Consider the following 144179-nt stretch of genomic DNA (forward strand, 5'->3'; position numbering starts at 1 on the left):
CCCTCTGCTTTCTATCACTAAGCCAGTTACTAACCCATTTACACACATTTTCCCCCAGACCAAGCATTCTCATTTTGTGTACCAACCTCTTGTGCGGCACGGTATCAAACGCTTTGGAAAAATCGAGACATACCACGTCCAATGACTCACCGTGGTCCAGCCTATAGCTTACCTCTTCATAAAAACTGATTAGATTGGTTTGACAGGAGCGATTTCTCATAAACCCATGCTGATATGGAGTTAAACAGTTATTCTCATTGAGATAATCCAGAATAACATCCCTCAGAAACCCTTCAAATATTTTACCAACAATAGAGGTTAGACTTACTGGCCTATAATTTCCAGGTTCACTTTTAGAGCCCTTTTTGAATATTGGCACCACATTTGCTATGCGCCAGTCCTGCGGAACAGACCCTGTCGCTATAGAGTCCCTAAAAATAAGAAATAATGGTTTATCTATTACATTACTTGGTTTATCTATTACATTACATTACTGCATACATCAGTATGCAGAGAAAAAATATAATAGAAATACGTGCCCCCACGTCAGCATTTTTCACCCTCTCCTGGTTTTGGCTTACAAATACTAATGTAAAATACTGACCAAATACTGAACGTGTGAACGTGACCTTATAAAAGAAAAAAAGTTCAATGTGTATCACATGATACTCACATTTCATGATAGGAGGAACAGCTGATGTTTAGGGGTAGAATTTGGAGAAGAGATGGAGTAAAACTGGGAAGGAGTAAAACCAGTTCAATTTGAAACAAGATCTTCCAATCTCCCGGCATGTATGTAGGGAAGTTGGATGTCAGCTTGATGAGAACAGTCTCCAAGAAAACTTCCTTTACCATAGTTATTTCAGATTCTGACAGATTAGCCTACAGACAAAACGTTATGATAATTTAAAACAAAAATGCTTTAAACAGAATATCACAATTTAGGAACGTCACTTTCTATTAATTCTTGTAGTATTCTTTAACCACTATCTTCTTGTTCCTATCATGGTTCCACGAGCTTAACAACTAAGCTTTGGATGATGCTCTTTTAGAATGTTCTTCAATACCTGATGAATGCAACACTTGGGCCTGCAGTAAATAATCAGAACATGATCTAGAGCAAAATAGGCTTCCAAAAGTATCTTTACTATGGCTATCTATTGAAGTGCAAGAGCTGGATAAAAGAATACTGTAGCAATTAACGTCATTGAACCCTAAGAAGCTTTTTAGAAGGACCTTAGCTTCAATCCTAACTGATGCGCTTACAGTGGGTTTACTCATCTGCCCATTGGTGATATGATACTGTCATAGCTGTTTTCGTTCTGACCCAATGTCAGACATGACAGATCACCAGTGAGGCCAAATCAGGAGGTTACACCCGTCATTTTACAAGCGCGCTTGCAGACAAAGGACACCTCACACATATTCTGTGAGCAAGTCACTTTTATCTGATATAATGCAGCAACAGGCAGTATTTTATACCATTTACAACAAATGTAACTCTCAATGTAATTCATGTAACCCCCACCATCACCCAGGGTCATACTGACCTTTATTCCTCACCACGTACCAAGAACATGTTGTGGCTGACTATTGAGAACATGCATGATAAGAAGTGTAGTTTCCTTGAAGCGGAGACCATCAGACTACTGCATCAACAGATTCTAGTAATTCTAGCAATTAAAGGCAAAAGGCACTTAAAGGCAAACTATTAACCCTTCTATATCAATTTCCCCCTTTTGTAAATGGTATAACCTCTGCCATCAGGTCAGCTGATGTCCACAAAGGACTCCATTTTTCTTACTTAGCATCTTTTTATTTAGCTTCTATTTGGCGTAGAAATCTACCTGTGTTGCTGCAGTGATTATTGCAGTTGTGTAGTCTGTTATATCTTGTGGTTGTAAAAGACCAAGGATTAGCCTCAACAATGTGCTATTTGCCAAGACGTCAGGTTTAATCAGAAGTGCAGCTGCATCATCGGGTGTCACGATCTCCAAAATTGTTTCCTTTGGAATATAGAAAAACATGCTTGTCAAAGCTGGTACTCTAAAGGAGATATATTTTATACTATTCTGTTATGTAAAAAGATCATGAAAGATGTGACAAGAACTAACCACATCAAGCCTTGGATATAAGCTGAAGAGCTCGGAGAAAGTTGCACGGATGAAAAAGGAGGCCAGATTCTTATCAATCCATGTCTTGGTACTGACAGTGTCAGCTTCACATGCAGATCCTTATTGAGGAAATGAAAAGTAATAGATTATTGGGCTATGTGAAGACATTTTTCAAAATGGAATTGGAGATTGAAATGGAAAACAAAATCAATTACCTGACAATTCTTGCTGCTTTGTTAGGTATGATTTACAGTATGAATAGAAAAAGATGATTTCAGCTTCGTCAAGCTTAGGGAAGACATTATTGATTTCCTTCACTCTGAAAAATAAAAAACATGTTGGTGTTAGAAGCCACGTAAGGACAGCTGAGGATCAGTTCAACCATCACAACGGAATGTATAAATCTGTTAATCACAACTAGGAATTATTGAAGTCTTCCTACGTAATACATGGCACTCACATGTTCTGGAAATCACTGCATGAAATGTTTAGAGGCAACTGAGACAGATGTGTTTCATTAAGGCCATCAAAAAATGAAATGATGATAGTATGGAAAACTTGGAGCCACTTGGACATGAACAGTAGACTCCAGTCTTCATTGAGCAAGATGAAAACATTAGTCAGAAGTTCCCGTTGGGTGAAGACATTTAGCTGAGAAATTGGTTGCTCGAAATGGCATGAACTTGTGTTAAAAATTGAACCTGTGACCTAACAAGATATAAAAAAATTGTGTCAATAATTTACTTTACACCATACTTAATCTTGTGATTAAGCATCATAAAGATATGTCTTTATTTTTACCTGACAAGTGGCACCCTCTATTTCCAAAATAAATTCCATTAGTGTCTCATAATTTGTGAATGACGTAACCTGACTCAAAATAATTGTTGTCAGAGTTGAGTTGTGTATTGCATCGGCAATTAAAGTGAAATCCACAAGGTCCTGTACAGATACGTTAACGGGATTTTCCATCTGCAAAATATAGGATCAAAATCAATTTACTGATGTACTTCTTAAAGGAGTATGTAGAGATAGCGTTAACATGCTGTCCCATTAATCCAGAATTCAATAATCTGAAACCCTTGCAATATTAACCCCTTAGTGACCGAGCCAAATTTTTGAAATCTGACCAGTGTCACTTTATGTGGTAATAACTCTGCAATGCTTCAAAAAATCCCAGTGATTTTGAGATTGTTTTTTCGTGACACATTATACTTTATGATAATGGTAAATTTATTTCAACATTTTTTGTGTTTATTTATAAAAAATATCAAAAATTTGAGAAAAAAGTTAAAAAATTAGCAATTTTCTAAATTTGAATGATTATCCCTTTAATCCAGATAGTCATACAACAGCAAACCATTAATAAATAACATTTCCCACATGTCGGCTTTACATCAGCACCATTTGTAAAATGTTATTTTATTTTGTTAGCATTTTAGGAGGTTTAAAAATGTAGCAGCAATTTTTCATTTTTTCAAAGAAATTTACAAAATTTATTTTTTTAGGGACTTATCCATGTTTGAAGTGACTTTAGAGGTCTCATATATTGGGAAACCCCCAAACGTGATACCATTTTAAAAACAGCACCCCCTGACATATTGAAAACTGCTGTCAGGTCGTTTATTAACCCTTCAGGTGCTTTACAGGAATTAATGCAAAGTGGTATGACAGAAATGAAAATGTGTATTTTTACCACCTAAATGTTGCAAACTTCTAAACAGATTACTACAGCTGTCAGACTCTAAGGCCGCTATTTGGTCATGAACTGCCATGGCAAACATCAGGACAACAAAATCATGATCTGAGGGCACCAATTGGAACAAAGAAGAAGCCCCCACACACTGTTAACCATTTATAATGATGTAGTCACTATTGACAGCAGCATCTAAGGGGTTAAACAGATTTAGATGGTGCAAATACTGATCGTGGCTGATACAGCAAGTTGTCAGCTATAGTGTACAACCGACAGATGCTGGATTGTCATCTCTATGGGGAGGCTATTCTCTTATATCTCAGGTCAGTTAAAAGACGTATTGGCGGTCATTAAGGGGTTAAATTCGGCAAAAATAATTCTAATGCCAGAAGAGTGATAAACAGGATGCAATGAATCTAAAACTCATGGCAAGGAGACATAAAGGGCCTGATTACTTTTTTTTCCCTTTAGAATTCTCCTCATATTTAAGTTTTTTTTTCACCATCCTTGGACCTTCTGCTTGAGGATCAAAGCGCCATGAACCCATCTGGCATGTTATTCTAAAAATTATGAGTGGACAGCGTAACAATGCTATAATTACTGTAGATAGATGTGCCACTATCATCATTATGTCAATGTGATAGAGGTTCTTATCAACTCTACTGAATCTTCTGAGAAAAAAAGGTTGGACCTTCCAATAATATACAAAAAAGAATATTGGGAAAAAAAGTTCAAACAACAACGCGTTTTGCACTTTAACCCCTTCCTCAGGTCTTTATGATAATGATACATTAAGATAATAAACTACAAGTGTCCTGCAGTTTTATTGCCTCAGGTATTGTCTTTTACCTTTGCTAAATTTTTATTGAATCTGATGAGATCTTCTGCCGTTGCATGTGCAAAGTATTTTCCAAAGTTTATTTCCACCCAACTTTTCAGATTCATTGCGTTGCAGGCGATATCTGCAAATGACATGATGATATGGCATTAATAATACAATAGTTCAATATATATTGAAACAGTTTAGTAATAATATGCATCTAGAAACTCTGCAAAATTCACAAAGTTTGTGCACGTGTTACCGTATAGACGTACAGAACTCAAGATTACATACCTGTAGATGATGATTGTTCAGTCATATATGGCTTAATGAAATATTTATAGAAATAGCTTTGAGTTTCCGGAGCCAATGTTGTAAACACGAAACTAAATCCTCCCACTCTGTTAAGACAAAAGGATTAATATCAGTATATAAAAATGCAAGATACAAAATAAAAGTTTTTTTCAATTAATAATAAATGAATACAACTGTTATAATCATCTTCAACATGAGGGCAGAGGGTTAGACAATCAACTGGTCAATCCTCTGAGCGTCAAGAGCTGAAAGAATAGACAATCAACTGGTCAATCCTCTGAGCGTCAAGAGCTGAAAGAAGAGTGAAAAATTGTAAGGGTCAAATGTGTACTTTTCACAAAGTGTCCTGGAGTTGGGATCTCCAGCAATTACAGTCATTTTCGAGAAACCTGAGAACAAATTAACAATTTGCCTGTAGTATCACTACAGTGGAAGAGGCAGAGAAGAAGACTTTTTTCGTAGGCATATCTTAGTGGTCCCAAAAGGATCACCTTCAATTTTTAACTCAGAATTTCCTACTATGATCATTTAAAATTAGGTTTCTAAACTAAAGAACCACTTTTATACACCAAATATAGTGATGATTAATAACCCTGCTGTTCTGTTCGGTCTGGGGAGACCTATTTTGAACTTTGGTATTTTTTGGGGTGTTCAAGATGCGGTTCTGAAACTTGTGGTTGATTGACTTAAATGAGGATGGGTCGGTCGGCCACGGGTTTCAGAGCCGCATCTTGAATATTTTAAAGAATATTGAAGTTCAAAGTCGGTCATTTTTGACCAACAGAACAGCAGGGTTGAATTACATAGTAACATAGTAACATAGTTAGTAAGGCCGAAAAAAGACATTTGTCCATCCAGTTCAGCCTATATTCCATCATAATAAATCCCCAGATCTACGTCCTTCTACAGAACCTAATAATTGTATGATACAATATTGTTCTGCTCCAGGAAGACATCCAGGCCTCTCTTGAACCCCTCGACTGAGTTCGCCATCACCACCTCCTCAGGCAAGCAATTCCAGATTCTCACTGCCCTAACAGTAAAGAATCCTCTTCTATGTTGGTGGAAAAACCTTCTCTCCTCCAGACGCAAAGAATGCCCCCTTGTGCCCGTCACCTTCCTTGGTATAAACAGATCCTCAGCGAGATATTTGTATTGTCCCCTTATATACTTATACATGGTTATTAGATCGCCCCTCAGTCGTCTTTTTTCTAGACTAAATAATCCTAATTTCGCTAATCTATCTGGGTATTGTAGTTCTCCCATCCCCTTTATTAATTTTGTTGCCCTCCTTTGTACTCGCTCTAGTTCCATTATATCCTTCCTGAGCACTGGTGCCCAAAACTGGACACAGTACTCCATGTGCGGTCTAACTAGGGATTTGTACAGAGGCAGTATAATGCTATAATTAGAAGTACTACCCACTAAATTTTTTTAGCTCATCTTTAAAGGAAGCTCAAATTATTATAAATTGATGGATATTAGTTCACGAGGTTGGATTACTAGCAGGAATGCAAAGAAGGTGAAAATTCCTTATCCACCTTATATTTCAATAAGCGATTCTATACTTACATCGCTTGATAAGATGAACATGTGATATTGATTGGTAGGAGCCGAAAAAGTCCTGGGTTGAAATATTGAATCAAGTCAACTAAGTCTGTCTGGATGAGCACTGTCCACTCTTCTACATCATAAGTAGACAGACTTGATTGAATACGCAGCAGCACAGAAGACAATATGGTCTCCTTAATGGTTGACAATTGGCTGACCAATATATTTTCCTAAATGAATAAGAAGGGTTTAATAGTGGCATAAGATTAAAATTTCAGATACGTATCTCATTTTAGCAGTATACCGTTACTGCAGTGTTGTTGATCATGGTTAGGTATTGAGGAATATTTTCTATGCTCATCCGACTTGCAAGTCTTTCGAGCAACGTGATGTCTAGAAGAACAGTGGGGTTTGTAAGAAGAAGATTGATGTCGTCTTCTTGTAAGATGTCTACGATAATCCACTGAAAGAAAGCATTAAAGGATAACGTTTTAGATGTACCATTAAAAGGTGAATAAAAAATAAGTAATACGATGTCATATGTCTAGTGTAGGACCCAAATGGTTGGAATCATGACCTGTAGAAATATCATCAGTTGAGACAGTATATGATGATGTAAGATATTTGAGTAAGTTAATAAAGTATTCTCAAACTTACTATATCCAAGCTTGGAAGGAGCTGTATAAAGTCAGTTATTCTGCCATATTTATAGAATAAGCCAAAGCTTTTATTAAGCCAATCTTCACTGTCTCTGACATTAACATAACATGCCGACCCTAATAAAGACAATTGCAAAAATAGATTTAACGGAAAGGTACTATAGTATAGAAATATGTAATGGGAAATAAAGCATACATTTTTCATTCCTTACATTTTTTGGAATAGAACATGTATGCTGTGTTGGATAAAACAGCACACCATGTGGTCAGGCACGGTAGTGCAGGTAAAGCTTATACTACCGTTTATGGCTCGCTTACTTTACAAATTATCATAATGAATGAGGTAATTAAATGATAATTAGAGTTTCAAAATAACAATTATCAGATATTTTCCTTTACCTGTCAGTTGTTTTTGCTGTGTAAGATAATTATTTCCATATGTATAAACAGCTTCTTTTACCAAAGAATTATTAAACCTGTAGTAAACCGAGTTCAGCTCTTTCATTCTATGGAATACAACAGTAGAAAATATTATCAGCAAATTATATTTTTCAAATTTTGAGAGAATAAATCAAACTGATTTATGCTGTGGATGAACTTACTACTTCTGCTATTACATTGTTAGAAGGGTTTATCCAAGGCTACTTTTTTTCTTACTATGAGCTTGTTGTGACCGGCTCTGATATCTGCTAGAACTGTGTGGTCACAGACCACTCCTGCCTACGATTCAGCAGCTTCTGCTGATGTCACAACAACAGAGCAGCAACTTCTCTACTGTTCTGCTTTGTTGGTGGGGCGTGACTCACAACGTCATGCTGATTGAGAGTCGTCTCCCTGCTGCCTAACTGCAGGGAGCCGGCTGTCAATCAGCATGATGTCAGCAGTCACGCCTCATTGACAGAGTGGCCAGGAAGAGGAAGAACTACTCTTTTAACTTAGAGCAGGTGAATTACCAGCAGGAGCGGTCAATGACCACTTTGTGCTGGCACTGCGTAGTACAGGCAGGTAGTAACTACCTGCCTGCTAGTTTTTAGGCCCATAGTTATGTACGTCCTTAGATGGCAGATTCAGTCTTGCCTATGTTTACCTAAATATTATACCCATCCCATTGGGCTCTGATATCTATCTTGCCCATTGCTATTGCTGACACTGACTGTTCTAGGAGCAGGATGATTGCCTGTGTGCCTCAATCCATCTTCACACCATGTTTGCCATTCTAAACTAAAAAAGTTGTCCCAGGTTCTAAAAAAAAATTCTTCCAGAACAGCATCCCATCTGTCATGCTGCTGCAGTGCACTACCACGCAACCTCCACCAGGGGGAGCTTGAGAGGGAAGTAAGACTGCACACATAGAGTAGCACCACAGAGGAGCAGCACAGGCGCCACCAAGTGGCGAGAGAATGGTCAGACAAGCCAAGTCAAAAAACAAGCAGAAGTAGCAAAGGTAGCAGCAGTATACATGGCCAGGAACAAGCCAGGGGGTTCAGCAACGGTGAGAAGTGGGTAAGACAAAGACAGAGGGCAGAAGTGAGTCCAAATACAAGCCAAGTCAAAAACCAAAGAATCAAACCAATAAACAGGGAAACACTGGTTAAAGGGTAGACAGAGGGAGTCAACAGACACGGGGCAAGTCAGGGATCACAGCAGGACAAATCAAGAGCTACCAGAGTCAGATACACACACCGAAGGCAGAACTATAGCTGACACCGCCAGCAGGATGCATCAGAGCTAAATAGCAAACCTGAACCCAGAATGAGGCAGAGCAAAGTTAACCCTTGACATGATCCGCCCGGAAAAAGGGCAGACAGGATTAAACCCTGGAATGGATAATGACACCATCTGTCCACACAGCCTGTACGTTCAAATGCAGTTCATCCACAGTAACTTAGTTGAACTGCAATACCACACATAACATGAGAAAATGTATTGCACCATTTCTAGAATAACACAGCCTTTTTTTATCCTGTAGAACCTTTTTAATCGCCCCCGTTTTTTTTGTCTACTCACATGGTTTGATATTCTTCACAGGAAACACCTAATGGTAACTGTGAAAGCTGAAGCTCATTGAGAGTCACTGCAAAGTCATTGAGAAGGATGCTGAAAATTTGCTGCGTGGTCAACAGGTCAGGGCACAATTTTTCTTCAAGGAATATTTCAAAGGCATTGTTAAGAATTTCTTGCTGAGTTTGAATGTGAAGAAGTTCTTGAGTTCCACTGCAGGAGAAACTGTTCCGATTGGAATTTGAGACCTGAAGATGTAAAAGTTATTTATATTGTCAACTTTTCCCAAAAAGGCTTGACAATAACTTTAGAAACATGACTGCTTATCTCTAAAAATGTTGCAAATTCTACCCACCAGTTGTGTCAGACATAAGTAAGAAAGGAGACATGCTTTTCTAGGTTTATCAGCCCCTTTAAAGGGAACCTGTCAAGCAATCCATGTTGTCCAACAGTAGACAGCATGAATCGCAGCCTGGCTGCATGATTGCAGTCAGGTAGATTATTTCCTAAAACACAATAGCATTTACTTTGACAATCCAGTTCCACCGGTCGGCTCTTCCCAGCGCTTCTAGAGGTGATTGAAAGGTCTTTCCATATGTAAACATGAGTCAGAAACCTCATAGTCATCTACAGCAGTGCTGGGATGAGCGGAGCGGAGGTGACACCAGACTTCTCTGTTCTCCAACTATGGTCCCCGGCCAAATCTTCCGAGAATAATGTTTGTCTGCAACTGAGTAGCCAGGCTGCGATTCCTGCTGCCCTCTATTTTGGCAGCATAAATAGCTTAACAGGTTCCTTAAAATATTAACCATATTCTTACAAATCCGGACTAAATAATATCACGTTATGTATGAAAACACATTTCTGGCCTACATTTGGTGAATGTAAGCCCATGGGTATCATAAAATGTTTTGCCAGAGAAAGCTTCAGACATACTGTAAACGTTTTGCTAAGTGCATGAATGCATGTCGCACTTTGCCTTAGAAACTTTTACTGTTACTCACCAAGCCAAAGTTGTCCATCACTTGCAGTGGAGAACATGTGTAGGCCACCAAGTTAAGGTACTTTAGCAGAGATGCTTGAACGTCCCAAAAGTATGCATTTCCTGTGATATGACATATTGTTATATTCATTGACGTAATATGTTAAATAAAATATTTTTTAAAACAAGTCTGACTATTCTAGACACCCAAATATTCATCAGTGAAAGTGCGATGCAAATATTAGACCAAATTTAAAGGTAATGTTTTAAGAAAATTCACACCTGAGGAATAATTCTCCATGATTTGGGCAACCAGGGACTGAAGATCAGGATCTGTACCAACTGTCCCTTCACTTGCATTAATATAGTGGGTAATGTTGTATACAAAGCTGAAAGGAGAAGAGATATGTTACAAAATACCATACAAGAGCTCTTGTTATAGACAGTACTACGGTATTTGTCAATTGTTAATAGGACTATATTAAAATCTAGGGAAAATAGTGCTCATTTCCTTCCCAGAAGTCCATTGGGTGAGATCCATCAAGACTGGTGTAGTGCACACCTGTCCTGATGGAGTAGAAGAGGCGCCAATTTCGTTTACACTCGTATGCCACTTAACGAACTCGGCACTTCTTGTCAGTGGCGGCTGTGACTAGCGGCGGATACCGCGTCTCTGACTGCCACGCCGGCACGCCGCCCACCTGGGCTCCCATGCATTACCGGTTACCCGGTCTTTGGACATTTCGCTTCCCTGCAGATTCACTCTGCTACAGTGCTGATGTGGGACACTTTTACATGCGGTCATTCATGCATATCTCTAACCCTGCACATTGTTACTGAAGAAGGCCGTCTAGTGTGGCCGAAACGTTTAATTTGATGACTACATTAAATCATAAAATTCCGCAAAGTTGAGTGCCTAAGTTTATTTTCTCTTGATATATGGTGTTGGACCCTACTTGGGCACCTGTTCGGGTAGTGCATACGGTGTTGTTCCTATAAGAAATGCTGCTCTAGTCAGGTACTGGAGTAACATTTCTGGAGCACAAAACAACATCATGTTTGATGAATTTAACAGATGGGAATGGCCATGTCTTGTCCCTGCCACTCCACAACTACACCCATTTTGGTGGAGATGATTTAACCTGGCTGGAAAACAACAAAAAAATGCAAAATTTGGGCGCGACACTCTATTGCACCAAATATTTTTGATTTCTCAAGGCTTTTATGCCAGTTTTCTGCCATAAAACTTTTGATTAATCATCCTCAATGACTATTCGAGAAACTAAGGCTAATTACAGTTCTTTTAAAAGACAAATGTTTTCACATTGTTAATGTAGACCAAAGGGTCTCTTTTGGAATGACTTTGGACATTTGTACCTTTCCAAAACCGGCCAGATGTTCATTCCACCATACCCGTACAAGCTGTTCACAATGGACTGCAAGGATTGGGATTGGTTGTCGTTAAGGAAGCAGAGGTAACTGTAGTCTAAGCCATCCATTACTGTTTTTATCATTATTGGAACAGTCAAAGCTTCCTTAATCAAGGTCTGGATTTTAGAATAAAAACATACCAAGTTAGTTAACCTGATAAAGGCATATGATCATGCAGTCTCTAAAAAGAAGAGCTCTTACCTCCCCATTATAAACTGGCACCTGCTGAGAGGTGCACGTGCTGATGGCCTCATTCATGTGCAGCATTAGAGACTTCTGCAACTCCAAAAGAGAAACTATTCCTGAAAAATATAAAATTACAAATATATTTGCTCTGAAATAACCAAAAAGTTGATTTTCAATCACGGTATGCTGTGTTTTATTACTAAACTCCCATCCTGGTAAAACCTAGGTCCTTGAAGTGGCTAAATCATGGAAGCCATTTTCAGTAGCTTTAGAGCTAAGTCACAGTCACCCAATCTTATTGTAAATGCCTAACTCCTGCTCTCTCCACCCTCCTCTCTATCTATGGATCCTAATATCAGTATATCTCTTGATCTTTGGAGGCCATGTGAATGAAAATCGAGAAAACTCAATTAGATAACGCTTTAATACACAATCCAGAGGCTGCATTACATAAAGGTTTATGACTAGAGATGAGCTATCTGAACTTTTATTCAAAGTTCGGGGTTCATTCCCGACGTTTCCCAAAAGTCCGTTGCATTGTCCGGAGTTCCGGGAGAAGTCTGGGAGGAGAAAGAGAGAGAGAATATTTTCCAGCTCAAAAGTTTGGGTCCCCATTATTTTCAATGAGGTCCAGGTTCGGGTTCAAGTTCGGATACAGTTCTGCTACCCAAACCAAACTTTGATATAAAGTTCGAGTCGGGTACCACTCATTGTTATTTATGACTTTTACTAAAGATTGACATCTCATAAACTTTGCTAATTCTAGAACTGTTATGCATCCTGGACTTGAATACACAAGACTTACCTGAAGAATTAAATTCCTTGAAAAGTGTATCTAATATCTGGGTCATCAAAGCCTGAAGCTGAGGGATCATGACAGGAAACCCATTGCTCTCATCATAGTAAAGCATATTGTTGTCAATAAAACTGCATGGGGAAAAAAAAGATAGATTGGATGGTGAAATATCACTTGTAGCTTTAAAGATTTTAAATATGGTACAATGACATAATGAGGAGTTCTTTACCTCTCCAAGGCCAACAAGAACTTTATCCCATCGTTCTTATAGAAAGTATTTAGAACTGACTCGATTACTTGGGTTTGGTTTTCATCAGGGTAACACAGACGACCATATTTTAGTCCAAAGATTGTTGACCTCAATATAATTGGAGCATCTTCACCTCCAGTCAATGCCACCTGGATGTCAACACAAATAAGTAAAAAGCACATTTATCGGAAAACAACTTAAAGAAACTGTTAGAAAAATATGAAGAAGCTATAGACATTGCAACACTTTTCCGTCATTCCTGCAAAAACATCTCCTCAATGAGTCACTGACACTTTTAAATTGGGGGACATACCCTATCATGAGGTATCAGTTAAGCGAACGTGACCACTGTGTAGTCTTTAGGATGTTAAATTTGGATCTAAAGCAACAATCAAGTAGAAAGATCATTATCTTACCCGACACATTGAGGCATTTACTTCATTGAGGTATTCCAGGAGTGATCCGCAATTACCGATATTTCTGATTTGATTGAGAAGTATTTCTGTTAGGTTTGTCTGCTGGAAATAATCTGCCAAGAATGTAAAGTCTGCTAGTTCTTTTCCACTGAGAACTTCTGGTGTTTGCACCTGGAGACAACAAGAAGATGGAAGTAGAAGGGAATAAGTGATAAATCTTAGTGGAACCAAAATAATTTTCAGTATGATTCACGATTACTGGACCCTAGACTAATATTGTCTTCTCTTTCAGGCCAAATATAAGTAGGATTACATTGCATGATTTGCAGTTTTATTTTATTTGAAAAGGTTGTGATGGTTAGTCAACTCCTTCAAAGTGGTTGAAGGCTTCAATATGAAGATGCCCAAAAATCCTTGATATATTTCTATCCAGTTATGTTACCTTCTGAAAATTTGTATTTATTGCAAGGAGATCTGTGAAGGATGACATCTTGAGATACGCGCCCAAGTTTTCTTCAACCCAGGTTTTAATGTCACTTGTGTTACATGGAACTCCTATGGAAATAATATACAATATTTCATTATATAACAATATTAATATTAATGGATAAACATCAAGCACAACCTTGTTGGATTCGATACCTGTAGATTCAGACTGTGTTTGCAGATAACTCTTGATGAACCCATCATAGATGAAGCCTCGAGTCTGAGTTGTGGTAGCCGCATACGACAATGTGAATCCCTTCAGTCTGTAAACAGCATATAATGTGAAATCAATAAAGAAGTAAAGAACAATTGCTAAGGTGAACTTTAATTTACAGGATGTCCAGAAAAATATAATATATGGAAGTGAAACTTACATTTCGTGGTAGGAGGAGCAGCTAATATTTGTTGGTAGAAGCTGAAGAAGAGCTGGGGTGAAAGATGGCAGAAGAAGTAGAAGCTCGAATTGGAACAAGGTCCTCCATTCAATATTTTCATAGGTAAGGAAGTTGGAACTTAGTTTAGTGAAAACAATCTCCAAAAAGGTTTCTTTCAGTGTGATGATCTGGGATTGTGACAAATTAGCCTATAGAAACCATAAAATGACATTTTAGAGTGAATTAAAAAAATCTTCCCCTTGGGGTTCCTCTTTTGGTGCAAGTCAAAGTAGGTTTATCTCTTGTTGTTATTCTAACTGGTCATCGCTTACTTCAAACTTGACCCTGATCATTTCTTAGTTTTTCTCGATTGCAGATCTCATTGTGGGTACTGTTACTTTGCTTATTAATTTGTACCCCCAGTTCTGCATTTAGCCACTGTACCTCATCCTTTGGAGCCTGATTAGTTTTTGGCATTTTAGCTGTTTCAAGTGACATTGTAATTGGCTGATTTATTTTGATCAAGTTAGATCTATGAGACTTCCAGAAACTATTTCCTTCACTACTTTTTTTCTGCTGTTACTTTGATATGTTACCAAGAAAATTGATTTCTATAAAAACTGTTTGGTTAGTGAAGTAGAGCGTTTATATTACCATGTAGCACGCAAAGACAGAAAGGACATAACACAACCTAGGGACCATCCACATTGACTTTTTTATAGAAGGGACAAAAGAAAAAATATGGCACCTTAAATTTTATTACCTGGATGGCTGCTGTTATAATTACTGGCACATACTGTGGGATTTCTTGTGGATTAATAATGCTTAAGATTTGTCTCAGTAAAGTATCATTGCTTAGGACATCTGGTTTGGTAATCAGGACAGCAGCATCACTTGGCTTTATGATATGTAGGAATATTTCCTGTTAAAATAGATGGTTAGTATCACGATTACAATAAGTTGCATCAATGATAAAATCAAGAAGATATCACTTTTGTGGTCTACATACTAAATCGAGTCTTGGGAATAGTTCAACAAGCTCCAAGATGGTGGCACTAGAGACAAAAGCTCCAAGATTCTTGGTGACCCGCTCCACTGTGTCAGTGTTTGCATTGGCGCAAGCAAACTCTAGATAAAAGATTAGAGAGTTAAGAAGGTCAGTATCTAATGCTCATGTTTCTGTTCAGCTGTAGAAGAACGCCAAGTTCCTTTTAATATCCTGGTGTAATTGTAATAGAATAACCCCGCAGTAATTATAAGAAACTTTGTCCTCAGTTGGACAAGTCTCAGGACTCAACTTCTTTAAAATGAAAGTTGTAGTTTTGCAATTTCTTGACAGTCATAAGTTCCAGATTGTTGCTAGGTGTAGTAGAAGAAACAGATCCTTCCAAATTATGCAAAGTAGCTATGCGAAGTAGGGCAGACATTTTTGGCTGAGTCAAAGTCCATAAGAATCTACAGTAATAACCAGAACATTGCAATATACTTATTTCTCTATTGGAAAGCTGAAGTTATGTGTTTTCTTTAGTCTAGAACACTAAATGTAAAGTTTTACCTGTGACCTGTTGCTGTTGACTCAAGTACGACTTGCTGTAGTTGTAAATAATTCTGATTTCAATCTTGTTGAGCTTCATGTAGACATCGCTCAATGTTTTCATGCTTTTTGCAAAAAGTTATAGAAAAGATGTTAAATTCGAGACATTAGATCATTATGGATAGAAGAAAGAGATTTCTGTTAATAAACTCCTTTCATTCTGGAAATCAGAGTTGGACAAGATCTTAAGATTATCTCTGGAGTATCAAAGGATCCTTTCCACTGTTCATGAGTATAATGGATACGTAAGCTTATGTTATCAATTGTCCATAGCGTCATTTCTGTGTGCATATGAAATACTATATGTCATAATTTCAGAGATTAGGAGGACTTACATTGCTTGGTAGTCTTCACAAGAAATGGACAAAGGCAGATAGGTTAAGTGTTTGTCATTCAAAGCATCAAAAAAGTCAGTGAAGATGATGTTAAAAACTTGAAGCCAATCAAGCATTGAAATGAAGGCCCATTGTTTTTGGAGCAGTGTGAACACATTGGTTAGAAGGTCTTGACGGGTGCGGACACTTAACTGCGTTAGCGGCTCATACAAATCGCAGGAAGTGTTGTTAAAATATGTGTCTGTGATCTAGAGTGGAAAAAGGCAAAATTAATTAATGTACAGTAAATGCCAAGGATATGAACAACATAGACCATTAAAGGGACTCTGTCACCTGAATTTGTCGGGCTCTGTTAATGGTCAGATGGGCGGTGTTTTCTGTTCTTTCATGCACCCCTTCCTTTCCCGCTGGCCGCAATATTGTCTTGAATTTGATTAGGTTTCCTCCGTAGTACACCCATGCGCAGTGCAATCTCGCCTTGCGCACGCGCAGTATGCTTTGCCCAACTGCAGGCAAAGCCGAAAAGCATTAGTGCACATGTGCCGGCGCACTATGTCCCGGAAGTATTTCGCTGTGTTCCAGGACATAGTGCGATGGCACATGCGCATTAATGCTTTTCGACTTTGCCCGCAGTTGGGCAAAGCATACTGCGCATGCGCAAGGCGAGATTGCATTGTGCACGCGTGTACTATGCCAAATTCAGGTGACAGAGGCCCTTTAAAGAAAATGCTCTACTGCTCCATCTAGAAAGGTGTGCTTTTAATACTGCCACCTTTATCCACAGGATAGTAGTGGTGATGGTTATAGTCGCCAAAAACTCTTAACTTGTAAGAGATTATATTTTTTTAACTACACATATAATGGCCAAGTACAATACAGATTGACTGGGAAGTTAGAAGAAACTTTACCGAGCACAAATGACTTTTGATACTTGTAAGATATTCGAAAATCATGTTATAACTTGTAAATGCTTGAATTTCGTTTAGGATGATAGTGGATAATGTTGAGTTTTGTAGATCGTCTGCTAAAAATGTTAAGTCAGCGAGTTCTCTTCCAGACAGGTCATCAGGATGTTCCACCTGTCAGAAAACAAAAAAACACATCAGTTAGATGTGTTAAGACTTTTTTGCATGTTGTTTAGTTTAAGTATAACATGAGTAGTTCAAAAACTTGCTAAAAGGCTGGTTTTGTAATGCCGCAATATGACTGCATCGTAGTTTTCGCGATATAGGAGTAAATCTTCAACTTTTATTGACTGAACCGATACTTTATCATAGAACTGGTTCATCAAAGAACTGAACCAATACCTCATCGTAGAACAACCACAGTGATCTGGATCAGTATTTGTGTTAGAGAAGTAGATCTTTGGCTCCTATCGTTTCTATTGAACCACTACGTCATCGTAGAATTGCTTCCTCGATGAACTTCAGTAGAACCACAGTGATCTGGATCATATGTATATTATAAAGAACATATAGATTTTTTTTACCTTAGTGAGGTTCTGATTGAACAATGCGAGATCTTCGAAAGTTGATTCCCGTATAAATTTATAAAAGTTGAGTTTCACCCATCTTCGGAGATCTCCCGAATCACACACAATGCCTGAAAACGACAAAATAACAAAAGTTTTTGACTTTAGCATACATGCAACTTCATTTAGTCTGAAAGGTCGTAACATCGCTGGTAGCAATATATAGTAAAGAGTACAGAAGCTTTCTATATTTATTTCTTTGATTGCCATAGAGCTTTAGGCATCTATTTAGGGTTTCTTCTGGGATGGCTAACATGGATCACAGATGTAATTATAAAGCTGTGGGACTCACCTGCAGTAGATAATTGTTGGCTCATGTATCTCTTAATAAGACTTATGTAAATAGCATTCTTTGTTGGACTTGTCAACGATGAGTAGATGGACGGCGAAGAGAAAACTTTCAGTCTGTTTGAAAGAATTGAAAACAAGTCATTTAGTGTAGCAGGAATACAAGTATCACATGGTATGAATACAAACAGTGGGAGGAAAATAGCGCAGTAGTGTTTTATCCGAGATTAAGAAGTCAATGCAAAGTAAAAGCACTCACCAGACGTAGCTTAAGACAAGCATTGGAGAGATTCGCTCCCGCAGATCCACGAGGGACCGGCCGTTGAGAATACAATGTAGGAGAACGTGGAGAATTCTTATGTGGAATTTCCTGATGAAGGAGTTCTTTGAAACTCAGAAATGAGTTGAATAAAGACCACTTTTAATAAGACCTTTGGACTACATGGTTCGGCAGCGCAGAATTTGACTACGTTCTCCTACAAGGTATGAATAAAGTGATAACCTCAACCTCTTGGATCCCGTTCAGATGCCTTTCAATCAGCCAAACCAGATCTCCACTTTGCACTGACGAGGGGCAGTACCCCGAAACATGGTGTCTGCGAATTGACATTATGGTTTGGCTATTATCCTAAGTCATGTGACAAAGCTCGGTAAAGGGTCAACATTGACTGTTAGGATTGCTACTTCCAATAGGTGGCGCTAGAGTTCTAGTTCTCTTCCTCTCTGAAGAGACAATTTGCAACCTCAACCCTCTAATATATCGTATCTCCTGAAGAGAAGGAGGTAATTTCCTCTTATTCCAGCAGCATATACTTCCCTTTGTTGTGTGTACAGGTAGCGTGTAACTGTTCAAAAACCTCTTTCATTACCAAAATCTTGTCTTCAGTCTATAAACTTACATAGTTACATAGTTATTAAGGTTGAAGGAAGACTATATGTCCATCTAGTTCAACCCATAGCCTAACCTAACATGCCCTAACATGTTGATCCAGAGGAAGGCAAAAAAAACTCATGTGCAAAGAGTAAGCTCCACATTGGGGAAAAAAATTCCTTCCCGACTCCACATACGGCAATCAGACTAGTTCCCTGGATCAACGCCCTATCAAGGAATCTAGTGTATATACCCTGTAACATTATACTTTTCCAGAAAGGTATCCAGTCCCCTCTTAAATTTAAGTAATGAATCACTCATTACAACATCACACGGCAGAGAGTTCCATAGTCTCACTGCTCTTACAGTAAAGAATCCGTGTCTGTTATTATGCTTAAACCTTTTTTCCTCCAACCGCAGAGGATGCCCCCTTGTCCCTGTTTCAGGTCTATGATTAAAAAGATCATCAGAAAGGTCTTTGTACTGTCCCCTCATATATTTATACATTAAAATGAGATCACCCCTTAGTCTTCGTTTTTCCAAACTAAATAGCCCCAAGTGTAATAACCTATCTTGGTATTGCAGACCCCCCAGTCCTCTAATAACCTTGGTCGCTCTTCTCTGCACCCGCTCCAGTTCAGCTATGTCTTTCTTATACACCGGAGACCAGAACTGTGCACAGTATTCTAAGTGTGGTCGAACTAGTGACTTGTATAGAGGTAAAATTATATTCTCCTCATGAGCATCTATGCCTCTTTTAATGCATCCCATTATTTTATTTGCCTTTGTAGCAGCTGCCTGACACTGGCCACTGAATTTAAGTTTGTCATCCACCCATACACCCAGGTCTTTTTCATTGACGGTTTTGCCCAGAGTTTTAGAATTAAGCACATAATTATACATCTTATTACTTCTACCCAAGTGCATGACCTTACATTTATCCCCATTAAAGCTCATTTGCCATTTATCAGCCCAAGCTTCTAGTTTACATAAATCATCCTGTAATATAAAATTGTCCTCCTCTGTATTGATTACCCTGCAGAGTTTAGTGTCATCTGCAAATATTGAAATTCTACTCTGAATGCCCCCTACAAGGTCATTAACCCCTTCAAGACCCAGCCTATTTTGACCTTAAAGACCTTGCCGTTTTTTGCAATTCTGACCAGTGTCCCTTTATGAGGTAATAACTCAGGAACGCTTCAACGGATCCTAGCGGTTCTGAGATTGTTTTTTCGTGACATATTGGGCTTCATGTTAGTGGTAAATTTAGGTCAATAAATTCTGCATTTATTTGTGATAAACACGGAAATTTGGCGAAAATTTTGAAAATTTCGCAATTTTCACATTTTGAATTTTTATTCTGTTAAACCAGAGAGATATGTGACACAAAATAGTTAATAAATAACATTTCCCACATGTTTACTTTACATCAGCACAATTTTGGAAACAAAATTTTTTTTTGTTAGGAAGTTATAAGGGTTAAAATTCGACCAGCGATTTGTCATTTTTACAACGAAATTTACAAAACCATTTTTTTTAGGGACCACCTCACATTTGAAGTCAGTTTGAGGGGTCTATATGGCTGAAAATACCCAAAAGTGACACCATTCTAAAAACTGCACCCCTCAAGGTACTCAAAACCACATTCAAGAAGTTTATTAACCCTTCAGGTGCTTCACAGCAGCAGAAGCAACATGGAAGGAAAAAATGAACATTTAACTTTTTTGTCACAAAAATTATCTTTTAGCAACAATTTTTTTATTTTCCCAATGGTAAAAGGAGAAACTGAACCACGAAAGTTGTTGTCCAATTTGTCCTGAGTACGCTGATACCTCATATGTGGGGGTAAACCACTGTTTTGGCGCACGGCAGGGCTTGGAAGGGAAGGAGCGCCATTTGACTTTTTGAATCAAAAATTGGCTCCACTCTTTAGCGGACACCATGTCACGTTTGGAGAGCCCCCGTGTGCCTAAAAATTGGAGCTCCCCCACAAGTGACCCCATTTTGGAAACTAGACGCCCCAAGGAACTTATCTAGATGCATAGTGAGCACTTTGAACCCCCAGGTGCTTCACAAATTGATCCGTAAAAATGAAAAAGTACTTTTTTTTCACAAAAAAATTCTTTTAGCCTCAATTTTTTCATTTTCACATGGGCAACAGGATAAAATGGATCCTAAAATGTGTTGGGCAATTTCTCCTGAGTACACCAATACCTCACATGTGGGGGTAAACCACTGTTTGGGCACATGGTAAGGCTCGGAAGGGAAGGAGCGCCATTTGACTTTTTGAATGAAAAATTATTTCCATCGTTAGCGGACACCATGTCGCGTTTGGATAGCTCCTGTGTGCCTAAACATTGGCGCTCCCCCACAAGTGACCCCATTTTGGAAACTAGACCCCCCAAGGAACTAATTTAGATGCCTAGTGAGCACTTTAAACCCTCAGGTGCTTCACAAATTGATCTGTAAAAATGAAAAAGTAATTTTTTTTCACAAAAAAATTCTTTTCGCCTCAATTTTTTCATTTTCACATGGGCAGTAGGATAAAATGGATCATAAAATTTGTTGGGCAATTTCTCCCGAGTACGCCGATACCTCATATGTGGGGGTAAACCACTGTTTGGGCACTCGGCAGGGCTCGGAAGAGAAGGCGCGCCATTTGACTTTTTGAATGGAAAATTAGCTCCAATTGTTAGCGGACACCATGTCGCGTTTGGAGAGCCCCTGTGTGCCTAAACATTGGAGCTCCCGCACAAGTGACCCCATTTTGGAAACTAGACCCCCCAACGAACTTATCTAGATGCATATTGAGCACTTTAAACCCCCAGGTGCTTCACAGAAGTTTATAACGCAGAGCCATGAAAATAAAAAATAATTTTTCTTTCCTCAAAAATGATTTTTTAGCCTGGAATTTCCTATTTTGCCAAGGATAATAGGAGAAATTGGACCCCAAATATTGTTGTCCAGTTTGTCCTGAGTACGCTGATACCCCATATGTGGGGGTAAACCACTGTTTGGGCGCACGGCAGGGCTCGGAAGGGATGGCACGCCATTTGGCTTTTTAAATGGAAAATTAGCTCCAATCATTAGCGGACACCATGTCACGTTTGGAGAGCCCCTGTGTGCCTAAACATTGGAGATCCCCCAGAAATGACACCATTTTAGAAACTAGACCCCCAAAGGAACTAATCTAGATGTGTGGTGAGGACTTTGAACCCCCAAGTGCTTCACAGAAGTTTATAACGCAGAGCCATGAAAATAAAAAAAAAAATTATTTTCTCAAAAATGATCTTTTAGCCTGCAATTTTTTATTTTCCCAAGGGTAACAGGAGAAATTTGACCCCAAAAGTTGTTGTCCAGTTTCTCCTGAGTACGCTGATACCCCATATGTGGGGGTAAATCACTGTTTGGGCACATGCCGGGGCTCGGAAGTGAAGTAGTGACGTTTTGAAATGCAGACTTTGATGGAATGCTCTGCGGGCGTCACGTTGCGTTTGCAGAGCCCCTGATGTGGCTTAACAGTAGAAACCCCCCACAAGTGACCCCATTTTGGAAACTAGACCCCCAAAGGAACTTATCTAGATGTGTGGTGAGCACTTTGAACCCCCAAGTGCTTCATAGAAGTTTATAATGCAGAGCCGTGAAAATAATAAATACGTTTTCTTTCCTCAAAAATAATTATTTAGCCCAGAATTTTTTATTTTCCCAAGGGTTACAGGAGAAATTGGACCCCAAAAGTTGTTGTCCAGTTTCTCCTGAGTACGCTGATACCCCATATGTGGGGGTAAACCACTGTTTGGGCACACGTCGGGGCTCAGAAGGGAAGTAGTGACTTTTGAAATGCAGACTTTGATGGAATGGTCTGCGGGTGTCACGTTGCGTTTGCAGAGCCCCTGGTGTGCCTAAACAGTAGAAACCCCCCACAAGTGACCCCATTTTAGAAACTAGACCCCCCAAGGAACTTATCTAGATATGTGGTGAGCACTTTGAACCCCCAAGTGCTTCACAGACGTTTACAACGCAGAGCCGTGAAAATAAAAAATCATTTTTCTTTCCTCAAAAATTATGTTTTAGCAAGCATTTTTTTAGATTCACAAGGGTAACAGGAGAAATTGGACCCCAGTAATTGTTGCGCAGTTTGTCCTGAGTATGCTGGTACCCCATATGTGGGGGTAAACCACTGTTTGGGCACACGTCAGGGCTCGGAAGTGAGGGAGCACCATTTGACTTTTTGAATACGAGATTGGCTGGAATCAATGGTGGCGCCATGTTGCGTTTGGAGACCCCTGATGTGCCTAAACAGTGGTAACCCCTCAATTCTAACTCCAACACTAACCCCAACACACCCCTAACCCTAATCCCAACTGTAGCCATAATCCTAATCACAACCCTAACCCCAACACACCCCTAACCACAACACTAACCCCAACACACCCCTAACCCTAACCACAACCCTAATTCCAACCCTAACCCTAAGGCTATGTGCCCACGTTGCGGATTCGTGTGAGATATTTCCGCACCATTTTTGAAAAATCCGCGGGTAAAAGGCACTGTGTTTTACCTGCGGATTTTCCGCGGATTTCCAGTGTTTTTTGTGCGGATTTCACCTGCGGATTCCTATTGAGGAACAGGTGTAAAACGCTGCGGAATCCGCACAAAGAATTGACATGCTGCGGAAAATACAACGCAGCGTTCCCGCGCGGTATTTTCCGCACCATGGGCACAGCGGATTTGGTTTTTCATATGTTTACATGGTACTGTATACCTGATGGAACACTGCTGCGAATCCGCAGCCAAATCCGCACCGTGTGCACATAGCCTAATTCTAAAGGTATGTGCACACGCTGCGGATCCGCAGCAGTTTCCCATGAGTGTACAGTTCAATGTAAACCTATGGGAAACAAAAATCGCTGTACACATGCTGCGGAAAAACTGCACGGACACGCAGCGGTTTACATTCCGCAGCATGTCACTTCTTTGTGCGGATTCCGCAGCGGTTTTACAACTGCTCCAATAGAAAATCGCAATTGTAAAACCGCAGTGAAATGCGCAGAAAAAAACGCGGTAAATCCGCCATAAATCCGCAGCGGTTTAGCACTGCGGATTTATCAAATCCGCAGCGGAAAAATCCGCAGAGGACCAGAATACGTGTGCACATTCCTAACCCTAACCCTAGCCCTAACCCTACCCCTAACCCTAACCCTACCCCTAACCCTAACCCTACCCCTAACCCTAGCCCTACCCCTACCCCTAACCCTACCCCTAACCCTAACCCTAACCCTATTCTAACATTAGTGGAAAAAAAAAAATTTCTTTATTTTTTTATTGTCCCTACCTATGGGGGTGACAAAGGGGGGGGGGTCATTTATTATTTTTTTTATTTTGATCACTGAGATAGATTATATCTCAGTGATCAAAATGCACTTTGGAACGAATCTGCCGGCCGGCAGATTCGGCGGGCGCACTGCGCATGCGCCCGCCATTTTGGAAGATGGCGGCGCCCGGGAGAAGACGGACGGGACCACGGCTGGATCGGTAAGTATGATAGGGTGGGGGGGGACCACGGGGGGGGGGATCGGAGCACGGGGGGGGGAATCGGAGCGCGGGAGGGGTGGAACGGAGCGCGGGGGGCGTGGAACGGAGCACGGGGGGGCTGGAATGGAGCACGGGGGGGTGGAACGGAGCACGGGGGGGTGGATCGGAGTGCAGGGGGGGTGATTGGAGCACGGGGGGGTGATTGGAGCACGGGGGGAGCGGACACGAGCACGGGGGGGAGCGGAGCACTGGACGGAGGGGAGCCGGAGCAGTGTACCGGCCAGATCGGGGGGGTGGGGGGGGCGATCGGAGGGGTGGGGTGGGGGCACACTAGTATTTCCAGCCATGGCCGATGATATTTCAGCATCGGCCATGGCTGGATTGTAATATTTCACCCGTTATAATGGGTGAAATATTACAAATCGCTCTGATTGGCAGTTTCACTTTCAACAGCCAATCAGAGCGATCGTAGCCACGAGGGGGTGAAGCCACCCCCCCTGGGCTAAACTACCACTCCCCCTGTCCCTGCAGATCGGGTGAAATGGGAGTTAACCCTTTCACCCGGTCTGCAGGGACGCGATCTTTCCATGACGCCGCATAGGCGTCATGGGTCGGATTGGCACCGACTTTCATGACGCCTACGTGGCGTCAAAGGTCGGGAAGGGGTTAATAAATATGTTAAAAAGAAGAGGGCCCAATACTGACCCCTGTGGTACCCCACTGCTAACCGCTACCCAGTCCGAGTGTGCTCCATTAATAACCACCCTTTGTTTCCTATCCCTGAGCCAGCTCTCAACCCACTTGCACATATTTTCCCCTATCCCCATTATTCTCATTTTATGTATCAACCTTTTGTGTGGCACCGTATCAAAAGCTTTTGAAAAGTCCATATACACTACATCCACTGGGTTCCCTTGGTCCAATCCGGAACTTACCTCTTCATAGAAACTGATCAAATTAGTCTGACATGAACGGTCCCTAGTAAACCCGTGCTGATACTGGGTCATGAGGTTATTCCTCTTCAGATACTCCAGTATAGCGTCCCTTAGAATGCCCTCCAGGATTTTACCCACAGTAGAGGTTAAGCTTACTGGCCTATAGTTTCCGAGTTCAGTTTTTGTTCCCTTTTTGAATATTGGCACCACATTTGCTATACGCCAGTCCTGTGGCACAGACCCTGTTATTATGGAGTCTTTAAAGATTAAAAATAATGGTCTATCAATGACTGTACTTAATTCCTGCAGTACTCGAGGGTGTATCCCATCCGGGCCCGGAGATTTGTCAATTTTAGTGATTTTTAGACGCCGCCGCACTTCCTGCTGGGTTAAGCAGGTGACATTTAATTGGGAATTTTTATCACTAGACATTTTGTCTGCCATGGGATTTTCTTGTGTAAATACTGATGAAAAAAAGTCATTTAGCATATTGGCTTTTTCCTCATCCTCATCCACCATCTCACCCAGACTATTTTTAAGGGGGCCAACACTATCATTTTTTAGTTTCTTACTATTTATGTAGTTAAAGAATATTTTAGGATTATTTTTACTCTCTCTGGCAATGAGTCTCTCTGTCTCAATCTTTGCTGCCTTGATTTGCTTTTTACAGAATTTATTTAATTTTCTGTATTTATTTAATGCCTCCTCACTACCTACTTCCTTTAATTCTCGAAATGCTTTCTTTTTGTCCCTTATTGCGCCCCTTACAGCTCTATTTAGCCATATTGGTGCCCTCCTATTTCTAACATGTTTATTCCCATACGGTATATACTGTGCACAGGTCCTATCCAGGATGCTAATAAACGTCTCCCATTTTCTCTGTGTATTTTTGTGTCTCAGGATATCGTCCCAGTTAATTGCACCAAGATCCTCTCTCATCCATTGGAAATTTGCCCTCCTGAAGTTTAGTGTCCTTGTAACCCCTCTACTACACATCTTTTTAAAGGATACATGAAAACTTATTATTTTGTGATCGCTATTTCCCAAGTAACCCCCAACCCTTATATTTGATATGCGGTCTGGCCTGTTGGTTAATATTAGGTCTAGCAGTGCCCCCCTTCTTGTTGGGTCCTGAACCAGTTGTGAAAGGTAATTGTCTCTCATAATTGTCAAAAACCGATTACCTTTGCTGATAGGTAAGGAAGATGCGGAGAGAGGGAAGTAGCTGCAGTCTCTGTTTTTTAAGATGTGTGTAAAGCTGCTTTCGAACAGTGATGACAATCTACATATGCAATGGGAAAGCCCTTGGGACATATTCTTCCATAGACCCCTTCTTCACTTAATTTAGGCCTCCATTTGGGCACTTTTCGTTGTGTTTCCTATCGATGTGTTGGAATGCCCTCTTACAAAATGTGGCATGCAGTCAAAAATGTGAAGAGAGGAGAGGGAGCAGGGAAGGAGACCGGATCTGATCAGATAGAACGATCAACACAGCTCTGCGTCAGGCAGCGTCCACCCACTTAGCACCGTTACAGAGAACATAGTCGTAAATTAAAGTATAAAAATAAAATTAGACACAACTTATTTCTGTAAGCACTTGTTAAGTCGTTCAGTATTTTTTTTTGTCAAAAACAATTTCCGACACTTTATAGAAAATATCCAGGAGGTGAAAGAGACTTTACAGTGTAATAAAGATAATGAATTTAGGAATTAATTCTGTGAAAGTTAATCACGAGTGCAAAGATCTGGATGTTAGCAAGCACTTACATTGCCTGGTAGGAAGAACAGGTGATGTCAGCTGGAATAATATCGAGGAGGGTTTGGTTGAAATATGGGAGCAGGGAGTACAAGTCATTCTCAAACAAGATGGTCCAGTCTTGTGTGGAAAAAGAAGAGAAATTCTCTTCTAGAAGTTTAACAGCCAATAGGGACTGCTTCACTGATGTTATTGCCGACACTGATATATTTGCCTGTAGAGAACAATAAATGTTGGGAAAATTATTAGCTGTAATATCCCCGTCCACACCAGTGGTGGGGGTGTGGTTGGACTAGGAGACATGTGACACCTAGTCCTATAGTGATAATCTTTTGCTCTTAAAACACTGAATAAAAGATTCCTTTTAAAACTGGGGGTTTTTTTTTACAGTCATGCGGTAAAATTTTAGCTGCTGGAAGATCTGCTTTCAGAGCTCAGGTTATACAAACATCAATATATAGTTAAGTTGTGATTGTACAATGCATTACCTCATACGCGCTCTCTGTAATACCAAATACATATTCCGTAATGTTTTTCAGGTCTATTAATCTCAAGATGGTAATCATCAAGGCGTAATTATCCAGGACGTCCTCTCCAAGTAGCATTTGCGCCAACTCTTTTGGGTTCAACATTCTAAAAAGATCGCCCTGTAAAATGAGACCGGCTTAAGATGAGTGATAGCTCGCAAGAAAGTTAATATATCATAAAATATAGCTTTATCCATTCTTATTCTATTCTTATTTGCTATCCACATTGGACTATCCCTTTCTCTAGTGAATGTTTAATTTTTCTGCAGAAAAAAAAAGTTAATATTACATAGTTTTCATTGAAATTAATGAGCTTTCTACCCGATAGAAATAAGAAAAACATCTTAAATGCTGAAGTGTTTGCAAGTGAAAAATTTATGAAAAAATGACGAGTATGTGATAACGACAAGTTAGTGTATTTGGAAACAAATTAATATTTACGAAATTAGCAAATTATTATATTTTTATTTGCTAATTAAAAAAATGACTTCAACATTGAATAATATTTTCTCGTTTTTATTACATTATCTAGTGCTGTTCCATAATATATATTCTCAAGTGATACAAGGAGATTCATGTTTGCCACTTCTTGAGGAGTTGTGAAAAGTATTTTACTAATACTAATTACCTGATAGGGATCATGGCAGACATCACATAACTCAAGATGGACATAAATGGCTTCTAACTAGTGATGAGCGAATATAATTGTTACTCAAGATTTCCCGAGCACGCTCGGGTGTCCTCCGAGTATTTTTTAATGCTCGGAGATTTAGTTTTCATCTCCGCAGCTGAATGATTTACATCTGTTAGCCAGCATAAGTACATGTGGGGGTTGCCTGGTTGCTAGGGAATCCCCACATGTAATCAAGCTGGCTAACAGATGTAAATTATTCAGCTGCGGAGATGAAAACTAAATCTCGAAGCACTAAAAAATACTCGGAGGACCCCCGAGCGTGCTCGGCAAATCTCGAGTAACGAGTATATTCATCCATCACTACTTCTAACTAGTGATGAGCGAGTATACTCGTTGCTCGGGTTTTCCAGAGCACGCTCGGGTGACCTCCGAGTATTTGTGACTGCTCGGAGATTTAGTTTTCATCGCCTGCTTGATTACATGTGGGGATTCCCTAGCAACCAGGCAACCCCCACATGTACTCAGCCTGGCTAGTAGCTGCAAATCGTTCAGCTGCCGTGATGAAAATTAAATCACAAATACTCGGAGGTCACCCGAGCGTGTTCTGGAAAACTCGAGCAACGAGTATACTCGCTCATCACTACTTCTAACCTGTAAATTGAATCGTGCAGGAAAATATTTTCAAGTTCCAAAACATTTAGGGAACGCAAGCTTTTTTTTTAAGAACAGACAAAAACTATGTACAGTCCCACTTACTATTTCAAGATTTGGGTACAAGTATGTGAGTTCGGTGATCTTGGCTTCAGAATAATATTTTCCGAAATTCAAAACGATCAGTTTTACTGTATCATTAGAGTCCTGAGCACAAGCGGATCCTTAAAGAAAAACATACAAATTGTTAAAATCACTTCAGTTATGTAAATAATATCAAGTAATAATGTAGAGGTTGGCCCAGGACTATAAAAACATGACTTTTTCCCCCCAAAAAAAACATTGCCACATCTAAGTAAAAATCATGGACAAATATGGGGCTACTTATGGAAGAAAGAAGCCATCATTTTGTAAAGGAAGAAGGGAGTGTCAGGATTAGGCTTGTTGAAATCCAACAACCCAATCATTTTTACCCTCCTCCCTCATTTCTGTCTATCGGCCTAGCCGACCACTGCGCTCTGCAAACGACTTTCGACTAACCTCTGCACTGATCCCTACCTCCCACTCCCGACTCCAAGACTTCTCCCGTGCTGCGCCAATCCTCTGGAATGCTCTACCCCAAGATATTAGGACCATCCACAACTTGCATAGTTTTAGGCGCTCGCTCAAAACTCATTTGTTCAGAGCGGCCTATCACGTTCCCTAATCAAACTCATTTTATGTTTGTGTGTGTGTGTAGCCCATTCAGTATCTCCATCTACCCCCCACTCCATGAAGATGGCTGGACCATCATTGTAAATACATAATTGTAAATACACACCTGTACTTTGTATCTCCCCCACCTCATTGTAGATTGTAAGTTCTCACGAGCAGGGTTGTCTTATTTTGTCTTATTTTGCTTTATTACTGTATTGTTAACATTGTTACCTATGACTGTTGTGTTTGAAACTGTTAAACTGTAAAGCGCTGCGGAATATGTTGGCGCTATATAAATAAAGATTATTATTATTATTATTATTACCCATGGCATCTGTCTGAGAAGAAAATTCACGATACACATTCGATGGTCAACTGGTCTTCCCAAAATTGCTAAGTTTTGTTGACAATAATTAAAAGTGCAAAGTTAATGCAGAAATTGTAAACTATTTTCTACAAACCTCAGTATAAGAAGACATTTACAATCAGCTTACTATACAGTCCCAAAAAGACATACCCGTGTAGAGGAGCTGTTGGGTAAGGTATGATTTGGCGTAGTTATAGATGTAGTTCCTTTGTGCTTTGCTGAGTCTCGGATACACTTGGTCCACTGCTGTTATTCTAGTACATACCAAAAACAACCAAAAATGACTTACAACTCATCAGATGTTTTGTTAAATTCCTCAAATACATATAAAAAAATTACTTACAATTTCTGGTAGCTTTCACAAGACATATTCAGGGTAATGCTGGTAATGCTTATAACATGAGCCTGATTAAAGGCTGCGGGGAAGTTGTTCAGAAGATAACTAAACGTTATCATCCATTGGGACATATTTCTGAATGACCATTCCTTTTCCAAGACTTTAAGGACACTTGTGATGACTTCTTGTTGGGTTTCTCCACTTAATTGACCGAAAATTGGTTGCTCGCTACACGAGGTCAGATATTTGGTTGACACCTACAATATATTAACAAATGTATGCTACATAAACATACATCGATGGGGTATAAAAGGGATCAAAGAATGTGAATACAGGATACATTGTCCACATTTCTTTTTGTCTTTTTTTGAATGATTTTAGGTTTTAATTGTAATATTTATAGTATACTTGATCTTTTGATTTCATCTTACCGGCACTAGGATGTCTTGTAGATATTCCAGATATTCCTGTATAGCCTCAAAGGACTGAAAAGTAGTAACTTGGAGTAGCACATCGTTCAATAACGTAGGATCGCACAAGCTGTCTAATATTACTGTGAAGTCTGCCAGCTCTTTTGTGGTTAGGGTTGTGCTGTCGAGTACCTGTGGTTGGAAAATAATGATTATGTAACGTTTTCCTAATTAACTTAACCATTCACTCTAGTATTGAAGTATCAGAAAGACATTATTTGCTAATGGCCTTACTTATGTAGAAAACGTTCTTGAGGAATCCAATGACATTAACAATAATAATTGAAAACATCGTCAATATATCTTAGCTATATTATAAATAGTGCTGATTCATTTCTTAGTAGTTAAATGATATAATATTAGCTTTTCATAATTAACCCATTTTTGACATTAGACAAAGGAGTACATCCTACATCGGGTACACTTTTATGGAAAAGGTTTAGGAACTGAGCCCAGGCGTTGGCTGTGTTAAACAGCTGGCATCTACCTATAACAAGCAATGTTTAAACAATTACATGTCAATGTAGATTAATGGCAATGGCATCTAAATGCTGTACACATTGACCAATTCTCATTGTATCTCTCCCCAATGCAATTATCGGGCTGTCTATGGGTTTTTATGATGTATTAGCATTGGAGTACACAGAACAAGTGATCAAGCAATCACAGGTTCAGGTTCCCTAAAGAGCTAAAAAACTAAATAAAAAAAAGTTTAAAAAAAATTCGAAACCACCCTTTATAAGAACATCAATGCTGCATCAATAAAAGTCCAATTTTTCAAAATAAAGATTTAATTAATTTATATTACATATTGTAAAGGCTAAAGGCAGAGCTTCTTACCTGCCTAGGCCTCTAAACAAATGCACTATCAGGATGCAGTGGACCCATGTGGTTAAGATGGAGACAACACAGGTGCAGCATAACCGATGAGGCAGCCACTCTCAACCTACCAAACTAATGGAGGGGGTGGCTGCTTGGCAAAATGCTGCACATAAAAGACTTGTATGTGGCGCTATTCACACAATGGAGATGCACAGCATCCAGGCAAGCCTAGTAGTGACACCCTTCTATTAGATCAGGCGGGCCTGCCCAGCGCTATCCAAATGCACCCCATGTGAACAGACACCACAGTTTACAAGACAAAAATGGGCCCAACTGCACCCCGAAAAAAAGTGCAAAAAACACAAAAAAATATAAAAAAATGTTGTGAGGTATTAGTTTATACTTTGGCCAAAATACGCAAGCTCGTAACCCGCGTCAAGGGTCCCCACGCTTACGAGTCCTAATTCTAAACAGCAAGAGCACAAGAAGAGGATTCAGAGATCCTCCAAAAAATAGAAAAAAACAGCAAAACAAGGCAGAGCTTCTTACCTGCCTAGGCCTCTAAACAAATGCACTATCAGGATGCAGTGGACCCCCATGTGGGTCCACTGCATCCTGATAGTGCATTTGTTTAGAGGCCTAGGCAGGTAAGAAGCTCTGCCTTGTTTTGCTGTTTTTTTCTATTTTTTGGAGGATCTCTGAATCCTCTTCTTGTGCTCTTGCTGTTTAGAATTAGGACTCGTAAGCGTGGGGACCCTTGACGCGGGTTACGAGCTTGCGTATTTTGGCCAAAGTATAAACTAATACCTCACAAAAATTTTCTTGTGCTCTTGCTGTTTAGAATATTGTAAAGGCTGCAAAGAAATGTTAATACATTGATTTTACTGAAAATGATTTCCTCAGAATATGTCGGCTCGTCATGCAGCAAACAACCTCTCACAAATTACCTAATTTATTTTCATAACTTAAAGGAGTTATCAACCCCTTCTTGATCAAAATGTTTTGCATCGATAAAATAATTAAGAATATAGAGACCTCCTGTGCCGACACTGTTCGCGTGGTGTCAGCACTCGCGGTCCTGGGGCTCTCATACTCAATCAGCATCAGAGTCTCTGTCCCTGAATTTAGACAAATCAAACATGAAAAGAAAGTCCAGCCTGCAGCTGCTCTCTGACTTCCTCTTCCTGCTCAATTCGACAGGAGGTGGAGAAAGAACTGATTGGGCAACAGCATCACATGTCATAACATCAGCCTGGGAGACAAAGTACCGACACCGCAGGAACAGCAGCGGCATGGGAGGTGAGTATAGGTTTTATTATTTTATGGGAGCCAAGTGAGAGGTATGAGAAGAAGTTTTCCAAGTAGCAGACACCTTCTTTAACCCCTTAATCCCATATGACGTACTATCCCGTCGAAGCGACCTGGGACTTAATTTCCAGTGCCGGTATAGTACATCATATGCAATCGGCCGCGCTCACGGGGGGAAGGAGGTCGATCGCGGTCGGGTGTCAGCTGACTATCGCAGCTGACATCCGGCACTATGTCACGGACCGCTCCTGGCACATTAACCCCCGCAACACTGCGATCAAACATGATCGCAGCATTCCAGGGGCATAGGGAATCATCGCGCAGGGAGGGGGCTCCCTGCGTGCTTCCCTGAGACCCTCGGTACAAGGCGATGTGCTCACCTTGTACCGAGCGTCTCCTCCCTGCAGGCCCTGGATCCAAAATGGCAGCGGGGCTACTTCCGGGTCCTGCAGGGAGGTGGCGTACAAGCTGGTAAGCCTGTAGCCCCGCTTGTCATATCGCTGATCTGACACAGTGCTGTGCAAAGTGTCAGATCTGACCCTGTAGTGTGATGTCCCCCCTAAGACAACGTTATAAAGTAAAAAAAATATATATTTAGATGTGTAAAAAAAAATAATAAAAAAATTAAAAAATTCCTAAATAAAAAAAAATATTGTTGCAATAAATACGTTTGTTTATCTAAATAGTAAAAAAAATAAAAGTACACATATTTAGTATCGCTGCATCTGTAACGACCCCACCTATAAGACTGTCCCACTAGTTAACCCCTTCAGTGAACGCCGTAACAAAAAAAAGAAGCAAAAAACAATGCTTTATTATCATACCGCTGAACAAAAAGTGGAATAACACGCAATCAAAAAGACGGATTTAAATAACCATAGTACCACTAAAAACGTCATCTTGTCCTGCAAAAAAATGAGCTGCCATCATCAGCGAAAAAATTAACAGTCCTCAGAATAAAGCGATGCAAAAATAATTATTTTTTCTATAAAATAGTTTTTATCGTATAAAAGTGCCAAATCAAAAAAAATTATATAAATGAGGTATCGCCGTAATCGTTCTGACCCGAAGAAGAAAACTACTTTATCAATTTTACCAAACATGGAACGGTATAAACGCCCCCCCAAAAGAAATTCATGAATAGCTGGTTTTTGGTCATTCTGCCTCACAAAAATCGGAATAAAAAGCGATCAAAAAATATCACGTGCCCGAAAATGATACCAATAAAAATGTCAACTCGTCCTGCAAAAAACAAGATCTCACGTGACTCTGTGGACCAAAATATGGAAAAATTACAGTTCTCAAAATGTGGAGATGCAAAGACTATTTTTTGCAATAAACAGCGTATTTTAGTGTGTGACAGCTGCCAATCATAAAAATCCGCTAAAATACCCGCTATAAATAGTAAATCAAATTCCCCGTCATCACCCCCTTAGGGAAAAATAATAAAATAAAAAAATGTATTTATTTCCATTTTTCCATTAGGGATAGGGCTAGGGTTAGGGCTTGGGTTAGGGATATGGCTAGGGTTAGGGATAGGGATAGGGCTAGGGTTAGGGTTAGGGTTGGGGCTAGGGTTAAGGCTAGGGTTAGGGTTGGTGCTAGGTTTAGGGCTAAAGTTGGGGTTGGGACTAAGGTTAGGGCTGGGGTTAAAGTTAGGGTTGGGGCTAAAGTTAGGGTTAGGGTTGGGGCTAAAGTTAGGGTTAACATTGGGGCTAATGTTAGGGTTAGGGCTAAAGTTAGGGTTGGGGCTAAAGTTAGCGTTTGGATTACATTTACAGTTGGGATTAGGGTTAGGGATGTGTCAGGGTTAGGGGTGTGGTTAGGGTTATGGTTGGGATTAGGGTTAGGGGTGTGTTGGAGTTAGGGGTGTGGTTAGGGTTGGGATTAGGGTTAGGGGTGTGTTGGGGTTAGGGGTGTGGTTGGGGATAGAGGTGTGGTTGGGATTAGGGGTGTGTTTGGGTTAGGGTTTCAGTTAGAATTGGGGGGTTTCCACTGTTTAGGCACATCAGGGCTCTCCAAACGGGACATGGCGTCTGATCTCAATTCCAGCCAATTCTGAATTGAAAAAGTAAAACAGTGCTCATTCCCTTCCGAGCTCTCCCTTGTGCCCAAACAGGGGTTTACCCCAACATATAGGGTATCAGAGTACTCAGGACAAATTGGACAACAACTTTTGGGGTCCGATTTCTCTTGTTACCCTTTGGAAAATAAAAATTTGGGGGCTAATAAACATTTTTGTGGGGAAAATGATTTTTTATTTTCACATCTCTGCGTTATAAACTGTAGTGAAACACTTGGGGGTTCAAAGTTCTCACAACACATCTAGCTAGGTTTCTTGGGGGGGGTCTAGTTTCCAACATCGGGTCACTTGTGGGGGGTTTCTACTGTTTAGGTACATTAGGGGCTCTGCAAATGCAATGTGACACCTGCAGACCATACCATCTAAGTCTGCATTCCAAATTAAGCTCCTTCCCTTCCGAGCCCTCCCATGTGTCCAAACGGTGGTTCCCCCCCACATATGGGGTATCAACATACTCAGGAAAATTGGATAACAACTTTTGGGGTCCAATTTCTCCTGTTACCCTTGGGAAAATACAAAACTGGGGGCTAAAATATAATTTTTGTGGAAAAAAAAAGAATTTTTATTTTCACGGCTCTGCGTTATAAACTGTAGTGAAACACTTGGGGGTTCAAAGCTCTCCCAACAGATCTAGATAAGTTCATTAGGGGGTCTACTTTCCAAAATGGTGTCACTTGTGGGAAGTTTCAATGTTTAGGCACATCAGGGGCTCTCCAAACGCAACATGGCATCCCATCTCAATTCCTGTCAATTTTGCATTGAAAAGTCAAACGGTTCTCCTTCCCTTCCGAGCTCTGCCATGCGCCCAAACAGTAGTTTACCCCAACATATGGGGTATCAGCGTACTCAGGACAAATTGCACAACAACTTCTGGGGTCCAATTTCTTCTATTACCCTTGGGAAAATAAAAAATTGGGGGCGAAAAGATCATTTTTGTGAAAAAATATGATTTTTTATTGTTACGGCTCTGCATTATAAATTTCTGTGAAGCACTTGGTGGGTCAAAGTGCTCACCACACATCTAGATAAGTTCCTTAGGGGGTCTACTTTCCAAAATGGTGTTACTTATGGGGGTTTCAATGTTTAGGCACATCAGAGGCTCTCCAAACGCAACATGGCATCCCATCTCAATTCCTGTCAATTTTGCATTGAAAAGTCAAACGGCGCTCCTTCCCTTCCGAGCTCTGCCATGCGCCCAAACAGTGGTTTACCCCACATATGGGGTATCAGCATACTCAGGACAAATTGCAAAACAACTTTTGGGGTCCAATTTCTTCTCTTACCCTTGGGAAAATAAAAAATTGGGGGCAAAAAGATAATTTTTGTGAAAAAATATGATTTTTATTTTTACGGCTCTGTATTATAAACTTCTGTGAAGCACTTGGTGAGTCAAAGTGCTCACCACTAGTGTTGAGCGATACCGTCCGATACTTGAAAGTATCGGTATCGGATAGTATCGGCCAATACCCGAAAAGTATCGTATATCGCCGATATCCGATACCAATACAAGTCAATGGGACACCAAGTATCGGAAGGTATCCTCATGGTTCCCAGGGTCTGAAGGAGAGGAAACTCTCCTTCAGGCCCTGGGATCCATATTAAAGTGTAAAATAAAGAATTAAAATAAAAAATATTGTTATATTCACCTCTCCGGCGGCCCCTGGACATCAGCGCGAGGAACCGGCGTCCGGCACAGCTTCTTTGTTCAAAATGAGCGCCTTTAGGACCTGCGGAATGACGTCGCGGCTTCTGATTGGTCGCGTGCCGCCCATGTGACCGCCACGCGACCAATCAGAAGCCGCGACGTCATTCCTCAGGTCCTAAAGGCGCTCATTCTAGGAATTTATCTGAGGAATGACGTCGCGGCTTCTGATTGGTCACGTGGCGGTCACATGGGCGGCACGCGACCAATCAGAAGCCGCGACGTCATTCCGCAGGTCCTAAAGGCGCTCATTTTGAACAAAGAAGCCGTGCCGGACGCCGGTTCCTCGCGCTGATGTCCAGGGGCCGCCGGAGAGGTGAATATAACAATATTTTTTATTTTAATTCTTTATTTTACACTTTAATATGGATCCCAGGGCCTGAAGGAGAGTTTCCTCTCCTTCAGACCCTGGGAACCATGAGGATACCTTCCGATACTTGGTGTCCCATTGACTTGTATTGGTATCGGATATCGGTATCGGCGATATCCGATACTTTTCGGGTATCGGCTGATACTATCCGATACCGATACTTTCAAGTATCGGACGGTATCGCTCAACACTACTCACCACACATCTAGATAAGTTCTTTAGGGGTTTACTTTCCAAAATGGTGTCACTTGTGGGGGATTTCCACTGTTTGGGCACATTAGGGGCTCTCCAAACGCAACATGGTGTCCTATCTCAATTACAGCCAATTTTGCATTGGAAAGTCAAACGGCGCTACTTCACTTCCGAGCTCTGCTATGCGCCCAAACAGTGGTTCTCCCCCACATATGGGGTATCTGGGTATTCAGGACAAATTGTACATCAATTTTGTGGTCCAATTTCTCCTTTTACCCTTGGTAAAATAAAAGAAATTGGAGCTGAAGTAAATTTTTTGTGAAAAAAGTTAGATGTTCATTTTTTTTAAACATTCCAAAAATTAATGTGAAACACCTGAAGAGTTAATAAACTTTTTGAATGCGGTTTTGAACACAATGAGGGGTGCAGTTTTTAGAATGGTGTCACACTTGGTTATTTTCTATCATATAGACCCCTCAAAATGACTTCAAATGTGATGTGGTCCATAATAAAAATTGGTGTTGTAAAAATTAGAAATTGCTGGTCAACTTTTAACCCTTATAACTCCTTAACAAAAAAAAAATTTGGTTCTAAAATTGTGCTGATGTAAAGTAGACATGTGGGAAATGTTACTTATTAAGTATTTTTTGTGACATATCTCTCTGACTTAAGGGCATAAAAATTCAAAGTTGGAAAATTGCGAAATTTTCAAAATTTTCGCCAAATTTCCTTCTTTTTCACAAATAAAAGCAGGTAATATCAAATAAATTTTACCACTATCATGAAGTACAATATGTCACGAGAAAACAATGTCGGAATCATCAGGATCCGTTGAAGTGTTCCAGAGTTATAACCTCATAAAGGGATTGTAAAAATTGGCCCGGTCATTATTGTGCAAACCACCCTTGGGGCTTAAGGGGTTCAATAAAAAAATAAATAAAAACTGATCAAGTTTGGTTTCATTGTAATTATTACCCTGGAAAATGTTGTTACCAGTTCACAGTTGACAAACAATAAATAATGGAAAAATAAGACTTCCATTACAATGGCAGAATTTCAATTGTCAGAAATTTATTTTCACCATTTCACCTCACTTGCAGTTTTTGGTAAAATTATTTTTGGAATTCGATACTACAATTAGTTCCACACAAAAAAAAATTGAGCCTTAGAACAGCTATTGTTGCGAGAAATTAAAAAAGTTATGGCTCTTAGAAGAAGAGGAGTTAAAAAAAACTACTGTAAGTGCAAAAGAAAAAATTGGCTGCTGTAGGAAGGGACTAAAGAAGCGGCACTGGACTAGAAAAACATGGCTGCTTTCTTACTGGAAACATCGCCATACCTGTCTATGTCGTTTTTGAGACTTTTATACAGCTTTGTCCCTTGATTACACTGTTGGGTAAGTACTGACCTTGGTAAGGTTTCCATTAAATTCCAATAAATCCAGAAGGCTGGCCTGATTTGTGAAACTTCCTAGATTGTCTCTCACCCACTGTATAGGATCGGTATAGTTACACCCATCTGCGACATAAACAGTAAAAATGATTCAGATATGATATTATGAGTTTGTATTCAGTATTAATAGATTACATCATCTATATAATAATTACCATGAGCGAGAACTTTCTTATTCCAGAATCTCTTAATGTAGATGTTGTAAAAACTGAGTCTTGTGGAATGTGGTAAATATTCATAGGCTTGGTTAAATCCGCTTATTCTGGTATAAAAAAAATGAAAAAAATTGCTAGATGTAATGCAAAAATTAAGCTTTAAAGTGAACTTGTCAGGCATTTAATGCTGCCCAAACCGTGGACTGCATGAATCGCAGTCTAATAATTCCATGGAATGCTCTAAAGTTTTAGAGAAACTAGTTACAGACCAGACTAGGCCGGCTCTTCCCAGCGCTGCTGCAGCTGATTAATAGGTTTCTCCCTATGTATAAGTGAGGAAGAGACCCGTCAATCACCTAGAGCGGCCTTGGGAAAACAGTAGAATTTGGGGCAAGAGTGAAATAATTCTTGGCTGCTGGATCAGACTTTGCAGAAGTTTTTTTTGGAGTCTGTAAACATTCAGATAGATCAGTCTGCTTACGAGCAATACAAATAGATGCAACATTGGGTAAACCTACTTATCATAGAGGGTAAAGGGTGTCGTCTACAGTTCTATGGCCTGTATAGTGGCCATTGTTGGCCAGTGCAACTCAGCTCCTATTCACTTCAATAGGGGCTGAGCTTCAGTATTGAGAAAAGCCACTACACAATGTACAAAGCTGTGCTTTTCTGGCTCTGTACATTGTGTATGTTTGGCCACAGAGAGATCTTCAAACATCTGATCGGGGGCAAGTCCCAGGTTTCGGAGCTGACTCACATTTCCATCATTGCACATTAGAATTTTATATATTTTGTCATGATAAGCATGTCGAGGTGAGGAGACTTAAAGCCGCAATGCTCCTCTGGGAAATATGCAAATTGTCTCTTCAGAGAGGAAGAGGACTAGAACTCTTGTGCCACCTATTGGAAGTAGCAATCCTAACAATCAATGTCGACCCTTTAACGAGCCTTGTCACGTGACTTAGGATAATAGCCAAACCAGAATCTCAATTTGCAGACACTGTGTTTTGGGGTACTGCCCCTCATCAGTGCACAGTGGAGATCTGGTTTGGCTGATTGAGAGGCGTCTGACCGGGATCCAAGAAGTATCGTTTCTCCTTGTGGAAAGGGACATGATAAGCATGTCGAGGTGAGGAGACTTAAAGCCGCAATGCTCCTCTGGGAAATATGCAAATTGTCTCTTCAGAGAGGAAGAGGACTAGAACTCTAGTGCCACCTATTGGAAGTAGCAATCCTAACAGTCAATGTCGACCCTTTAACGAGCCTTGTCACATGACTTAGGATAATAGCCAAACCAGAATCTCAATTTGCAGACACTGTGTTTCGGGGTACTGCCCCTCGTCAGTGCACAGTGGAGATCTGGTTTGGGTGATTGAGAGGCGTCTGACCGGGATCCAAGAAGTATCGTTTCTCCTTGCGGAGAGTGACATGATAAGCATGTCGAGGTGAGGAGACTTAAAGCCGCAATGCTCCTCTGGGAAATATTGCACTGGCGAGGGGCAGTACCCCGAAACACAGTGTCTGCAAATTGAGATTCTGGTTTGGCTATTATCCTAAGTCATGTGACAAGGCTCGTTAAAGGGTCGACATTGACTGTTAGGATTGCTACTTCCAATAGGTGGCACAAGAGTTCTAGTCCTCTTGCTCTGTGAAGAGACAATTTACATATTTTGTCAGAAATATTAAAATATGCTTACACTGATTGGTAGGAAACACAAGAAACATCTGTAGGAAGTAATGTAATATCTGCTTCACTTATTCCTGGCAGAAACAGTGGTAAATACCCATTGAACCATTCACCCCATAGTTTTTCTGAAAAGTATTTTAAATAAGGCTTCAGCCAGCCCAGAAACATTGCCAGCATGGCATCTCGGACCTCAGAGTTGGGTAATACAGTCAGGTTAGCCTAAAACAAAAGAAAAAAAGAAAGTGAAAATTTGTTATTCAAGAACCCTTTTCTACTATTGGTTCTATGCATTTGGTTGTTAGTTTGTTGGGCTGTTTAGGACCATGAAATAATTTGTAGCGTCTCAGGTTACGGTTTACCTGTTGGGCGGCAATGTTAAATTGTCTGGCATATGCCGTAAGGTTTCTGTATGGCCATTTTTCGACAATGAGCAGGATCAGGCTGTTATTGTGTGGGCTGTTAAGTGTGTGCGTCACTGTTAGTTCTCCCAGCTCTTCAGCTCCCAGACAATATATCAAATGGATCTGCCAAGATAATAGAGTAGGTTAGTGTCTGTATGGTCATGGAAGATAAATATCTTGGTACCGTGTTAGCCAGTAGATAGAAAAATATTTAGAATTGAGAGTCCTCAGTGGTTGATACCTTTTAATGGCTAACTGAAAAGATGGTAACAAATTGCAAGCTTTCGAGACTACACAGGTCTCTTCATCAGGCAAAGACTTTGCCTGATGAAGAGACGTATGTAGTCTCGAAAGCTTGCAATTTGTTACCATCTTTTCAGTTAGCCATTAAAAGGTACCAACCACTGAGGACTCTCAATTCTAAATATTTTTGTATGGTCATGAATCATGATACTTTATCCCTTTCACCAAACCTACTAAAACACATTCTTGTGAACTGGATAAGACAAAATTGACAACTCAAAGCTACAGAGTTGGAGCACAAGTCTTAACGAGGCTGTTCAAGTAAGACAACCCCTATCTAGATTTCAAAATAATCAAAAAAAAGAAGAAAGGGAAGAAAAAAGGGAACTTCCAGCAACAGCGTTGGAATTCCCCTTTTTCTTTCACTCCCCTTTTTTTAATTATTTTGCTAATTACTCGAGGTTACACCGGTGTGGAGGATTTTGTGCTCTCTATCCTTTGGATTGTGTGGTTTTATTGGCAGTGTAGCGGTAAACTGAACTTTTTTTTTTACCCTTACAGTTTTTGCCTATTTAGATTTCCCCCGAAAGGCATATGGCCACCCTAGAATAGGTTCTTATGCTTGGAATCCCTCTTTATGAGCCAGAATCGAGAACTGCGAAAAGTGTCTTCCTTACTGGTAAACTTGATCTGTCCATGTACTGCATGGATGGCCATTTACTTGACTGACTGGCATTCGATAGCTTTCATGTAACTGGTGAAAAAAAGCCCTGGGGGTTTAAAAACTGGTACCATTAAGTCAACTAATTACAACGGTGACTATTTATATATAAGGGGTTAAATTAATGTCACACATTATAAATAAAGGTCTTCAGGAAGAATCGAAGAGGGCAGCCCAACTGGTTCCAAATAATGAAGAAAAAGCAAGGACACAACATTTTCAAATTCATGGCAGATATTCTTCATAATTTACTTGAATACGAAAAAATAAACCCAACTGGAATCAAGATTAGCAAAACTCAGGCGGATACAGTGGTAACAAAAATCTTTACAATGGTTTAAAAAAATATCACAGGCGTCTCATATTCTTCATCATTGGCACTAACCAAATGTTCCAAGTTTTTTTGGACTGTCTCTAAATTTATAGATGGTTAACAAGTCTTATGGGCACTGGCAATGCCCAAGATTGTGAGCCCTCACGGGCAGGGTCCTCATTCCTCCTGTACCAGTTATGACTTGTATTGTTTAAGATTATTGTACTTGTTTTCATTATGTATACCCCTCCTCACATGTAAAGCGCCATGGAATAAATGGCGCTATAACAATAAATAATAATAATAATAATAATAACACACTAAGATATACAGATTGGGCCATTTATATAGATACCCCTAAATAAAATGGGAATGGTTCGCGATATCAACTTCCTGTTTGTGGCACATTAGTATAGGGAAGGGGGAAAACTTTTCAAGATGGGTGGTGACCATGGCGGCCATTTTGAAGTTGGTCATTTTGGATCCAACTTTATTTTTCCCAATGGGAAGAGGGTCATGTGACACCTCAAACTTATTGAGAATTTACCAGGAAAAACAACGGTGAGCTTGGTTTTAACGTAACTTTATTCTTTCATGAGTTATTTACAAGTTTATAAACACTTATAAAATGTGTTCAAAGTGCTGCCCATTGTGTTGGATTGTCAATGCAACTCTCTTCTCCCACGCTTGACACACTGATAGCAACAATGCAGAAGAAATGCTAGCACAGGCTTCCAGTATCCGTTGTTTCAGATGCTGCACATCTCGTATCTTCACAGCATAGACAATTGCCTTCAGATGACCCCAAAGATAAAAGTCTAAGGGGGTCAGATCGGGAGACCTTGGTGGCCATTCAACTGGCCCACGATGACCAATCCACTTTCCAGGAAGTGCCTGCTATGTGGCTTCATTCCTCAATGTGCCAGCAAGAAGCCTGCCAGCAACCTGCCTGATGGATAGATGCATAGATGGTCACAATATTTGCTAGAACTCCTTCCATTTCTGCCACTTGCTCTACAACTTCTCAAAGATGGGGTGTTAAAACACTCAATATATAGGTTTCCATTATTTTCCAGTAGCCGATCACGTTTGGGAGCCTCCCATTTGGAGATATGAAAAAAAACGGATCCGTCGAAAAAATGGAAGAAACAGATGAAAAAATGGATGCAACGAATCCGGTTTTTTGACGGATCCGCTATACGGATCAGTCAAAAAACCTGGATCCGTTGTTTCCATTTTTCACTATTTTTGATGGATCCGATTTTGACTGACGCCAGAAGACTGACGTGTGAAAGAGGCCTTAGTAGTTTTGAAACATGTCCTGATTTTTCAGCTACATGCTCTGGTTGTGGGTCCTCTTCCAATTTTTGCCCAACACAGGTTTTTTATAACACACGTGACGGTGTTGTCTGGTACATTACAAAAGTCAAGCCAGCCACCTTCTCTGTCTATATATTGGCTGTGACAGAGAAGGGGGCTGGCTTAGCTGTTAAAATATCAGTCAGCCATCCGCTTTCACATACAGCTCTGACCACGTGACGACACTGGATATACTTTCCTCTGCTGGACACAATCCGGAAGAGAATTTGCAAAGACTTTGCAGCTTAGTGAATGAAGGACACTTAGCGACATTTTTATAGTTGGTCGACTCCTTTGGGGTAAATTTACTTTGCAAATTATGAGAGTTAAAAAATCACTTATGGTTCCAACTAACAGCTATATGTCGCTATTGTTGTCTTGTGTGTCCTCAAGACGAAACGACCTAATTCTAAAACATTGTTTGTGAAAATAGTTTTCTGCGCTGCTTCATTCTTTAGTTCTATAAAGGACAAAACTCGGTCTTCTAATTCGGAGCTCCAGGGTGGTGTGATAAAATTTTGGCTTCATCTTTGGGGAAATGTTCGGGTTGATTTAAGTCAGAGCAGTGGGTACTGAAGGACTTGATAGATCTTAAGGTCTGGAATGTGTTCATGTGAAATCTTTACCTCTCTAGTATTTTTGTAATCATATGGTGCACTGACAAGCCCAAAGGTTGACTCGGTAACTTAGGTGGAGGAACACTATGGGGAGAGAAGATGCTGAACCTTTTGGGGACTTCCTTTGTGCAGAATATCAGATATATGATCCTACTTTCTGTCTCTTGGTTACAGTTCTAGTAAAAGTAGTTACGCCTTTGATTGCATTTCAACAAGGCTCGTTCCTGGCTCAGGAACCTTTGACAATAGTATGGCTTCCGCATAGAATAGATGACCCCCTATACCTCTCTGGGCATTTGGATTGTGAATGTTGGTTATTCAGATTTAGTTAGGGCTGTCATTTTTATATCTCTCTAGTTATGGTGACGTACATGAGGACATGATGACTGGAAAAGTAGAGCAGTGTTTAAGTTTGGTGGACTCACAAAATCTGGCAATGGATTTTACCTTTAACTCTTTTCATTTGGAAGTTAGACGTTAGTTTATATCATCCTTTGGGCATGTGTTAAGATGAATTAACACTGCCTAATTATTGGGAATGAGCCGTAACAATAATCTTGCAGTCTAAACTGGCTGCCTAATCACCCTACAAATAAGCAAAACATTCGTTCGTCCGGGGAAACGATCTTTCGGTTAGTCCAAAAGATCGTCATTCTCGGCAGCGCACTGTCCAGGACAATTGTAGCTGATGTGCACTGAATGCTCTATTACAGATTGTTCACTGCACATCTGAAGGGCGGTCTACCTCTGTAAACAGGCTATTAAAGGATCACTTCATTCAAATGATACAATTTATTAGATACACATAATAATTCAATAAAATATGATACACAAATGTGAGGTAGACAAGGAATGATTTACGGAATCACCCAGGGAAACATAGCCTTGGAAAACGGGGAGCGTCACTGATCACAATTAACTATCATAAATTAAAGATATAAGACATGAGGATCTCCTTAGATAGTAGTGAATAGGTACAATACCAATCACTGGAATTCATAGGCACATATTAAATTTGATCCAAGTGACTATTGAAACCCAAATTGGATAAAGTGAATAGCAGCAAAAATATAAAGTGCAAAGTGCCTGTGCCATAAGATTAGGATCAATAACACTCACCCATAGTTGTCTGCAGGTGCACGGCAAGGTTCCCAAGGGACAGCACCGGACGTGCGTTTAGTGTTCCCTTTTTCTCCGTTGAAACGCACGTCCGGTGCTGTCCCCTGGGAACCTTGCCGTGCACCTGCAGACAACTATGGGTGAGTGTTATTGATCCTAATCTTATGGCACAGGCACTTTGCACTTTATCTTTTTGCTGCTATTCACTTTATCCAATTTGGGTTTCAATAGTCACTTGCAGCAAATGTAATATGCGCCTATGAATTCCAGTGATTGGTATTGTACCTATTCACTCCTATCTAAAGAGATCCTCACATCTTATATCTTTAATTGATGATAGCTAATTGTGATCAGTGACGCTCCCCGTTTTCCAAGGCTATGTTTCCCTGGGTGATTCCGTAAATCATTCCTTGTCTACCTCACATTTGCGTATTATATTTTATTGAATTATTATTTGAATCTAATAAATTGTATCATTTGAATGAAGTCAGCACTCCTTTTTCTTTATTATTATTATTTAGGCTTATGGAGTTTCTTCTTATAGATTTTTTGGAGAATTATTCATCCGGATAGTAAACATGCTATTGGCATCTTTATTAAATTGTTATAGTATCATTATTCCTGTGAACCATATAATATTAAAGGAACACTGACCGACAACAGATCATAGAAAGTTGAATAAAATGATACTTAGATATCTGCAGTCCAACGTTTTATTCTAGTGAAATCTACATTTTTCTTAATATGTAAACTAGCTGTTAGGATCTATTGGCCGGACATAGTTCTCGTTGAGAATCTGTCTCCAGAATTTATTTTAAAGGAAAGGGAGCATTACCAGTGTGAGCCATGCAATGACTGACAGTCTGCTCACCCGATCTACATGTCTCACACTGGTAACTCCGCCTTTAATGTAAAATAAGCATTGGAGGCGGAGTCTCAGGGAGAGCTATGTCCGGCCTTTAGATCTTAACAGATCATTTACATATTAAGACAAATGTGGATATACTCTGGAATAAGACATAGCAACACAGATACCAAGGTATCATTTTATTCAACTTTGTATGACTTGCATGTCCATATAGAAGGCTTAGGAGGGTCGATCCTACTGACAGATGCCCTTTAAATCTGTTTTTTTATTGACCTTATATTCAAGCGACTTAGTAATGACTTGACAGTAAGTATAAAATGAAGTTAGCAAGTCTTTATTTGTCTATGGGCATCGAAAAGATGAATTCAACAACGCTTTGGTTTGTTTACATCATTTTTATTAAGTTTTATGTAAAAGGAATATTTCCAGGCTTGGACTTGCCCTGTTAGAACCGCAGGCTTAGGGTTGGAAATGGGCAAAAAGTCGAAACGTTACTCATTCAAGTAAATATCTTCTTGTCTTTAATAATTTTCCTTTTTTATGGTTAGATTATAGGCTTGTGTTCAAGGGACCAAGGGAGCTTTAGAAACGGCCCCTGTAGTTGTTCTGGAATCCGTAAGTATTGGGTAACTCAAGTAAACATGATTTGACTTTCCTATTGGCTTTGTTTCTTTGTCCCTGAAGACGGCTCCCCCTCTTCACTATCACATCAATATTGCTAAATACTGAGAGGTGCTCACTTCACCCAAAATTAAAGATGGGAGATAACGACAACTCCGAGGCAGTCCCGTTCCGAGATGGAATAACATACTGTATACCTCAATCAATGTTGCGCTTTATGGATTGGGGTGGTGCAGATGAGTGCATAACTATATAAGAAGTCAAATTTTTTTTTTGCCTTAGGTTGAAGGCAAATTTCTGCAAAATCTCTAGAAATTGTATTGCACTAATACTCAGATAATGCCAGGAGTGGGATTCGGCCGGTTCTCCCTGGTTCGATGCAACCGCTTGTTAAAAAAGCAGCCGGTTCCCCGAACTGGGGAGATTCAGAGCCGCGATCTGGTACTTATGCACACCTCCCAACCGTCCCGGATCCAGCGGGGCAGTCCCAATTCAGATTTTAACAGTCTGCCCCACGGTCACGGGCAGGACATTAGTTTTGCCGCACTGCAATGTCAGCCTCATCCCTCCATCTGCAGAGCAGCACACCACATACAGTGGGGCAAAAAAGTATTTAGTCAGTCAGCAATAGTGCAAGTTCCACCACTTAAAAAGATAAGAGGCGTCTGTAATTTACATCATAGGTAGACCTCAACTATGGGAGACAAACTGAGAAAAAAAAATCCAGAAAATCACGTTGTCTGTTTTTTTATCATTTTATTTGCATATTATGGTGGAAAATAAGTATTTGGTCAGAAACAAAATTTCATCTCAATACTTTGTAATATATCCTTTGTTGGCAATGACAGAGGTCAAACGTTTTCTGTAAGTCTTCACAAGGTTGCCACACACTGTTGTTGGTATGTTGGCCCATTCCTCCATGCAGATCTCCTCTAGAGCAGTGATGTTTTGGCTTTTCGCTTGGCAACACGGACTTTCAACTCCCTCCAAAGGTTTTCTATAGGGTTGAGATCTGGAGACTGGCTAGGCCACTCCAGGACCTTGATATGCTTCTTACGAAGCCACTCCTTCGTTGCCCTGGCGGTGTGCTTTGGATCATTGTCATGTTGAAAAACCCATCCACGTTTCATCTTCAATGCCCTTGCTGATGGAAGGAGGTTTGCACTCAAAATCTCACGATACATGGCCCCATTCATTCTTTCATGTACCTGGATCAGTCGTCCTGGCCCCTTTGCAGAGAAACAGCCCCAAAGCATGATGTTTCCACCACCATGCTTTACAGTAGGTATGGTGTTTGATGGATGCAACTCAGTATTCTTTTTCCTCCAAACACGACAAGTTGTGTTTCTACCAAACAGTTCCAGTTTGGTTTCATCAGACCATAGGACATTCTCCCAAAACTCCTCTGGATCATCCAAATGCTCTCTAGCAAACTTCAGACGGGCCCGGACATGTACTGGCTTAAGCAGTGGGACACGTCTGGCACTGCAGGATCTGAGTCCATGGTGGCGTAGTGTGTTACTTATGGCAGGCCTTGTTACATTGGTCCCAGCTCTCTGCAGTTCATTCACTAGGTCCCCCCGCGTGGTTTTGGGATTTTTTCTCACCATTCTTGTGATCATTCTGACCCCACGGGGTGGGATTTTGCGTGGAGCCCCAGATCGAGGGAGATTATCAGTGGTCTTATATGTCTTCCATTTTCTAATTATTGCTCCCACTGTTGATTTCTTCACTCCAAGCTGGTTGGCTATTGCAGATTCAGTCTTCCCAGCCTGGTGCAGGGCTACAATTTTGTTTCTGGTGTCCTTTGACAGCTCTTTGGTCTTCACCATAGTGGAGTTTGGAGTCAGACTGTTTGAGGGTGTGCACAGGTGTCTTTTTATACTGATAACAAGTTTAAACAGGTGCCATTACTACAGGTAATGAGTGGAGGAAAGAGGAGACTCTTAAAGAAGAAGTTACAGGTCTGTGAGAGCCAGAAATCTTGATTGTTTGTTTCTGACCAAATACTTATTTTCCACCATAATATGCAAAAAAAATGATAAAAAAACAGACAATGTGATTTTCTGGATTTTTTTTTCTCAGTTTGTCTCCCATAGTTGAGGTCTACCTATGATGTAAATTACAGACGCCTCTCATCTTTTCAAGTGGTGGAACTTGCACTATTGCTGACTGACTAAATACTTTTTTGCCCCACTGTATATGGCTGCTCTGTGCGCACAGGACCTGTGATGAGGTCACTGGAGGGAAGGAGTCAAGGGTCACATGATCGGGACCTCTGTGTATGCATGCAGGACTCTGCTGGTTGTCATGGTGCTGGATGAGGGTGAGTTTATGTGTGGAGGTGTTTACAGTGTGTAGCCGCATGTGTACGAGGTGTACGGATCAGAGACGCGTGTGTACGAGGTGTACAGAGTGGAGCCACGTGTGTACGAGGTGTACGGAGTGGAGCCGCATGTGTACGAGGTGTACGGATCAGAGACGCGTGTGTACGAGGTGTATGGAGTGGATCCACGTGTGTACGAGGTGTATGGAGCAGAGCTGCGTGTGAACGAGGTGTACGGAACGGAGCCGCATGTGTACGAGGTGTACAGAGCGGAGCCGCATGTGTACGAGGTGTACAGAGCGCAGCCGCGTGTGTAGTAGGTGTATGGAGTGCAGCCACATGTGTACGAGGTGTACGGAGCGCAGCCACGTGTGTATGAGGTGTACGGAGCGGAGCCGTGTGTGCAAGGTGTACGGAGCAGAGTCGTGTGTGTGTACGAAGTGTACGAAGCGGAGCCGCTTGTGTACGAGGTGTACGGAGCGGACGCTAGCTGTGTTGGATCGGAGCAGATATTGCTCCTTGCTCTGACTCTGAATGGCACAAGAGACATGGAGAGGTCTTTATCAGTGGTGTACCGGAGCTGCAGCGACGTGAGCAGTCAGTGGCACAGCGTGGCTGGATGAAATCATTCAGCGCTGCAGGAGTGGAAGCTGCCGGCTGCTGCGAGGGAGCGCGTTGAAAGGTATGTGTGTGTGTGTAGGTGTGTGTGTAGTGATGAAGAAGGCAATGATGGGGGTGTGAGGGCAATGATGGGGGTGGGGTAACCATGTGTGGCCATTATACTTTATGCAGCATCATGTGGGGCCATTGTACAGTATAGAGCATCATGTGTGGCCATTATACAGTATGGAGCATCATGTGTGACCATTATTCAGTATGGAGCATTGTGTGTGGCCATTATACAGTATGGAGCGTCATGTGTGACCATTATTCAGTATGGAGCATTGTGTGTGGCCATTATACAGTATGGAGCGTCATGTGTGACCATTATACAGTATGGAGCATAATGTGGCCATTATACAGTATGGAGCACTGTGTGGTCATTATGCAGTATTGAGCATCATTTGTGGCCATTGTACAGTATGCAGCACTATGTGTGGCTATTATACAGTATGGAGCATCATGTGTGGCCATTATGCAGTATGGAGCATAATGTGTGGCCATTATACAGTATGGAGCATCATGTGTGGCCATTATACAGTATGGAGCATAATGTGTGGCCATTATACAGTATGGAGCACTGTGTGGCCATTATACAGTATGGAGCATCATGTGTGGCCATTATACAGTATGGAGCATCATGTGTGGCCATTATGCAGTATGGAGCATAATGTGTGGCCATTATACAGTATGGAGCATCATGTGTGGCCATTATACAGTATGGAGCATAATGTGTGGCCATTATACAGTATGGAGCACTATGTGTGGCCATTATACAGTATGGAGCATCATGTGTGGCCATTATACAGTATGGAGCATAATGTCTGGCCATTATACAGTATGGAGCATAATGTGTGGCCATTATACAGTATGGAGCATCATGTGTGGCCATTATATAGTATGGAGCACTGTGTGGCCATTATACAGTATGGAGCATAATGTCTGGCTATTATACAGTATGGAGCATCATGTGTGGCCATTATACAGTATGGAGCACTGTGTGGCCATTATACAGTATTGAGCATCATGTGTGGCCATTATACATTGTATATGTTTGAAGAAAAGGTGTGTGTAAATGGGTGTGGCTTAAAAATGGGTGTGATTTTCCTACACACAAACAGAACCTGTTGTTAAAAATTTGAATGCCACCCCTGGATAATTCCCCATCACTTTTCGGTGCTCCACATTGAGTGGTGATTAAAGGGAACCTGTCAAGAGAGACATGTTTCCTGGATCACGGGCAGCATGAATCAGACACTGGCAGTGTGATTGCAGCCATGTATATTCTACTCTGAATTGCTAGAATGTTTCAGAGAAAACATACTTTGAAAAGCCATCTGGGTACTGTGTGCATTGGTTGACCAGTGCGATATGGTCCCCGGCTGGATTCCCCATGTCCTCATTAGTGACAGGTCTATCTTTATGTAATAAGGAAAGACTTGTCAGTCATGGGAAGTGGGGCAGTGAGATGCCAGCTGAAGACTACATGGGACTAATCAGACAGTCAGTCCGTAAGTATGTTTTCTCTGAAACACTGCAGCGTGAAACATACCGGGGTCTGTATCACAGTTGATTAGTGGATCTCGGTCATCTTTTCCGTGCCCCGCTCCCCATTAGTAATAGGTCTTTCTGTATGTAATTAGGAACAACCTGTCAGTCATGGGAAGTGGTGGGGCAGGGAGAAACCAGCCGAGGACCACATAAAGCTAGTCAGCCAAGACAGACAGTCCTGGATAGCTTCTCACTGCGAAACACTGCGGCGTAAGATATACCGGGGTCTGTCTATCTCAGCTGATTACTCCCATGTGGTCCTCAACCGGCGTCTCCCTGCCCCACTTCCCATGACTGACATGTCTTCCCTTATTACAAAGTGAAGGACACGTCATTAAAAAGGAGCACGGCAGGGAGAAGCCAGCCGGGGACCACATCAGACAAGTCAACCAAAACACACAGTCCCCTGCCGACTTTTCAAAGTATGTTTCTTCTGAAACGTTGCAGCGTCCCAGTGTGAAACATGCCTGACTACAATCATGCAGATAATCTCTGATTCATGCTGACCATGGTTCGGCCAGAATTAATGTAATGTTTTAAAGTCTAGTAATATCCAAAACGTAAAATTAAATTATACATTCTTCTACTGGAGAAGTGACTTCAATGGTACCAGGCATGATAGAAACATGGAGGCGAGACTATTGTTGCCAGTGAGGTTCATATCCTAAATAACTAAATGACCTCTGCCATGTCAAGACGTCAATAATCGATTTTTGACTATGTACTGTATATTGTCTATTTAGTCAGTTTAGGAATTAAATTCAGTCTATTTTATGTCATTACATTAAGCTTTGGGACAATTAAGGGGTTATTCTAGTCATAAACATTTATGGCTTCCCCTCATCCTTCTTCTGGTCATTACCATATATATTTGGACCGTATTAGCCAGTAGATAGAAAAAAGAAAAAGTAAGAGACCTCAGTGGTTGACTTGACACCTTTTAATGACTAACTGAAAAATGTGTGCAAAATTGCAAGTTTCGTAGACTACATCGGCCTCCTCATCAGACATGGAGACTAGAGTTGAGCTAATCAATCGCCAGACTCACTCCATTGACTAATTCAGTATTCCATGGCCGTTGGACGGGAACTCGGTAAACCGCTTCCTACCAGCTGGAATCCCCAGCTCCTCTTTTCACTAGCTGGCATGGCATGACGTGATGAGCACATTACTCTGCAACAACGACATTGCGCAACTTAATCAAAAGCGGAATCGCGAATTCCAGCAGTTAGGAAGCTGTCGGAAGGCTCTCATCCAGCAACCATGGAATAACTGATCTGGCCTCTAAATGGGAGTGAATCGATTCAACCATCTCTCATAGACACTTGTCTCGAAAGTTTGGAATTTGTCATCATCTTTTCATTTAGCCATTAAAAGATATCAACTACTGAGGACGCTCAATTTTTTTTTTTTACCCCTGTTCATTTATCTAAAGTTATGTATGGGTCAATGAAAAGGAGGAAGTAGGATGAAAATGAGCACTGCTCTTTCTACTACATTCTATGGAAGAACCAAACTACCACGCCCAACTGTTTCCTTAACACCCACAGTCTTCAATGGATAGCTCTCCATCTTCTTCTCTACTTTTTGGCCATTACAACACTTTGGTCTGCCAATTGGAAATGATGTGGATTAGGTTTTGGGTGGTGGTAGAATTTAATTCACCTTTTACGATGATATACAGGGTGGTGTTAGGTGGCCCTTTAGCTACAAATAGTATGGGGCCAGTGGTGGTCATTAGCCATCTCAGGACAGGACAGTCTGGTTCTTGTTTAAGCCCTATTTATGATTTCACACATTTATTGGGAAGTTGGCTTGAGTCAACAGTATAATAGGATATACATGGGCTATGTTTCATTGACATCTTCATAGTGACTAGCTATGAAAAGTGTAACCATTTCATGATGCTGGTTGAAGTTGGTTCAATTAAACACTCAGAAAAATCAGGTTTTACAACCACAATATAAACTGTAAGCTGCATTTTGTCTTCTATTGTTGCAAAGGATAATGATTGTTCCTGCTGAGATCCAGCAAACTATAGGGAGCCAATTCTCCCTGGGAATATTATCCAAGTAACTCTTCTCCAGGAAACTGATTCTCTAGTGCCACCTATAGTTACCTATCTTAACAGATGCATGTCTGACATGGTTGAGACCTGTTTTAAAGGGTTATTCTCATATCTGCCTTTTGAGGCTGAGAACAGTGTTATTGCAACAGGGCCGCAGGACATGGTGCTTTGACAAAGTCGTATACACATGTCAATGGTTCCAGAACAACGTCATTACCTGGAAACACTATATTGACTACATATTCTGCATATGGGGTGGCACGTCCGAGTCCCTATCCATGTTCCATGACTTTCTCAACAAGTCATGGCCGGGCCTATCCTTCACTATCTCACATGACCACTCCAGGATTAACTTCCTGGATACAATGGTCATAAAAGATGAGCAAGGCCATAAAAGATTGAAGTGGAATAACCCTTTAAGGCTCTTTTGGAGGTTGGTTTTGACTTGAGTGGTCTCCTATTAGTGACACTAGTTAAATTTGTTGACTACATTTTTTTTTTCCTTCACTGGTTTTATACTTTTTTACACATTTGAATGTTATTTTTAGGGATAAGAAAACACCCTTCGGGGTTTCTATTTATTTACATGATTTATCTGATGATACTAATTATATATCAAACTCTTGAAGAAACCATTCTGGAAAAAAAAAATACATTTTGACTTGCCACTTTCACTAAATATACCTACTTTGACTATTTAGCAACTAATGTTTTTATAATTCAGCTTTAATCGTTACTAAAGTGAAGCTTCTTGGGTAATATTAATATTGGTGAAGTTTAAAGAGGTCAAAACCAAAAAGTTGGTTAATACGAATCTAAATCCTTCGTGAAGAGAGGTATATTCACGGCACGTACTGTTATGTTTGCTAATGACAGGTGTTATGAAGGCAATCCAGAAACACAGTGTGCTTAGCGATCAGAGCGCACACAGTGATCTGACAAATACCCAAAAATACAAGAACGAGCTCTGAGACGTGGAAACTCTGTAGACTGCACACCTGATCCTATCCTAAACACAACTAAAAGCGGCTGTGGATTGCGCCTAACAACTACCTAGGCAACTCGGCACAGCCTAAGAAACTAGCTAGCCTGAAGATAGAAAAATAGGCCTGACTTGCCCCAGAGAAATTCCCCAAAGGAAAAGGCAGCCCCCCACATATAATGACTGTGAGTAAGATGAAAAGACAAAACGTAGGGATGAAATAGATTCAGCAAAGTGGGGCCCGATATTCTAGGACAGAGCGAGGACAGTAAAGCGAACTTTGCAGTCTACAAAAAACCCTAAAGCAAAACCACGCAAAGGGGGCCAAAAAAAAAACCACCGTGCCGAACTAACGGCACGGCGGTACACCCTTTGCGTCTCAGAGCTTCCAGCAAAACAAAAGACAAGCTGGACAGAAAAAAAGCAACAAAAAAGCAAAAAGCACTTAGCTATACAGAGCAGCAGGTCACAGGAACAATCAGGAGAAGCTCAGATCCAACACTGAAACATTGACAAGGAGCAAGGATAGCAGCATCAGGCGGAGTTAAGTAATGAAGCAGTTAACGAGCTCACCAGAACACCTGAGGGAGGAAGCTCAGAAGCTGCAGTACCACTTGTGACCACAGGAGTGAATTCAGCCACAGAATTCACAACAGTACCCCCCCCTTGAGGAGGGGTCACCGAACCCTCACCAGAGCCCCCAGGCCGACCAGGATGAGCCGCATGAAAGGCACGAACAAGATCGGAAGCATGAACATCAGAGGCAAAAACCCAGGAATTATCTTCCTGAGCATAACCCTTCCATTTAACCAGATACTGGAGTTTCCGTCTAGAAACACGAGAATCCAAAATCTTCTCCACAATATACTCCAATTCCCCCTCCACCAAAACCGGGACAGGAGGCTCAACAGATGGAACCATAGGTGCCACGTATCTCCGCAACAACGACCTATGGAATACATTATGTATGGAAAAGGAGTCTGGGAGGGTCAAACGAAAAGACACAGGATTGAGAACCTCAGAAATCCTATACGGACCAATAAAACGAGGTTTAAATTTAGGAGAGGAAACCTTCATAGGAATATGACGAGAAGATAACCAAACCAGATCCCCAACACGAAGTCGGGGACCCACACGGCGTCTGCGATTAGCGAAAAGTTGAGCTTTCTCCTGGGACAAGATCAAATTGTCCACTACCTGAGTCCAGATCTGCTGCAACCTATCCACCACAGAATCCACACCAGGACAGTCCGAAGACTCAACCTGTCCTGAAGAGAAACGAGGATGGAACCCAGAATTGCAAAAAAAATGGAGAAACCAAGGTAGCCGAGCTGGCCCGATTATTAAGGGCGAACTCAGCCAACGGCAAAAAGGACACCCAATCATCCTGGTCTGCAGAAACAAAACATCTCAGATATGTTTCCAAGGTCTGATTGGTTCGTTCGGTCTGGCCATTAGTCTGAGGATGGAAAGCCGAGGAAAAGGATAGGTCAATGCCCATCCTACCACAAAAGGCTCGCCAAAACCTTGAAACAAACTGGGAACCTCTGTCAGAAACAATATTCTCAGGAATGCCATGCAACCGAACCACATGCTGAAAGAACAAAGGCACCAAATCAGAGGAGGAAGGCAATTTAGCCATGGGCACCAGATGGACCATTTTAGAAAAGCGATCACAGACCACCCAAATGACTGACATCTTTTGAGAAATGGGAAGGTCAGAAATGAAATCCATCGAAATATGTGTCCAAGGCCTCTTTGGGACCGGCAAGGGCAAAAGCAACCCACTGGCACGAGAACAGCAGGGCTTAGCCCTAGCACAAATCCCACAGGACTGCACAAAAGTACGTACATCCCGTGACAGAGATGGCCACCAGAAGGATCTAGCCACTAACTCTCTGGTACCAAAGATTCCAGGATGACCAGCCAACACCGAACAATGAAGTTCAGAGATAAGTTTATTAGTCCACCTATCAGGGACGAACAGTTTCTCTGCTGGACAACGATCAGGTTTATTCGCCTGAAATTTTTGCAGCACCCGCCGCAAATCAGGGGAGATGGCAGACACAATGACTCCTTCCTTGAGGATACCCGCTGGCTCAGATAAACCCGGAGAGTCGGGCACAAAACTCCTAGACAGAGCATCCGCCTTCACATTTTTAGAGCCCGGAAGGTACGAAATCACAAAGTCGAAGCGGGCAAAAAATAACGACCAACGGGCCTGTCTAGGATTCAAGCGCTTGGCAGACTCGAGATAAGTCAAGTTCTTATGATCAGTCAATACCACCACGCGATGCTTAGCTCCTTCAAGCCAATGATGCCACTCCTCGAATGCCCACTTCATGGCCAGCAACTCTCGATTGCCCACATCATAATTACGCTCAGCGGGCGAAAACTTCCTGGAAAAGAAAGCACATGGTTTCATCACTGAGCAATCAGAACCTCTCTGTGACAAAACCGCCCCTGCTCCAATCTCAGAAGCATCAACCTCGACCTGGAACGGAAGAGAAACATCTGGCTGACACAACACAGGGCCAGAACAAAAACGACGCTTCAACTCCTGAAAAGCTTCCACAGCAGCAGAAGACCAATTAACCAAATCAGCACCCTTCTTGGTCAAATCGGTCAATGGTTTGGCAATGCTAGAAAAATTACAGATGAAGCGACGATAAAAATTAGCAAAGCCCAGGAACTTTTGCAGACTTTTCAGAGATGTCGGCTGAATCCAATCCTGGATGGCTTGGACCTTAACTGGATCCATCTCGATAGTAGAAGGGGTAAAGATGAACCCCAAAAATGAAACTTTCTGCACACCGAAGAGACACTTTGATCCCTTCACAAACAAAGAGTTAGCACGCAGGACCTGAAAAACCATTCTGACCTGCTTCACATGAGACTCCCAATCATCTGAGAAGATCAAAATGTCATCCAAGTAAACAATCAGGAATTTATCCAGATACTCACGGAAGATGTCATGCATAAAAGACTGAAACACAGATGGAGCATTGGCAAGTCCGAACGGCATCACTAGATACTCAAAATGACCCTCGGGCGTATTGAATGCAGTTTTCCATTCATCTCCTTGCCTGATTCTCACCAGATTATACGCACCACAAAGATCTATCTTAGTGAACCAACTAGCCCCCTTAATCCGAGCAAACAAGTCAGATAACAATGGCAAGGGATACTGAAATTTAACAGTGATCTTATTAAGAAGGCGGTAATCAATACACGGTCTCAGCGAACCATCCTTCTTGGCTACAAAGAAGAACCCTGCTCCCAGTGGTGATGACGATGGGCGAATATGTCCCTTCTCCAGGGATTCCTTCACATAACTGCGCATAGCGGCGTGTTCGGGCACGGATAAATTAAATAATCGACCTTTAGGGAATTTACTACCAGGAATCAAATTGATAGCACAATCACAATCCCTATGCGGAGGTAGAGCATCGGACTTGGGCTCTTCAAATACATCCTGATAATCAGACAAGAACTCTGGGACCTCAGAAGGGGTGGATGACGAAATTGACAAAAATGGAACATCACCATGTACCCCCTGACAACCCCAGCTGGATACCGACATGGAATTCCAATCCAATACTGGATTATGGGTTTGTAGCCATGGCAACCCCAACACGACCACATCATGCAGATTATGCAACACCAGAAAGCGAATAACTTCCTGATGTGCAGGAGCCATGCACATGGTCAGCTGGGCCCAGTATTGAGGTTTATTCTTGGCCAAAGGTGTAGCATCAATTCCTCTCAATGGAATAGGACACCGCAAAGGCGCCAAGAAAAACCCACAACGTTTAGCATAATCCAAATCCATCAGATTCAGGGCAGCGCCCGAATCCACAAACGCCATGACAGAAAACGACGACAAAGAGCATATCAAGGTAATGGACAGAAGGAATTTGGACTGTACAGTACCAATGACGGCAGACCTAGCGGACCGCTTAGTGCGCTTAGGACAATCAGAAATAGCATGAGTGGAATCACCACAGTAGAAACACAGACCATTCAGACGTCTGTATTCCTGCCGTTCAACTCTAGTCATAGTCCTATCGCACTGCATAGGCTCAGGTTTAACCTCAGGCAGTACCGCCAAATGGTGCACAGATTTACGCTCGCGCAAGCGTCGACCGATCTGAATGGCCAAAGACAAAGACTCATTCAAACCAGCAGGCATAGGAAATCCCACCATGACATCCTTAAGAGCCTCAGAGAGACCCTTTCTGAACAAAGCTGCCAGCGCAGATTCATTCCACTGAGTGAGTACTGACCATTTCCTAAATTTCTGACAATATACTTCTATATCATCCTGACCCTGGCACAAAGCCAGCAAATTTTTCTCAGCCTGATCCACTGAATTAGGCTCATCGTACAGCAATCCGAGCGCCAGGAAAAACGCATCGACACTACTCAATGCAGGGTCTCCTGGCGCAAGAGAAAATGCCCAGTCTTGAGGGTCGCCGCGCAAAAAAGAAATAATAATCAAAACCTGTTGAATAGGATTACCAGAAGAATGAGGTTTCAAGGCCAGAAATAGCTTACAATTATTTTTGAAACTTAGAAACTTAGTTCTATCTCCAAAAAACAAATCAGGAATAGGAATTCTTGGTTCTAACATAGATTTCTGATCAATAGTATCTTGAATTTTTTGTACATTTATAACGAAATTATCCATTGAAGAGCACAGACCCTGAATATCCATGTCCACACCTGTGTCCAGAATCACCCAAATGTCTAGGGGAAAAAAAAAAGTGAACACAGAGCAGGAAAAAAAAAAAGTGATGTCAGAACTTTTTCTTTCCCTCTATTGAGAATCATTAGTTTGGGCTCCTTGTACTGTTATGTTTGCTAATGACAGGTGTTATGAAGGCAATCCAGAAACACAGTGTGCTTAGCGATCAGAGCGCACACAGTGATCTGACAAATACCCAAAAATACAAGAACGAGCTCTGAGACGTGGAAACTCTGTAGACTGCACACCTGATCCTATCCTAAACACAACTAAAAGCGGCTGTGGATTGCGCCTAACAACTACCTAGGCAACTCGGCACAGCCTAAGAAACTAGCTAGCCTGAAGATAGAAAAATAGGCCTGACTTGCCCCAGAGAAATTCCCCAAAGGAAAAGGCAGCCCCCCACATATAATGACTGTGAGTAAGATGAAAAGACAAAACGTAGGGATGAAATAGATTCAGCAAAGTGGGGCCCGATATTCTAGGACAGAGCGAGGACAGTAAAGCGAACTTTGCAGTCTACAAAAAACCCTAAAGCAAAACCACGCAAAGGGGGCAAAAAAGACCCACCGTGCCGAACTAACGGCACGGCGGTACACCCTTTGCGTCTCAGAGCTTCCAGCAAAACAAAAGACAAGCTGGACAGAAAAAAAGCAACAAAAAAGCAAAAAGCACTTAGCTATACAGAGCAGCAGGTCACAGGAACAATCAGGAGAAGCTCAGATCCAACACTGAAACATTGACAAGGAGCAAGGATAGCAGCATCAGGCGGAGTTAAGTAATGAAGCAGTTAACGAGCTCACCAGAACACCTGAGGGAGGAAGCTCAGAAGCTGCAGTACCACTTGTGACCACAGGAGTGAATTCAGCCACAGAATTCACAACAACGTACTACTTTTTTTTTGCAACATAGTAACATAGTAACATAGTTAGCAAGGCCGAAAAAAGACATTTGTCCATCCAGTTCAGCCTATATTCCATCATAATAAATCCCCAGATCTACGTCCTTCTACAGAACCTAATAGGTGATGTCACAGTTCTCCTCCTGTACAATGACTGATAACACCTCTAAATACAGTAGATAAGACAGGATCCACCATTCACAATAGGTGATATCACAGCTCACTTCCTCCTGTACAATGACTGATAACACCTCTATATATAGTAGATCAGAGGTGTCAAACTGCAGCATTGTGTGGTGGAACATGCACTTAATGTTTACCTGCGTGGTCAGAAGTTTTGATTTATAGGGGTCTGGGTCCATTGACCCCTAGAAACTGCAGACCGAACCCATTGACTATCTGTTGAGCTTTTCTTCAGTTAAGCAGCGATCAGCTGAAACTTTTTACCACTTTGGTTTTGCGATCAGTAGGCGTCTCGGAATTCAAAGCCCACCAAAGCTTTTAAAATGTCAATGACAGGTCAAAAGTTTTCTAAAAGGAGTATTCCCATCTCATACATTTATGACATATCCACAGGATATGTCGTATATGTGTAGTAGACACTAGTCCCACCATCTATTTCGAGACCGGTGCATTCTTTTCAGCGGCAATTCCGACCACTTCTCCTCTGACAGTAATGTGCATTGGGGCACCGTTTTCAAGATATTGATGGGACGCTCATCTATGACATGCATATGGGAATACGTCTTTAAGTGTTGGTTGACCACCGGCTGTTATGGTTTTAACCTCTTTAAACTCCACCAATATTGATTTTGCTGTAAAATGCTTTACAATCTATTTTTTATGTCGGGCGTTTTCATGTTATTATCTCTCAAAGTGTTATTCCCATCTCTTCCTTTCATGGTGAAAATAACTTTTTCTAGGTTCTGGCCAACAGAAACTAGCCACGTTGCTTACATTTCTTGGGCACAACTCGGAAGTTACGCCAACAATGTAGCGTTCTTTGTTGCGCTGGTTAAGTCGTTCACATTTATTTCAAGGGGAGTTTTACATAACGGCACTGTCACAGGGCTACCGCGACAGAGAGGTTCCAGAGAACCGCAGCGCTCTGGGCCTTGTTCACACACAGTGTACAGAAGCTCTTCACCTGTAATCTGACCTGGCTGTTTTGTGCCAGCAGTGCAGGAGTTAACCTTATTGCTGAGTTGCTGAGAGCTGGGTCTCTCTCAACTGAAGTGGATTTTGTAATCTGATCCTCTATATAGACCCAGTCCTGACTTCAGCTATTGTCAGTGATCAGTTCTACTGCCTGGCTTGGAGGTTGAAGGAGCGTAGTGTTGGTGTTGGAGGTTTATTTACAGAGATTGGTGTCTGCTGTTTTGGTTGCATGTTAAACCTGTTTTCCTTCCTAGTTTATTCCTTCTCTTCCCTTCTCTGTGTTTCCTCTGTGGTTGTGTGAGCATTTGGTGAGTTTGAGACTTTTAGTTACCTTGTCTGTATACCCTGTTATTTGTTGTATTATTACACTGGTGCAGTCCACCTCCTTTGGGGGAGAGAGGGGCCCACTGATAGGGCCTGCACAGGAGACAGGGATACGCTGGCGGCTCGGGCCTCCTAAGCATCATAGGTACCCCCGAGATAAGGGAAAGCCAGGGCCCCATTAAAGTGGTAGGGACAGGTGCGGGTCCCAGTACACCGTCCTGCCCCTTTAACGCCGCTTACGGCGTGACAGGCGCCTTTGGTAAGTAAAGCAAATATTCCCGATGTGAAAGGCAGGGTTGGAAATAACCTTCTAAGTAGCCCCTTATGTAATTGTAATCCCCCGGCGGCATCCAACACATCTCCACAACTCATGCAATGACTGCTAAACGATTTATAATACAGATAACAGAACCGGAAAGAATGTTAAAATGAAATATAAAGTAGAAATGACAACAAACAAAAAGTCATCACCAACCACCACAAATATATTTTAGACACAGTCCCAATGAAAGACACGAGTGGTCTACGGTTGTCTCTACTATGGTTACCAGATTATGATCACCCATCTCCGCAACCCATGTTAGTTTGTACATGTCCTACTCTTAGTAATTTTACGTAAACTCCAGTTTAGTTCAACCAGTAGCAACAGGGTTAGTTGTTAGACAAACATAGCGTGACACAACGAGGAGATAATCGAACAGCCATCTTACAAAACACCACGAAATGTATAAAGAGGCGGGTTTTTTTTTGTTTTCTTTTTTTTTTCAATGAATATTTATTATAAGCAAACAGACAGCTACAGAATCAAGGCAAAGACGAAAATAATTTTGCTGGCAATGTCTCGTAGGGTGTACATTCAACGAACAACCAATGCCGTGAGTGTCTCATCTTTACAATGACAGAAATGATTAAATATAATAATACAACATTTCCGTTGCGTTTGGCAATTTCAATAGTTCATACATTAATACAATTCATAACACAACTGTGGGTGATATATATATATATATATATATATATTAATTCATCTGAGATTTTATTGACTCTGAATTGGACTGGCTGATTTATTTACATAAGAAGAATATAAGAATTACAGAAGATAATGGAGTTGTCCCACAACTTGTAATGTCTAGGCCAGCAGCGGTAATGGATGTCACTATAGAGAAAGTACTGTATATCCAAGGGGATAACCTCTGTCTTCATTGGGAGCTGAAGAGCGCTCTTCATAGCGGTTACGTTAGGGGTTACACATTCAGCAAGGAGGAGGTAGCAGGAAAAAGTTTGCGATCTTACAAGAACATGCTTTGCTACTGATCAAACTAAACATTCAAGAGACAGGACGTTGCAGGATGGCCCGAAACTTTTGGCTTTAAGACCCTTGTATACCTTGTATACCCCCCCTAAGCAGACTACTCTCGTAGGCATCACGTAACAATTGACCAGCAAGTGAATGGACGTTGACTTTGATTGATGATTCTCGTTGAATGTGGCTAATTCATTCTAAGAATGTCTTTCTATCAATCTTGTTTCTGGGATGGCGGCAATGTAATGTAATGTATTGATATCGGGTTGGAGTATTAAACCTTAAGGAGAGGTGTTACTTAAAGCTCCTTGACCACAATGTAAACTCTTTAGCGAAGCCCCCCCCCCCACCAAACTATTATAATTAATTTGTATCACTGGTCTCGTCATATGGGACCATTCTCCAGGGCCGGGGTCAAATATTGCAACCCAGTTAGGGATCAGCAAAAATACAAGGAATTTCTTCAACGTAAAGTCAAAAGATTAATTAAAATTTTGACTTATGCCTTAGATATACATCTTAAGAAAGGGAAAATGTCTTGGTTGGTCCAATCATGATTTCTTAATGATTACTTTGAGTTTTCAGGTAAGACATCAGTGGGGCTTAACCTTTCTTGTAGCCCCCCCTTAAGTAATAGCATGTTGGCCTCTAGATGGATAATGGCAGGAGCGATGAATAATGCATTGCTTGGGTGTAGTGTGGGGACAGAATATGATGGTGTGGTAGTGGATGGCAGATGATCAGAATATGATGGTGTGGTAGTGGATTGCAGATGATCAGAATATGATGGTGTGGTAGTGGATGGCAGATGATCAGAATATGATGGTGTGGTAGTGGATGGCAGATGTTCAGAATATGATGGTGTGGTAGTGGATGGCAGATGATGGACCAGTCGTATGTCCTGACTGAGATTTTCCAGCTACTGAATTGGTAACCACAGATAAACAAATCTCATTTCCCATCAAAGTAACAGAAAGTCCAGGAATATAGTTATTAAATTACAGTACAACAAGAGAAGAGCCATACAGCGTTGGTGGGAAGGACAGTCGGAATTAGAAGAGGAATCATGCACAATCTTCCCGTTAAGACCTTTCATCTCTGTTCCTTAGGACAGACTGCAAACCTGCCCAAAACTTACTGAATCTAAGGCAGGATTAATCGCTGTAACGTTGTCATTTTTCATTTGATTACAGAAAAGTCCACAGTTCTTCTGTATATAATCGACTACACTGAGGCCACTGGAGCATGAATCAGCTGTTATTGAAAAAAAAAAAACACATTTAGTCATGCAGGACTTTACTTGCTAAGATCTGCATTATCGAGAGAGCATACCATGATCTTTCAGGATGAAAGAGACCATTCCATCTGTCTGGTATACTTTCATTTATCAATATCTCTGCTTACAGTCATTGAATGATAACACTCATTGTTTAATCGCAGAGGCTGAATATCTGTCCCAAGCCTTTGATGTTTACATGGTCCCAAGTTCTTACCTATCCGAAGGATAACTTTTTTTGATAGCTGTGACTCCCACGGATCCTGAGATCATTACTGGGAATGGAGCAGTGCCCAGACCATGCATGTGAGACTGTGCTCTAGTCATTGGCTATGGGACTATCTAACTACCCAACATTGCCTATGGGAATATCCAACATTGCCTATGGGATTATCCAACTATCCAACATTGCCTATGTGATTATCCTACTATCCAACATTGCCTATGGGATTATCTGACTATCCAACATTGCCTATGGGATTATCCGACAATCCAACATTGCCTATGGGACTACCCGACTACCCAACATTGCCTATGGGATTACCCGACTATCTAACATTGCCTATGGGATTATCTGACTATCCAACATTGCCTATGGGACTATCTGACTATCCAACATTGCCTATGGGACTATCTGACTATCCAACATTGCCTATGGGACTATTCGACTGTCCAACATTGCCCATGGGACTATCTGACTATCCAACAATGCCTATGGGATTATCCGACTATCCAACATTGCCTATGGGACTATCCAACTATCCAACATTGCCTATGGGACTATCTGACTATCCAACAATGCCTATGGGATTATCTGACAATCCAACATTGCCTATGGGACTATCCGACTATCCAACATTGCCTATGGGAGTATCCGACTATCCAACATTGCCTATGGGACTATCCAACTATCCAACATTGCCTATGGGACTATCCAACATTGCCTATGGGATTATCCAACTATCCAACATTGCCTATGGGATTATCCGACTATCCAAAATTGCCTATGGGACTATTCAACTGTCCAACATTGCCAATGGGACTATCTGACTATCCAACAATGCCTATGGGATTATCAAACTATCCAACATTGCCTATGGGAATATCCAACATTGCCTATGGGACTATCCAACTATCCAACATTGCCTATGGGACTATTTGACTATCCAACAATGCCTATGTGATTATCCGACAATCCAACATTGCCTATGGGACTATCTGACTATCCAACATTGCCTATGGGAGTATCTGACTATCCAACATTGCCGATGGGACTATCCAACTATCCGACATTGCCTATGGGACTAGCCAACTATCCAACATTGCCTATGGGACTATCCAACATTGCATATGGAATTATCCAATTATCCAACATTGCCCATGGGATTATCCGACTATCCAAAATTGCCTATGGGACTATTCGACTGTCCAACATTGCCAGTGGGACTATCTGACTATCCAACAATGCCTATGGGATTATCAAACTATCCAACATTGCCTATGGGAATATCCAACATTGCCTATGGGATTATCCAACTATCCAACATTGCCTATGGAACTATTCGACTATCAAACAATGCCTATGTGATTATCCGACAATCCAACATTGCCTATGGGACTATCCAACATTGCCTATGGGAGTATCCGACTATCCAACATTGCCTATGGGACTATCCAACTATCCAACATTGCCTATGGAACTATCAAAGTATCCAACATTGCCTATGGGATTATCCAACATTGCCTATGGGACTATCCGACTATCCAACATTGCCTATGGGATTATCTGACTATCCAACTTTGCCTATCGGACGATCAGACTATGCCTATGGCTATCTCCGGCGGTCAGATTGTGAATCAATGGAGTGGTGTGGCAACTGGCAACCACTCCATTAATAAATGGCACCTCTGGGTCCCACTTTCGGAATAGTAGGTGTCAGAGAATACGTTGTAAAGTTGCAATAAGCTTTATTGGCCGAGACCAGAATTACTGTAACTGGAATATTCTGTACCTTTTGGGCCAGCTGCACCCTTGTGACACTCCTGCTTTCTGGAAGTATTTAGCTTCTTTAGTAGATAGTTGTCTACAGCCGCTCAATAAATACTGTGCATTTATATATTTTATTATGCATCAGGTTTCACGAATAACCCCTCACTAAAGGGGATGTCCACTATCTAAAAAGTGCCCCTTGTAAAAGAAAAAGGGGTCTTCTTTATTTAGAAAGGAGTTTTCCAGGTGGTGGCCAACTCTTTAAGGTTCTATAAAGGGTCAGAAATTAACTTACAATATAGTCACCCCTAAACCTATAATGTTTTTTAAAGAAATTTAGCCTTTTTCCAAAAGGAACGGTGGTATTCCAGCTCGGCCCCACTGACTTTAATGGAAATGAACTGCAGTACCACATACCACCATGGTCAGGTGGGGCACTGTTTCTAGAACAAAGCAACAATGTGTTTCCCATTCTATAAAACTCTTTAAACTTGATGAAAGCTACGACGCATGCCTCATTACAGCAAATCATTTACATCGTGACTATACGTTCCATTTAGAGCCCATATGTGTACGGTGAAGAAATGAACTTACATTCTGTTGCAAGTTTGTTTAACAAAAACTCCTTTATGAAGTTGGCGACTTCCTGCCTCTTTAACGGTGTTAGACTGTAATATTGCTTACTGAAGGCTCCCACTCTGCAAGACAAGAAATGGCAAAATGTATCAGTCGTCACAAGGTAAACAATGGAGCCTATAACACATAGCCTGGGGTCACAGACATGCTGATGGATGTTATTATGGTTGGTGTTGTGAGTTCTGTTTTTGGGCTCCCTCTGGTGGTTACTGATGGTACTGGGTGACTTGTCTTTCCTGGGTCTCTGGGTTCCACCTGTTCCATCAGGATATGGGAGTTTCCTATTTAACCTGGCTTTGCTGGCATTTCCTCGCCGGTTATCAATGTATCCAGTGTGTCTTGTTACCTCTGCTCCCTGCTCCTAGAACCTTCTGGTCAAGCTAAGTTTGGATTTTCCTGTTTTGGTGTTTTGCTTAATTTGGTTTTTAGTCCAGCCTGCAGATATGTGATTCTTTGCTGCTGGTTGCTCTAGTGGGCTGAAATTGCTCCTCATGTACCATGAGTTGGCACATGAGTTCAAGTAATTTCAGGATGGTTTTTTGAAGGGTTTTTCGCTGACCGCGCAGTTCACTTTTGTATCCTCTGCTATCTAGCTTTAGCGGGCCTCATTTTGCTGAAACTGTTTTCATACTGCGTATGTGCTTTCCTCTCATTTCACCGTCATTATATGTGGGGGGCTGCTATTTCTGTGGGGTATTTCTCTGGAGGCAAGAGAGGTCTGTGTTTCTTCTAATAGGGGAAGTTAGATCTTCGGCTGGAGCAAGACGTCTAGGATCATCGTAGGCACGTTCCCCGGCTACTTTTATTTGTGTGTTAGGTTCAGGGTCGCGGTCAGCTCAGGTTCCATCGCCCTAGAGCTTGTTTGTATCTGTGCTTGTCCTTTAGTGATCCCCTGCCATTGGGATCATGACAGGTTGGGTCGTGGAGTGCCATGATTGGACCTGAACTGCTTGCTGAGACATGGCTGTAGCAGCTACATGCTGCCACCACTAGGGGGAGCCCACTGACAACTGCATGCAGATGTTGAGACCCACCACTAGGAGGCTCTCACTTCATACCGATTTATACAGTCACCACTAGAGGGAGATTATGGCATGCAGATGCATAAGTCACTACAAAGTGCTGCTCACTTCATATTGATTTATACAGCCACCACTAGGGGGAGCTCACTATGTTCAGATTTATACAGCCACCACTAGGGGGAGCTCACTGAATACAGATTTATAGAGCCACCACTAGGAGGAGTTCACTACATACAGATTTATACAGCCACCACTAGGAGGAGTTCACTACATACAGATTTATACAGCCACCACTAGGAGGAGCTCACTACATACAGATTTATACAGCCACCACTAGGATGAGCTCACTGCATACAGATTTATACAGCCACCACTAGGAGGAGCTCACTGAATACAGATTTATATAGCCACCACTAGGATGAGCTCACTGCATACAGATTTAAACAGCCACCACTAGGATGAGCTCACTGCATACAGATTTAAACAGCCACCACTAGGGGGAGCTCACTGCATACAGATTTATACAGCCATCACTAGAGGGAGCTCACTGCATATAGATTTATACAGCCACCACTAGGGGGAGCTCACTACATACAGATTTATACAGCCACCACTAAGGGAGCTCATTATGTACAGATTTATACAGCCACCATTAGGGGGAGCTCACTGCATACAGATTTATACAGCCACCACTAGAGGGAGCTCATTACATACAGATTTGTGCAGCCACCACTAGAGGGAGCTCATTACATACAGATTTGTGCAGCCACCACTAGAGGGAGCTCATTACATACAGATTTGTGCAGCCACCCCTACGGGCAGCTCACTACATACAGATTTATACAGCCACCACTAGAGGGAGCTCACTACATACAGATTTATACAGCCACCACTAGAGGGAGCTCATTACATACAGATTTGTGCAGCCACCCCTACGGGCAGCTCACTACATACAGATTTATACAGCCACCACTAGAGGGAGCTCATTACATACAGATTTGTGCAGCCACCATTACGGGCAGCTCACTACATACACACTTATACAGTCACCATTAGGTGGAGCTCACTGTATACAGATTTATACAGCCACCACTAGGGGGAGTTCACTGTATACAGATTTATACAGCCACCACAAAAGGAAACTCACTGTTTACAAATTTATACAGCCACCACTAGGGGGTGCTCACTGCATTCAAATTTGTACAGCCATCCATAGGGCAGCTGACTGCATACAGATTTATACAGTTACCTTTAGGGGGTTAAAGACAAAAATAATGAGCATTTTTAAACTTAGCACAAAATTTATGAAGAATTGGGACAACAAAATGTCAACAAATATCAAAAGCAGAAATGAAAAACGCAAATCATAAACTGGTCCCATAGCCTATTGGAAAGAAGCCATTCATGCTGGGAAATTGAAATCTGGATGGGCAATTGATTGGATGGGCCTTCCTATGGCTTAAAGGCAGACTGGGTGGAGCAAGGTGATAGCATACAGGAGGAAGCATGTAGCCACCAATAACGGTGTTTTCTAGGATTAGAAAAACATGGACTCCCATCTTCCAAAGACAGCGCCACATCCATCCACAGGTTACATATGGTATTGCAACTCTTTTCCGATCACCATAATTTAGCTTGGACAACGCATGGAAAAGTGTGGAACTGTTTTTAGAAGAAAATAGCCATTTTTTTTGGACATGTGAATATAATATAAATTATTATGTCTCGGCAATGGACCTGTTGGTACAGAGGATGCAGATACTGTAGGCGTACATTATGGGCTTCTACTTACATGACTTGGAAGTTTTCACATGGGCATGATAGTGGAACTAGCTCCAGTATGGTGGAATTGACACTGGGAAGTAGAATACTGGTTGCAGTCATCCATTTTTGAGTTTCTTGTACGCTGAAATCATTGAATGCTGGGAATATCAAATTTCCAACCATCATCAGAAGGATTTCTCTCAGTTTAGCGTTTGAACTAAGTCCTGAATTCTAAAAAAAAAAAAAAAAAAGTTTGTGGAATAAAACGGATTATTGAAGGTAATGTAATTTTCACAATAAATTAAAACATGGGGTGGAGGAGAGGTAGTAGGCTGTTCCTCAGATCTCATCTTGGTTTCTCAAGAGGGCCTTGAATAGGGGCCTAAGGTGTCCCAATGCCTTTATCAGGACAGCAATAGATGTGTATTAAAGGGAATTTGTCAGGAATCTCTCCTAAGCCGTCTGTATGGGCATGCAGTTCATAGAAAGCTGAGTAAAATGCTACCTTGATACCTGTGATCCGATCTCTTATTCCAGAGAAATCCATGTTTTTCTTTAATATGTAAATGAGCTGTTAAGATCAATGGGCGGGGCATAGATCTCCCTGAGAATCTTCCTACAGAGCTTCTTTTAAATGAAAGAGGATGTTACCAGTGCGATACATGTAGATCAGGAGAGCAGACTGTCAGTCATTATATGTCAGCCACAGTTAAAATAAGCTCTGGAGGCAGATTCTCAGGGAGATCTATGCCCCGCCCATTGATCTTAACAGCTTATTTACATATTAAGCAAAACGTGGATTTCCCTGGAATAAGATATCGAGGTATAATTTTGCTAAACTTTCTATGACCTGCGCTGTTCAACCCCTGTAATTAGTCTAAACTTCAATTAGCTGAGATCACAAAGACTCAGTTACTGGAATAAAGATTTCTGGTTGTTGCCCGGTTAGTAAAAGAGGCAACTTCGCATTATTTAGCTGTCAACATTGGGAGTTAAGAGTATCTCCTAATGTTTTTACAGGTGTAGAGATCTCGTGATTTTCTGATTAACTCCTGAAACATATGCAAGGATGAGCCATGGAGTTCAAGCCCATTTTTGATAATAAGTATTATTATTTTTGTTTTATTTTGCTGAATCTTACCTGGTCCATGTTAGCAGTGAATGTTAGTATGAAAGTAAAGAATTGATCTATAGTGCCACTAAAGGAGAACAGCAAACTGGTAAATTCTGCGCTATTGCTACTCATAGAACTGGCAGAGGCCAACTGAGCCGCGGTCAAATAGCTTTTCACGTCCATCTATAAAAAAAAAGAAAGCAAAATGAAAGATCAATTGAAGAAATTAATTAGTTTAGGGGAACTTCTTTCCCAATGGTTTGTGGTTACAGTTATAATGCGGCTCTCTGTGGGTGGAGGTATCTGTGGCTCTGCAGTGCGGGACCGCGGGGCAGACTGTCAAAATCGGGACTGCCCCGCGGAATACGGGACGGTTGGGAGCATTTCTCTTGAATAATGTAGCAACATGTAAACCGCACAGCATCCAGCTTCATACTGTGGCTTTCTGGTTGTAGCATTTTTGTCAATTATTTTTTGGTAAAGCCTCACTAATAATGGCTTAAGGAGAAATCAAAGAGCTGTAAAGGCAGAGAACAAATACAAGAGAGGAAGACAAGACATATAAGAGTTGTAAAGGTAAAGAGCAAGTACAAGAGAGAGACTTATGGGAGCGGTAAAGAATATGGAGAATAAAAAAGAGATGAAGATGTAAGAGAGCTCTAAAGGTATGAAGCAAGTACGAGAGAGACGTATGAGGGTTGTAAAAGTCTGGAGCATGGACAATACAGAGTGAAAGAAAGAAAAATGAGAGAGTTAGACGTATGAGAAGTGTAAACTTATGGAGCAAGTATGAGATCTGTAAGAAAGATGTGTAAGAGCTATAAAGGTATGGAGTAATTGCGAGACAGATATGTGAGGGTTGTACAGGTATGGAGCCGGTACAAGAGATAGAAAGATATACAAATTGTAACGGTATGGAGCAAGTCGGAAAAAGAGAGGTATGAAAGCTGTAAATATATTTAGAAAGTATGAGACAGATGTATGAGAGCTGTGAAGATATGGAACAAGTATTGGAGAGATGTATGAGAGCAATAAAGGTGTGGAGTAAGAACGAGAGAGATATGTGAACGTTGTAAAGGTGTGGAGCAGGTACAAGAGATAAAAAGATATACGAACTGTAAAGGTATGGGGCAAGTACGAGAAAGAGAGGTATGAGAGGTGTAAAAGTATTGAAGAAGTACAAAAGAGAAGTATGAGAGTCGTAAGGTTATGGAACAATTGTGAGAGATGTATGTGAAGAACAATAAGGGTAAGGCTTAAATACAAGAGAGAAGCATGAAAGTTGTAAAGGTATGGAGCAGGTACAAGAGATGGAAACATGTGAACTGTAAAGATATGGAGCAAGTGCGTAAAAGAGGTATGAAAGCTGTAAAAGTATTGAGGAAGTACAAAATAGAAGTATGAAGGTTGTAAAGATATAGAACAGTTATGAGAGAGACGTATGTGAAGAACAATGAGGGTAAGGCTTAAGAACAGGAGAGAAGTGTGTAAAGGTACGGAGCAGGTACAAGAGATGGAAATATGTGAATTGTAAAGATATGGAGCAAGTACGAAAAAAAGGTATGAAAGCTGTAAAAGTATTGAGGAAGTACAAAAGAGAATAATGAAGGTTGTAAGGATATGGAACAATTATGAGAGAGATGTATGTGAAGAACAATAAGGGGAAGGCTTAAGAACAGGAGAGAAGTGTGAAAGCTGTAAAGGTATGGAGCAGGTACAAGAGACGGAAACATGTGAACTGTAAAGATATGGAGCAAGTACGAAAAAGAGGTATGAAAGCTGTAAAAGTATTTAGAGGGTACAAAAGAGAAGTATGAAGGTTGTAAGGATATGGAACAATTATGAGAGAGATGTATGTGAAGAACAATAAGGGGAAGGCTTAAGAACAGGAGAGAAGTGTGAAAGCTGTAAAGGTATGGAGCAGGTACAAGAGACGGAAACATGGGAACTGTAAAGATATGGAGCAAGTACGAAAAAGAGGTATGAAAGCTGTAAAAGTATTTAGAGGGTACAAAAGAGAAGTATGAAGGTTGTAAGGATATGGAACAATTATGAGAGAGATGTATGTGAAGAACAATAAGGGGAAGGCTTAAGAACAGGAGAGAAGTGTGAAAGCTGTAAAGGTATGGAGCAGGTACAAGAGACGGAAACATGGGAACTGTAAAGATATGGAGCAAGTACGAAAAAGAGGTATGAAAGCTGTAAAAGTATTTAGAGGGTACAAAAGAGAAGTATGAAGGTTGTAAGGATATGGAACAATTATGAGAGAGATGTATGTGAAGAACAATAAGGGGAAGGCTTAAGTACAGGAGAGAAGTGTGAAAGCTGTAAAGGTATGGAGCAGGTACAAGAGATGGAAACATGTGAACTGTAAAGATATGGAGCAAGTACGAAAAAGAGGTATGAAAGCTGTAAAAGTATTTAGAGGGTACAAAAGAGAAGTATGAAGGATGTAAGGATATGTAACAATTATGAGAGAGATGTATGTGAAGAACAATAAGGGGAAGGCTTAAGAACAGGAGAGAAGTGTGAAAGCTGTAAAGGTATGGATCAGGTACAAGAGATGGAAACATGTGAACTGTAAAGATATGGAGCAAGTACGAAAACGAGGTATGAAAGCTGAACCTTTGTCTTATCTCCTTTATACCTCTGATATCAAGATGTTATCAGATTTTCTTGTATGTTACATACAAGAAATTGAAGAGCTAAAAAAAAAGGTGCAGAGCAAATACCATCATAGTACAGAAGAAGAGGAGGTTACCCAAATATCCGATAGGGCCGGTCACGAGAGTAGAGTGAAGCACGACGCCTGCAGGAGGCTGACGTGAAACAGCCGAAACTCTCCACAATGAGGCCAATACTCACCACGTCGATGTTTGGGAACAATGTCGTGATCTGACTCCATGCTGCTTGAGAAAAGTATTTCCCCATGAATTTCACGAGCCATTGGCTTGAGCTCAGTGCAGCGCTTGTGCAGGCAACACCTAGTGTTAATAATGATGTATGTAGTTACATGTGAGAGCAAGAACAAATAATAGGAATAATACTGTAATAACATCCAACATTTTCCAAAGGGATGGCAAAGCTAAAACCGCGTTGGCTTTTTTTGCAGTAATCGTTGCTTTCCACCCCGTGGAGCTCAGCACCCGGAGGTTTAAGCGGTGTTCTGCTCTCGCAGAGGCTTTATATATTGCTATTCACTTTGTTAGGATACATTCTGACTTACCTGATGATGCTTTTTGGGCCTCCAGAACTGAATAGCAAAAGTCGAATATATCCTCAGGGTTCTCGGGGTTCTCCACGGCATTTAAAGGCTCCATACTGTTGGGTACAGAAAACAGGTCAGCCTGCGAGGTATCAGACAAAGAGGAGCGCTCAGAGTAAGGATTGTCGTCTTACATGGCTGCCAGAGAGTCACAGCTGATATCAGTCGGTATAAACCCTAAGGCTTTGGCGTCAATGGAGGGGATAACGAATTGGAGTCTTTTACCGAACCATAGACTATAATCACTGGCCAAGAAGCCGGACATACTGGATCCCAGCATACAGAACACATCTCCCAGCAATAATTTTTTCACCTGTACGTTACTTATTTGTGTGATGCCATTCTGTAAAGAAAAAAAAACACAATAATGAAACTTTACAAACATTCTTCCATAGCTACAATCATTATAAAAATCACTGGACGAAAAGACATAACCCGGAGCATTAGAAAAAGTAAACGCTTGTACCTTGGCAGCAGCGTCATTAAAAGCGTCCATGAATTCCCCAATAGTCACCCCAGTGATTGCAATCAGAATCCTGGAAAACTTGTCCTTGTCCGACAAGAACTCCGGAGTGCACGCAACATAGCCGAGCTGCTCCGCATTAAGGTGGGCGGCCGCATCCATCTAATGACAAAATAACATGGTTACTCATCAGTGTCTGTCTATTATCTATCTATTATCAATCTATATCTATCTATATATTATCTATCTATCTATTATCTATCTATCTATTATCTATCTATTGTCTATTATCTATCTATCTATTATCTATTATCTATCTATTATCTATCTATCTATCTATTATCTATCTATTGTCTATTATCTATCTATCTATTATCTATCTATTATCTATTATCTATCTATTATCTATCTATTGTCTATTATCTATCTATCTATTATCTATCTATTATCTATTATCTATCTATTATCTATCTATTGTCTATTATCTATCTATCTGTCTATCAATATCTATCTATCTATATCTATCTATTATCTGTCTATTATCTATCTATCTTCTATCTATTAACTATCTGTCTATTATCTTTCTATCTATTATCTATCTATTATCTTTCTATCTATTATCTATTATCTTTCTATCTATTATCTTTCTATCTATCTATATATCTATTATCTTTCTATCTATTATCTATCTATTATCTTTCTATCTATTATCTATCTATCTATCTATCTATCTATCTATCTATCTATCTATCTATCTATCTATCTATCTATCTATTATCTATCTATCTATTATCTATCTATTATCTTTCTATCTATTATATCTATTATCTTTCTATCTATTATCTATCTATTATCTCTATATAATATCTAGCTGTACTTTCTTTCCATCTGCTACATTTGTTATGCATCTTTATCTTCTCTTTATCTACTGGCTATAAATCTATAAATATAAAATTCTATTATTATTTATTCATTTATCTATTTATCTCATACTCCTAACTGTATACTCACAAAATTAAAGCCTGGGTATAAAGCTGCAATGTCTTCTATCGAGAAAAGGTCACTAAATATTCCAAGGCATATATCAACCCATGCTCCGCTGCCTCCTGAACTTACAGGACATTTTGGTCCTAAAAAAAAAATAAGAGACGTCAAATAAGTTTTTAGAAATTGCCCATGTGAAGCAAATATAAACAGAGAGAACATATCACTTCTACTTCTTACCAAAGTCTGGTTTATTAAAGCTGAGATAAGCCTTCGCTTTGTTTGCGACTGCTATTTGCACAGTTCCAGATAGTTTGCTGTATTGCAGGCTGAGGCCAGAAATTCTGCAGAGGGGAAAAAAAGAAATGTCATATCAATACCTAGATAATCCCATACACCGTGCTACAAGTTAAGCAATAGATAATTAACAATGGCGTTTTCCCTACATAGGAGGCCATCTTATATTATATTGGTTAACTAACACATTTAGCCTAACACCGAGTTATTTATACAGTGAAATGACCCCTCCGGAATTGCCGAATAGTGTTAAATATTCTTCTAGAGATGTGTCCTTCTCAACAAAGAGATGCCAATAGAAATAGAATATAAAGGAAATATCGGCCATGGAAAATCTGATCGCAATCAGGAGTGATCTTCTCAATGAGGTCGTACTTTGGGAAGGTTTAATTATGAATAATATTCTTTTTCTCTTACACGGACTGGTAGGTCAAACAGCTAATGCTATTAGGTATCAGCCCAATCTGGTCTTCGGTGATGCTGGGTAGGAAGAAGCTGAGTTTGCTGGTGAAGTACAAGCTCCACTGCTCAGTCGTCCATGACATAAACTGCTTTGAGATAATTCCATAAATTGCGTTGAATATAAGGCTTCTGACTTGGACGTTTGGCATGGCGGTGATGCCGTTCTGTTGGCAAAAAGAAATGGGAAAATGAATGTGAATTTTACGTGTAGAACAGTGAGGATAGCTTTCAATAGATCGATAGATCATTCATATTAGACGTGGATATAGTCCTTACTTGTTCTGCGGCGGTTTGGAAACTGGTCAAGAACAGGTCTATTTGCGGAAAAGACATCGCCTGTATACTAGTCACCAGGATTGCGGCTTTGTTTTCATCGTTGAGTGTGTCTCCGCTAAAGGCTAAGCTGCCTTGCTGACTAGCTGACAACAAACTAATTGCTGATAGCTGCAAAGAAATAAAAAGAATATGTCAGAGCTTTGAAGGTTTTAGAATGTTCTTTTTATTTCATGTACCAGAATTTGTAGATAGCAAAAGTCAAAATACTTAGAACATTTCAATTTAGACAAAACATTGTCCAAATATTTCAGATATGCCAAAAAGCTTACAGTACTATATGTCTGGAATCACGGAACTCTCCTTTTCCCTGACCCCATGCTTCTTCTCTTTCATCCTTCCTATGCTGATTGTGGTGACTATACGGAAGACGTTATTGGTCTACCTTAGGTGGACCTTCTCTTTCTACAAGCCGATACTCGCTAGTCCACCCTAATTTTCTTACTCGCATTGAACATTTCATAATTATTTTCAGAAATATATCAAAACAATATTCTATATTCATCCCTAAAGATTAGCTATTTTCGCCTTCTAATTCTTTTTTTTTTTCAACCTCCTTCTGACTGTAAGGCACCAGAACCCTCCTCCAATACATGGTCAGTCCCTCCATGAGCCAAAAATGTTGTCTTTGAAGAACCCTTCCAAAATTAGAAAAACATGGATGCTTATTTTCTTCCACCCGCCTACATACAGCACCGTAGTTTGCGTGTGTTATTGCAGCTCGGTACCATTCGCCGAGCTTAGTTTCGATACCAGACGCAAACACCAACGGCCATGTTTTTCTTACGCTCGATAGCAAGTGGATCCTAGATACCATACTTGTATTTACCATTTAAAAAGTAATATAGAAAAGTGCACTTACCCAATCAAAATTTAATACATAGCTCCCCAGCTTTTCATATGATACCGAGGATATGAATTTGCCGAAAAGCGCAGAAGCGACGACACTGCTTTCTCCACTCATAGAGCAGGTACCTGCGGACAATTTGAAAACCAAGGCCTTAAGTAACAGTACATATCGTAGAAGTAAGGATTAGGCATACATCTGTGAAGGGCTAAAGTGCACGGGTGAGTTTATGTGGGCGCCAGCAAGCTTTGAATACTCCTATCTTACCTGATGGCTGCCCGTTGAGGAAATCTGTTAAGCAGCCAGCAAGTTCCTGTTGGGTGTCAGCGGAAAAGTCATCAAAGCTAGCGTCCAGATATTTTACTCTAGATATGGAGAAAAAAATAAAAAATAAAAAAAAATAATTCCAGACACAAAAATTAAGAAGACACATATCCACCATGAAATCTGTTAGGCTTGGACGTTTTGTCACCTGGAAGTACCACGAGTCATATTGGACATCAATTTTGACAAATCTTTGCAAGTCACTTATTACTCTTCCCTCAAAGGGAAAGCATGACATCGTGAAGTGGTAGTGCCAGGAGTCTACCAGGACTCACAGACAACCAAAATATTGGTTGAGTCTATGGTATCAAGAAGCACCACATGCCTATGTTTAGTGTCCACAAATGTTGAGTAAAGGCTAAGGAAACCTAGACATCTAAATCCTTATCTCCCGATAACAGGTATAGGAGTTACTTACATCACAAAGTAACCAGAACAGTCAGCAGAAGCCAAGATGGATCTCAGCACTTCACCATTCATGCAGAACAGGAAAGGTTGTATCTTGGCAGAGAACAGATCTGTCCAGTTATCACTCGTGAACGTGGCAAACGATGACTTCAGAGCAATGATTGCTGCCGACAGGAACTTGAAACCGATTTCTATGCTTGTAATCTTTACATTGCTCTACAATAGACAAACAACATGGCAGTGTGAGACCAGACGACACATTGTACAAAGAAAACTTTGCGGATCAGCTGAGTAACTGAGAAGGAAGGGTGGGTCCATCAAGAATCTCCAGGTTTGTATAAAGATCCACCGTACCGTTTGTAAGGCTGCAAAGAGGCTATCAAGGAAGGCGTTTGCGTCTTCAATCCCAAATTGCTGCACTCTACCCGCCACCTGGCACGCAACCTCTTCTCTCGCAATGTTCTCTACAGCAATTACTCCCAGTTGTTCAGGGCTCACAGTTTCAATGACCTCAATCTTAAGGGAAAAAAAGACACTTATAACTTATAGAGAATCGTCACATGAGATTATTGAGTTGCTGGCAGAAGATACTTACGCTATTAAAGTATATATTCCATATTTTAAATTCTGCAATGATTGCATATATGGAGAAAGATCCCATGTTTATATCGAGCCATTCCTGAGTCCTTATTATGCCTTCTCCACACCGAACACCTGAAACAATTCAATGTGCAATTTATGTAGGACAGTCTTAATTCTGTGAATTTATAGTGGTGGAGGTATGTAGTTATATCTATCTATCTTTCTTTCTTTGTTTCTTTTTTTATCTATCATCTTCTAGAACTGAACAATGCAGCTGAGAGTTATAGTCCGATTTATAGACATAATCCTGAAATTATCCTTGGAATCTTTACACTAGAGATATGGATTAGCGCCAAAGAATGGCCCATAGACTTACCGTTTACAACGGGAGCCATGCTGAGCTGAGGCCTTATACAAGAGTTGTATACGCTCTTTCTGGTGTCCTCCGACATCTGATTATGGACATTGACGAAGGCTTTTACGCTGTAAGTAAAAGCATTTTCAGAGGCAGCTAGTCATAAGAATCAGGGGGTTTTTCATCATATTTTGTCTATATGAAAGTTTTTTTTTCCAAAAAATTGTTCCTTAGATTTTTTTTACAATGATTTCCAGACGTATAAAGTCAAACGAAGGTTATCCATAAAGGGGTTGTATAAGACTAGAAAAAAAAAGGGCTCAAAAACAGCGCCATCTTTCTCTACCCAATTTGGTGCTGCAGCTCAGTTGTATTCACTTACATGAGGCTGAGTTGCAATACCTGACACAGCCTAAGAGCAAGAGGGGAGCTGTTTCTATGGGCAAAATATGGGACCATCAGAATAAGACTATGGATGGCTGCACCCATGGCAGAGTGATCAAACTTTAAGCTATCAGTATCTCATGTAGAATCTATTCTATCTAGATAGAATTCGCATACGTTACATTGATTACAGTGTATTTACTCACAGTGACTGATAGGAAGCACAAGGTAGTGGGAAGCCAAAGAGATGCATGTCGGATTCACTGATAACATAGAGGATATTCCTGAAGACAACCTGGAACCAGTAAGTCCATTGTTCTAATGTGAACGTGATAAATCCGCTGGAGATCACTTCAATTGATCTTGACATAATCACGCTCACGAATGGACTGTTTTGCAACTCGGCCTGCAATACAAGGGACATGCATATGGTAAACTCCGATCAAGAAGCCAGTAGACCCTGCAGTTTTACCATGGCCGGTCGATCGATTTCAATAACGGCATCTAACGCCTCACAACCAGCAGTGATTGGGCGTAAGACACATTTACGATGCCACCCTACTTTGGAAACCTACCGAAGCGACTAGATTCAATTGCACCAAAAAGTCTTCCACTTTCTGTGTTGAGTCCATGCTTGCAAAGATGGCGAGAATTATCCCCTCGTCTCTCAGTCCCCCCGAGGCAATACAGTAGTCTGCAGCTTGTGTACCGGAGAATATCTCCAGTACGCTAACCTTAAGAAAAAAAATCGTGTAACGTATAAATGAGTGTTTGAAATTATTTTATAGCATAATTTAACCCTGCTGTTGTCTTCGGTCAAAAACGACCGACCTTGAACTTCAATATTCTTTAAAATATTCAAGATGCGGCTCTGAAACCCATGGCCGACTGACCCATCCTCATTTAAGTCAATCAACCACAAGTTTCAGAACCGCATCTTGAACACCCCAAAAAATACCAAAGTTCAAAATCGGTCTCCCCAGACCGAAGACAACAACAGGGTTAAAGTGGCATAAGAATACAGAAGAAAACAATAAAACAAAACTTCATAATAGAACTCGAGCATCTTTAGCTTCAATTACTTACTGCGGAGAAGTCGGGGTTGTATTGTACAAATTCCAAATATGAAGCCATTACGGCGTATCTTCCATAGAATGAAGTTACCCATTCGCTACTGTTTCCTGAGTCTGTCTTACAAGCAGATCCTGGGAAAAGAAAAAAAAAAATTCTAAGTGCCAAGAAATCTGCATATTATAATATGGGTGATGTAATATGGATCCATCTTATAGAGTGTAAGAAGTTAGTGTAAGTCCATAATGGAGCAATTTCACCATTTCCTGCCTAAACTTGTGGTCTCCAACTTTCGACTCAGGATTCGGTACATCTACAACTGCCGGCAAATACTGAAATCCATAACTTGGCCGGAAAGGCTGGAAGTCATAAGTCTGCAACATCTATAAAGCTACAGATTGGAGACTAGTGATTTTCAAGTATTACCTGATCTTTCTTTCTGTGCCTCATTCAATTCTTTGATTTTTCTATACACAGAATCCTGTTGGCTCTTATCCTGTTTATCAAATACTTTACTGAAAGCGCCAACCCTACATGCGGAAAAACAAACAATCGTGAGTTAACAAAAATATCCCATATGCTTCGTTTTGGAGTATGAATATGTTTGTTATATTGCGACACCCGTAATAAAAACTTACAGGAGTCGTTGAGAATTGCAATCAGGGACTTGAATGGCGTCAATGGCTGTGGCAGTAATACTGGATTGGATAATTAAGGCATTTTCTGAAAACCATTGGAAGTCGGCTTCTGTTATTAGATGCATAGATATTGTTTTCCAGACAGCGGTATATAACAATGACTCGATATTGGCATCAGGTAATGACACAATGTCTTTCTAGAGAAGGAATGCAAAAAAAAGGAAATAATGGAATGTTTTGTACAAAAAATATTTAGAATTGAGAGTCCTCAGTGGTTGTTACCTTTTAATGGCTAACTGAAAAGATGGTAACAAATTGCGAGCTTTCGAGACTACACAGGTCTCTTCATCAGGCAAAGACTTAAACAAATGTTTTGTACGGTGTTTGTAACAAAGGAACAGAGGAAAGGAAGAGCTGGTTTCCTCAAATTGTTGAGAAAACGACTTTTGAAAAGTGTTGTTGATTGACTAGATAACAATTCCTCTCTCAAAGTAATTTTGGGCATTCGTGAATTAATTTCGTGTACACAGTAAAACCTGTGTTTGAAAAAAAAAGATCCCCAATGTAGATCGAATTGTAGGGACACTTCTTCTTTGAGTAGACCTCATCTTTAGAAAACCAAACTTCACCGCAGTTTTATTTATACCACCGTAATATACAAAATCTTACCTCTTTAGCAATCCTCGTGCACTCGACCAAGAAGCTAAAGATCTCGAGGTAGCCACGCTTTGCAAGTTCCACGAAAATCTGGATGGCTTCAAATTGGTTACTAATGGCGGTGCTGTTCATGAACAGGTTACCCAGTTGCTCACCACTGCACTTGGAGAGGACTTCATACTATTGGATATGAAATTCAGAAGATAAAGTACACAATTTAGTCAATGTACCAAAGTCAAATTCTTAGGTCGTTTAAGGATGGCAGCCATTGTGGAGCCAATGTTAGAAATAAATTATTCCAACTTTGTGTATTCTCTATAAATCTAAATTAAAGGCTTCCATTTGTTTTCAATGTCATCAAGAATGGTTAACCATCTACTCTTCCCAGACATATAAAGATAGAAGAGGGCTAAGGATCGGGCATGTTGAATTTTATTGCTTGGAGATAATGAGTCATCATAGGTATCCGGCATCTTGCTCCAATCTCCTGATTACAAACACATCTATGTTTGGCCTAGCCGAGCTTGCATGTCTATAGAAGGGGACGGTTGGGACAGATTGTGGTCTGTCAGAGTCAACCTACCACATTGAATTCTCTGTAATAGGCAACCATCTGATAGAAACTGGCATATCCAAAGAAGCCAAAGTAAACGTTTGTGACGTAGGTTATACTGTCCGTGTACAAGACTCCGCAGACATCTGTTGGATCACAAAAAGAAGGATTAATATCAAGTTTTTTTTCGTTATTTAAAGATATAATTTAGCTCTTAGTCTATATATATAGTATATGGTCACCTGATGATCCAGTGGATTGGGCATCAAGGTATTTAATCATTGCATCAAAAATTGACATTTTCATATCTTCGCTTAACTCTATGATGACACTGCTTAGAGCTGAAAAGCTGAAAAGATACACAATGAGTTGTATTATTATTTCATTACTAATACCTGGTTGTATTCACTTTATCGGGACAAGCAAGTCAGTACTTATTTATAAAGATCAATTATAGGGAACAATGAGCCAAAAACATCCAGTCTCTACCCCAAGCTTGGCCTCCATAGCCTTACTTGTCTTCAAAAATATAACTGACAGGGGAAATGCTGGCATTATGTAATTGACTATCAATATTTGTAGCTAGCTAGACCTTTGGGGGTGCCGAAGATGTCCAGTCATGTGGTTTTAACAAATATTAATATTAACGATATGTCAGAAGGTACCACAAAGGGCATCATCGACCATAAAGTGCATCCTGGTGGTCATCATTATGATCAAACCTGATGGACTATAGCAGGGATCCCCAAGAAGTGACTTGAAAGTCACATATGGCTTGCCGGCCTATGATATGTGGCTTGTGATTGTCAGTTTGGTGCATTATCATCAGGTCTAGCTAAGAGCTATGAAGAGCAGGTCTTCAGACAGTGACTTTTGTGAGTAGCCCTCACAAAAGAGCAGAACTGGAGCATCTACTGGAGTCGAAGAGATACATTAAGTGCTAAGTTGGAGATGGGATATTACTGCCAGATAGAGGAGGTGATTGAAGCTTGATATGATAGTGAGGTGGTAGTGCTTACTACGAGAATACCCAATGGGGGTATGGTGGGAACTCCTGGATGCAAGTATACTTCCTTAGTATTATTTCTGTGGGGAAGCTTTGGCCGTCATTATACCAATAATGGGGCTCTTGATGTCACTAATATAGTGGAAGGAGGAGCTGGATGTCACTATGTGGGGGAGGAGAGGGCTTGTGACCATTTTTCAGACCTGAATGTGGCACTCAAGGTAAGAAAGGTTGGGGACCCCTGGACTACGGTATAGACAGGCAGGGACGGACTGCTACTCACATGGATTGGTACACATTGCAGCCCATCTTTGCTGGGATTACGTCCAAGGCAGTCACAGTAACACCCGAAAGGAAGAACTTGAAATTTGCCCCAAAGAGTAAAATTTCTTCTGTTGACATTGAGTTCAGATTTTTTATCCAGCTTGTAAAGAGGAAAGTAAAGATCTCTTGTTGCACGTCATATGACATGTATTGGACAGTGAGCTACAAAACAAAGATCTTGGTGTCACTCCGGAAGAATTTTAAAAAAAAGTATTATGATGTTTTTATGAATACAGTATTAAGTAGTACCAAGAAAAAAAAATAATACTTACGCCTCCATACTTCAGGTTGAACTCAGAACAAAATGAGTATATCTCCGATGTAGTCACAACATTGTCGCCTGCATACATGGAAGTCAACACCATCCTGACTGACTCTACATTTACCAAAATGTTTTCGGAGCTGAAGATATACTCAACTTTCTGCGAGACGCTGGTGCTGTTGATGACTGAAATCTGTCAAGTAAAAATACATCATATTTCAGTTGAATTTGTTTTTATCAACCTATAGATACCTGCAACATCCCAGTGTGATGCTACAAAGGAATTGAATATTTTCCTTTAGAATCCCATAAACATTACAACTGATCACTGGGGACCTGAGCTTAGCTTACTTTTGAAGGACCATCTTAAAAAGTAAACAACCCCTTTAATATTAATATTCATTAATGATCATTACTGTATAATAACTTACAACGTCAAATTGAGGATAAATTGCTTCAATCTGCGCTAAGGAAACGACTGAGACGAAGCTCTTCAATGTACTTTCCACCCATACTGATGTAGTCTGCGAAATGCTTTCACATCCTTAAAAGACATGAAACCCAACAGTAAGAAAATGACAACGAAATGTAGATGTTTCTTTTACTTTTGTTCGCTAAGTTGATCACATGATTTATTAAAAATAAAAAATATAAATAAACAAATTAAATTTTTTCCCAACAGTCTGGAAGTTTTCCTATTACTCATATGTAACGTTGATACTTCACTATGACATTTACCGTTGAGATTTGGGGACATAAGAAGGTCTAGAATCCAGGATGCGATGTCCTTCTGGGTTTCTAGGGTCATGCTAGAGAATCCTTTGTCCAACTGATTCACACTAAAAAAAAAAAAGAATAATAGAAATGGCAGGATGTTAAAAAATAGTTTCGCGATTAGCAAAGAAATAGTACTCCATCCAAAACAGAGACATCATCTAAGTAAAAGCTTAAAAAAACATATTTGTGGTTGCTTCCAAAAACAGCGCTACACCTGTCCTTGGGTTGTGTCTGGTATTGCAAAGTGTGGGACCGAACTACAGTACTACACACAACTAACAGACAGATTTGGGGCTGTTTTTGGAACAAACTAACCAAGTTTTTCTTATCCTGCAGAACTCCTTTAATGGATTGGTGGGGTGGGGTCGGAGACCATTATCAAATATCCAGCTACCAAGATTATATCTCGTTGTATACTGCCCCTATTGGACAAACAGTCAGTAGATTTGGTTTCCAGTACCATCTCTATGCTGACGACACCCAATTATACACTTCTGCTCCTGATATCACACCGACCTTTTTAGAAAACACCAGTGATTGTCTTACCGCTGTCTCTAACATCATGTCCTCCCTCTATCTGAAACTAAACCTGTCAAAAACTGAACTCCTCGTGTTCTCTCCCTCTACTAACCTACCTTTGCCTGACATTGCCATCTCCGTGTGCGGTTCCACCATTACTCCAAAGCAACATGCCCGCTGCCTTGGGGTCATCCTTGATTCTGACCTTTCATTCACCCCCTACATCCGATCACTGGCTCGCTCTTCTTACCTGCATCTCAAAAACATTTCTAGAATTCGCCCTTTTCTTACTTTCGACTCTGCAAAAACTCTGACTGTTTCACTTATTCATTCTCGTCTGGACTATTGTAACTCTCTACTAATCGGCCTCCCTCTTGCAAAACTCTCCCCGCTCCAATCTGTCCTGAATGCTGCAGCCAGGATCATATTCCTCACCAATCGTTACACCGATGCCTCTACCCTGTGCCAGTCATTACACTGGCTACCCATCCACTCCAGAATCCAGTACAAAACTACTACCCTCATCCACAAAGCACTCCATGGCTCAGCACCACCCTACATCTCCTCCCTGGTATCAGTCTACCACCCTACCCGTGCCCTCCGCTCCGCTAATGACCTCAGGTTAGCATCCTCAATAATCAGAACCTCCCACTCCCGTCTCCAAGACTTTACACGTGCTGCGCCGATTCTTTGGAATGCACTACCTAGGTTAATACGATTAATCCCCAATCCCCACAGTTTTAAGCGTGCCCTAAAAACTCATTTGTTCAGACTGGCCTACCGCCTCAATGCATTAACCTAACGATCCCTGGGTGGCCTATTTAAAATTAAAAAAAAAAAAAAAAAAAAAGGTTCCTCGCATCATGTTCTCATACACTTTATGCAGTATTAGCCCTCTGTGTCTGTACTGCTACATACTTAGGCAGGTAACTGGTTCATGCAGCTTTACATGAACACCTGAGCCTTACACTATAGCTGGTCCGAATAACTAAAGCAATTGTTACCATCCACCTCTCGTGTCTCCCCTTTTCCCCATAGTTTGTAAGCTTGCGAGCAGGGCCCTCACTCCTCCTGGTATCTGTTTTGAACTGTATTTCTGTTATGCTGTAATGTCTATTGTCTGTACAAGTCCCCTCTATAATTTGTAAAGCGCTGCGGAATATGTTGGCGCTATATAAATAAAAATTATTATTATTATTATTATTATAAGTGTTCACTATTTCTAATAGGTTCTAATTTCCCTCCAATTCATCAGGTCTACAATAGATGCCATTTTGAGGAATTCCAATGAATTCGGGACTGAAAAGAAGAGTAGGAGTAAGGAGACAAACTCGCTCGATGCGATATATACATTTGTTAATAGGACTATATATATATTATTGATCACATGAATCCATGTACCCTTCTATTTGTGTCCCATTCTGATCATCGTTATCACTTACATGACCACCAGGGTATCGCAGTCCGCAACGACAAAGAACTGCAAAAGGGTCTTTGAGAAGAATCTAATGAGGTAGGAAATTCTGACTTCGAATAGTTGTATAATTTGAGCCTGGCTGTATGTTACTAGGCTGGTCTTTATGATGTTTAGGTAACTTTGAAGGATGAACTGTCCGACACTGAAGTTTAAAATGTTGATATTTTTCTGTGGGGAAACCAAACAAAAATATTGGTTAGCCTTGTTTTTGGTATCTCAGACCTCATTAATATCATAGACGTATACCCAGTGTCAGACTCAAGAACATTGGACCCACCAGAGGATTTGATTCTGAGGGCCCATCGTTCTCCCGCACTCAAGAGCCCCATAGCAGCTGCAAGTTTTGCACTATGAACTCTCCTGTAGAAGAAGCCAGGGCCCACCGGAGGATTCTCCAGTCCTCTGATGAGCCAGTCCAACCCATAGAAATATAAGACTAGCGGGCACCATTGCATCAACTACATGGAGCTGAAAAATATCTTCCCTCCTCTGTGCCTTCATGCTCTCGGCCATTCTGCAGAGCCAATAAGGATTAAGTGAATTGTTGCCATGCAGTCTCAACAAGAGTTCTTCATCTGAGCCATCGATCGTTCATTAACCATTTGAGGAGTAATTTCATGTAACATTTTAGAGATTTTGCAGCTTATAAAACCTACCTTTATGGCTGTTGCGGTGAACTGGGCAATACAGGCATCCACACTCTCGATTGGAAGCGTCTTCAGGTACGCAAAAACTTGATCAGCCAACTCTTGGCTTTCGTACACGTTGGCCACAACCATCATGTCTCCTATCTGTTCTACAGACATTGTTGAAAAGACTCCTTCAGCAAACTAAAAGAAAAGTAAAAATGGGAGAACATTATTGTGGCAAGTTCATTAAAGGGACATGTCCGCTTCTTCAGCCAGGTGTTTCAGCTACAGGTTAAAAAAAATAAACTGTAAATCAAAATGTCCAGGGTTTTATAATAAAAAAAATTATACATTTTAAATATATTTTTTAGAATGATCTCATTCACTTTTTAGATCTAACCTAACTAGCCATAGACGTTAATACTTACGGGATTGAATCCTCGGAAGTAAAATATGAGCAGTTCAAAAGTAAACATAAAACGGTAATTTCCCATATATGTTACCATGTAGTTCACAGTGGTGACATCTGAACCAAAGCATTTTGTGCCTAGGAAGAAGACAACAAAAGCGAGTATGAATCCTAATGCTTCCTGGTAATGGCAATAATGATTGATAATGGTGTAGATATTTTTTTTTTGCGTTTTGTATAATCGGCGCAATCTACTCACCCTTGGTAAAGAATGAGATAATGAAGTTGTAGACGGCATCCCGGCTTGTTTCGCCGGTTCCTTCATAGTTTCCACTCAGCCCAGAGATGCTGTAATATGACAGAAAGTTATTGTTTTTTTACTTTAAATTGAAATCATATTATATGTACCAACGTTCACTGGATATCCTTTGCTGTTGGGGCAGAGGTGTATTACTAAATCTATAACAGAACGCCTACCCAACATGCGCCATTTGTAATTCTGATCTTCCCATCTAATGTGGCTGAGGGGTATTTGGACCTTGTTGGGTAAGAGGGTTACGTACAACAACTACCCCTTTAGCCCATGTGGCTATGTCCATTGTTGGACTGGGCCTATCAGTAACTGACCTAACAGTAACTTTAGCTACATGCAAGTATTACATTCACAAATGTAACTGTTAAATGATTGATGAGCGGGATTATACCCTTGTATTGTGGCATATTTTTTCCTTGATGCGTTTCCCTCCTCTTGGAGCTGGTGTATGTGCCTTTACGAAAAAGACCACCCTTCCGCTGTGGGAGTTAACTAATGTTGGTCACATTCCTCATCTTCTTAGGATCAGCTCTGGATGGTTTGCTAAATAAATGATGATTGTGAGTTAAGTCTATTGTGCCATATGGCGGATTGGAGGGCCCACCAGGGGATTGGAGGGCTCACCAGGGGATTGGAGGGCTCACCAGGGGATTGGAGGGCCCTCCGGGGGATTGGAGGGCCCACCAGGGGATTGGAGGGCTCACCGGGGGATTGGAGGACCCACCAGGGGATTGGATGGCCCACCGGGGAATTGGAGGGCCCACCGGGGAATTGGAGGGCCCACCGGGGGATTGGAGGTCCCACCAGGGGATTGGAGGGCCCACCGGGGGATTGGAGGGCCCACCGGGGGATTGGAGGGCCCACCAGGGGATTGGAGGGCCCACCGGGGAATTCACGTGTCCCCCTGTAGACCTGACCTAGCTTGGTTATGTTCTTATGTTGCTCGATATTCTCCCCTAGATGCATCTCCTGCCTCTTGGTGTTTGCACCATACGAAACGGCCCATCCTTCTGCTGTCTCAACTAATTTAGGCCTTATTTTTCAACTTCTTAGATTCGGCTCTCCTTCTGTACCTCACTGCAATGTTAGCAAGCAATATGGAAGACACATCACAAGAGGAATGGGGGGTAAAAAAAAATACTAGATTCTCTGGTTCCAGGTTTTGATTCGAAGTAGAGTAAACCAGTTTCGGGAAGAGGGCTTCATTTTGATTGTTGGAACTTTAGCACTTTCTTTCTAATCATCCGATTGGATAAACGTTAACCTTTGTTTTACTAACCTATAACTCTATGACACGTGGCTACGTGAGAAATGAAGAAAAAAATACCCATACTAGGAAGATATGACTTCTATTCGGCATCACTCACACAGCATTGTAGGAGGCGCAAGAAATGTTCAATGGGATTTGAGCAAGGATTTCTACGTTGACCACTGTTGTCACGAACTGGAATCTGACGGCCCACCACAGGTACCATTGCTCTGGTGTGAATGTGAAATATTGCAAGGAAAGCTCTTCCGTCGTCAGTTCCAATAATTTTAGTTTTACTTCCACAGTGAACTGGTCAGCCTGCACAAAAGAAGCAAATGTGTTGGAAATAAATAAGATATTCTTTTTTTTCCTCAGAACCTAATAATAGGAGACATTTTTTCTGGTCATGGAAAAAAAAAAGAGCTGGTTGGGGTCTCACCGAGATACAGGTTAAACTTTAAAGGCATAAATCAACTAAAGTGTAACCCCAGAGAAAGGAAGCCGGACCTGCGCGTTCACAGAAATGTCTGACTACATCCGCGATGTGTGTGTGCGATGAGTGTGTATGTATATATGTGTACTAGCGGGTATAAATAATATAGTGTGTATGTATATATGTGTACTAGCGGGTATAAATAATATAGTATGTAAGCCTATGTGTCAATGTATGGATACATGTATGTAACTATGTGCTTACATATATGCGCGTATGTACATTTGTGTGTGTATTTATGGGCATGAATTTACATGTCTGCCTAGATGTAAGCGTGTATGTTTGTTAGTGTTTATCTATGGATAACTGTTTGTAAGCATGTGTGTGTTGGTATCAATGGTTTATTCTAGGTATTTTTTATTTGTGTGTGTATGCGGATATATGTGTGTGTTTATGTACGTACTGTATGTGTGTATTGTTACACGTATGTCTCTGTATATATGTATGTAATGTATATGTGACTGTATGTACTTTATATGTATGTGGATATCTATGTGTGTATATGTATGTACTGTATGTGTGTATGGTTACATGTATGTAATGTATATGTGACTGTATGTACTTTATATGTATGTGGATATCTATGTGTGTATATGTATGTACTGTATGTGTGTATTGTTACGCGTATGTCTCTGTATATATGTATGTAATGTATATGTGACTGTGTACTTTATATGTCTGTGGATATCTATGTGTGTGTATATGTATGTACTGTATGTGCGTATGGTTACATGTATGTCTGTATATATGTATGTAATGTATATGTGTCTGTATGAACTTTATATGTATGTGGATATCTATGTGTGTGTATATGTATGTACTGTATGTGTGTATGGTTACATGTATGTCTGTATATATGTATGTAATGTATATGTGTCTGTATGAACTTTATATGTATGTGGATATCTATGTGTGTGTGTATATGTATGTACTGTATGTGTGTATGGTTACATGTATGTCTGTATATATGTATGTAATGTATATGTGTCTGTATGAACTTTATATGTATACGGATATCTATGTGTGTGTATATGCATGTACTATATGTGTGTGTGTGGTTACACATATGTCTGTATATACTGTATGTATGTAATGTATATGTGTCTGTATATACTTTATATGTATACGGATATATATGTGTGCATATGTATGCACTGTATGTGTGTATGGTTACGTGTATGTCTTTATATATGTATGTCATGTATATGTGTCTGTATATACTTTATATGTATGCAGATATATATGTGTGTATATGTATGTACTGTATGTGTGTATGGTTACGCGTATGTCTGTATATATGTATGTAATATATATGTCTGTATGTACTTTATATGTATGCGCATATGTATGTGTGTGGATGCCATCACATGTACAGCATGTATTTGGCGTATGCTGGCATTTCTCTACCATTATCTATACACTAAGTGTATTGGTGTAAACACATTAAGATACTGAGTCTGTAATGTCATTACCCTTCAGTGAATTCAGTGCTATCCACTATGAGCCAGTGGGTGTTATAATTCAATTTATAAAGAGGGATGCCCCCTCACCAGCTTGCAACAAGCATTGGATTACCCACCATAACACAATAGGATCACCTATTAGGAACAGTGCAGCCAAAAAAAAAATCCAAATCCAGTGCATTTCTTCTATCAATATGCCTCCGATATTACGAGATGGGTATATTTTGTTTTATGAGTTGGAAATTCATTAGCAGTCCATAGACTTCTTCAGTCTGCCTTTTCATAGTTACTCAGACAATCCTTTCTTGACAATACCAAAAGTGTAGGAAATATCTATGTGTGCTGGAAATGTACGGCTCTCGGAGTTCCCAGTTCCACCTATTGCCTAATATTAGTACTGTAGACAATTGAACGTAGCATACACCATATTCAATTCATTCTATGTCGTTGGTTGAAAAACTGTAAAGTGTAAAACATTATGCGAAATGACAAAAACATAAGCGGGCACTAATGGTAGTTTTTTTGTTTTTTTAATGCAACCCAAATCACTAAACTTTCTGATCCCAGAGAGAGGGCACTTAAAATCCCCGAAAGTTATTTTTATATTTCGAAATTAAGTTTTTGCATTTGCGTTTTCCCACAACCTTAGAAGGGAAATTGTTGAATAAATAGAAGAAAGGGATAAAAAAAAAAAAGCTGCAATATTTACCGCCTAAAAAGGGTCAAGAGGATGTATGTAAAGCAAATCCAACTAGTAAAGTCCAATCACCCAGATCATTAATGCCATAAGGAAACCAACAACTGAAACTTCACAACTCTGTCCAATATATTTCTCTATCATTTTAAATGTTGAGTTCATTGAGATTAATTCTGAGGTTTGGATCATTGGTTTCCATATAATAACTAATTAGGAGACACCTGCACCACCTCTAATTTAATATAGCCACTAGGTTGATGCAAAACTATTGTTATGTAGCTAATAAAAAGAACAAGTTTGTGTTAAATGTTAAGCCAATGCTTAGAAGCAAAGATTGGTGTTAGGGGGGTATTTTTGTCTAAACCTGATGTTTAGTTTTAAACTTGATTAATATGTTTTTTAGGATTTTTAAGAATCTGTATAAATATATTTCACCAGTGAAACCCCAGTAAAATCCAGCATACTAATTAGTTGTAAAATGAACCATAACGACAATAGACCCAGTCAAACAGGTTAGACAGTAAGAGCTAATTATATCATCAGAAGGATGTGATTGTTCCATATAAATAATGCATGCACTGATTTTTAGAGGATGATTGTAATAATTGCAAACAAGTCTTTCCATAAGTTAATTGCTTTGTTTGTGAGGAAGTAAAAATCCCATACCATGTTTGCCAACAATAACTGATCGAAAGTTGACCAATAATTATTGTGAGATCAAACATTTGGAGTAATTACATTGCACAGATCTGAGGTATGTAGAACATTCCTTGGCATCAAGAAGGTGCAGGGATGGGTGAGGATCTAAATACCTTATATATTATTATATCACTCATTATTGTTTCTGCTGTCAAAACAAATTATAATATGGACATCAGAATCTTGACCAATACACAAAAATAAAAAAATCAGATTTTTAGGAACCGCAATGGGGTCCTTACCAGTCCAAAAGCAAACCTTATCTCTGCTTCCCTCTTGCTGCAAGGAAATCTCTTTACAAGATAGTAATCTGACTAAAGGAATGAATAAGTAATGCCTTCTTTTGTATCATTGTAATTCCATTATAGATACAATACAAAAGAACTAATAGAGAAACATAGGGCCCACTGTGACACCTGATGATAAATACCACATCTTACCTGGTAAAGAGACCGCCTTCGTCTCCTTAACGAATTCTGTAAACGATTTCTTGTTTCCTAACAAAAGGCAGTATTTTGTTTTTTCTTTTTTGTCAACTAAAGGTTTATTGTTTTTTTTATTTTGCTTGGCAGAAAATTGCGGTAAACTTGCTAGAATGAATGAACATTATTCTAACCTATCCCTCTACCTTCTGATTTTATAGTGATATGGATGCTTGCCGTGACATTTTTCTCATTTTTATATGCTTGTCGAAGTAAAAGGGTAAAAAAAAAAAAAACGACCCAGAATAATTTGCACACTCGTCATTGATTTGTGCTAGCTCTCCATTACACCCAATGTTTTAGAGACATAGAAAGGATTGTCAAGTAATTCTGAAATGGCACCTGTAAAATTGAATGGAAAGTATGCAATACAATAGCTTCAGGTTATTACCTCATTACGTAGTTCATTAAAACCGTCCCAAAAAAATCCACAATTCTCGATTGTCTTGACATTGTCGTTTTCAACTATGAGGTACCCAAAGATGGTCTCTATGAGGGTTACATTGCTGTGTGCTTCTGCTTCGGTGAATACTATTTGTCCGATCTGCGATGCGGAAAATTGATCTAATGCCAGAAGCTGTATAAGAAAGAGGAACAAAATGGAAAGACTTTTTTTTTTAACAGTGGACAATCCAAAAATATATGGACATTAACTGTGTTACGGTAGTTGGTTTGGCTAATAAGATTACAAGCTGATCTTCCAAAGGGTTTATGCTGTGATTCAATAATTGACTTCAAAGGTTCAGTAGAAAACAGAAGAAGACCCCAATGGATCTGAATTTAGGGACAATAATTTACCACTAGAGTCTATCAGATGATTCAAAAAGACCTTATTATACGTCCTATGTAATAACATTACAATGCAACTAAAGGTGGGAGGGAAAATGTTCTGGACCCCTCAAAATCTCTTCTTCTGGCGGGCTCTATGAACTTCAACCTATTATTATTACCGTAAGTCTAATTTTGATCCAAATAAACTTAAAATCTCAATGAAGCAGTTACTAAGAGCCTCATATTAGAGGAAAAGTTCAATCCTCACTTCACCCTCCTTCCAGCCTGGATCAATCTAAGACCCATATGTTATATAGCGTTAACATAGTCCACAGCGCTGCACTGAAATTGTCTTTACTTCTATCGGTTCAAAACATAAAATTCCAATTTAAACTACTTGTAATTTTTGGGGAGTCGGATTCAAAACCTAAGACCTCAGTCCGACAAAGCCACAAAGCTAAGAATCTGTCTCTCAAGAAAATCCATAGTCTCACTGCTCTTACCGTAAAGAATCATCATCTACGCTGATTTTATGCAACGATGTCGTATAGGAAATGTACTTTCAACAGAAATGGCTTTTTTTTTTAGATTGTGAGAAATATTTTATAACCAAAGTCATGACTTCCTAAAAAGATTTGTTGCTTTTTTTTATGCCATCATTGAATTGTATTCTTACCACATTAAAATCGGGATTCAGCGCCTTTATTACTGTAATACTGATTTCCCATTTAAACTGTTTGAAATTGAACTCAAGCCAATCGTCTCCACTTTGCACGCATCCTTTTAAAAGAGAAATATTAAAACTTAAGTAATTTGGTGAAGAAACAGAGTTACCAGAGACATTATACAAAATCGCCATCTGCATAGTCATTAACAAGGTGAGTTAAGGACCACCCTATTGTATTTCTAGAAGCCCAGAAAATAGCGCTACACACTTTGCACACAGATACGGTCTTGTATAGAGTTTCCCTGCCATTGTCTCATCTTTATGGTAATAACTGTACTCCATCCGCTCCTGGAGGGCATATAAGTCTACGGACATATTTCTGACCGTTAACAACCAATCGTTGCAGCTGCCATAAAGCAAACACACCCCAATTTGTGAAAATAAATAGCAAAGTTTTAGAAAAAAAAACAAATCTTGACTTATCTTCTATAGACATATTGAATACCGAATAATAGAAATACATAAAGCATTCTCGTTACATGTGGTCACTTACTGCTTGTGTCATTCTGAAGGTATCCTACTATCCAGTTGGCAACATCAGATTTTGTATTGTCCTCCATTTGCCCAATTACAGAGTCAAATCCTCCAACGCTAAAGAAGAAATGCAAGCAAAAAATTTTTAATACGGACTCATTGTAATAATTGTGGCAGCCGGCGTTCAGCCAAGCATTCGTTCTTAATAACTTTTATTCTTTGTAAAAATGAAAAGTTCGATTTTTCAAGATGTCTACTGTTCCTCATTCAAGAGGATTTTTACTTTTAGTGCATAAAAAAAATCTGCTCTGTCTGATGGAATCAGGACTGTGTCTACTAATGATCTATATGTCCAAGACATAATCATATACATATACAGTGGGGCAAAAAAGTATTTAGTCAGTCAGCAATAGTGCAAGTTCCACCACTTAAAAAGATGAGAGGCGTCTGTAATTTACATCATAGGTAGACCTCAACTATGGGAGACAAACTGAGAAAAAAAAAATCCAGAAAATCACATTGTCTGTTTTTTTAACATTTTATTTGCATATTATGGTGGAAAATAAGTATTTGGTCAGAAACAAACAATCAAGATTTCTGGCTCTCACAGACCTGTAACTTCTTCTTTAAGAGTCTCCTCTTTCCTCCACTCATTATCTGTAGTAATGGCACCTGTTTAAACTTGTTATCAGTATAAAAAGACACCTGTGCACACCCTCAAACAGTCTGACTCCAAACTCCACCATGGTGAAGACCAAAGAGCTGTCAAAGGACACCAGAAACAAAATTGTAGCCCTGCACCAGGCTGGGAAGACTGAATCTGCAATAGCCAACCAGCTTGGAGTGAAGAAATCAACAGTGGGAGCAATAATTAGAAAATGGAAGACATACAAGACCACTGATAATCTCCCTCGATCTGGGGCTCCACGTAAAATCCCACCCCGTGGGGTCAGAATGATCACAAGAACGGTGAGCAAAAATCCCAGAACCACGCGGGGGGACCTAGTGAATGAATTGCAGGGAGCTGGGACCAATGTAACAAGGCCTACCATAAGTAACACACTACGCCACCATGGACTCAGATCCTGCAGTGCCAGACGTGTCCCACTGCTTAAGCCAGTACATGTCCGGGCCCGTCTGAAGTTTGCTAGAGAGCATTTGGATGATCCGTAGGAGTTTTGGGAGAATGTCCTATGGTCTGATGAAACCAAACTGGAACTGTTTGGTAGAAACACAACGTGTCGTGTTTGGAGGAAAAAGAATACTGAGTTGCATCCATCAAACACCATACCTACTGTAAAGCATGGTGGTGGAAACATCATGCTTTGGGGCTGTTTCTCTGCAAAGGGGCCAGGACGACTGATCCGGGTACATGAAAGAATGAATGGGGCCATGTATCGTGAGATTTTTAGTGCAAACCTCCTTCCATCAGCAAGGGCATTGAAGATGAAACGTGGCTGGGTCTTTCAACATGACAATGATCCAAAGCACACCGCCAGGGCAACGAAGGAGTGGCTTCGTAAGAAGCATTTCAAGGTCCTGGAGTGGCCTAGCCAGTCTCCAGATCTCAACCCTATAGAAAACCTTTGGAGGGAGTTGAAAGTCCGTGTTGCCAAGCCAAAAGCCAAAAACATCACTGCTCTAGAGGAGATCTGCATGGAGGAATGGGCCAACATACCAAGAACAGTGTGTGGCAACCTTGTGAAGACTTACAGAAAACGTTTGACCTCTGTCATTGCCAACAAAGGATATATTACAAAGTATTGAGATGAAATTTTGTTTCTGACCAAATACTTATTTTCCACCATAATATGCAAATAAAATGATAAAAAAACAGACAATGTGATTTTCTGGATTTTTTTTTCTCAGTTTGTCTCCCATAGTTGAGGTCTACCTATGATGTAAATTACAGACGCCTCTCATCTTTTTAAGTGGTGGAACTTGCACTATTGCTGACTGACTAAATACTTTTTTGCCCCACTGTATGTGACCCCTGGATGTGAAGAATGATAGTTCTATTAAATGTCAAATTATAAAAAAAAAGGTGAAAATTTACTACCCCTTTGACCTTCTATACTAAGCTCGTTTTAATTGTGTACCCCTCTCAAATTGTTCTATCTAACACTTCTATAATGAGTTGTTATTTTTTTTCTCAAAAACAGAGCTACTCTTATTTGTCGTCTGTGAGATATGGTCACTTTAATGGAGCAAACACAACCCAAGAGTGGAGCTGGTCGGGTAAAATTGAAGCCCTTCTTTCAATTTGACAGCTGTTTCTTGATGATTGTCTTTTGTAATATCTCTGCTAAAGAGTCTATGAGATGAGGCTCAAAGTGAACGCTCCGGACGCCATTCTTTCTTCCCGACTGCCGAATCTGTCTGATACGGATTTTATTTTTGTGTTCCCCTTTGTTAAAAACTCAAAAGTAGAACTTGTTAAAAGCTTTGATTTATACCAACCCAAAAGAAGGCTTACACATACTGTAAGTGCTTCCTCAAAAAATCATTTGTGGTTGACAAAATTATTAGAACGTAGATGTATGTTCAACCTATGATGCAAATTACAGCTTATTAACTAAAACATTTCAGAGTCAAGTCAAATGCTACATACATGGATTGCATGTTGAAGCAGCCTTCCACCACACCGTTGGAGAGTACGGAAAGTTCTTGGGTGGTAATTGCAGACAAGGCAAAGGACAAATATTCATGGTACCAGATGAGCCAATCGTTATTGCTGAACACGGCAAACCTTGTTTCCAATATTGCCCAAACCCCTTGTAAGAAGAGCCTTCGGACATTAAAGTTGACGATAAATTGGATATTAATCTGTGAAGAAAGAAAACAAGATGAACTCATTGGAGAACAATATTTGAGAGGACCAAATGCGGGAAGATTTTGCGTAGCTTTTAATTCATTGTGTTTTCTTGTAGACCGCCACTCACCCGAAATAGATATGCTTTCAATTCTATCATGAATAATTTTAAGTACTCAAATCCCTTGATTTTCAGGAAGGCGATGACTGCTGATATACGAATCTCAAAGTCTATTGGTGATGCAGAAGTGAATAGTTCAGATGTTTCGATAAGCTCGATACTTTGACTTAAGCTGAGATATGCAAAAGCGTCAAACTAGGAAATAAAAGAAAGTACAAACAAATGGTCAACACATTTGCTTTTGAAAAGAGTTTAGCTACTTTCGAGGATGAAGCTTCAGAGACACCTGGAAATCAGTCATTGTCTCCAAGGCAAGTGCTAGCCTTAGGGTTGTGCTACCTATGCTATCAACTTCCATACAGATGGCCTAGTGTTGAAAACTAGTGACCACCACCATGAATTGTACGGCATTGCTGAAAGACTACTTTATGTTTGGAGATGATATTTGGATGGTAATATTTCTGCACTGTTATATAGACTCCATACACTCTATTAATTCGGTAGTGTTAATTGGCCAACTTATGACAATGTTATTTTGACATGCAGTATGGTGCTTATATTAGATACTATGCGATAGCTTATGGTTATTTCCACATTGCATACCATAAGGGAGTTGGGAGTCAACAGAAGGTACAGGGTATTAGCAACATACTTTTCTGGAAAAATATTAACTAAGTTTGACGAGAACAAAGACTTACTCCATTGAAGTTGGGATAGAAACGGATAATATCAGGATATGAAAAATTGCTAGCAGACAACCCTAAATTGAGCTGCAACCACAAGGAACTTGACACACCGTACGTGCAAGCGGATCCTGCAGAAATAAGAAATCATGATTTATTACAAGATTTTTTTTTTTTACTAGTACTTAACTTTATTGGGCTCAATATGAAAATATATAAAAAAAAAACGTTGTCCAGGCTAAAATGTCTTTTTTTCTTCACAGAAGCAGTCTCTGATACCGCTTTAGGGTTCATGCGCTGCTCTCCATGCAATGCATGAGCATGTAACATCCTCCAGTCCAAAATACAATGTTTGAAAACTTTATCTGCTCTGCTAAATAGGAAAGACTCCAGAACACTATGAGTTTTCTATATCCAATGTGAATTCTACATTCTATCCAGGAAAAAAAAGACCCTTACCTGACTTTTCTACTTCTATGTTTAAGAATTTGCTTCGGTAGTTATACAATAATGTCTGGCCATCTTCTGAAAAACTGGAATAAACTCCATCGATAGCGCCATATCTGTAAGAAAACAGAATGTAGCCAAAATCTAGTTAATACCATAAAGCAAAGAATAGGGTGAAGTAGTGGAAAGAGTAGATCTCAGGTTTACTTACACGGCCTGGTAATCGGAGCAGTCTCCAAAGACAATCAGATCGAGGTGAGCACTAGTGATATATTTAAATAAGTAGTTGAATTTCGCTTGGAAGATTGTGGTTATTTTTGGTCTACAAAGAGGATCCTCGGAAGCGTAAAGCTTGATGAGTGCAGTATACAGCAAGGAGTATGAGATCTCTTGGCCATAGTCATCCGCTGGCAAGGTATTTAGAAAATTGAATATGAAGCTAAAGTCTTTGTCATCCAGTATTTGCAGAATAGGTGAAGCTGTGTCATAGCTGCTGAAAGCTTTGGAAACAACAGTGTATTGGGCCAATTGGAAGTCTGTTAAACCTCCTATTGCAGATGCCTGTTAAGTAAACAGTTCAACCATACGTTGAATTACCATTTATTACAATTTACCTAATGAAGAATTGATTACTTCAAAGTAGCATCTTACCATCTCTGCGCTGGTAAAAACTGTAGATATTGAAGTAAAGTCAACATTTGGAAGAAACGCTCCGTACAAGGACTTGATAGAATCGGCTGCATTTGTTTTCGTGCAAGCTTAAAAGGCAGAAATAATTTAGTTAATGAAATGCACTTCTGGTGGACACAATCCATCCTGATTAGCATGGCTAGGATCTCTGGCCCCACCCATGCTGATACATTTCCATCAAACTTACAATGGACTTGGAGGAAAGCAGTGATCCATGATCCAATTTGTTCCCTCTTGCTTTGGTCAAATTTAGAGTACGATACAGATAGGCCCATAACACTGTGAAAATAACGAAACTCAAAGTTTAGCAAACTTTTGAATTTTAGGATAGAATTTGCCCTGTTTTCATCGAAAACAATTTCAGTACATAAATAACTTACTGTCATGATCCGTTCCAGGGATTATTAGTGTCTGCCCTTTTTTGGACGGATTAACTTTGCTCTTCCTCATTGTGGGTTCGGGTTTGCTATTTAGCTCCCATGAATCTTGCTGGCAGTGTCAGTTATAGTTCTGTCTTCGGCTTGTGAACCTGACTCTGGAAACCCTTGGTTTGTCCTGCTGTGAACCCTGACTTGTCCTGTGTCTGTTATCCCCCTCTGTCTGCCCTTTCCCTGCCTTTGTCTGTTCTGATTGATTCTCTGATTCTGATCTCCTGGCTTGGCTATTGACTCTGTCTTGATTTGTCCCTATTGTACCGTATTTTGATCGACCTGGTTTACTGATCTCTTGCTACGTCCTGACTATCCTTTCTGTTTTAATCCTTTTTGTACTGACGTGTTATCTTGTGCCCTGACTCGGCTTTTACTCTCTTGCCACTAGGTGGCATCTGTTCAGCTGCTCAGTGTGTGCAGTCTTGCGTCCCTATTAAACTCCCCCTGGTGAAGGTTGCGCTGTATTGCACTGCAGCTTCAAGACACTTACTAAGAATTTGAGAATTGTAAGAGATGACTCAAGGGGTTCTCAGCTTATCATGGACTCACTATACTTACATGCTCTCAAAGCTGTCACATGAGATAGACAAGGAAGTTATGCAGTCCAGAATATCTCCGTCAATGCTAGGAATATACGGGAATGATTTTTCTGTGAACCATGTTGCTAAAAAACCTGGAGTAAGATTTTCGGGACTTTTAGACATGTTTTCCCATAATGATTTCAGAAAATACTTTCTGTTGTCTTCTGATATGTCAGCAGAAGGAATCTGAAATATGAAAGATTCAAAACTAAATAAAGGTATATCTTGGGTTCACAATTATCAGATCCACAATCGTGTGTTGAATAATTTAGGTTAACGCATAGGAATAAATGAACTTTGAGTTTTCAAAAGTAGCTTTATATTTGCACTGCAGTGTGGTGGTCAGGAAAAAATACATGGCAAAATGCAACTGCCGACATATTCTAGCCAAATGCTGCATCCTTACTGGATGTACATGTGCTTACTTGGTTATTGAGAATGTTTGCGGTGGCCCCAAGAGTGTCCAGAGATATTTGTGAGGTGATCAAAGAGAAGGACTCCTGTGATGTGACAGTCGTGTTACCAGGAAGGTAACATCCAAGGATTGCAGCATAGGTGGTAGCTGGGAGGCCTTCAATCTAAGGAGAAGAAAACAAAAAGATCATTTCAAGCAATCATTAATGAGGAGCATCTTATGACTGTCTATGAGTTAGATTCAGAAAATATACTTAGGTATAGTAGTAGTTTTATTGTTGTACAACAAGGGACAGTATTATAGTAGTTATATTCTTGTACATAGGAGCAGTATTATAGTAGTTATATTCTTGTACATAGGAGCAGTATTATAATAGTTATATTCTTGTACATAGGAGCAGTATTATAGTAGTTATATTCTTGTACATAGGGGCAGTATTATAGTAGTTATATTCCTGTACATAGGAGCAGTATTATAGTAGTTATATTCTTGTACATAGGGGCAGTATTATAGTAGTTATATTCTTGTACATAGGGGCAGTATTATAGTAGTTATATTCTTGTACATAGGGGCAGTATTATAGTAGTTATATTCTTGTACATAGGGGCAGTATTATAGTAGTTATATTCTTGTATATAGGGGCAGTATTATAGTAGTTATATTCTTTTACATAGGAGCAGTATTATAGTAGTTATATTCTTGTACATAGGGGCAGTATTATAGTAGTTATATACTTGTACATAGGGGCAGTATTATAGTAGTTATATTCTTGTACATTGGGGCAGTATTATAGTAGTTATATTCTTGTACATAGGGGCAGTATTATAGTAGTTATATTCTTGTACATAGGGGCAGTATTATAGTAGTTATATTCTTGTACATTGGGGCAGTATTATAGTAGTTATATTCTTGTACATAGGGGCAGTATTATAGTAGTTATATTCTTGTATATAGGGGCAGTATTATAGTAGTTATATTCTTTTACATAGGAGCAGTATTATAGTAGTTATATTCTTGTACATAGGGGCAGTATTATAGTAGTTATATTCTTGTACATAGGGGCAGTATTATAGTAGTTATATTCTTGTACATAGGGGCAGTATTATAGTAGTTATATTCATGTACATAGAGGCAGTATTATAGTAGTTATATTCTTGTACATAGGGGCAGTATTATAGTAGTTAGATTCTTGTACATAGGGGGCAGTATTATAGTAGTTATATTCTTGTACATAGGGGCAGTATTATAGTAGTTATATTCTTGTACATAGGGGCAGTATTATAGTAGTTATATTCTTGTATATAAAGGTGTTTTTAAAACAAAAAATAAAAACTAATAAAGAAGCTTACGTTTGCACAACCATACTGTAGCATGGAATGTGAGCAAACATCTGATAAATCCGATCCAGAAATCAAAGCCGTAATATCAGAACTGCAGATAAAAAGAAGTACATAAATTAGGAGACTGTAATAGAAATCACCCGTTCATTTCACTGGGAAGATTTAATCAGATGCTATGAGCTAAAGCCTCACATGTTTTTATAAGTTAGTTTTTTTTCTGAAAAGCACAGAATTCTGTAGTAAAGTGACTGATGTCAATGTATATAATAATTTGGCTTATGGATAGTGCCCTGTTTAATTATTGCTATGTATAAAACATCATCATAAAAGTTTCATGTAAAATGTTACTTACGTTCCAGTCACTGAGCTACAGATAGCCTCACCTGTTGGGCAGGGAAAAAAGATAATTAGATATGGCGTAAAGCGTAATCCAGATTAGATAGTAAGGTAAGGATAGGGATACTTACGATTTTGTGTGTATGAAGGGCACTAAATTAATAAAAAAAGTAAGAAAGAAAACTGTCAGAAAATTATCTATCTATTATCTATGTATTTATCTATCCATTTATTTATCTAGGAACTGAGGTTAAACAATAACTTATTCTGTTCCACCCTTAGAGTTAGTGAAAAATCGAAGTGCTTACCGATTGACTAACCGATACCGATCCTACTGTTGTTGTTGATTCGAATACTAATGGTGTCGTCGTTGTCGTTGGTGCCGTCGTTGACTCTTGATCCACTCTTGGCTGTAAAGTTTTAGAAGAGAACAAGGAAAATGAAAACATTGCTAATATTAATATTAGTGTTCTATTATATTGCTGTGTTTTTTAGTGGCATAAAAAAAACTTTGTAGCACCACTCATAACCACTGGGTGGCGAAAAAAAAAACCTTTAAAAAAAAAAAGTTTTACAATGTAATTTGTACATGTTCTTAGTCAGTAACAATATTTACTGCACTTTTAATATACAATAAGTCTACAGCATATATGGTCTTATAAATTATAATTAATGAAAAGAGTGTTTTCAAGAATTCATAGTGTTCCTTTAATAAGGGCGGCTTCTATAAAACACACTATAGTGAACCCGGGGAGGTTAGGTGTGTTCGTTAAAATTCTGTATCAATTGTGCAAATACACTGAAGGCATCTGAAAACTGTACAGTATTTATGCAAAGGGCGCAGCAACATTCTTTCAAATTTGCTTTGTTCCCTCGAGGCAAAATAAGTATTTTTTTTCCCAATTAATTAATTATTTTGACCAAAACACTGTGGTACGAAGCATATGGCAATCGACAAATTGACAGTGTTTTTTGTGGGAAATTACCAACTGTCCTATTTTTGCTGAAATTTTTGTTCACTATATTTTTATTCTATTATTCAATATTAAATTTTTTTTTTTTTGTAATTGATCACATAAAGACACTAGGATAAGACCCATAGGTACTTTTTTGTGTCATACTTACACTTTCAGGCTCAGTTGATTGTCCTTTTGCTCCATGATCTAAACATAAGGGAAACGATTATTTTACTTTATATATATTTTTTCATGATCTTGATTTTGACATGAGCACTTTGAAGCTATACTATATTTTTGTGTTGCTCTTTTCCTATGCGTTATCTATTGGATTTTTCACCCCCAAAAAAATAGTGTTCAAAAACATTGTGATTACGGTACTTACCGGACAGCAGGAGTCCTGCTATTATTACCAAAACGGATATTACCCCTTTCCTCCCCATCGTTCCAGACACCTGGCTGTCCGGTGAAAACTTAGGTTCCGTTCCTTCTGTAGAGTAAACACAATTATAGCCCGTTAATCAGTATAACTACCTAAATTACTGTAGAAAAAAAAATTGTAGAGATTATCATCTAAAGTGAATCTAATTAAATCTAATAAGTGCAGTAAAACCTTCGCACATTCCAAAACAGGTAATTGCTGATATAGATATAGGATATAGATACATATATTCATTAATTTTGATGTTTTTGCCAGGATCTCAATTAATAAACAGCAATTAACTAGACCTCAAAGTAGCAACGAAAAAAGAATGAATAAGATGAGACCTTGAGGGACCCAACCAAGGTTCCTTCACTTCATTCTTAGGAGTATAGAACTTTCTTTAGAGAGTTACATATCGAACGTAATAAGACCTTTCCCATAAATAAAGTCTCGAAAGGTTTTACGTCAAAGTTAAAGGTGGGTCAGTAGTTACAGATTCTTAATATATAAGCCAAGAATTCATGTAAGTAACATCAAGCGTTATTTATTCTAGGGTCCTTCAAGGTCCCAAATTGTTCTATAGTGTATTTGATAATTAGAAAACCCTCCCCGAAAAATGAAAAATAACTTTGGGCCGATACCTGATCCTCCTGGGTTGATTCGAATGATTGGTACATAAAGATGAATATATACATATTATATATATACTGTATATATATACATATATATATATATGTATGACACAAAAGTATCTAAAGTAAAAATGGGAATGACCCTTTAAAAAACAAAATCTTATACGGTAAGATTAAGACTACTATCCCAACACCCTAAAAAAAAAATAATTGACTTTGTGCCAACACTTCGTCCCCTTGGGTTGACCAAAAATATATAAAGCAATATGGTGAATGACCCCTTTAAAAAATCTCTTCAGATACCGTAAGATTCCTCGACTTTAAGATCTTCCACTCTATAACTATAAAAATGATCCAATGAGTCCACTTCCTTTTTTGCTCGTGCCGACGTAGTATCAATCTCGAAAACATTCGTTTAAGCACTTAGAATATTAGTAAAGATTATCTAACATCTATTAGAAGCAAGTGTTCAAGTCTTCAGATGTTGTTATCATATTTCTAATTTTCAAATATTTTCAATTTAAAAAAATTGAAATTGACATAAATAGAATTCTAAATGAAGTTGTTTGATTATCATCCATCTATTTGCCGTAGAATCCAGCTCTTAACTAAATACATGAAATCTGCAGCCAGGTTCAGGTCACTTACTTTCGGTGTTTCTTCTAGACACCTGTCCTTGGAACCTTAAGGTGAACACTGGTGAAAGGCTGGGATGTCAGCAGTACTTATAGGCTGTCTTAAGGCTCAGATTTGCAGGTGAGTTATGCTGCCAGCTATTTGGACATCAGTCAAAGGACCCATCCCATCTAGAGGCTGCTCTGTGTGTCACTGCATTCCTTGCATGTGTCCGTAAGACAGATCAGAGGACATTCTCTGGCCTAAGGTACATTTCTCTGTCCCTACCCTGTACCTGAGGGGTTAAAATTAAAGGTCAATTAATGAAAGTGGAGCATTGCATTCCACACAAAGGGGACACTTTGTTTATCATCATTATAAGTAGCAGTATATATTATTGGCATTGACACTATTACGTTTATGTCCCATTACTAGTGAATAACTCATATTCGCTGTGAATTTTACACCCCTCCCCCCAAAAAAAAAATATATATATACAGGGTGGGCCATGTATATAGATACACCTAAATAAAATGGGAATGGTTGGTGATATCAACTTCCTGTTTGTGGCACATTAGTATATGGGAGGGGGAACATTTCAAAATGGGTGGTGACCATGGCGGCCATTTTGGATCCAACCTCATTTTTTCCAATGGGAAGAGGGTCATGTGACACATCAAACTCAGTGAGAATTTCACAAGAAAAACAATGGTGTGCTTGGTTTTAACATAACTTTATTCTTTCATGAGTTATTTACAAGTTTCTCTTTGTTTACAGCCATTGACATGTCGCAGAGGTTAACACCTGAGGAGCAGAGAGAAATTGTGTTGATGTCTGGTGAACGCAGTACCCGGGTCATTGCAGAAGATTTCAATGCAAGACACCCTACGCAAGAAAACCGTCACCATTCCTATGTTATTTAGGTGTATCCATATAAATGGCCCACCCAAAAAAGTTTGCCTCATCAATGAACATAATGCTCTGACTAAACTGAGGGTCCTGTTCCAATTTTTGGTTTGCCCATTCTGCAAATTCAGCGCGCCGATCTGGATCATCCTCGTTGAGATGCTGCAACAGCTGGATATTGTAAGGGTGCCATTTGTGAGGAGTTAATATCCACCGAATTCAGCACACCGATCTGGCATCAGAATGGGGCTCATCTGAAATGAAGAGGTGCTCTGCTTATTTCATTGTCTATGGGATTAACGGGAAAACCTGAATACAGCACTCAATTATTTCTGACAGTCCAGAAAATAAATGACGTGACGACCGAGCATGTGGACCTCTTTATTCAAGATAGGGGCTCTACTAAGCCTTGTTTGCGACGTTCCAGAGCTCCATTCTTAGATGTTTCAGCAGTCCCAATAATTAGTGAGTTATTTTAAATTCTATGGTCCTCTATCCTACTTGCTGTTTATTTAAAATCCCTTTCTTATGTTCTTCTTTTATTTTTTTTTATATAAGCTTTATAATGCATTAATTAAATTAAACAGAAACGTTATGCTTAGATAGAGGGAGTAGGGCAAATGGGGCATCTACCCAGGAGCTGAGTCCAAGGGAGTATCAACGAGCCTTGGCTATGCTTTACAGGTACAGAGTTGAGGGCAGCAAACTAAACCTTGGCCCTAGATGAAAAAAAAAGCCAAAGTACAGCTCTGGCTTCGTTATATTTAAGATATTTCCATTTTGTGTAATCAATAGAAAACATAATGCTCATCTCTTCTTTGTATTGTTCTCCTGTTTCTTATAACCTCCTTAACTCTATGGTCCTAATATCATCCTATTTTCTGCATGCCTACTACAGTTCTTCTTTAGAGCTGCCCCTTTTTCCTCCATTGCTATTTCCCGCTCTATTAGAGTGACCTAAAGCTTTTAATTGTTTGAAGTTGCCTACAAAATCCACATCTCTGAAATTAATCTACATATTAATACCTTATTCCTTATTCATAAATGATTAACCGAATAACTTGACTAAGATATGCATACTTTGCAATTCATGTGATAATGAACTCCTAGAAATAGGAGTACTATGTGTAATGAGCCAGTGAGACACACATCTCTATCACAACATGGTGCCAATATACATCATTTATGTTATACAGATTAAAGTTCCATCAACAGGAGGTTTTTTTAGCAGTTTCTTGGAATGTTCATTTTTTTAGCCACACACATTAGATTTCGATCAGTCAAACCTGCTACTTTTGACAGGAACAGTCTTCCATCAAATTTGTATTTAATGTTTATCCAAAGTTGACTTGACCTGTACCAGGGGGAAAAAAGTGAATTGCCAGTTTCTAACATGCCCAATGTTTTTGTGGTACCCCAGGGTCCTGGTCGTCATAGTAACATTGCTGTTAGGTGTCGAGTTCCCGTCGCTGCACAGGGGGAATCTCGAATCATGTCCGCTGCGGTCTCCCATTCTTCTCCAGCTGCAGTGGAGCCTGCTCAGCAGAGACGTCGGTCCCAGTGTCTGGCTCAGGCAGATACTGTGCGCTTGGTTACTACTGCCCTTCCAGGTCCAGCCATTGTAACCAGCACTGATCAGCGGTGAGCAGACGCTCCTGGGACTAAGTCCTGCTTTTCCTCTACTGAGCATGCCCAAGGGACGACCTCTCATTGGAGGTCGGGGGTCAGATGCTCAGGTCCTGTAGCAACTCCTATTGGATCACTAGAAATGTGCCGGAGAGCTTCCGCTATAAAAGGTTTACATGGCCGCACGGCCATGCGCTAGTATAAACTTGGTAACGTGTGTGTGTAGATGAATGACTGTCGATGGATGAAAGCTCCTTAATCATTCCCATTCCTTGTGTTGTTGACTGCTCGCGAATGGTGGAAGCTATCTAGCGCCCGACAGTGCTACCTGCACACGTAGCACACGTTACAGTACCTTTTTGCAGTGCTCGGCGCCGTGCTCAATCAGTGCGCTTTCCTGACAGCCTGTCAGTGTAGGGTGGGAATTCCCACTTGGATTCTGCATCTGACTCAGGGCGTCCTCAGAGCAAGTCCAATCACCAGTTTAGTGGGGGTGATTCATAGGGATCCCGCTAGTGTCTTGCAGCTGCACCCTGTGACTGCTAACAGGGCGCAGAGTATTTTGGCGACTCTGTGAAGCAACAGAGTTCGCTTCCATACACACTGGGTGAAGTCTAACCCACGTGTGAGGAACTGTCCATCCACCATTATTCAGCAGCTGGTACCATCTCTGCAAGGTGGACCCATCTGCCTCTTTATTATTCGGTGCGTTCCGCTAGCCCTAACAATTACTTTCCTCACGTGGAGAGTGATGTTACGTTTGGAAGCGATGAAGGATATCTTTTATCAGGTAATCACCATGCACACAACATGTTCACACTCCAGGCCACAAGGGGGAGCTTTTGATACTATTCCTTGGTGACTCCCCTATACATATTGTGGTTTAGAGTGAAAGCTAGTGAGTTCCTGTCAGAGAGACAGAGGAGAGTGCAGACCGACATAGAGCGTCAGAAGGTCTGAAGGGGTCCTGTAGTCCGAGGTACTACAGCCCCTGGAGAAAGAGATATACAGAAGGAAAGAACATCATTCAGTGAGCGTGCAGGAGAGCAAAGCACAGGAGAGTGATATCAGGGGAGACCAGCTGCAAACGAGCTGCATTCCTCTGAAGCGCAGATAACCGGTAGCCGGAATACCGAGGTTGTAAGGGACTGTACGACTTACAGCAGAGACCGGCAGGACAGCTGAACTGTCCTATCCTATATGGGGGACAGAGAGAAGAACTGTGAGGACATTATCAGAAGCCATAGGCAGTAAGGGACTACAACACCACCGAGCTAGAGGAAGGCTTTTACGTCCATCTGGTAAAGGGGAACTCTGGATTCGCTTCCAAAGCGGCCGGACTCTGCCTGCCCTGTGATCTGGTACCCTGGACTGTGGCTGCCTGAAGTCTTCAGTAAACCAGGTAAAGAGACCGCAAACCTGTGTCCTCGTTCTTTACTGCAATATTCACCATCTTCCATCCACACACCGGTAGCCCTGGGGATAGACTTGACCTGTGGGAAGTTATACCATCTAGCTGCCATAACATCACCCCAGAGGACCCCTTAAAGCAGCGTCGGTCCCCACTGACTGAATACCACAGGTGGCGTCACGAGCATAAACTTTATTCAATTTCCCTTTTACATGGTCGCCCAGGACTACGGATTGGGTTGCCACCGTGACATCCCCCTGTGAACACCAGACCTGGTACTGGGTACCCCACGGCCCTGGCGGGTGACTCATCTTGGCATCACGAACAGGATGGAACGACCCTGAGAATCGGGTCATGTGCACCTAAAAGACTGTGTTGTGCTGAGAGACTGTTAATTGTGAATTGCCGTCAAAACTGCCGCCATTATAGCACCACGAGGAGCGCTGGAAAAGAAGGGTGCACCATCGTGGGCGGGAACTAACTGTGTGGCGCGAAAATAATGGCCGCCCACTAATACTTGTGTACCATGTGGACATGCCCATCAGCAACTGAGATCCACCTCCTGATCCTGAATGGCATGAGAAAGAGAAAGAAAAAGCTCCACCCCCACAGGAGAGAGCAGGCAAGAGAGGAGGACGCAGCAAGGAATGTAGAGGACGACATGACGAGCAGCCCAGACCCGGAGCATGGGGTGGAAGCCGAGGACTCCCCCAGCCACCAGGATGGAAGCCGAGCCATCATCAGAAGTCCCGGAGTTGCTGAAAGCAGAAGTGGAGAAGCTGAGCAACCAACTCCTACGGATGCAGCTGAGCGCTGAGACCAGATGGAAGGTGATGCTGGGAGTGAAACTGCAGGAGCAGCGTCCCATCTGACAGCCCCTGATTCCAGCAGAGGAGACGGGCACTGGAGACACCACAGCGGCAGGTAAGGAAACTGACCCTGCACCAATAGCTGAGGAACTCCTAGTGGGCCCGCTAGCTGCACCACCACGCTATGGATCTGGACGGATTCAGATCCTGGGGGAATGGGACCAGGCTACGGGATGAAGAGCAACATGAAAGAACCGATCCAGCCCACCAGTATGCCCGGCGAAATTACCCCAAAAAGACTGTATACCACTGGGTGAACCCTGGGACAGATCTAATGGGGTTCCCTGGGAAGGAAAGGCAGCTCGCCTATAAGTGGGAGGAAAAGGACACGGAGTACCAGACTGGGCGCAAAGCCTTTGGTGAAAGGGATCTATGCGTTAAGGCTCAGGCCCACAAGGACAAACAAATATATCAGACCCGGCTGAGGCAGGGCACTGTAGTGGCCTTCAAGCTAAAAAGAGGCTGGGGGTTTCTTAAGGAGCCAGGCCTGTACGCTGAGGAAATTGTCAATAGAAGAGATGTAGAATCCCATCTTAGAGGAGGACACCCAGATAGGGACCTGAATCCAGAGGATACTGTGACGTACACCGGGCATTTTTGGGACAAAGGGTGGTACATCTTAAACATCAGGAAACTCAGAGACACTGTTCCAAAAATAAAGGAAACTAGACCAAAAACATCAACAGCGTCACCTAGTGCTAAATTGGTCACCACTGCCGCTCCAATTGCAGCACCAGCCCCTAAAGCCATTACAAAGACGACTGTGTGTACAATAACCACCACTGAAACAGCAGTGACAACCTCACCAATCATTACACGTACCCAGGCTACGCAAACCCTTATCGCAGGACATGACTTGACTGTACATGAGGATCATCATCAAACACATGATGTTTACTTGGCAGCAGGCGTAACATTTGCTCAAGATCTTCCCTGGCCAGGAAGCAGCAAACGCCAAATATTGCCTTGGAGACAGCCAAAGTGAATAAGAAGAATATGACTGCAAATAGTTAAAAGTTAATGGAGCGCCCCCAGACGCAGGGCCGCGGGTTACTCGGTACCGGTCCTCTCTGTCTCAGTTCTGGTAATGTCACGGTGGCTGGACCAAGTCCGTGACCCTGCTAAGGGGCGTCCAATAAAAGGGTGAAGGGAGTTGTTAGGTGTTTGTGACGCCACCTGTGGTATTCGGTCAGGTCGACCGACGCTGCTTGGGGTCCACTGGGGTGATGTGATGGCAGCTATATGGTATACCTTCCCACAGGTGAAGTGAGTCCCCAGGGCTTCCCAGTGGTGTAGGTGGCGATGGTGTGAGGTACAGTCAATAACGAGGACACAGGGTTGCAGTCTCTTTACCTCTTTACTGGTGACTTCAGGATCCTCAATCCAGAGTACTATCAACCGGCTGTCCGAAACCGGCCGGTCCGAAGGCACATCCAGAGTTCCCTTTGCAGGTGGAAATCGTTGCCTACCACTAGCGCCTGTGTGTTGTAGTGCTTCCCTGCTGAGCATTCGGGATAGTCCTCACAACTTCTGTTCTCGTTCTTTCTGGTTCTTTCTCGTTCTTTCTATTCTCTGTCCCCCAAGTTTGTTATGGCTAGGATGCACCCGTTTGACGGGAAGGCTCGGAGCTATTCTGGGACCCTAGAGACGCCCCTCTCCACGCTTGCCCTGTTGTGAATTCTGTTATCGAACTCCCTCCTGTGGTCATGAATGGTACTTCGACGAGTTCTGTCCATGGACTCCCTCTGGTGGCTGTGAGTGGAGCTGCTGCTGCTGAGGTTCCTTCCACAGGTGACGTAGTTTATTCTTTGGCTGGCTGTTCTATTTAACTCCACTCAGATCGTTACTCCATGCCAGCTGTCAATGTTCTTGCACTGGTTCAGTTCGCTCTTGGATCTTTCTGGTGACCTGTCTACTCCAGCAGAAGCTAAGTTCCTGCTAGTTATTTATTTGTTCATTGTTTCCTTGTCCAGCTGGCTATCATGATCTTGCCCTGCTAGCTGGAAGCTCTGGGATGCAGAGTGGCACCTCCGCACCGTGAGTCGGTGCGGAGGTCTTTTTGCACACTCTGCGTGGTCTTTTTGTAGGGTTTTGTGCTGACTGCAAAGATACCTTTCCTATCCTCAGTCTGTTTAGTAAGTCTGGCCTCCCTTTGCTAAAACCTGTTTCATTTCTGTGTTTGTGACTTTCATCTTAACTCACAGTCAATATATGTGGGGGGCTGCCTTTTCCTTTGGGGAATTTCTCTGAGGCAAGGTAGGCTTTATTTTCTATCTTAAGAGCTAGTTAGCTCTTAGGCTGTGAAGAGGCGTCTATGTCGTGTTAGGTACGCTCCACGGCTATTTCTAGTTGTGTGATAGGATTAGGGGTTGCGGTCAGCAGAGCTCCCACTTCCCAGAGCTTGTCCTGTGTGAGTTTAACCATCAGGTCGTTTCGGGTGCTCCTAACCACCAGGTCCATAACATTGCCCCCTATGTCTGCTTAGGTGATGTATGGTAGACAGCCAACCTATAATTAACTGTCCTGCAGTATTTGAAGTAAGGCATAGAGTCAGTTACTTCCTCGGTGTTCCGGTCACCGGCTACGCGCCTCAGTAGGATGTTGCCGTTCTCGGGTCATGACTCCTACTGGCTCTCCTTTGTGCTTGATCTCGTTTCTCACTGTCCACAATATCCTTTGCTTCGTGTCCTTTCTTTAGATGCTGCCGCAAGGTAGTGCAGGCGCGGCTCTGTAACGATCTGTTCTTGTCGCTAAGTCACTGCCAGGTTCCCACGCCTGACAGGGACCCCTCTGAATCTTCCCCGCAACACCCCCTGCCACGGGATGTTGCCTGGGCAAAACCCAGCCAGCTTCTCCCTAACTTCCTATCCAATCCCTAGTTTTACCAGTGTGAGGAGTGGCCTAATAAATAAAACCTTTTGCTCCACCTGGTGGCCGGAGTGTGAAGTGTAATGTGTGCTTGTGATACCTGGTCAGGTGAACTCCTTTAGTGCCATCAGACGTACCATCACTCCCCTTAGTGGCAGAGCGATACTACTGCAACGACCAGGTCTCTGGGGCGCTGCATTAACTGTTTAAAAGTTTTGTTTTACCTGACCAGGGTTTTTGTACTAAGAAGTTCAATTGTTTAAAGTGGTCATTTGTTTAAAGACAGTGAGATCATTGACAGTGAGTGATCCAAAAACTTTCCATTGTATATAGTTTTCACCTATTTAGGTGCTTCCTACTAGTTTTACAAAGAAGCTTTAAAGAAACTGGTTGTAATATTGCTGTGAAAAAGTTGCCTTGTTTTACAGAGACCTGAAGAAAAACCCGTCTGGCGCAGCAGGATTCCGGGTATGGATACATGCCTTGTAGCCCGCCCAAGCCTACATTGGGGGCTTATGACGGATCCCTCGCATCGTTGCTGCTGTATAAAGTTATTAATGGACTTGAATATTAACTTCTATGATAAATTGCACCCTTAAATATGCTACCTCAGTATTAAAAGTTAAATGTGTTGCACTTTAGGGTAGCTATAATGTTTACTCTAGTTAGAAAAAGTGAGAAAAATACTAATGACTTGAAAAACGTTTGCACCCTTAAAGGGATGGTTGACTTGTTGCACTTTAATAAAGTGATAGTATTTGATAGTTTCAGAAAAGTTAGTTAGAACTGTATTTTATATGCCAAATAGTGTTATGTGCAGAAAGTATTAAAGATTATAGTATGCCTAATGTTGCACTTTTGAATTAAGTGAATCTGATGCAGTATACCTGTAGGGGTAGACGCCGTTTGTAAGAAAAGTTCTGTACTTTGAAGAAAATAAAGATAACGTTTGTTTTGCACTTTGAATCCTTAAAGATAGTATACCCTTAGGGGGTAATTGCATTTCATAGTCTGTTATAGTACTGTTTTCTATTTTTGAAAGTATATACATATATATTTATGTAAATATGTTTTGCAACGTTCATGCATCAATTCCTCCCATAAAGGGAAGCTCCAGTTTATATTAATTAATTTGTTCTACCTGTTTACCAGCATTTAAAAAATTGTATGTCTTTTTGCTAATATGTATTCTTTTCCCAGTTCGGGAGTACTGGATTTAATGGGAGAGTGTGGCGCCCCAGGGTCCTGGTCATCACAGTAACATTGCTTTCCTCACGGGGAGAGTGATGTTACGTTTGGAAGCGATGAAGGATATCTTTTATCAGGTAATCACCATAAACACAATATGTTCACACTCCAGGCCACAAGAGGGAGCTTTTGATACTATTCCTAGGTGACTCCCCTATATATATTGTGGTTTGGAGGGAAAGCTAGTGAGTTCCTGTAAGAGAGACAGAGGAGAGGGCAGACTGACATAGAGTGTCAGAAGGTCTGAAGGGGTCCTGTAGTCTGAGGTACTACAGCCCCTGGAGAAAGAGATATACAGAAGGAAAGAACATCGTTCAGTGAGCGTGCAGGAGAGTAAAGCACAGGAGAGTGATATCAGGGGAGACCAGCTGTGAACGAGCTGCCTTCCTCTGAAGCGCAGATAACCAGTAGCCGGAATACCAAGGTTATAAGGGACTCTATGACTTACAGCAGAGACCATCAGGACAGCTGAACTGCAAGTTACCTGTCCGCCACACACACCTGAAGACACAGTAACACATAGAGCCCGGGGCATGATAGGGTCCCTGTAAAAAGGCTCGAGTTACCTGTCATACAGGTATTGTCCTATCCTATATGGAGAACAGAGAGAAGAACTGTGAGGACCTTATCAGAAGCTATAGGTAGTAAGGGACTACAACACCGCCGAGCTAGAGGAAGGCTTTTAACTCCACCTGGTAAAGGGGAACTCTGGATTCGCTTCCAAGCCGGCTGGACTCTGCCTGCCCTGTGATCTGGTACCCTGGACTGTAGCTGCATGAATTCTTCAGTAAACCATTTAAAGAGACTGAAAACCTGTGTCCTCGTTCTTTACTGCACCATTTGCCATCTTCTATCTACACACCGGGACCCCTGAGAATATTCTTCACCTGTGGGAAGTTATACCATCTAGCTGCCATAACATCACCCCAGAGGACCCCTTAAAGCAGCGTCGGTCCCCACTGACCGAGTACCACAGGTGGCATCACGAACATAAGCCTTATTCAATTTAACTTTTACATGGGCGCCCAGGGCAATGGACCGGGTCGCCACCGTGACATCCCCCTGTGAACACCGGACCTGGTACTGGGTGTTATGTCTGCTAATGAAAGGTGTAATGAAGGCAATCCAGAGACACAGTGTGCCTAGCGATCAGAGCGCACACAGTGATCTGACAAATACCCAAAAACAAAAGAACGAGCTCTGAGACGTGGAAACTCTGTAGACTGCACACCTGATCCTATCCTAAACACAACTAAAAGTGGCTGTGGATTGCGCCTAACCACTACCTATGCAACTCGGCACAGCCTAAGAAACTAGCTAGCCTGAAGATAGAAAAATAGGCCTGACTTGCCCCCAGAGAAATACCCCAAAGGAAAAGGCAGCCCCCCACATATAATGACTGTGAGTAAGATGAAAAGACAAAACGTAGGGATGAAATAGATTCAGCAAAGTGGGGCCCGATATTCTTAGACAGAGCGAGGACAGTAAAGCGAACTTTGCAGTCTACAAAAAACCCTAAAGCAAAACCCACGCAAAGGGGGACAAAAAAGACCCACCGTGCCGGACTAACGGCACGGCGGTACACCCTTTGCGTCTCAGAGCTTCCAGCAAAACAAAAGACGAGCTGGACAGAAAAAAGGCAACAAAATAGCAAAAAAGCACTTAGCTATACAGAGCAGCAGGTCACAGGAACAATCAGGAGAAGCTCAGATCCAACACTGGAACATTGACTAGGAGCAAGGATAGCAGCATCAGGTGGAGTTAAGTAACGAAGCAGCTAATGAGCTCACCAGAACACCTGAGGGAGGAAGCTCAGAAGCTGCAGTACCACTTGTGACCACAGGAGTGAATTCAGCCACAGAATTCACAACAGTACCCCCCCCTTGAGGAGGGGTCACCGAACCCTCACCAGAGCCCCCAGGCCTACCAGGATGAGCCGCATGAAAGGCACGAACAAGATCGGGAGCATGAACATCAGAGGCAAAAACCCAGGAATTATCTTCCTGAGCATAACCCTTCCATTTAACCAGATACTGGAGTTTCCGTCTAGAAACACGAGAATCCAAAATCTTCTCCACAATATACTCCAATTCCCCCTCCACCAAAACCCGGGCAGGAGGCTCAACAGATGGAACCATAGGTGCCACGTATCTCCGCAACAATGACCTATGGAATACATTATGTATGGAAAAGGAGTCTGGGAGGGTCAAACGAAAAGACACAGGATTGAGAACCTCAGAAATCCTATACGGACCAATAAAACGAGGTTTAAATTTAGGAGAGGAAACCTTCATAGGAATATGACGAGAAGATAACCAAACCAGATCCCCAACACGAAGTCGGGGACCCACACGGCGTCTGCGATTAGCGAAAAGTTGAGCCTTCTCCTGGGACAAGGTCAAATTGTCCACTACCTGAGTCCAGATCTGCTGCAACCTGTCCACCACAGAATCCACACCAGGACAGTCCGAAGACTCAACCTGTCCTGAAGAGAAACGAGGATGGAACCCAGAATTGCAGAAAAATGGAGAAACAAAGGTAGCCGAGCTGGCCCGATTATTAAGGGCGAACTCAGCCAACGGCAAAAAGGACACCCAATCATCCTGGTCTGCAGAAACAAAACATCTCAGATATGTTTCCAAGGTCTGATTGGTTCGTTCGGTCTGGCCATTAGTCTGAGGATGGAAGGATAGCTCAATGCCCATCCTACCACAAAAGGCTCGCCAGAACCTTGAAACAAACTGGGAACCTCTGTCAGAAACAATATTCTCAGGAATGCCATGCAACCGAACCACATGCTGAAAGAACAAAGGTACCAAATCAGAGGAGGAAGGCAATTTAGCCAAGGGCACCAGATGGACCATTTTAGAAAAGCGATCACAGACCACCCAAATGACTGACATCTTTTGAGAAACGGGAAGGTCAGAAATGAAATCCATCGAAATATGTGTCCATGGCCTCTTTGGGACCGGCAAGGGCAAAAGCAACCCACTGGCACGAGAACAGGAGGGCTTAGCCCTAGCACAAATCCCACAGGACTGCACAAAAGTACGTACATCCCGTGACAGAGATGGCCACCAGAAGGATCTAGCCACTAACTCTCTGGTACCAAAGATTCCAGGATGACCAGCCAACACCGAACAATGAAGTTCAGAGATAAGTTTATTAGTCCACCTATCAGGGACGAACAGTTTCTCCGCTGGACAACGATCAGGTTTATTCGCCTGAAATTTTTGCAGCACCCGCCGCAAATCAGGGGAGATGGCAGACACAATGACTCCTTCCTTGAGGATACCCGCTGGCTCAGATAAACCCGGAGAGTCGGGCACAAAACTCCTAGACAGAGCATCCGCCTTCACATTTTTAGAGCCCGGAAGGTACGAAATCACAAAGTCGAAGCGGGCAAAAAATAACGACCAACGGGCCTGTCTAGGATTCAAGCGCTTGGCAGACTCGAGATAAGTCAAGTTCTTATGATCAGTCAATACCACCACGCGATGCTTAGCTCCTTCAAGCCAATGACGCCACTCCTCGAATGCCCACTTCATGGCCAGCAACTCTCGGTTGCCCACATCATAATTACGCTCGGCGGGCGAAAACTTCCTGGAAAAGAAAGCACATGGTTTCATCACTGAGCAATCAGAACCTCTCTGTGACAAAACCGCCCCTGCTCCAATCTCAGAAGCATCAACCTCGACCTGGAACGGAAGAGAAACATCTGGCTGACACAACACAGGGGCAGAACAAAAACGACGCTTCAACTCCTGAAAAGCTTCCACAGCAGCAGAAGACCAATTGACCAAATCAGCACCCTTCTTGGTCAAATCGGTCAATGGTTTGGCAATGCTAGAAAAATTACAGATGAAGCGACGATAAAAATTAGCAAAGCCCAGGAACTTTTGCAGACTTTTCAGAGATGTCGGCTGAATCCAATCCTGGATGGCTTGGACCTTAACTGGATCCATCTCGATAGTAGAAGGGGAAAAGATGAATCCCAAAAATGAAACTTTCTGCACACCGAAGAGACACTTTGATCCCTTCACAAACAAAGAGTTAGCACGCAGGACCTGAAAAACCATTCTGTGTCCTGCTTCACATGAGACTCCCAATCATCTGAGAAGATCAAAGTGTCATCCAAGTAAACAATCAGGAATTTATCCAGGTACTCACAGAAGATGTCATGCATAAAGGATTGAAACACTGATGGAGCATTGGCAAGTCCGAACGGCATCACTAGATACTCAAAATGACCCTCGGGCGTATTGAATGCAGTTTTCCATTCATCTCCTTGCCTGATTCTCACCAGATTATACGCACCACGAAGATCTATCTTAGTGAACCAACTAGCCCCCTTAATCCGAGCAAACAAGTCAGATAACAATGGCAAGGGATACTGAAATTTAACAGTGATCTTATTAAGAAGGCGGTAATCAATACACGGTCTCAGCGAACCATCCTTCTTAGCTACAAAGAAGAACCCTGCTCCCAGTGGTGATGACGATGGGCGAATATGTCCCTTCTCTAGGGATTCCTTCACATAACTGCGCATAGCGGCGTGTTCGGGCACGGATAAATTAAATAATCGACCTTTAGGGAATTTACTACCAGGAATCAAATTGATAGCACAATCACAATCCCTATGCGGAGGTAGGGCATCGGACTTGGGCTCTTCAAATACATCCTGATAATCAGACAAGAACTCTGGGACCTCAGAAGGGGTGGATGACGAAATCGACAAAAATGGAACATCACCATGTACCCCCTGACAACCCCAGCTGGATACCGACATGGAATTCCAATCCAATACTGGATTATGGGTTTGTAGCCATGGCAACCCCAACACGACCACATCATGCAGATTATGCAACACCAGAAGCGAATAACTTCCTGATGTGCAGGAGCCATGCACATGGTCAGCTGGGCCCAGTACTGAGGTTTATTCTTGGCCAAAGGTGTAGCATCAATTCCTCTCAATGGAATAGGACACAGCAAAGGCTCCAAGAAAAACCCACAACGTTTAGCATAATCCAAATCCATCAGATTTAGGGCAGCGCCTGAATCCACAAACGCCATGACAGAAAACGACGACAAAGAGCATATCAAGGTAATGGACAGAAGGAATTTGGACTGTACAGTACCAATGACGGCAGACCTAGCGGACCGCTTAGTGCGCTTAGGACAATATCGCCAAATGGTGCACAGATTTACGCTTGCGCAAGCGTCTACCAATCTGAATGGCTAAAGACAAAGACTCATTCAAACCAGCAGGCATAGGAAATCCCACCATGACATCCTTAAGAGCCTCAGAGAGACCCATTCTGAACCAAGCTGCCAGCGCAGATTCATTCCACTGAGTGAGTACTGACCATTTCCTAAATTTCTGACAAAATACTTCTATATCATCCTGACCCTGGCACAAAGCCAGCAAATTTTTCTCAGCCTGATCCACTGAATTAGGCTCATCGTACAGTAATCCGAGTGCCAGGAAAAACGCATCGACACTACTCAATGCAGGGTCTCCTGGCGCAAGAGAAAATGCCCAGTCTTGAGGGTCGCCGCGCAAAAAAGAAATAACAATCAAAACCTGTTGAATTGGATTACCAGAAGAATGAGGTTTCAAGGCCAGAAATAGCTTACAATTATTTTTGAAACTTGGAAACTTAGTTCTATCTCCAAAAAACAAATCAGGAATAGGAATTCTTGGTTCTAACATAGATTTCTGATCAATAGTATCTTGAATCTTTTGTACATTTATAACGAGATTATCCATTGAAGAGCACAGACCCTGAAAATCCATGTCCACACCTGTGTCCAGAAACACCCAAATGTCTAGGGGAAAAAAAAAAAAAAAAGTGAACACAGAGCAGAGAAAAAAAAAAAAAATGATGTCAGAACTTTTTCTTTCCCTCTATTGAGAATCATTAGTTGGCTCCTAGTACTGTTATGTCTGCTAATGAAAGGTGTAATGAAGGCAATCCAGAGACACAGTGTGCCTAGCGATCAGAGCGCACACAGTGATCTGACAAATACCCAAAAACAAAAGAACGAGCTCTGAGACGTGGAAACTCTGTAGACTGCACACCTGATCCTATCCTAAACACAACTAAAAGTGGCTGTGGATTGCGCCTAACCACTACCTATGCAACTCGGCACAGCCTAAGAAACTAGCTAGCCTGAAGATAGAAAAATAGGCCTGACTTGCCCCCAGAGAAATACCCCAAAGGAAAAGGCAGCCCCCCACATATAATGACTGTGAGTAAGATGAAAAGACAAAACGTAGGGATGAAATAGATTCAGCAAAGTGGGGCCCGATATTCTTAGACAGAGCGAGGACAGTAAAGCGAACTTTGCAGTCTACAAAAAACCCTAAAGCAAAACCCACGCAAAGGGGGCAAAAAAGACCCACCGTGCCGGACTAACGGCACGGCGGTACACCCTTTGCGTCTCAGAGCTTCCAGCAAAACAAAAGACAAGCTGGACAGAAAAAAGGCAACAAAATAGCAAAAAAGCACTTAGCTATACAGAGCAGCAGGTCACAGGAACAATCAGGAGAAGCTCAGATCCAACACTGGAACATTGACTAGGAGCAAGGATAGCAGCATCAGGTGGAGTTAAGTAACGAAGCAGCTAATGAGCTCACCAGAACACCTGAGGAAGGAAGCTCAGAAGCTGCAGTACCACTTGTGACCACAGGAGTGAATTCAGCCACAGAATTCACAACAGAGAACATACAAACTCTTTGCAGATGTTGTCCTTGGTGGGATTTGAACCCAGGACTCCAGCTCTGCAAGGCTAACCACTAAGCCACCGTGCTGCCCACATCTATTATCTATCCATCTATATCTATCTATTATCTAAATGTAAAATATCCTCATTGTTGAAGGAACACAGTCACCATGGGTGAAACTTGTTAGTGGGAAATTATCATTCTATGTTAGTGAGTTGGCAATGAAAAAAGATGCTACGATGAATTAGTACACTTATTCCCCTTGAGTATGTGAACATGTGGTGTGAAAACTTTGACCTATCCAAGCTGCCTTCAGCAAGTGTTTTTTATTCTCTGTTAGATGGGTTTCCTGTTGACAGACTATCGCTGGGTGAAAGGATTTAGTATAATCCAAATTAGCCCTCTGCTTCATTAGATAATTAACTCCCCTAACATTTGGTTATAGAAGCATTATAACATCAGTCATTTTCAAAGTTGAAAAAAAGAATTAACGAGCCCCTACTTATGGCCCAAAGTGAAATGGAACCAATTTGCATTGTACTCCACAGGCAGCAATGTCTACAATAGTTTTGCAAGCCTAGGAGGGAGATACATCGCGATAGCTTGTGCCAGAGGGGCAGCTCGAGGACAACGAGGAGAATCAGGGTACTCACCGAGGACCAGACGGGTGGAGCAGTCACAGAGAAAACCTGGGACTCAGGACACGGCAGGGTTCACACAGAGGGTATCGGATCCTGGACGGAGCAGAGCATGCACTGGAAGCGTACAGGGACTGAGCAGAGCAGTAACGCACTGGAAGCGTACAGGGACTGAGCAGAGCAGTAACGCACTGGAAGCGTACAGGGACTGAGCAGAGCACGCATGCACTGGAAGCGTGCAGGGACAAAGCAGAGCACGCACACACTCGAAGCGTACAGGGACCTGACACAGAGAAACCTAAGTGGACCTGGAGGGAGCACGGAAAGGCACAATAACAATCAGGCGCTTCCTCTAGCAGGAAGCGACCTGATATACCCGGAGGCCGCTGCCCAGGCAGGACAGCGCTTCCGGGTCACTACAAGCCGGCATCATAAAGAGTCGGGAGTGCGCGCGACCATGACCTAAGTGGCCTAGCACGCATGTACGGGGAACAGGATCCCCAGCGCGGCCGAGGACCTGGAAGAGTTGGAGGGACGCGGCAAGGGACCCGGGAAGCAAGGTGAATATCGCAGTGCGTCGTAATAGTACTCCCTCCCTTACCTCACCCTTTCTTAAGACTGGAAAGAAATCTCAAGATACGAGGAGCGTCGATTGTTGTGAATTCTGTTGTCGAGCTCCCTCTTGTGGTCGTGAATGGTACTTCGGCGAGTTCTGTCTATGGGCTCCCTCTGGTGGCTATGAGTGAAGCTGCTGCTTCTGAGGTTCCTTACACAGGTGACATGGTTTATCCTTTGGTTTGCTGCTCTATTTAACTCCTCTCAGATCGTTACTCCATGCCAGCTGTCAATGTTTTTTGCATTGCTTCAGTTCGCTCCTGGATCTTTCTGGTGACCTGCCTTCTCCTGCAGAAGCTAAGTTCCTGATAGTCTTTATTTGTTCACTGTTTTCTTGTCCAGCTGGTTATCATGATTTTTTCTTGCTAGCTGGAAGCTCTGGGATGCAGAGTGGCCCCTCCGCACCGTGAGTCGGTGCGGAGGTCCTTTTTGCACACTCTGCGTGGTCTTTTGTAGGTTTTTGTGCTGATCGCAAAGTTACCTTTCCTATCTTCTGTCTATTTAGTAAGTCTGGCCTCCCTTTGCTGAAACTTGTTTCATTTCTGCGTTTGTGACTTTCATCTTTACTCACAGTCAATATATGTGGGGGCTTCCTTTACCTTTGGGGAATTTCTCTGATGCAAGGTAGGCTTTATTTTCTATCTCTAGGGCTAGATAGTTCTTAGGCTGTGACGAGGCGCCTAGGTCTGGTCAGGAGCGCTCCATGGCTATTTCTAGTGTGTGTGATAGGATTAGGGCTTGCGGTCAGCAGAGCTCCCACATCCCAGAGCTCGTCCTGTATGAGGTTTAACTATCAGGTCATTCCGGGTGCTCCTAACCACCAGGTCATAACAGTCGATTTTCTCTCGTGGTTCCCATGACCTCTCCTCAGGCCCATACCCCTTCCAATCAATCAAGAAGATGGTTCTCCCCCTAACCTTTCTCCTGGCTAGTATATCTCTTAGGGTACCGTCACACTGAAACGACGCTGCAGCGATACGACAACGATGTCGATCGCTGCAGCGTCGCTGTGTGGTCGCTGGAGAGCTGTCACACAGACAGCTCTCCAGCGACCAACGATCCCGAAGTCCCCTGGTAACCAGGGTAAACATCGGGTTACTAAGCGCAGGGCCGATAATACCCATAATACCCAGGACCCATAATACCACATACAAGGAACTAATACATCACACCATGACCAGACCACATATTAACACCACATAGTGACCAAATAATAGCACATGCATGAAACAAGTACCACCACACCATGACATACAACATATTACCACCACATAGTGACCAAATAATAGCGCATACAAAGAACAAATACCGTCACACCATGACCAGACAACATATTACCTCCACATAGTGACCAAGTACTACAATACTGATCGTTAATAAAAAAAAGCCCACAATACTAATGCCATTATACACAGGAGATCTGTACTTTGTGTACAGTGTCTGTGTACAGGTAATACAGTGAACACCGGTAACATTATACACAGGAGCTCTGTATATAATGTCAGTGTACAGGTAATACAGTAAGCTCTGTATATAATGTCAGTATACAGGTAATATAGTGATCACCAGTGACATTACACACAGGAGCGCTGTATATAGTGTCAGTGTACAGGTAATACAGTGTTCACCAGTGATATTATACACAGGACCTATGTATATAGTGTATAGTGCACAGGTAATACAGGAATCACCAGTGACATTATACACACAAATGCTATATATAGTGTGCAGGTAATACAGTGATCACCGTTGACATTATACACAGGAACTCTGTATATAATGCCAGTGTACAGGTAATACAGTGATCACTAGTGACATTTTAAACTTTATATATGCTCCGGCAGCTGTATATATGTATATATGTACATTGTGATTTGAAAATGTTCGTTGGTTATTTTTCTTTGTCTGTTTCAGCGATATTGTGAACAAGGCCACGGGTTGGCCAAAACGTTTTTGCCTATCACTTCACCACTTCCAATTTGAATAAACTTTTCACTGGAAACAAATATTTTCCATAGTACAAGTGCAGTGATTATACATGTCTATGATTGCTGGGACCTTTGGCTCCGTTCACTAGCACCATCACATCCACACCAGTAGAGTGCTAGCCTTCTGTGTTCTCCACTAGTGACATTATACACAGGACCTCTGTATATAAAATGTCAGTGTACAGGTAATACAGTGATCACTAGTGACATTATACACAGGAGCTCAGTATACAGTATATATATAGTGGAAGTGTACAGCTAACACTCTGACTCACCGTTGACATCTCTAGGTCAAGTCCTTCATCTTCGCTTTTTTTTTTTCATCCAGTTCAGACCGCCATCACTTCTTCCAGCCAGGACTCGTCTCTGCTGAAAATAGCAGTTATCTAGAACACATTCCCCAATTTTTCCTTAACCTATGAACCATGATCTCCCTGCCCCACCACTCTCCATCCTGGGATAACGGGATGTTGTAGACCAGGCAGCGCAATGATGTCACAGTTGTCACTGCATTGCGTCTCCTGTGCCTGTCCGCTCTATCCTCAGGGGGTAAGGGGCTCTAGGATGCTTTGATTTTGTGAGTGTAAACTTTATTTTTTTGTGTTTGTGGCAGAAAGGTGGCATTATTACTTTTTAAATGCGATCCCCAATGGTGACAGTGATGATAATGTTTGCAGAGCGTTGTGGAATTAATAGTGCTACAAAAGTGAGAAAAATAAGTAATTTATTTTGCATGTATTGTTATGCCTAGGCAGATGTTGGAAGGGTTAACCATCAGGGGCAAGAAAATTGGTGCAAAGCATTAAAAGAGGAAGGAATTACTGTTGACATGCTTGATGCGTCATTATCACTGCATGGCACGAATGTCATGTGCAGAATGTCCCCAAACCAGGGTGTAGGTGACAGCGCCTCCTGTTATCCCATTCTTATTCTTCAGTAGAAGCTAGAGCCTTGTCAAGTAGTTGAGAACTTATTAAATATGCTAATGAATATCCAATTATCTACTGTTTATCTGGAGGAAGAATCACTAATGCTGTATAACTAGTCCATAAATTACCAGGACTATGATGTGGATGACTGTAACATTTCCAATAAAAGGATTACAGGAAGTCTGGCTTGCTGGGACAATCAGCCGAGTGTTAAATTCCCCTGCAGCACTCCCAGAGGGAAAATGGAGTATTACACAGTTTTCATTAAAGACAATAGGCTTTCTGTGAAATGTACATATGTGTTGGGTCCTCCAAATTGGGGCATGCTCTTTGTAGTTGCTCTCCACTCCGGTTTGTTGTTGATGGTCCCTACAGGTTGTCTTCATTCACTATGGCAGTCCCGAACATTTACTGCAGCCGCCTCTCCATTCTTGGCCATTATTTTCCAGAATTTCCAGAATCTTTCTCACCTTATGTATATCCGAGAGTGGAACTCATCTCAAAATTTTCAATTCATCAAATATTGTTGATTTTCAGATGGTCTTAAAAAATGATGTAAGATTGAATTTGAAAATACAATACAAACGTAATTTAAAAGCTCCTTAACATGTGCCCCCCTGTTTTTAAAGGGACCAAAATTAATTGGACAGAGTCAATAATTTTAAAGAAAATGTTCATTTTTAGTAGTTGGTTGAAAACCCTTTGTTGGCAATGACTGCCTGAAGTCTTGAACTCATGGACATCACCAGACGCTGTGTTTCCTCCTTTTTGATGCTCTGCCAGGCCTTCACTGCGGTGGTTTTCAGTTGCTGTTTGTTTGTGGTCTTTCTGTCTGAAGTTTAGTCTTTAACAAGTGAAATGCTGCTCAATTGGGTTGAGATCAGGTGACTGACTTGGCCATTCAAGAATATTCCACTTGTTTGCTTTAATAAACTCCTGGGTTGCTTTGGCTTTATGTTTTGGGTCATTGTCCATCTGTAGTATTAAACAACGACCAATCAGTTTGGCTGCATTTGGCTGGATCTGAGCACACAGTATGGCTCTGAATACCTCAGAATTCATTCGGCTGCTTCTGTCCTGTGTCACATCATCAATAAACACTAGTGACCCAGTGCCACTGGCAGCCATGCATGCCCAAGACATCACACTGCCTCCGCCATGTTTTACAGATGATGTGGTATGCTTTGGATCATGAGCTGTGCCACGCCTTCGCCATACTTTTCTCTTTCCATCATTCTGGTAGAGGTTGATCTTGGTTTCATCTGTCCAAAGAATGTTCTTCCAGAACTGTGCGGCTTTTTTAGATGTTTTTTAGCAAAGTCCAGTCTAGCCTTTTTATTCTTGATGCTTATGAGCGGCTGCACCGTGCAGTGAACCCTCTGTATTTACTTTCATGCAGTCTTCTCTTTATGGTAGATTTGGATATTGATACGCCGACCTCCTGGAGAGTGTTGTTCACTTGGTCAGCTGTTGTGACGGGGTTTCTCTTCACCATGGAGATTATTCTGCGATCATCCACCTCTGTTGTCTTCCGTGGGCGCCCAGGTCTTTTTGGATTGATGAGTTCACCAGTGCTTTCTTTCTTTCTCAGGATGTACCAAACTGTAGATTTTGCCACTCCTAATATTGTAGCAATTTATCGGATGTTTTTTTTTCTGTTTTTGCAGCTTAAGGGTGGCTTGTTTCACCTGCATGGAGAGCTCCTTTGACCGTATGTTTACTTCACAGCAAAACCTTCCAAATGCAAGAACCACACCTCAAATCAACTCCAGGCCTTTTATCTGCTTAATTGAGAATGACATAACGAAGGGATTGCCCACACCTGTCCATGAAATAGCCTTGGAGTCAATTGTCCAATTACTTTTGGTCCCTTTAAAAACAGGGTGGCACAAGTTAAGGAGCTGAAAATCCTAAACCCTTCATCCAATTTTAATATGGATTCTCTCAAATGAAAGCTGAAAGTCTGAACTTCAACTGCATCTGAATTGTTTTGTTTAAAATTCATTGTGGTAATGTCTATAACCAAAATTATAAAAATGTTGTCTCTGTCCAAATATATATGGACCTAACTGTATATAGTAACATAGTAACATAGTTAGTAAGGCCGAAAAAAGACATTTGTCCATCCAGTTCAGCCTATATTCCATCATAATAAATCCCCAGATCTACGTCCTTCTACAGAACCTAATAATTGTATGATACAATATTGTTCTGCTCCAGGAAGACATCCAGGCCTCTCTTGAACCCCTCGACTGAGTTCGCCATCACCACCTCCTCAGGCAAGCAATTCCAGATTCTCACTGCCCTAACAGTAAAGAATCCTCTTCTATGTTGGTGTATATATACACACACAGTTGTGGCCAAAAGTATTGACACCCGTGCAATTCTGTCAGATAATACTCAGTTTCTTCCTGAAAATGATTGCAAACACAAATTCTTTGTTATTATTATCTTCGTTTAATTTGTCTTAAATGAAAAAAACACAAAAAGAATTGTCCTAAAGCCAAACTGGATATAATTACACACCAAACATTAAAAAGGGGGTGGACAAAAGTATTGGCACTGTTGGAAAAATCATGTGATGCTTCTCTAATTTGTGTAATTAACAGCACCTGTAACTTACCTGTGGCACCTAACAGGTGTTGGCAATAACTAAATCACACTTGCAGCCAGTTGACATGGATTAAAGTTGACTCAACCTCTGTCCTGTGTCCTTATGTGTACCACATTGAGCATGGAGAAAAGAAAGAAGACCAAAGAACTGTCTGAGGACTTGAGAAACCAAATTGTGAGGAAGCATGAGCAATCTCAAGGCTACAAGTCCATCTCCAAAGACCTAAATGTTCCTGTGTCTACCATGCACAGTGTCATCAAGAAGTGTAAAGCCCATGTCACTGTGGCTAACCTCCCTAGATGTGGACGGAAAAGAAAAATTGACAAGAGATTTCAACGCAAGATTGTGCGGATGTTGGAGAAAGAACCTCGACTAACATCCAAACAAGTTCAAGCTGCCCTGCAGTCCGAGGGTACAACAGTGTCAACCCGTACTATCCGTTGGCGTCTGAATGAAAAGGGACTGTATGGTAGGAGACCCAGGAAGACCCCACTTCTTACCCTGAGACATAAAAAAGCCAGGCTGGAGTTTGCCAAAACTTACCTGAAAAAGCCTAAAACGTTTTGGAAGAATGTTCTCTGGTCAGATGAGACAAAAGTAGAGCTTTTTGGGCCAAGGCATGAACATAGAGTTTACAGGAGAAAAAAAAGAAGCATTCAAAGAAAAGAACACGGTCCCTACAGTCAAACATGGCGGAGGTTCCCTGATGTTTTGGGGTTTCTTTGCTGCCTCTGGCACTGGACTGCTTGACTGTGTGCATGGCTTTATGAAGTCTGAAGACTACCAACAAATTTTGCAGCATAATGTAGGGCCCAGTGTGAGAAAGCTGGGTCTCCCTCAGAGGTCATGGGTCTTCCAGCAGGACAATGACCCAAAACACACTTCAAAAAGCACTAGAAAATGGTTTGAGAGAAAGCACTGGAGACTTCTAAGGTGGCCAGCAATGAGTCCAGACCTAAATCCCATAGAACCCCTGTGGAGAGATCTAAAAATTGCAGTTTGGACAAGGCACCTTCAAATATCAGGGACCTGGAGCAGTTTGCCAATGAAGAATGGTCTAAAGTTCCAGCATAGCATTGTAAGAAACTCACTGAAGGTTACCGGAAGCGGTTGGTCGCAGTTATTTTGGCTAAAGGTTGTGCAACCAAGTATTAGGCTGAGGGTGTCAATACTTTTGTCTGACCCATTTTTGGAGTTTTGTGTGAAATGATCAATGTTTTGCTTTTTGCTTCATTCTCTTTTGTGTTTTTTCATTTAAGACAAATTAAATGAAGATAATAATACCAAAGAATTTGTGATTGCAATCATTTTCAGGAAGAAAATTAGTATTATCTGACAGAATTGCAAGGGTAATTTTAAAATAATATTTATTCATGACAAAAAATATATAAAACAAGACCAAACATGGTCATAAAAAGCCAAAACAGGCACAGGTAAGAAACACCAGACATAGAAAAGAGAAGATGGACAGACCTGGAAGATGATAATACAACTACCTGTGTGTGAACATAACTCTCATTTTGGCAAATAAGTGATAGATTTTTAGAAAAAAAGACACAAAATGGCACCTATTTATTTATTACTAGACAGTGCTATAACCTCTATACTAATAAACAGAGATGCACAGTATCCGAGTACAACCATCTTGCAAAAAATGTCCAATACAATACATAAGAGCACCTATTTACCAAGAAATATAGAGAGGATTCAGGAGTCCACCACACCCGACGCGCGTTTCGCAATGAAATGCTTCGTCCAGGTTCTTATATATGGCACATTTAGCCTTAGTTATTAATACCCTATACATGCCTATCTTTGTGTATTTATTTATTTATATATTTATTTATTTAAATGTATTCATCTCTATTTATTAGTATAAAAAAAGCTGGAATTGCAGTGGTAATGTGAATGTCCGAATTACATCTATAAAGCTCATCATTACATCCACCTATAAAAGGTGTTCATAAAAAGCATCCATTTTCCCTCCGTACAGTCTCCTACTGTATTGCTTGAATTGAAATGGATCAAACCCTGCATAAGATAAACAGAGGCTTTACAGGAGACTTCAAGCCTTATTGTTGGGTGAGGTGTGTCTGCCAGCAACAGGACTGATACAAATATTTCACAGGTAAAAATAACCTGACACTTGTCACCTCGCAGGTAATTCATTAGGTGGAAACTTCTTTATTACGTTGACAGCTGCTTTTGTCATTGGCATCGACAAGACACAAGAACGCCCATCGGTATAAGGAAATGTTTGCCGAAGACAAAGGTATTATATCTGGCTAATAATGGAGTAGAACATTTACTTTACAAGTAGGTTGGTGACTGAAAGAAAGTAACAGCTGCAATGGTTAGGACAACACTTTATGGAAATACGTTGTTTGGGTTCAAAATGAACAAAGTCATAATGTGATATAATCTGTGCCAACCAGACTGACTGTCATCCGGGTGGTTGGGAACTGAAATGAAGTTTGTACCTTATAGTTATAGACGTTATCGCTCACTTATAAGATAAGTAATAACTTGCTGGTTGGTGAGAATCCAATAAATGGGAAATCCACTGGTTTCGGGAGCGGGACTGGGAAGTGCCATTTTGAATTGGGTGATGGCAGAGGATGTACACCACTACTCCGTTCATTCTCTATGGCACTGCTGGAAATAGCCGAGTACAAAGATCAAATTTCCCGTAAGTCTTACAGGGCATTTCAAAGCTCTGTTCTAAGAATCAAGCATTTGGGGCATTTCATAGCTTCATTCTTGCGATCGAAGCAGTCAGGCTTCCACCAATCAGCAAGGTATAACCTATTTTAAAAGTGAGACAAACTTTTCACACCGCGTTCCAAATTATTATGCAACTTGGACTTAAATGTCATAAAGATTTTGTTTTTCTCATAACCACGTGGATGGTTTGTGTCTCTGGGATCTTGGGATCACTGAAATCAATCTCAAACGCCTGTGATATTTAGTTTGCCTGGTGAGTCGAATTAAATGAAAACTACTTAAGATGGACATTGAATATTATTAAGGAACCACAGGTTTCAAGCAATATGGGGAAAAAGGATTGCTCTGCTGCAGAAAAGAGTCAAATAGTGCAATGCCTATTAGATATTTCACGAAAACTAACATGTGGTTATCGCACTGTGAAGAGATTTGTGAATGATACAGAGCACAGATGGGTTAGTGCAGATAAAGGCATAACGAGGAAGGTTTCTACCAGACAAATTCATCAGATTAGCAGAGCAGCTGCTAAAATACCATAACAAAACAACAAATAGGTATTTTAAGCTGCTGGTGCCTCTGGAGTCCCATAAACCTCAAGGTGTAGAATCCTCAAAAGGTTTCAGTTGGGCGTAAACCTACTACTCGGCATAAACAGTGCAGAAATACATGAAGACTCATTTTAAAACAATCTGGTTTTCTGATAAGTGCCATGCAATCCTGGATGGTTCAGATGGATGGAGTAGTGGATGGTTCGTGGATGGTCACCATGTCTGAGCAAGGCTGTAGAGTCAGTGAGGGGATGGCAGAGTCATGTTTTAGGCTGGAACCATGGGGAGAGAACTGGTAGGCCCCTTTAGAGTCCCTGAAGGTGTGAAAATGACCTCAGCAAAGCACATAGAGTTTCTGACTGACCCCCTTTTTACCATGGTACAACAACAAGAACCATGCCATCTGTTTCAAAATAATCTTCATGCTGATGCGGCGCCCCAGGGTCTTGGTCGTCACAGTGGTATTGCTTTCCTCTCTGGGAGAGTGATGCTACATTTGGAGGCAAAGAAGGATAACTGCATCCAGGTATCACAAACATGCAACACATTTCACACTCCAGGCCACCTGGGGGAGCTCTTGCTCCTATTTATTAGGTCACTCCCCACATAGGTAAAACTAGTTGCCTGTAAGGAAAGTTAGACAGTTGCTGGCTGAGCTCAGCTCAGTTAGTTGGTCCCTGGCAGGGGTGGGATCCTGTCAGAGAACGAAGGAGAAAGACACAGAGCTGTGCATGCCCTGAGAGCTGCAGCTTCTAGAAAGAGATACACAGAAGGCAGAACTGTATTGCAGCGAGCGTGAAGGAAGTCGTAGCAAAGGAGAGGATACCAGAAGGGGACCAGCCCTACACAGGCTGCCCCCTTCTGAGGCGCAGAAGCCCGGTAGCCGGAACACCAAGGGAGTAAGGAACTTTATGCTTTGCTCCAGAGACCAGCAGGACAGCTAATTGCAAGTTACCTGTCCGCCCTACACCCAGGAGGCACGGTGGCAACCCATGGAGGCCGGGGCATGCTAGAGTCCCTATAAACAGCCTCAAGCTACCAGTCATACGGGTTTGTCCTATCCATCTGGGGACAGAGAGAAAGACACTACATCTGTGAGGACCTTATGTGAAGCCTTAGGCAGTAAGGAACTACCACACGGCAGCGCAAGGGAAGGCTACTGATTTCCACCTGGACAAGGGGACTCTGGACTTGCCTCCAAACCGGCCAGAATTCTGCCTGCCCTGTGATCTGGTGCCCTGGACTGTGCATGCTGAAGTCCTTAGTAAAGGTAAAGAGACTGCAACCTTGTGTCCTCGTTCTTCTGCGCCTCTCACCATCCACTATCTACACACCGGGAAGCCCTAGGGACATACTTCACCTGTGGGAAGGTACACCATCTAAATGCCATAACATCCCCCCAGCGGACCCCTTAAAGCAGCGTCGGTCACCATGACCGAATACCACAGGTGGCGTCACGTACATAAACTTTATCCCTTTAAAGACCTTTCCCTTTTACACGGACGTCCCAGGGCCACGGACCGGGTCACAGCCACCATGACATCCCCCCGTGAACCGAAGGACCCGGTACCGAATACCCCACTGCCCTTGGGGGGCGATCCACTGACAATGCACCATCTCATGCTGCACAGAAACCTCTGAGTCATTGGCTGCTATGAGCAAGGAAGGAGAGAAACTCATGGGGTTGCCACTATCCTCCCCTGACCTCAACCCTATTGAGAACCTCTAGATTATCCTCAAACAAAAGATCTATGAGGGTGGAAGGCCGATCACATCAGAACAGCAGTTCAGGGAGGTGATTCTGACATACTGCAAAGAAATTCAACAGAAAGTATCCAAAAACTCACAAGTTCAATGGATGCAAGAATTATGACGGTGACATCAAAAAACGCTCCTGTGTTACATGTAGGCCTGTTTTTTGTCACTGGACAACCCCTTTAAATAATATCTATATGTAGTACAGTGAACAAAGGAAAACATTCTGTTGCAAAAGTTTACGTGAATTCACCATTTTACAGATTTTTTGAGCACTTTGATGTTTGAAAATATCTTTACTTTTATCTTGTGCCCCTATATTTACTCTGAATTTGTTCCTCTACGAGAACTGCCCCAGGAGCTTTTCCTTTTAAGACTGTCTATTGTCTCTGTCTACTGAACATGGCAGTATTGCTACAGATCCTTGGGCGGCAAATTCTGGGTGTATAGAAGTTGTGTTCGTCTAATCATTATATGGCGGTGCTGCACGTAGATCTTAAGTTATATCACATGCAACTTAAAGAGGTTTTTCTTGGGTTGTAATATTGGTGGTTTAGCATTAGCTCAACCCATTAAATGGGTTGTCCAATGAAACAACGTTATCATCGATCCACTACTGTGACCTGCATCAATCGGCAGAATGGAGAACGGTAGTGCACATGACCGACCACCACTCCATTCATTCTTTACAATGATTTGGGAATCTCTTATAACCATATTTTATTCACATCTGAATATAGAACACAGATCAGAAGTTGAACGTTGGGCACATTGTACGGCAGATGGTGGGATATTCAAAGTCTCTGCAAATTTACATTTAGGATCATTTTCCTGAGACAGTTGTCAGATATTGGTGAGCTCTGACCATCATTGATTCGGAGAGACTCTGCCTCTCTAACATGCTTTTATTATACGCATTCATGTGACATTGAAAATTTACCTTCTGGCTGGTTTTCATTAGTACCACTTACTTTTCAAGCCTTTTGTTAACTCTGTCCCAATTTTTCTGAGATGTCGCTGTCGCCAATTTCTAAGCAAGTTAACTTTTTCAATTGAAACAGAAAAAAGACAACGCTCAACTTCTGATTTGTGTTCTGCTGTGGATAAAATACGGTCATAAGAGCTTTCCAAATTACTGCATTCTTGTTTTCGTCATATTTTTCAATCGCCCAACGTTTTGGGATTTGGGCCTGTAATTTTATCAAATTTTAAATTATCCTTATTTAATCTAATGTTTTACATTTCTTTAAATGTAAGGTTACATTTTGAGGAGTTCAATATATTGTAAAAAGCCATCAGAAGTATTAAAGCAACACTGGAACAAAAAGTGACTATACATTTCTGATGGTGCCTCCTCTGCTCAGAGTTGCGTTCCCATTCATACTGTTTTCCAAGATAGTAAGTGGCATGGGGAGTGTAGTGACAAATCTAAGCTAAACCTCCCTTGCCTTTCCTGTACTGTGGGATGGGAAAGGCAGGGGAGGCGTGGTTTTGACTTACTGCTCCACAACCCCATGCCACTGGGGCGGCCATCTTGAAAGCAGGAGGAATGGAACATGTTGATCTACTGTATATATATCTACTATATCTACAGCATTTCCCTGATCCACACAGTCAGTGATTCCATCACAGAAGGAAATCAGATTACTCTGACATGACTTGTTTGCTGCAAACCCATGCTGGCTCTGGTAAATTACTGTATTCTTACCAAAGTACTTACATAATTTGTTCAAAGATCTTTCCGGGTACAGAAGTAAGGCTCACTGACCTGTAATTTCCTGGTTCCGTCTTCTTTCTGTTTTTGAAGATAGGGACAACCTTTTCTCTTCTCCAGTGTTCTGGGACTTCTACCGTTCTCTAGGATTTTTCAAAGATTCTGCCTAGTGGTTATGCAATTTCCTCTGCCATCTCTTTCGGTACCCAAAGAATGTAATTCGTCTGGACCAATAGATTTAAATTGATTTAAATAAGCTAAGTTTTCCTTCACCATTTTTCTGTTTATGGATAGAGTGGATTCTTTAATTCCTTCGATGGTACCGTGAAGATCAGTTGATGTTATTATTTTTATTATTATTATTATTATTTATTATTATAGTGCCATTTATTCCATAACGTTTTACATGTGAGAAGGGGTATACATAGTAAAAACAAGTACAATAATCTTAAACAATACAAGTCATGACTGGTACAGGAGGAGAGAGGACCCTGCCCGCGAGTGCTCACAATTTACAAGGGATAGATGAGGATACAGTAGGCTGGTCGTGCAGCGGTTTGGTGGATCAGTGGTTACTGCAGGTTGTAGGCTTGTCGGAAGAGGTAGGTCTTTAGGTTCTTTTTAAAGGTTTTGATGGTAGGCAGGAGTCTGATATGTTGTCATAGAGAGTTCCAGAGTAGGGGTGATGCGTGAGAGAAATCTTGTATGCAATTGTGGAAAGAGGAGATAAGAGGGGAGTAGAGAAGGAGATGTTGTAAAGATCGGAAGTTGCATGCAGGTAAGTACTGGGAGATGAGGTCACAGATATACGGAGGACACAGGCTGTGGATGGCTTTGTATGCCTTGGTTTGGGTTTTGAGCTGGAGTCTTTGGGTAACGGGGAGCCAGTGCAGGGATTGACAGAGAGGAGACACGGGGGAATAGCGAGGGGACATGTGGATTAGTCGGGCAGCAGAGTTTAGAATAGATTAGAGGGGTGCGAGAGTGTTTGAGGGGAGGCCATAGAGCAGGAGATTGCAGTAGTCAAGGCAGAAGATGATGAGGGAAATATTTTGGACTTGAAATCTGCAGGAAGTGGAAAGGGCTTGGATATGTGGTTTGAAAGAGAGAGCAGTGTCAAGGATTACCCCATGGGAGCGAGCTTGTGGGACTGGGGAGAGTGGGCTGACGTTTACTTTAATGGATAGGTCCGTTGGGGGGGTCGTGTGAGATGGGGGAAAGATGATGAATTCTGTTTTGTCTATGTTAAGTTTTAGAAATCTAGCGGAGAAGAAAGATGAAATAGCGGACAGACATTGAGGGATTCTTGTTAGTAAGGTGGTGATATCTGGTCCAGAGATGTAGATCTGTGTGTCATCAGCATAGAGGTGATACTGAAAGCCGTGAGATTCTATGAGCTGTCCCAGGCCGAAGGTGTAAATGGAGAAGAGCAGGAGCCCTAGAACTGAACCTTGCGGGACTTCAACAGATAGGGGGCAAGGTGAGGAGGTGGTGTGTGAATGGGAGGCGCTGAATGTTCGGTCAGTTAGGTATGACGAGATCCAGGATAGGGCCTAGTCTGTGATGCCAAGGGATGAGAGGGTCTGTAATAATAGGGAATGGACCACTGTGTCAAAGGAAGAGGACAGGTCCAGGAGGAGGAGGACATAGTAGTGTCACTTGGCCTTGGCGGTTAATAGGTCATTGGCGACCTTAGTTAAGGCAGTTTCAGTGGAGTGGCGTGACCGGAAGCCAGATTGTAAGCAGTTGAAGAGGGAGCAAGAAGAGAGGTGGGAGGACAGTTCAAGATGGACGTGTTGTTCCAGTAGTTCTTTGGCATAGGGGAGAAGTGATATGGGGCGATAGCTAGATACAGCAGATGGATCAAGAGAGGGATTTTTGAGGACAGGTGTTATTGAGGCATGTTTAAAGCTTGAGAGGAAAACACCAGTTGTTAGTGATAGGTTGAAGAGATGGGTTAGGGTCGGGAGGAAGACTATGGTGAGGGTTGGGATGAAGTGGGATGGGATCGGGTCAAGTGTACAGGTAGTGAGATGCAATCTTGAGAGTAGAGTGGAGAGTTAATCTTCTGTAATGGTGGAGAAGTTGGTTTTGGAGGAGGAGAGCTGGGCAGTTGGGAGGAAGGGCTCTTGGGGTTGTCGACCAAAACTGTCTCTGATGTTATCAATCTTCTGCTTGAAAGATGAGGCAAAGTCATCAGCTGACATGAGTGGGGAGGGAGGAGGTGCTGGGGGATGGAGGAGAGAATTGAAGGTGTTGAATAACTGTTTAGGGTTGTGAGACAGCGAGGATATGAGAGATGAGAAGTAGGTTTGTTGAGCTGTTGCAAGTGTGGCCTTAAAAGTAGTGAGGGACTATTTGAATGCGATGAAGTGCTCGTCAGAGTGGGATCTTTTCCATCTCCACTCAGCAGCCCTGGAAGCCTGTCTCAGTTCTTTGCTCAGGCTGGTGTGCCAGGGCTGTCTGTTGATTTTGCGCGCTTTGGTATGTGTGAGAGGGGCAACAGATTCCAAAGCCACAGCTATTGTGGTGTTGTATAGAGCGTCAGCAGCATCCACATTGTGTAGGGAACTTATGTCTGTAAGAGGGAGGAGGGATTCAGAGAGTGAGTGTAGATCAAGGTGTTTAAGATTTCTGCAAGGGTGTGCAAGGTTGTGGGGTGGGGATTTGAGACAGCAAGTGGAGATTGAAGAGAATGTGAGTAGGTTGTGGTCAAAAAGAGGAAGAGGTGAGTTAGAGAGGTTAGAAAGGGAGCAGAGGTGGGTGAAGATGAGGTCCAGTGTGTGACCGTCTTTGTGAGTGGCTGCAGAAGACCATTGAGTGAGGCCAAAGGAAGAAGTGATAGATAGAAGCTTAGTGGCAGCTGAGAGGGAAGTGTCAATGGGGATGTTGAAGTCACCCAAGATGATAGTGGGGAGGCCAGCAGAGAGGAAATTAAGTAGCCAGGTGGTGAAGTGGTAAAATAAGGTGATGGCTAGCCCTGGGGGGCGGTAAATGACAGCCAGTTGGAGGTTGGAGAGGGAGTAGATGTGCACAGAGTGCACCTCAAAGGAAGGGAGGGTAACCGAGGGTGGCAGTGGGATTGGGATGAAGGAGCAGTTATCTGACAGAAGAACACCAACTCCTCCACCATGCTTGCTGCTGGGGCTGGGTGTGTGGGAAATGTGGAATAAAAAGAATATGGATGTAGGAAAGTTTGTTGCAGACAGAACAAGTGTTCCACAGAGCTCCTGTTAGTGAGACTGGGGAAGCTGGGGCTGGGCGAATGGGTAAAAGGTTAGAGAGGTTATGGAAAGTTGTGATAGAGCGTGGATAGAAGGTAGAAATGAATGTGGTGATGTAGTGAGGATAACCAGGATTTGGAGAGATATCACCAGCAGTGAGAAGGAGCAGAGAAAGTGTTAGCAGGTGGGAGCAGGAGAGGGCATGAAGTGGCCGTCTGTGCTTGGAGACAGGGGATTGTATGTTGAGGAACAGCTCTGAGGAGTTTGTGAGATGGATGGGGAGGATTGAAGAAGAGATGAACAGTTCCTTACTAGGTGTAGGGATTAGGGGAGTTAGCAGAAGTGAAGGACTATAGGGGTGAGAGTGAAAACAAACAGAAACATTGTTTACAGTGACTGTGTTCAGTTACCTTCAGTTCCCTTCTGGTGCAATTCTGGATTAATTCATATCTCACACTGGTATGATACACACTTATAGGATACACACTGCAGACTAAAGTCTTGGCAGACTTGTGCTATGCAATAAATGTGCTATTAAGTGCATTAAGGTGTGAAGCAGATAGGAGTGGTCTGCGCTCATTTTGGTCAGAGAATTAGGAGTGGACCAGATGCATATAATCAAGCCAAAGTAAACAAAGTCATAAATAACACTGGGGTAAAGCAGGGGTTAGTTGAAAGACATTCCACGTGAATACTAGGAGCAGAGGTAAGAGTCTGTGTGGAAAGTTTGGTGACGTACCACGTGAATACTAGGAGCAGAGGTAAGAGTCTGTGTGGAAAGTTGGGTGAAGTACCATGTGAATACTAGGAGCAGAGGTAAGAATCTGTGTTGGGTGATGTACCATATTACAATTGCTTTCTTAGAGAACACAGATGCAAAATAGGAATTTAAAGGTTCGGCCTTCTCAACATCATTTTTGACCACTTCATGCTTTTCATCCTGTAAAAGCCCTATGTAGCAACTTTGACTTTTCTTTTGCTTTTGACATGCCTCCAAAATCCTTTTTAATTACTTTTGGTCTCCCTTGCAAGCCTCACTTTATTACTGGCTTTAGCTCTTCTAAGGCTAGGTTCAAATTGCGTTAGTGCAGTCCATTCAATGCATGCGTTAAACGGACTGCATTAACGTAAGTCCCGAAAAAGATCGCGTTATGCGATCGCGCTAGAGCAGATGCTCTATCTGCGCTAGCGGTGACGGACCCCGAAATGCTGCAGACCACGTCCGAGGGTCCATCACAGAATGACGGCACATCGCTAGCGCATGCCGATTATGGCATGCGTTGGCGATGCGCCCGATAATAGGGGTTAATGGCAGCGTTAACGGACTGCGTTACACCGCATTATGCCGCGGTGTAACGCGGTCCATCTAACGGACTGCCATAATGCAGTGTGACCCTACCCTAACTCTTGCCCTGAAGACTGCATTATATTGTTCTCTAGCTATGCCCCCCTCTTTCCATTTAATATACATATCTTTTTTCCTTTTTAACAAGTGTTTAAGTTCTGTGTTCTGCCGTCCTGGCCTCTTTAAATGCTTCCAATTCTTCCTTCTTTTCGGGATTGTTACCAATTTTTCAGTGAGAATTTAATTTAGCAAAATCTCCCATCCCTCTTGGACATTTCTGTCCTTTAGAACATCGGACCTTTTCTACCCTCTTTCTGAGTCCATTAAAACATGAATGTTTCTTTCAATAACAGCAAGGAGAGATCTTGAAAATAGAGAGGAACTGAAATCCAAAGTATATTACAAAGTTGTATAACTTTTCCATATCTGATGATTCAGCATCTATATATATTAGAGGCATCGTGATTACTAATCCTGCCCCCTGCACAGTAGCTCCGACCCCACCACATCACCACACATAATCCCGCCCCCCACCCCATTACCACACACAATCCCACCCCCACTACATTAGCACACACAATCCCGCCCCCACCACATCACCACACATAATCCCGCCCCCCCACCCCATTACCACACACAATCCCGCCCCCCACCCAATTACCACACACAATCCCGTCCCCCCACCCAATTACCACACACAACCCCGCCCCCCCCATTACCACACACAATCCCGCCCCCGCCACATTACCACACACAATCCCGCCCCCCACCCCATTACCACACACAATCCCGCCCCCGCCACATTACCACACACAATCCCGCCCCCCCACCACATTACCACACACAATCCCGCCCCCCCACCACATTACCACACACAATCCCCCCCACCACATCACCACACACAATCCCGCCCCCCGTCACATTACCACACACAATCCCGCCCCCTCCACATCACCACACATAATCCCGCCCCCCCACCCCATTACCACACACAATCCCGCCCCCCACCACATCACCACACACAATCCCGCCCCCCACCACATCACCACACACAATCCCGCCCCCACCACATTACCACACACAATCCCGCCCCCCGCCACATTACCACACACAATCCCGCCTCCCACCACATTACCACACACAATCCCCCCACCACATCACCACACACAATCCCGCCCCCCACATCACCACACACAATCCCACCCCGCCACATTACCACACATAATCCCGCCCCCCACCACATTACCACACACAATCCTGCCCCCCACCACATTACCACACACAATCCCACCCCCCACCACATTTTACCACACACAATCCCGCCCCCCACCACAATACCACACACAATCCCCCCACATTACCACACACAATCCCACCCCCACCACATCATCACACATAATCCCGCCCCACACCACATCGCCACACATAATCCCGCCCCCCACCACACTATCACACACAATCCCACCCCCACCACACTACCACACATAATCCCGCCCCCCCACCACATTACCACACATAGTCCCACCCCCACCACACTACCACACACAATCCCGCCCCCCACCACACTACCACACATAATCCCGCCCCCCACCACATTACCACACATAATCCCACCCCCACCACATCACCACACATAGTGCCACCCCCCCACCACATCACCACACATAATCCCGCCCCCCCACCACATCACCACACATAATCCAGCCCCCACCACATCACCACACATAATCCTACCCCCACCACATCACCACACATAATTACGCCTCCCCAACACATCACCACACATAATCCCGCCCCCACCACATTACCACAGATAATCCCACCCCCCACCACATTACCACACATAATTACGCCTCCCCACCACATTACCACACATAATCCCGCCCCCACATCACCACACATAATCCCGCCCCCACCCCATTACCACACATAATCCCACCCTCCACCCCATTACCACACATAATCCCACCCCCACCCCATTACCACACATAAAACATTACCACACATAATCCCGCACCCCACCCCATTACCACAGATAATCCCACCCCCCACCACATTACCACAGATAATCCCACCCCCCACCACATTACCACACATAATCCCGCCCCCACATCACCACACATAATCCCGCCCCCACCCCATTACCACACATAATCCCGCCCCCACATCATCACACATAATCCCGCCCCCACCCCATTACCACACATAATCCCACCCCCACCCCATTACCACACATAAAACATTACCACACATAATCCCGCACCCCACCCCATTACCACAGATAATCCCACCCCCCACCACATTACCACAGATAATCCCACCCCCCACCACATTACCACACATAATCCCGCCCCCACATCACCACACATAATCCCGCCCCCACCACATTACCACAGATAATCCCACCCCCCACCACATTACCACACATAATTACGCCTCCCCACCACATTACCACACATAATCCCGCCCCCACATCACCACATATAATCCCGCCCCCACCCCATTACCACACATAATCCCACCCTCCACCCCATTACCACACATAATCCCACCCCCACCCCATTACCACACATAAAACATTACCACACATAATCCCGCACCCCACCCCATTACCACAGATAATCCCACCCCCCACCACATTACCACAGATAATCCCACCCCCCACCACATTACCACACATAATCCCGCCCCCACATCACCACACATAATCCCGCCCCCTACCCCATTACCACACATAATCCCGCCCCCACATCATCACACATAATCCCGCCCCACCCCATTACCACACATAATCCCACCCCCACCCCATTACCACACATAAAACATTACCACACATAATCCCGCACCCCACCCCATTACCACAGATAATCCCACCCCCCACCACATTACCACAGATAATCCCACCCCCCACCACATTACCACACATAATCCCGCCCCCACATCACCACACATAATCCCGCCCCCACCCCATTACCACACATATTCCCGCCCCCACATCACCACACATAATCCCACCCCCCACCACATTACCACACGAGGCTCCCTCCCCGCACATTACCACACGAGGCTCCGTCCCCACACATTACCACACGAGGCTCCCTCCCCGCACATTACCACACAAGGCTCCATCCCCACACTGTTATTAACTTCATTTTAAGTTAATTTATTACCTGCATAAGTGCTATTGAATGTTGTCATTATTTCCTTTACTTTAATCACTAGCGGCGTTAATTAGATAGCAATGAGGGTGCTGAGCGTTAGCTGGCTGGAAAAAGCTAGTTATTTATATAACAATAATGCCTTTCAGTTTCAACCAGTTCTTATAAAATAGGCAATAGGTGGACCGTAGAGGTGGAGCATCAGAATCAGGACTCACCATTCTCTTCTATTGTTCATTGGGCCCAAGGGTTTAAAGCGTACGTAAGAGAATGTCTGAAATTTCTTAGAAGCTGAAGAAAAATTTAGTGATTCATGACTTATTCTCTGTGACAGCCATTTATTTCTAATAAAAAAAAGATAACAAGATGCTGTGTTACCTAGAAACATAAATGCAAGAAAGGAAAGAAGCAAAAAAACACAAAAACATAAACTTCTATGCAGTCGCTATATGCACATAGACGCCTTGTAGTTCTACTGAACCTTATGGTGACCTATGTTCAGTTCACTTGACCGTAGTCCAATGGTCCCTGATGGTGCTTTTTCACTTTCCTGGAAACTTGGCTGCAGCCAGTCACTGGCCTCAGCCATCATGTTCCGGATATGCACGCATCAGCAGTGAATGGCAGCCATGATGATTTGTGCCAACAACGCATCAATGCACCAATAAAGTAAATAATATCCTGCCGGACATTTTGCAATTAAATTCCGCAAGAACTTTGTTAATGGAAGCATATGACGTACGGCAAGTTGACCCATCTTGCTGAATTGCTGGAGGTGTGCCATGCGCACGGCTGGCAACCCACAAGACGCATACCCATAGCCGTGCCCCAATCTCCAATTTTTGGACCAAGAAGTTGCTGTTGTTACAGCTCATCTGAGTTTTCTGTAACCAGTAACTATTGTGATTTGAGGTAACACAACCAGTTATTTGGGACAACACTCCATGATATATTGGATGATATTCAAAAGTGATCTCCTCCAAGACCTTCAAATAAACTTATATTAGTAAATCAGAAGTTAGAATGAAAATTAATAATAGCCAGATATAAGTCATTTAAAGGGATTGACCAGTGTTGACAATCTGTTTTTGTAAGAATGGTTCTCTGATCCCAACGTTCACAGGGCAAATGAAGCATTACATGGTGGTCATTGAAATCAATGAATTACCATGCCTGTAACGTATGGACCTGTTGGGTCCTCTGACATGCTCTTAATAGTTGGGTTTTTGTCAGTCCTGAACTGGAAATTCTGGAAAACACAGAATTTCCAAATAGGGTGCGGCCAAACCTCATAGGGGATATTATACAGGAGACAACTGTATTGTTTTCTCAGCCTGCATCGCCTGTATGATGAGAGATTTTTACTGAGATGATAAGCATTGAAGCAATTGGTTTAATTGTCCTTCTAATTATCATTGAGCAGTATGTCCTGGCTGAGAGAGCTGAGTAATCCTCCTGAGGGTGTGGGAGGATCGGTTTCCATAGAAAAAATAATTGATTAATTAACTTCTTTGTTAGGTCATTGAAAATTGCAGATTTTTGCTGAGGATATTTTCAATCATGTTCCTTGCCTCCTCACTAGTTGAGAGGACTATACTCATGAAAATGTCCAATTAATCCTTGTCCTTCAGATTTATTGTCATTACTTTGAAAAGCCAGAATCTGTATTTTTCCTTGGGCTCTTCATGGGAATGTTACCACCCATACTCCTGGGTGGGATCTGATAGGAATGGGCATGGGTGGGGTGAGAAAGGACCACAGTTCTGAACTTCAAGTCTGCAACTTATGTCAAGCAAAACTCTTCCATTATTCTCATATCGTCTCTGTCTCGTAAATCCAATCAATTATTTATCACTTTTAACTCCCTTCTCCATTCTGCCTTGTCTTCTAATCCCTACGTAGAAGCCCAAATCAACTCAGAAGCATCGGTTGAATC

At 41.6% G+C, this 144179-nt stretch overlaps 1 protein-coding gene across 1 annotated transcript; it reads right to left on the reverse strand.

Moving 5' to 3' along the window:
• Positions 1-61730: 61730 nt before the first annotated feature.
• On the reverse strand, positions 61731-105435 carry LOC138645365 (uncharacterized). The gene is made up of 54 exons (XM_069734620.1): positions 105370-105435; positions 104051-104155; positions 103835-103872; positions 103018-103119; positions 102841-102862; positions 102726-102756; positions 102383-102464; positions 101044-101196; positions 100596-100804; positions 99794-99885; positions 99568-99674; positions 99128-99477; positions 98929-99032; positions 98485-98600; positions 97796-97981; positions 97465-97679; positions 94873-94970; positions 94329-94432; positions 93273-93458; positions 89166-89365; positions 87745-87833; positions 87505-87623; positions 87104-87277; positions 86413-86615; positions 84413-84513; positions 84106-84218; positions 83685-83867; positions 83372-83574; positions 82325-82431; positions 82113-82228; positions 81542-81709; positions 80873-81069; positions 80661-80764; positions 80250-80368; positions 79739-79897; positions 79370-79569; positions 78801-78907; positions 78438-78556; positions 78197-78358; positions 77853-78058; positions 77378-77475; positions 77126-77238; positions 76207-76374; positions 75886-76094; positions 75412-75515; positions 75199-75317; positions 74191-74349; positions 73859-74067; positions 73686-73780; positions 73325-73443; positions 70487-70642; positions 69374-69576; positions 66518-66621; positions 61731-63911 (listed from the first exon to the last, which is right to left on the reverse strand). The coding sequence occupies exons 2-54, from the start codon at positions 104106-104108 to the stop codon at positions 63763-63765; spliced, it is 7407 nt and encodes a 2468-aa protein (XP_069590721.1). The 5' UTR covers positions 104109-104155; positions 105370-105435; the 3' UTR covers positions 61731-63762.
• Positions 105436-144179: the final 38744 nt, after the last annotated feature.

This window comes from Ranitomeya imitator, chromosome 7 (genome assembly GCF_032444005.1).
Source record: "Ranitomeya imitator isolate aRanImi1 chromosome 7, aRanImi1.pri, whole genome shotgun sequence".
Lineage (NCBI taxonomy): Eukaryota > Metazoa > Chordata > Amphibia > Anura > Dendrobatidae > Ranitomeya > Ranitomeya imitator.

Excerpts from the sequence above, each read along its gene's own strand:
- LOC138645365 (XM_069734620.1), bottom strand. The coding sequence starts at position 104,108 with ATGGGGAGGAAAGGGGTAATATCCGTTTTGGTAATAATAGCAGGACTC. Across the intron at positions 81,710-82,112 it reads ATTACAGAGAATTCAATGTG|TATGAAGTCCTCTCCAAGTG; the intron begins GTAGGTTGACTC and ends CATATCCAATAG. Across the intron at positions 76,375-77,125 it reads ATGTATTAAATTTTGATTGG|CTATCAGCAATTAGTTTGTT; the intron begins GTAAGTGCACTT and ends ATTTCTTTGCAG.